The sequence below is a fragment of the Musa acuminata genome, chromosome BXJ2-7 (genome assembly GCF_036884655.1).
Source record: "Musa acuminata AAA Group cultivar baxijiao chromosome BXJ2-7, Cavendish_Baxijiao_AAA, whole genome shotgun sequence".
Classification (NCBI taxonomy): Eukaryota; Viridiplantae; Streptophyta; class Magnoliopsida; order Zingiberales; family Musaceae; genus Musa; species Musa acuminata.
In genome coordinates this window covers 38,171,853-38,287,500 of record NC_088344.1, presented here as the reverse complement: position 1 = coordinate 38,287,500, position 115,648 = coordinate 38,171,853, and the positions used below count along the sequence as shown (strand labels likewise).

The 115,648-nt window shown below is 36.6% G+C and overlaps 1 protein-coding gene, 1 long non-coding RNA gene and 4 pseudogenes across 2 annotated transcripts; 4 read left to right on the top strand and 2 right to left on the bottom strand.

Moving 5' to 3' along the window:
- Window positions 1-14,202: 14,202 nt before the first annotated feature.
- Window positions 14,203-27,606, top strand: LOC135616436 (uncharacterized; annotated as a pseudogene).
- Window positions 25,053-29,678, top strand: LOC135616434 (uncharacterized; annotated as a pseudogene).
- A 1,099-nt stretch (window positions 29,679-30,777) lies between these two features.
- LOC135618005 (uncharacterized) lies at window positions 30,778-74,303 on the top strand (annotated as a pseudogene).
- Window positions 74,304-77,221: 2,918 nt separating this feature from the next.
- Window positions 77,222-98,258, top strand: LOC135616433 (uncharacterized; annotated as a pseudogene).
- Window positions 98,259-99,303: 1,045 nt separating this feature from the next.
- LOC135618006 (uncharacterized) lies at window positions 99,304-105,135 on the bottom strand. The gene is made up of 3 exons (XR_010488910.1): window positions 102,502-105,135; window positions 100,272-100,506; window positions 99,304-99,966 (listed from the first exon to the last, which is right to left on the bottom strand). It is a non-coding gene; the product is annotated as an uncharacterized LOC135618006 (long non-coding RNA).
- A 4,225-nt stretch (window positions 105,136-109,360) lies between these two features.
- On the bottom strand, window positions 109,361-115,309 carry LOC135618004 (protein ROOT INITIATION DEFECTIVE 3-like). The gene is made up of 8 exons (XM_065118908.1): window positions 114,664-115,309; window positions 114,450-114,563; window positions 113,995-114,128; window positions 113,753-113,900; window positions 112,917-113,116; window positions 111,991-112,118; window positions 110,775-111,007; window positions 109,361-109,699 (listed from the first exon to the last, which is right to left on the bottom strand). Exons 1-8 carry the CDS (start codon window positions 114,868-114,870, stop codon window positions 109,538-109,540), a joined length of 1,326 nt encoding a protein of 441 aa, XP_064974980.1. The 5' UTR covers window positions 114,871-115,309; the 3' UTR covers window positions 109,361-109,537.
- Window positions 115,310-115,648: the final 339 nt, after the last annotated feature.

Below are 115,648 nucleotides of genomic sequence, written 5' to 3'. Positions count from 1 at the left end.
AAACCCTAAACCCTAAACCCTAAACCCTAAACCCTAAACCCTAAACCCTAAACCCTAAACCCTAAACCCTAAACCCTAAACCCTAAACCCTAAACCCTAAACCCTAAACCCTAAACCCTAAACCCTAAACCCTAAACCCTAAACCCTAAACCCTAAACCCTAAACCCTAAACCCTAAACCCTAAACCCTAAACCCTAAACCCTAAACCCTAAACCCTAAACCCTAAACCCTAAACCCTAAACCCTAAACCCTAAACCCTAAACCCTAAACCCTAAACCCTAAACCCTAAACCCTAAACCCTAAACCCTAAACCCTAAACCCTAAACCCTAAACCCTAAACCCTAAACCCTAAACCCTAAACCCTAAACCCTAAACCCTAAACCCTAAACCCTAAACCCTAAACCCTAAACCCTAAACCCTAAACCCTAAACCCTAAACCCTAAACCCTAAACCCTAAACCCTAAACCCTAAACCCTAAACCCTAAACCCTAAACCCTAAACCCTAAACCCTAAACCCTAAACCCTAAACCCTAAACCCTAAACCCTAAACCCTAAACCCTAAACCCTAAACCCTAAACCCTAAACCCTAAACCCTAAACCCTAAACCCTAAACCCTAAACCCTAAACCCTAAACCCTAAACCCTAAACCCTAAACCCTAAACCCTAAACCCTAAACCCTAAACCCTAAACCCTAAACCCTAAACCCTAAACCCTAAACCCTAAACCCTAAACCCTAAACCCTAAACCCTAAACCCTAAACCCTAAACCCTAAACCCTAAACCCTAAACCCTAAACCCTAAACCCTAAACCCTAAACCCTAAACCCTAAACCCTAAACCCTAAACCCTAAACCCTAAACCCTAAACCCTAAACCCTAAACCCTAAACCCTAAACCCTAAACCCTAAACCCTAAACCCTAAACCCTAAACCCTAAACCCTAAACCCTAAACCCTAAACCCTAAACCCTAAACCCTAAACCCTAAACCCTAAACCCTAAACCCTAAACCCTAAACCCTAAACCCTAAACCCTAAACCCTAAACCCTAAACCCTAAACCCTAAACCCTAAACCCTAAACCCTAAACCCTAAACCCTAAACCCTAAACCCTAAACCCTAAACCCTAAACCCTGAAACCCTAAACCCTAAACCCTAAACCCTAAACCCTAAACCCTAAACCCTAAACCCTAAACCCTAAACCCTAAACCCTAAACCCTAAACCCTAAACCCTAAACCCTAAACCCTAAACCCTAAACCCTAAACCCTAAACCCTAAACCCTAAACCCTAAACCCTAAACCCTAAACCCTAAACCCTAAACCCTAAACCCTAAACCCTAAACCCTAAACCCTAAACCCTAAACCCTAAACCCTAAACCCTAAACCCTAAACCCTAAACCCTAAACCCTAAACCCTAAACCCTAAACCCTAAACCCTAAACCCTAAACCCTAAACCCTAAACCCTAAACCCTAAACCCTAAACCCTAAACCCTAAACCCTAAACCCTAAACCCTAAACCCTAAACCCTAAACCCTAAACCCTAAACCCTAAACCCTAAACCCTAAACCCTAAACCCTAAACCCTAAACCCTAAACCCTAAACCCTAAACCCTAAACCCTAAACCCTAAACCCTAAACCCTAAACCCTAAACCCTAAACCCTAAACCCTAAACCCTAAACCCTAAACCCTAAACCCTAAACCCTAAACCCTAAACCCTAAACCCTAAACCCTAAACCCTAAACCCTAAACCCTAAACCCTAAACCCTAAACCCTAAACCCTAAACCCTAAACCCTAAACCCTAAACCCTAAACCCTAAACCCTAAACCCTAAACCCTAAACCCTAAACCCTAAACCCTAAACCCTAAACCCTAAACCCTAAACCCTAAACCCTAAACCCTAAACCCTAAACCCTAAACCCTAAACCCTAAACCCTAAACCCTAAACCCTAAACCCTAAACCCTAAACCCTAAACCCTAAACCCTAAACCCTAAACCCTAAACCCTAAACCCTAAACCCTAAACCCTAAACCCTAAACCCTAAACCCTAAACCCTAAACCCTAAACCCTAAACCCTAAACCCTAAACCCTAAACCCTAAACCCTAAACCCTAAACCCTAAACCCTAAACCCTAAACCCTAAACCCTAAACCCTAAACCCTAAACCCTAAACCCTAAACCCTAAACCCTAAACCCTAAACCCTAAACCCTAAACCCTAAACCCTAAACCCTAAACCCTAAACCCTAAACCCTAAACCCTAAACCCTAAACCCTAAACCCTAAACCCTAAACCCTAAACCCTAAACCCTAAACCCTAAACCCTAAACCCTAAACCCTAAACCCTAAACCCTAAACCCTAAACCCTAAACCCTAAACCCTAAACCCTAAACCCTAAACCCTAAACCCTAAACCCTAAACCCTAAACCCTAAACCCTAAACCCTAAACCCTAAACCCTAAACCCTAAACCCTAAACCCTAAACCCTAAACCCTAAACCCTAAACCCTAAACCCTAAACCCTAAACCCTAAACCCTAAACCCTAAACCCTAAACCCTAAACCCTAAACCCTAAACCCTAAACCCTAAACCCTAAACCCTAAACCCTAAACCCTAAACCCTAAACCCTAAACCCTAAACCCTAAACCCTAAACCCTAAACCCTAAACCCTAAACCCTAAACCCTAAACCCTAAACCCTAAACCCTAAACCCTAAACCCTAAACCCTAAACCCTAAACCCTAAACCCTAAACCCTAAACCCTAAACCCTAAACCCTAAACCCTAAACCCTAAACCCTAAACCCTAAACCCTAAACCCTAAACCCTAAACCCTAAACCCTAAACCCTAAACCCTAAACCCTAAACCCTAAACCCTAAACCCTAAACCCTAAACCCTAAACCCTAAACCCTAAACCCTAAACCCTAAACCCTAAACCCTAAACCCTAAACCCTAAACCCTAAACCCTAAACCCTAAACCCTAAACCCTAAACCCTAAACCCTAAACCCTAAACCCTAAACCCTAAACCCTAAACCCTAAACCCTAAACCCTAAACCCTAAACCCTAAACCCTAAACCCTAAACCCTAAACCCTAAACCCTAAACCCTAAACCCTAAACCCTAAACCCTAAACCCTAAACCCTAAACCCTAAACCCTAAACCCTAAACCCTAAACCCTAAACCCTAAACCCTAAACCCTAAACCCTAAACCCTAAACCCTAAACCCTAAACCCTAAACCCTAAACCCTAAACCCTAAACCCTAAACCCTAAACCCTAAACCCTAAACCCTAAACCCTAAACCCTAAACCCTAAACCCTAAACCCTAAACCCTAAACCCTAAACCCTAAACCCTAAACCCTAAACCCTAAACCCTAAACCCTAAACCCTAAACCCTAAACCCTAAACCCTAAACCCTAAACCCTAAACCCTAAACCCTAAACCCTAAACCCTAAACCCTAAACCCTAAACCCTAAACCCTAAACCCTAAACCCTAAACCCTAAACCCTAAACCCTAAACCCTAAACCCTAAACCCTAAACCCTAAACCCTAAACCCTAAACCCTAAACCCTAAACCCTAAACCCTAAACCCTAAACCCTAAACCCTAAACCCTAAACCCTAAACCCTAAACCCTAAACCCTAAACCCTAAACCCTAAACCCTAAACCCTAAACCCTAAACCCTAAACCCTAAACCCTAAACCCTAAACCCTAAACCCTAAACCCTAAACCCTAAACCCTAAACCCTAAACCCTAAACCCTAAACCCTAAACCCTAAACCCTAAACCCTAAACCCTAAACCCTAAACCCTAAACCCTAAACCCTAAACCCTAAACCCTAAACCCTAAACCCTAAACCCTAAACCCTAAACCCTAAACCCTAAACCCTAAACCCTAAACCCTAAACCCTAAACCCTAAACCCTAAACCCTAAACCCTAAACCCTAAACCCTAAACCCTAAACCCTAAACCCTAAACCCTAAACCCTAAACCCTAAACCCTAAACCCTAAACCCTAAACCCTAAACCCTAAACCCTAAACCCTAAACCCTAAACCCTAAACCCTAAACCCTAAACCCTAAACCCTAAACCCTAAACCCTAAACCCTAAACCCTAAACCCTAAACCCTAAACCCTAAACCCTAAACCCTAAACCCTAAACCCTAAACCCTAAACCCTAAACCCTAAACCCTAAACCCTAAACCCTAAACCCTAAACCCTAAACCCTAAACCCTAAACCCTAAACCCTAAACCCTAAACCCTAAACCCTAAACCCTAAACCCTAAACCCTAAACCCTAAACCCTAAACCCTAAACCCTAAACCCTAAACCCTAAACCCTAAACCCTAAACCCTAAACCCTAAACCCTAAACCCTAAACCCTAAACCCTAAACCCTAAACCCTAAACCCTAAACCCTAAACCCTAAACCCTAAACCCTAAACCCTAAACCCTAAACCCTAAACCCTAAACCCTAAACCCTAAACCCTAAACCCTAAACCCTAAACCCTAAACCCTAAACCCTAAACCCTAAACCCTAAACCCTAAACCCTAAACCCTAAACCCTAAACCCTAAACCCTAAACCCTAAACCCTAAACCCTAAACCCTAAACCCTAAACCCTAAACCCTAAACCCTAAACCCTAAACCCTAAACCCTAAACCCTAAACCCTAAACCCTAAACCCTAAACCCTAAACCCTAAACCCTAAACCCTAAACCCTAAACCCTAAACCCTAAACCCTAAACCCTAAACCCTAAACCCTAAACCCTAAACCCTAAACCCTAAACCCTAAACCCTAAACCCTAAACCCTAAACCCTAAACCCTAAACCCTAAACCCTAAACCCTAAACCCTAAACCCTAAACCCTAAACCCTAAACCCTAAACCCTAAACCCTAAACCCTAAACCCTAAACCCTAAACCCTAAACCCTAAACCCTAAACCCTAAACCCTAAACCCTAAACCCTAAACCCTAAACCCTAAACCCTAAACCCTAAACCCTAAACCCTAAACCCTAAACCCTAAACCCTAAACCCTAAACCCTAAACCCTAAACCCTAAACCCTAAACCCTAAACCCTAAACCCTAAACCCTAAACCCTAAACCCTAAACCCTAAACCCTAAACCCTAAACCCTAAACCCTAAACCCTAAACCCTAAACCCTAAACCCTAAACCCTAAACCCTAAACCCTAAACCCTAAACCCTAAACCCTAAACCCTAAACCCTAAACCCTAAACCCTAAACCCTAAACCCTAAACCCTAAACCCTAAACCCTAAACCCTAAACCCTAAACCCTAAACCCTAAACCCTAAACCCTAAACCCTAAACCCTAAACCCTAAACCCTAAACCCTAAACCCTAAACCCTAAACCCTAAACCCTAAACCCTAAACCCTAAACCCTAAACCCTAAACCCTAAACCCTAAACCCTAAACCCTAAACCCTAAACCCTAAACCCTAAACCCTAAACCCTAAACCCTAAACCCTAAACCCTAAACCCTAAACCCTAAACCCTAAACCCTAAACCCTAAACCCTAAACCCTAAACCCTAAACCCTAAACCCTAAACCCTAAACCCTAAACCCTAAACCCTAAACCCTAAACCCTAAACCCTAAACCCTAAACCCTAAACCCTAAACCCTAAACCCTAAACCCTAAACCCTAAACCCTAAACCCTAAACCCTAAACCCTAAACCCTAAACCCTAAACCCTAAACCCTAAACCCTAAACCCTAAACCCTAAACCCTAAACCCTAAACCCTAAACCCTAAACCCTAAACCCTAAACCCTAAACCCTAAACCCTAAACCCTAAACCCTAAACCCTAAACCCTAAACCCTAAACCCTAAACCCTAAACCCTAAACCCTAAACCCTAAACCCTAAACCCTAAACCCTAAACCCTAAACCCTAAACCCTAAACCCTAAACCCTAAACCCTAAACCCTAAACCCTAAACCCTAAACCCTAAACCCTAAACCCTAAACCCTAAACCCTAAACCCTAAACCCTAAACCCTAAACCCTAAACCCTAAACCCTAAACCCTAAACCCTAAACCCTAAACCCTAAACCCTAAACCCTAAACCCTAAACCCTAAACCCTAAACCCTAAACCCTAAACCCTAAACCCTAAACCCTAAACCCTAAACCCTAAACCCTAAACCCTAAACCCTAAACCCTAAACCCTAAACCCTAAACCCTAAACCCTAAACCCTAAACCCTAAACCCTAAACCCTAAACCCTAAACCCTAAACCCTAAACCCTAAACCCTAAACCCTAAACCCTAAACCCTAAACCCTAAACCCTAAACCCTAAACCCTAAACCCTAAACCCTAAACCCTAAACCCTAAACCCTAAACCCTAAACCCTAAACCCTAAACCCTAAACCCTAAACCCTAAACCCTAAACCCTAAACCCTAAACCCTAAACCCTAAACCCTAAACCCTAAACCCTAAACCCTAAACCCTAAACCCTAAACCCTAAACCCTAAACCCTAAACCCTAAACCCTAAACCCTAAACCCTAAACCCTAAACCCTAAACCCTAAACCCTAAACCCTAAACCCTAAACCCTAAACCCTAAACCCTAAACCCTAAACCCTAAACCCTAAACCCTAAACCCTAAACCCTAAACCCTAAACCCTAAACCCTAAACCCTAAACCCTAAACCCTAAACCCTAAACCCTAAACCCTAAACCCTAAACCCTAAACCCTAAACCCTAAACCCTAAACCCTAAACCCTAAACCCTAAACCCTAAACCCTAAACCCTAAACCCTAAACCCTAAACCCTAAACCCTAAACCCTAAACCCTAAACCCTAAACCCTAAACCCTAAACCCTAAACCCTAAACCCTAAACCCTAAACCCTAAACCCTAAACCCTAAACCCTAAACCCTAAACCCTAAACCCTAAACCCTAAACCCTAAACCCTAAACCCTAAACCCTAAACCCTAAACCCTAAACCCTAAACCCTAAACCCTAAACCCTAAACCCTAAACCCTAAACCCTAAACCCTAAACCCTAAACCCTAAACCCTAAACCCTAAACCCTAAACCCTAAACCCTAAACCCTAAACCCTAAACCCTAAACCCTAAACCCTAAACCCTAAACCCTAAACCCTAAACCCTAAACCCTAAACCCTAAACCCTAAACCCTAAACCCTAAACCCTAAACCCTAAACCCTAAACCCTAAACCCTAAACCCTAAACCCTAAACCCTAAACCCTAAACCCTAAACCCTAAACCCTAAACCCTAAACCCTAAACCCTAAACCCTAAACCCTAAACCCTAAACCCTAAACCCTAAACCCTAAACCCTAAACCCTAAACCCTAAACCCTAAACCCTAAACCCTAAACCCTAAACCCTAAACCCTAAACCCTAAACCCTAAACCCTAAACCCTAAACCCTAAACCCTAAACCCTAAACCCTAAACCCTAAACCCTAAACCCTAAACCCTAAACCCTAAACCCTAAACCCTAAACCCTAAACCCTAAACCCTAAACCCTAAACCCTAAACCCTAAACCCTAAACCCTAAACCCTAAACCCTAAACCCTAAACCCTAAACCCTAAACCCTAAACCCTAAACCCTAAACCCTAAACCCTAAACCCTAAACCCTAAACCCTAAACCCTAAACCCTAAACCCTAAACCCTAAACCCTAAACCCTAAACCCTAAACCCTAAACCCTAAACCCTAAACCCTAAACCCTAAACCCTAAACCCTAAACCCTAAACCCTAAACCCTAAACCCTAAACCCTAAACCCTAAACCCTAAACCCTAAACCCTAAACCCTAAACCCTAAACCCTAAACCCTAAACCCTAAACCCTAAACCCTAAACCCTAAACCCTAAACCCTAAACCCTAAACCCTAAACCCTAAACCCTAAACCCTAAACCCTAAACCCTAAACCCTAAACCCTAAACCCTAAACCCTAAACCCTAAACCCTAAACCCTAAACCCTAAACCCTAAACCCTAAACCCTAAACCCTAAACCCTAAACCCTAAACCCTAAACCCTAAACCCTAAACCCTAAACCCTAAACCCTAAACCCTAAACCCTAAACCCTAAACCCTAAACCCTAAACCCTAAACCCTAAACCCTAAACCCTAAACCCTAAACCCTAAACCCTAAACCCTAAACCCTAAACCCTAAACCCTAAACCCTAAACCCTAAACCCTAAACCCTAAACCCTAAACCCTAAACCCTAAACCCTAAACCCTAAACCCTAAACCCTAAACCCTAAACCCTAAACCCTAAACCCTAAACCCTAAACCCTAAACCCTAAACCCTAAACCCTAAACCCTAAACCCTAAACCCTAAACCCTAAACCCTAAACCCTAAACCCTAAACCCTAAACCCTAAACCCTAAACCCTAAACCCTAAACCCTAAACCCTAAACCCTAAACCCTAAACCCTAAACCCTAAACCCTAAACCCTAAACCCTAAACCCTAAACCCTAAACCCTAAACCCTAAACCCTAAACCCTAAACCCTAAACCCTAAACCCTAAACCCTAAACCCTAAACCCTAAACCCTAAACCCTAAACCCTAAACCCTAAACCCTAAACCCTAAACCCTAAACCCTAAACCCTAAACCCTAAACCCTAAACCCTAAACCCTAAACCCTAAACCCTAAACCCTAAACCCTAAACCCTAAACCCTAAACCCTAAACCCTAAACCCTAAACCCTAAACCCTAAACCCTAAACCCTAAACCCTAAACCCTAAACCCTAAACCCTAAACCCTAAACCCTAAACCCTAAACCCTAAACCCTAAACCCTAAACCCTAAACCCTAAACCCTAAACCCTAAACCCTAAACCCTAAACCCTAAACCCTAAACCCTAAACCCTAAACCCTAAACCCTAAACCCTAAACCCTAAACCCTAAACCCTAAACCCTAAACCCTAAACCCTAAACCCTAAACCCTAAACCCTAAACCCTAAACCCTAAACCCTAAACCCTAAACCCTAAACCCTAAACCCTAAACCCTAAACCCTAAACCCTAAACCCTAAACCCTAAACCCTAAACCCTAAACCCTAAACCCTAAACCCTAAACCCTAAACCCTAAACCCTAAACCCTAAACCCTAAACCCTAAACCCTAAACCCTAAACCCTAAACCCTAAACCCTAAACCCTAAACCCTAAACCCTAAACCCTAAACCCTAAACCCTAAACCCTAAACCCTAAACCCTAAACCCTAAACCCTAAACCCTAAACCCTAAACCCTAAACCCTAAACCCTAAACCCTAAACCCTAAACCCTAAACCCTAAACCCTAAACCCTAAACCCTAAACCCTAAACCCTAAACCCTAAACCCTAAACCCTAAACCCTAAACCCTAAACCCTAAACCCTAAACCCTAAACCCTAAACCCTAAACCCTAAACCCTAAACCCTAAACCCTAAACCCTAAACCCTAAACCCTAAACCCTAAACCCTAAACCCTAAACCCTAAACCCTAAACCCTAAACCCTAAACCCTAAACCCTAAACCCTAAACCCTAAACCCTAAACCCTAAACCCTAAACCCTAAACCCTAAACCCTAAACCCTAAACCCTAAACCCTAAACCCTAAACCCTAAACCCTAAACCCTAAACCCTAAACCCTAAACCCTAAACCCTAAACCCTAAACCCTAAACCCTAAACCCTAAACCCTAAACCCTAAACCCTAAACCCTAAACCCTAAACCCTAAACCCTAAACCCTAAACCCTAAACCCTAAACCCTAAACCCTAAACCCTAAACCCTAAACCCTAAACCCTAAACCCTAAACCCTAAACCCTAAACCCTAAACCCTAAACCCTAAACCCTAAACCCTAAACCCTAAACCCTAAACCCTAAACCCTAAACCCTAAACCCTAAACCCTAAACCCTAAACCCTAAACCCTAAACCCTAAACCCTAAACCCTAAACCCTAAACCCTAAACCCTAAACCCTAAACCCTAAACCCTAAACCCTAAACCCTAAACCCTAAACCCTAAACCCTAAACCCTAAACCCTAAACCCTAAACCCTAAACCCTAAACCCTAAACCCTAAACCCTAAACCCTAAACCCTAAACCCTAAACCCTAAACCCTAAACCCTAAACCCTAAACCCTAAACCCTAAACCCTAAACCCTAAACCCTAAACCCTAAACCCTAAACCCTAAACCCTAAACCCTAAACCCTAAACCCTAAACCCTAAACCCTAAACCCTAAACCCTAAACCCTAAACCCTAAACCCTAAACCCTAAACCCTAAACCCTAAACCCTAAACCCTAAACCCTAAACCCTAAACCCTAAACCCTAAACCCTAAACCCTAAACCCTAAACCCTAAACCCTAAACCCTAAACCCTAAACCCTAAACCCTAAACCCTAAACCCTAAACCCTAAACCCTAAACCCTAAACCCTAAACCCTAAACCCTAAACCCTAAACCCTAAACCCTAAACCCTAAACCCTAAACCCTAAACCCTAAACCCTAAACCCTAAACCCTAAACCCTAAACCCTAAACCCTAAACCCTAAACCCTAAACCCTAAACCCTAAACCCTAAACCCTAAACCCTAAACCCTAAACCCTAAACCCTAAACCCTAAACCCTAAACCCTAAACCCTAAACCCTAAACCCTAAACCCTAAACCCTAAACCCTAAACCCTAAACCCTAAACCCTAAACCCTAAACCCTAAACCCTAAACCCTAAACCCTAAACCCTAAACCCTAAACCCTAAACCCTAAACCCTAAACCCTAAACCCTAAACCCTAAACCCTAAACCCTAAACCCTAAACCCTAAACCCTAAACCCTAAACCCTAAACCCTAAACCCTAAACCCTAAACCCTAAACCCTAAACCCTAAACCCTAAACCCTAAACCCTAAACCCTAAACCCTAAACCCTAAACCCTAAACCCTAAACCCTAAACCCTAAACCCTAAACCCTAAACCCTAAACCCTAAACCCTAAACCCTAAACCCTAAACCCTAAACCCTAAACCCTAAACCCTAAACCCTAAACCCTAAACCCTAAACCCTAAACCCTAAACCCTAAACCCTAAACCCTAAACCCTAAACCCTAAACCCTAAACCCTAAACCCTAAACCCTAAACCCTAAACCCTAAACCCTAAACCCTAAACCCTAAACCCTAAACCCTAAACCCTAAACCCTAAACCCTAAACCCTAAACCCTAAACCCTAAACCCTAAACCCTAAACCCTAAACCCTAAACCCTAAACCCTAAACCCTAAACCCTAAACCCTAAACCCTAAACCCTAAACCCTAAACCCTAAACCCTAAACCCTAAACCCTAAACCCTAAACCCTAAACCCTAAACCCTAAACCCTAAACCCTAAACCCTAAACCCTAAACCCTAAACCCTAAACCCTAAACCCTAAACCCTAAACCCTAAACCCTAAACCCTAAACCCTAAACCCTAAACCCTAAACCCTAAACCCTAAACCCTAAACCCTAAACCCTAAACCCTAAACCCTAAACCCTAAACCCTAAACCCTAAACCCTAAACCCTAAACCCTAAACCCTAAACCCTAAACCCTAAACCCTAAACCCTAAACCCTAAACCCTAAACCCTAAACCCTAAACCCTAAACCCTAAACCCTAAACCCTAAACCCTAAACCCTAAACCCTAAACCCTAAACCCTAAACCCTAAACCCTAAACCCTAAACCCTAAACCCTAAACCCTAAACCCTAAACCCTAAACCCTAAACCCTAAACCCTAAACCCTAAACCCTAAACCCTAAACCCTAAACCCTAAACCCTAAACCCTAAACCCTAAACCCTAAACCCTAAACCCTAAACCCTAAACCCTAAACCCTAAACCCTAAACCCTAAACCCTAAACCCTAAACCCTAAACCCTAAACCCTAAACCCTAAACCCTAAACCCTAAACCCTAAACCCTAAACCCTAAACCCTAAACCCTAAACCCTAAACCCTAAACCCTAAACCCTAAACCCTAAACCCTAAACCCTAAACCCTAAACCCTAAACCCTAAACCCTAAACCCTAAACCCTAAACCCTAAACCCTAAACCCTAAACCCTAAACCCTAAACCCTAAACCCTAAACCCTAAACCCTAAACCCTAAACCCTAAACCCTAAACCCTAAACCCTAAACCCTAAACCCTAAACCCTAAACCCTAAACCCTAAACCCTAAACCCTAAACCCTAAACCCTAAACCCTAAACCCTAAACCCTAAACCCTAAACCCTAAACCCTAAACCCTAAACCCTAAACCCTAAACCCTAAACCCTAAACCCTAAACCCTAAACCCTAAACCCTAAACCCTAAACCCTAAACCCTAAACCCTAAACCCTAAACCCTAAACCCTAAACCCTAAACCCTAAACCCTAAACCCTAAACCCTAAACCCTAAACCCTAAACCCTAAACCCTAAACCCTAAACCCTAAACCCTAAACCCTAAACCCTAAACCCTAAACCCTAAACCCTAAACCCTAAACCCTAAACCCTAAACCCTAAACCCTAAACCCTAAACCCTAAACCCTAAACCCTAAACCCTAAACCCTAAACCCTAAACCCTAAACCCTAAACCCTAAACCCTAAACCCTAAACCCTAAACCCTAAACCCTAAACCCTAAACCCTAAACCCTAAACCCTAAACCCTAAACCCTAAACCCTAAACCCTAAACCCTAAACCCTAAACCCTAAACCCTAAACCCTAAACCCTAAACCCTAAACCCTAAACCCTAAACCCTAAACCCTAAACCCTAAACCCTAAACCCTAAACCCTAAACCCTAAACCCTAAACCCTAAACCCTAAACCCTAAACCCTAAACCCTAAACCCTAAACCCTAAACCCTAAACCCTAAACCCTAAACCCTAAACCCTAAACCCTAAACCCTAAACCCTAAACCCTAAACCCTAAACCCTAAACCCTAAACCCTAAACCCTAAACCCTAAACCCTAAACCCTAAACCCTAAACCCTAAACCCTAAACCCTAAACCCTAAACCCTAAACCCTAAACCCTAAACCCTAAACCCTAAACCCTAAACCCTAAACCCTAAACCCTAAACCCTAAACCCTAAACCCTAAACCCTAAACCCTAAACCCTAAACCCTAAACCCTAAACCCTAAACCCTAAACCCTAAACCCTAAACCCTAAACCCTAAACCCTAAACCCTAAACCCTAAACCCTAAACCCTAAACCCTAAACCCTAAACCCTAAACCCTAAACCCTAAACCCTAAACCCTAAACCCTAAACCCTAAACCCTAAACCCTAAACCCTAAACCCTAAACCCTAAACCCTAAACCCTAAACCCTAAACCCTAAACCCTAAACCCTAAACCCTAAACCCTAAACCCTAAACCCTAAACCCTAAACCCTAAACCCTAAACCCTAAACCCTAAACCCTAAACCCTAAACCCTAAACCCTAAACCCTAAACCCTAAACCCTAAACCCTAAACCCTAAACCCTAAACCCTAAACCCTAAACCCTAAACCCTAAACCCTAAACCCTAAACCCTAAACCCTAAACCCTAAACCCTAAACCCTAAACCCTAAACCCTAAACCCTAAACCCTAAACCCTAAACCCTAAACCCTAAACCCTAAACCCTAAACCCTAAACCCTAAACCCTAAACCCTAAACCCTAAACCCTAAACCCTAAACCCTAAACCCTAAACCCTAAACCCTAAACCCTAAACCCTAAACCCTAAACCCTAAACCCTAAACCCTAAACCCTAAACCCTAAACCCTAAACCCTAAACCCTAAACCCTAAACCCTAAACCCTAAACCCTAAACCCTAAACCCTAAACCCTAAACCCTAAACCCTAAACCCTAAACCCTAAACCCTAAACCCTAAACCCTAAACCCTAAACCCTAAACCCTAAACCCTAAACCCTAAACCCTAAACCCTAAACCCTAAACCCTAAACCCTAAACCCTAAACCCTAAACCCTAAACCCTAAACCCTAAACCCTAAACCCTAAAACCCTAAACCCTAAACCCTAAACCCTAAACCCTAAACCCTAAACCCTAAACCCTAAACCCTAAACCCTAAACCCTAAACCCTAAACCCTAAACCCTAAACCCTAAACCCTAAAAAACCCTAAACCCTAAACCCTAAACCCTAAACCCTAAACCCTAAACCCTAAACCCTAAACCCTAAACCCTAAACCCTAAACCCTAAAACCCTAAACCCTAAACCCTAAACCCTAAACCCTAAACCCTAAAACCCTAAAACCCTAAAACCCTAAACCCTAAACCTAAACCCTAAACCCTCAACCCTCAACCGGTATCTCAAGCCCAGTAACTGTGTGAGAGCCCTTCTTCTGATGACGCGCGCTTCATTTAGAATTCTCTGGAACGTCTCTCGAGCCCAGAAAACCCCACTGGCCGGGAAGGCGACCACCCTGGAATGTTGGGGACGAAGAAACCCCCCTCGGAGGAAATCCTATTGCTCGTCTTCTATCGCCTTACTACCTCGACCTCCTCGTCCTCCTTCGCAACCCTAAGAAGGATGCCTCCTTCCTTGCCGAGATGGCCGTCTTCCTCCGAAGCGCCCCCGCCGCCGCCTTGCAGCCCTCTTTCGAGTACGCTCTCTTCTCACATCCCCGACAGCTTGTCCCTCTTATGACTCAGTGCGCCCTTGTCTCGTGTTTTGACTTTTGGGTCCAAGAACTTGGGTCGGAGTTTGATGTTCTTCTTGATGGCTTATTTGATCGGGTTGTTTTCTATTGTTTGCCCAGTTATACCTTGTTCCCTTTTCTCCTTTTGCTGGATGCCGCGGTGCAGTGTAGAGAAGAGAAGAAGTTTGACTCGGATGGGGGTTTTGGGAATGGCGGTGCCTCATTATTAGGTGGCATGCGATCAGTGATTCTGTGGCAGAAGGGATGCTAATGTGCCTATATTTTCATCTTTTGTTCTTAGTTGCATACATAGAGTCCTTTTGTTTTATTTTTTTTGTTTTCATGCAATTTATGCCCCTATAAATTTGTAATCTAGCAATTAGGCATACATTTCTTTTGACAATTCTTTTCTTATAGCTAATTTGCATTGGACCATTATGTAGCTTTCATATTTTTTAAATTGACTGAACCAAATGGTTGTGACCACCAAAACTATACACACTTATCTTTTTCAGCTTTGCAACTTGATGTTAGTGTTGTTAGTTCCGTTAAAATTTGAAATGAAATAACCTAAAAATGTAATGTTTCAGATGGTTGTGGTGCTAAAGAAAATTACCACTGGAGCTATGCTTTCACATTCTGTGGCATCGGAAGAATTTCGTGAAGGAATAATAAGATGCTTTAGGGTGATGCTTCTCAATTGACAACCTTGCTCTGTTAGTTCGTGTTCATGCAAACAAAGGGTTATCGTGCCTACATCCAAATCTATTGATGGTGCTTTTGTGCATCATAATACTCTCTCAAGGGATTGTGTTGAATCACTAGAATGTTTGCTAGCATTTCTCCAATCTCAAAATGCTTCAGCTGCAGTAGGGCATTGGCTATCACTTCTTCTCCAAGTAAGTCGTACGTGCTTTGTTTTTACTCATTTTATTTTATTGTTTCATTGTTTTGGTAGTCTAATTTCAGTTACTTATCTGTGTCACTCTCCGGAGCAGTTTGTTTTAGTTATTTTGATGTAAATAAATGTCCAAAATAATTTCTCTTGTTCTCTTAAAGGCTGCTGAACTTGAGGCACTGAGAGGACACTGTGGAAGTGCAAATCTCCGGAAAGAGGCATTTCTGACCCTTCGAGTCCTTGTTGCCAAGGTATCATGAATATTGATCTCCTATAATATCCTACAAGTGATATTCAAGTTATATATGTTCACGTATATAAATTCTTTGTCACACGTTGTATACTTAATTATGAAGTTTTCACAACCTCTCAAGGCTCAGGTTTGAGAAGACCTAGGTGTTGCTGTAGAGTGTAGACTTTGTGGAATATGAAACATAAGTTACGATGGTTTTGTTTGACATATGAACTGTTTTAAATTTGAGACTTTTGAGTTGGATACATGTAGAGGCATGTATTAAATTTTACATATGAACTGTTTTAAGCTCTTCAATTTACCTTGTATGTGTTACTTTTGGAGGACAGATGCTTGTTCTGTTGCCTTGGAGGTAGCTTATCAGCCTGCTTAAACAGGAGTCTTGATGTAAATGGATAGAACTATGATGATATGTTTAGTGGAGTCATTGACTGTTTACAATATAACTATAAGATATCTCAAATTCTCTTACACCTTCCGTCAATGCCATGATTAGCTAAAATTAGGTGGTCTGGTGCTCCCCTCCCTCAAATTTTATTAACAGCTGCTTTGGATTATTTTTTATTTAATGTTTCTTACATAGCAAGTTGTTGTAACCTACTTAGATGAGATTGCAACAAGAAGCAACCCCTTGAAGAGCATGTAGCAAAACAGAGGAACATGTTAATAAAAGAAAAAAAAGGAACGTGTTAGGCATTAAATGAAAAAATTGGTCCATTCCCTCATCAATATTTCGTAAGCGAAGTGAGCAGGATCTTTCTTATAAACCCTGGTGACTCCCCGGTGTCTCCATCATCGGTCGAGGCACTACTGTCCAAGTCACTACTATGTCTCTAGATCGAGCGGGTTAGTTAATTACGATTGCAAAGGTGTCTTGTCGCCCAACTCGATTCTTTCTAACGGTGCAACTAATGCTGCTGCCTTACCCTTTGCCTTTGCCTTTGTACGTTGGACGGATAACTACGGTAGTTGGGTGTTTTTAGTTCCTAGAGTAGTCTAACTTGATGATGTCCGGCTCCTTCCGCCATGTTCTGACTGAGAGGGATCTTCCTTGGGTTGGGATGTGCTTCCTCTTTTCCTATTGCCTCAATAAAATGCGAAGGACGTTGAGGATCTCCTGTCTCATCAAGTAGAAGATCCTCTTGGTTCTTCGTTGCTTCGACCCACTCTAGAATCGGCTCTTAATCTTTGTTGTATAATTGGAGGTTGATGGGATTAATCTTTGTTTCCTTTGGCTCCTTGTCCAGCTCGGCACATCGCAACCTTAGCTACATGTTATAGTAGACATATACTAGTTTCTCCAACCGCCTATACGATAGTTGTAGTCCTTCGTATGAATCAATACGAACATTGACCAATTACATTCGTAATCACTAGATGTTGTCGTCTACGAAAGGACACAGATGACAATCTTCCTTAAATTTGGTACATCCCCTCTAAAATGCAACGACCACTTGATTGCAAAAAGATGCAAATAAGACTTTATTAACATAATAAATAATTCATATCAAATATAGTTTATAATCAATATGTGTGTAACTTTTCCTCACCAAGATCTATATTATAACGACATGATATAGTTGCAACGTTGGAGAATGAGCCAATTGTTTCTTAGAATAATTAGCTTTTCATAATAGCTTTGATAGTGTTTGATAAGAGTCAATATATAATATTTCTTAGTGTCGATAATAAATCTGATCGTGTTCTAAGACTACATCGAAATTGAATGGTTGGATTTAGATTATATGCTACAAGACATAATTTTGTTAGTGAGAATTTTTTAAATATTAAAAAATAATGAATTAAATTACACTGAATATGAATTTAACTACATTATGGATATCTTGGTCCACGTGAACTTCAGTTTTGTGATCAATGATATGTAAGTATTGGTTGGCCTTAAAATAATCTTTGAATGCTTTCTTGACCTTTTCTCTTGCTGTACTCAACATATGTCTAAGATAAAACATTTGTGGATGCGTGTCCATATCTATCTTACGGAGAACAATGTAAAGTGGCTCCACACCTTTTATGATTTCATTCCATAGCCTGATCTCAAAATCTAAAAGAAAGAATAGTCTTTTCTATCTTTTTTCCATAGCCCGATCTCGAATACCTGGAATCGGACCATTCATGTTAGGCCCTGCCTCTTTTATTGTATTGACTTTAAAGCAATGAAATTTATAGTAAACCGAGTGACTACAGGTCTGAGTATCTCACCATTTATATACTTTTGCATTAAAGAGTGGACCCAATGATGATATATATGAACTTTGTGATCGACTATGCTCGAGCTACATGCTTATTGACTAATGGTAGCTCGCCAATATCCTTCAACATTAAATCCATACAATGAGCTGCATATGGAGGCCAAAACAATATTTTTCTTTTTTCCATCTATTATAAATCGATCTTCTTGAAATTGGCTCCATTATCGGTGATTATATAAACAATGTACTATGGTTCAATCTCGTCTACTATGGTGATACTTGTCGAAAGTATTAACTGACTTATGAAAAAACACTCGTCTATTGCAATAAACAAGAAAATTGATGACACTTATTCTTGTTGGCCCTGTCCAACTGTCATACGTCAATGTTACCCCATATTCGTCCCATTGCCTCTTGAAGGATTTGATCCAGTCATTCAGTTCTGCCACCTCCTCATCTAAATACACACTATGGATCTGTTTCGGTGTTGGATGCTGGATCCCCGTGCCAGACTTTTGAGTAGAAGAGACTATGCTCTGCTAATATAGCCCTTAGGTTGTGCTTGTTAGAATCCTGTAGAAATTGAACCATTTTGCAATTGCCTTCCCAATATTTTGCCTATTTTTAAACGGACAATTTGATCATTTGAATTAGGCCAATCTCAGCCCTTGATCGATAACGGTTTAAATCCGACTGTTATCGACTTGTACAGGTTGGTAATGGTCTGATTTTGATCGTTATCGCCCGGTACAAATCCCATATCGCCATATACGAGGTCATGTGATAGTATCGCCCGACAGAGAGCGGTCCACATATCGGTATCCTATCAGACTAGTACATACCGCTCGTACTGGGCAGTATAGGTCGACATGACAAACCCTAAGCTAGAACATAAATAAGATGATTAAAGAAAATATACCTAAATAACAAAAAATGGTCAAAAGAAAATTAAAGTGGGACTGCAGCCAAGAGTATAGTTTATTGGCAAAACAGAAGCAACAGCAACAGCCCTCCTTATTAGTGTACTCAAACAAGTACACTATCTATGAAGCTAACTTGGTGGAACAAGAAAAGTAAAATGCAATTTAGTTTGTGCTAAGGTAACAATTATAAATGATAATTTCTCTATAGAGGAAAGAAATAAAATTCAATGGTTATGGTTTTGCTTCACATATCCTGTTCAAAATCTTTTGCAACCAATTGGCAACGTCAAGGATGCTGACTGACATAGTTTGTGACTCGTTCTGTCTTATGGTTACCATACTCATTTAGTGCATGGTTATTAATAATGATCGTATTCTGTATCCTCTATTGTAAGGAACACTAGCCTTGGGGTGTAATGATGAATCTCATGATTTTGTTAAGAGGGTGAATATGAATCTAAATTTTCCACACTTGAGCCTTGAAGTACAGATTTTGCAGTCGCATTAGGAAACCTGAAATTTGAGTTGATGCTTATGACCATGATCTACAAAAAGAAGCTTAAATGATTATGGTTTAAAAGATCAAATAGAATATGCTAATAGCTATTTTGTAGTTTCTGGTTCCACGATAGGGTTTATTGTCATGCACTTACATCAGGCCTATCAGACGTAGACACAATTATGTACCATATTGCGAATTGTCATAGCTCCTGCAGTCATGTGAAACTAACCAATCCAAAAAGCGTCTCATACACACTTGCAAGGAACTGATCCACTGATCTACTGTCTAATTTAACTGTGCACACATTGTTAAGATAGTACATCCATTGATGCAATTCCAATTAGGACCCTTTTTCTGAGCTTTTGAATAATGTTTATTGAGTCTGTTTAGTCCAGTTGTTTATTGAGTTGGTTTGGTTCAGTTAGAGTCAAGTAGAGGTTTATTTAATATTTATTTATTATTAGAGTTCAAGTCCTGATGAACTTTGGGTGGAACTCTATAAATAGAGATGTAACTGTTTCTTTTCATTAATGTATGAAAAATACTATTCTGTCTTTGGACAAACCCTAGGAGGTCGATCCCCTCGAAGCGATCAAGGAGTGTCGATCCCCTCGAAGCGATCAAGGAGGCCGATCCCCTCGAAGTGATCATTATCATCCCCATTTCTTCCCTTTCTTCGACGATAAGACTTTAGGGTCTTACCATTTGAGGCCGATCCTCTCGAAGCGATCATTATCATCCTCATTTCTCCCCTTTCTTCCACGATAAGACTTTAAGGTCTTATCATTTGGTATCAGAGCCTACGATAAGACTTTAGGGTCTTATTATCAATCTTCTGGCCTATCTGCATTTTGGAGCTGACTTAGGATAATTACAGTAGAAAAAAAAAGTTCATACATTTTTTTTAATTCATTTTGTTCCTATCTCTCACAAAATGAGATGGCATGACCTTCTTTTGCATTTCTGAAGGTAGATGGCATGGCTCATTATTCCATGGCTCAAGCTTGAACCATTTAAGGTTGTTAATGTTTTTGTGATTCAAACCACTTCAACAATATATTTGAAGCATTAATAGATTTCTATTTTTTTTATAAGTATTTCCTTATTGGTTTGTGTGTATCACACAATTACCTTTTCTTGTACTAAAACTCAGGACATTGCCCTCAGATCCATTGCATCCCTCAGGTTTCAAATGTATTCTGTTGTTTATCGATTTGTTTCTACTGTGTAATAACTTTCTCCTTGTGCTAAAACTTGTCATTTGCCACCTTAGCTCTGATTCTTCCTTCCTGAGAGGTATTGCCAGAAAATATTTTGGTTCATAAGAGCATAGCTGCAACCATTATGATAGATGTTTCACATAAATTTTAGGTGCCTTGCTTTTTAATATTAGGTCAGTGGCTTTTACAGAGGTGGACTTCTTGATTTTGAGTTGGGTTTTGTTGCTGATTCCAGTTTGGTAGGAAATAGTCTTGATAATTCATATATTATGGTCTTCAAAAGGTTATATTATTACCCTTGGTGTGGCAAATGTGTATGTGCATGATTTAGGCTGAGATCCTTCCATGAGTAATAGAGCACTCAATTTAAGCAATGGGTAAGGTGGATGATGCAGGATGAGTTCATATTAGTCTTATTTTGACAATCTTAAATCTGAATCTGAAATCCTCTCATGTCTAGGTTTAAGGTTTTTTATATAATAATATTTGTATTTTTGGATAATTTATGTTATTTTTGAAGTGTTATTAGAATGCAATTTTGAGTTAATTAATTATAAGAATACCTTCACCTTTTTTTATTCACTTTCATCAAACTCGTGATGGAATTCTGTTTAGTATGGGATTTGAAAACATTATGTATTGTGGACTTTCTCAATTCTTCCCCAAACTCTTGTTTTGAAGTATATTTGTTTGTTAAATCTATTTATTCATTATAGAGCTTTTTTAAAGACATCCATTGGCTTCTATACGAAATTCTTTATGTTTGACAAAGTGATCTAAGACAATACCATAAATTGTTATGTTATAGCTCATTCTATTAAACATTGTTCTATCATCTTTATATTTTTACATCTCATCTTATATATATTTTTAACAACTATATGGAAGGCATGATCCTCTGTTCCCAAGATGTGATTCTTCTTTAACTTTCTTGTCACTTCTCCAACTCCTTATATTATGACATCTGTATACCATGCTGTCATCTTATTTTACAAAGAAGCCATAAGGACAAAAAAGACACATCGATAAGTAGCATATTTATTTTCTCCCACGTCCTAACATAAGCATTAGGGTTATTTTTCCAAACATAATTGTGGTTAATTCTAAAATGCTTTTAGTAGTAAGGCTAATATGTATCATATACTTTACAGTGGTGTATACTTGGAACTTTGGGAGTCTCAAGTATTTGTTGTTGATTCCTTGATGTTACAAACTTCAAGTGTAAATACAGCAGCATTACTGTATTCTCAGATGTGGTTGACCATGTGGTGAACTTATTGAGTAAGACAATACCATTGATCAGTGATTTCAATAGGTGCTCGGGCGCTCCCCTAGGAGCTCGGGCGAGACGAGGCGAGGCCCGAGTGCCACGCTTCATGTCCAGGTGCCTCGCTTCAAAGAGGCGCCGCTTGGGCGCTCACCCGAGCCCAGGCGCCGGGTGCTTCGGGAGAGCGCCTAGGTTAAACCAAGCGATCGTACCAGATTTTTAGGTCTGGTTGGTCTCCGGTGCTTTAGTTGGTTCAATCGAACCAACTAAATCACCGATATCAGGCTCCCTCTCGTGATCTCCCCGACTTCCTCAACCCTAACACTCGCGATTTTGTTGTTGAGATTTCTTCTCTGTTGTCGCTGCTCTCTACTGCCGATGCCATTGTCGCTGCTCGCTACTACTATCGCTACTCGTCGTTGCCACAATCACTGCTCGTCGTTGCCACAATCGTTGCTCGCTGCTGCTGTCGTCGCTCGTTGCGGCTGTCGCCACTCCCGCTGCCGCTCATAGCTCCCGCTCCCACTCCCGCTATCGTCGTCGCTCACCGCTCCCGCTCCAGCTACGACTGTCACTTGCTACCGCTACCGCTATCGTTGCCTCAGCCTCGGTCTTCTCACATTCTTCTCACTATACTGTTAACAGTATATTAACCGTATACTGCTAATTGTATATTAATAATAGTATTTTTATTTATTAGATTAATAATATATTCTTTTGATTTTAATACTATTAATTTTATTTATTTAATGCTATATTTTTTATTTAAAAAATAAAAAAAATACTATTATGGTTTATTTATTTATTATGATATTGTACTTGATTTTCTTAATTTAATAGCATTTTTTTTATTTAAATAATTATATTTATTAATTATATTATATATTTTTATATTTTATTGCCTTGCTTCGCTCGGGCAGCGCCTAGCGCCTTGGGCGTTTTTGGACCTTAGCGCCTTTTGGCACCTAGCGTTTTTTAAATCACTGCCATTGATACAATACCTTAAATCAGCATGGTCAGACTACAATTGCTTCGGAAAATATCAAGCCAACCCTAAATAGTTGGAATATTATGGCTTGTTTTTGTACTTGTGGATTGTTGTACTTGTGTGGTAATCAAGGATTTTACAGCAAAATGTGGATACAAGAATCTTGGTTTAATGAGATTAATAGTGCAGTAACTTTCTATCAGATGCAATCTGGAGATTGCACCAAGGTTCGCAATACCGTACCGTACTAGTATTTCGACCTGGGCTTTGTACCGGTACGGTACGGTATACCGAGCAGTACACCCAAGTGTGTTGAGTACTGTAGCACCGCTACAGTGCTATAGTGCACTCGGACCGGTAACAAGCGGTCCGCGTACCGACAACCTATCGGACCGGTACATACCGCCCATACCGAGCGGTACGGTTCGGTACGGCAGACCCTGGATTACACATCCTAAAATTTGGTGTATATGTTTGAACTTTTCTCATGCGTGTTTAGCAATTTGTTCTCATCTGTTTTCTACTGCATGGGTGGATTTATTTGCTTGATATCTGCTGATTTATTTTGTTTCATTCTTTCCTTTGATTTACTGCTGGGGTTTTAAAATGGTGTCTCTAACCATTTTAGGTGTATTTCTTCTTAAAATTATATATAAGATGAGTAATTTGAAAAGTCAATTTATTTATCATTTACTGCCAATATTCTTTTCTTCCTCTAAATTGGTTTGGTCAATTGCCACAGATGCGAGCTGTATCCTGAGTTAGAGGTCCTTGGTAGGCATCAACACCCAAATTTAACTATTCCATTTCTAAAGGTAAAAACATTTCTTTTCCAGTCTTCATTTTTTTTATCTTTTTAAATTTCAGCTCTTCTACACATGGACATAGAATTAAGTTCTAGGTTTCACTAACGAGTGACCATGTTACATGAATTGTGTCCTGATTTATTTTAGACTAGTTTCTACAGCATCTTGCTGTCACATATCCTTGTTCTTATCTGATGATGGAATTCATTTGATATGTGTATCTGTATCTTTGACATAAACATATATGATTATCCTGCTTGACAAAATAAATTTCAATCTGCATAAAGCTGATGTCAACATTTTGGCAGGTTCAAAGATTTTAGGTGTATATAGGTACAAACTAAAATTTATTGGACCTGTATAATGTATATCATTCTGTCCCTTGTTATATCAAGAAGAACTATGGTTGGCATTCCAAAGTATTTAGAATTGTGGTTAACTCTTCTTGTATCAGAGTTATGTTTCCTTTTTGTTGTATGTTTAATATAATGAATATAAATCTCTTTTGCTTGGAGAAAAAAAATCTTTTTTGTTTTATCTTGTTCTATTATTATATTCTTCTTTCTTGTTTTATCTTGTTCTATTATTTCATTCTTAATCCTAAAGTTTGAAGATGTTACAAGCAGATTTTCTTATTTGTATTTTGAGCTTGCTGATTGTTAACATTCTTGTGTCTAGGCTGTGGGTGAAATTGCAAAGGCATCACAAACTGAAGCATCTTCTTTGCCAGATCAGACTGAATGATTGGCACATGACCATGAAATCTGCCAAATTATGTTTCATTGAATTTTGTGAGTATTAATTTAAGAAATTGCTTTTATTTGTAAAATTGTACTGTATTAATTTAAGAATTTTGTGAGTATTAATTTTGTGATTAGGCAATGATTTTACTGTATATTGCTTTTATTTGTAAAATTGTACTAAAAATTCCTACATTACTGTGATCTTCGCCCAGACAGATATCTCATATTTCAAATTGTACTATTTAGTATATCTGATATCATGAAGAAATATGACTAAGAGTGTAGAAGTTTAGTTGCTTTCACATGTGATTGCCATATTTAACTAACAAACTAAGCACTTTGATCATAAAATTTTATACACTCCCCCAGTGAAAGAACACTTTTCTAAAAACAAAGAATTAGTTCTCTTTGAAGATGCGAAAGTGGAGACAGATTAAATAGTTATCTTCTGTGGTTTAGCAGGCTTCCAGTGCTATTTTTTTCTCATTTCTTTGTTTCAATTGGTATATTGTTATTATGATATTTTTAATCTAGTGTTTGAATATTTTATGTAGTCTTTCAAGGTTCTCTTTGTTCAATGCAAGTGCTATTTGGAATAATTTCCCATTGCCTTTTTGTTCTAATTTGACAACCAGAAATTGGATCTGTCAATTTTGATGATGTTAGTCTTCACTTGGAATATTGGGAGGAATTATTGTTTAAGTTTAATGAGATGAAAAGATACAGAAGAATTGTTGGATCTCTTGTTGGATCATGCTTAAAAGCTGCATCACCACTTGTTTCTTCACAGAAAGAATCAGCTTGTCTGGTGTCTCTGGACATTTATTGAGGTACTTGCTTGATATGTTTTTTGATAAAACAGTTTTGGCCAAATGAATCTCTTTCTAATTCTCATTCTGCTGTTGCAAATACTATTTGGTGTTTAATTGTCAGAAGGCAGCTCAATGCACAGGGGCACCCATTAATGCAGGTCTGGGAAGGGTCAATTATGCAGTTCTTTCTTTCAGTCAGGGAGAATTAAATTTAGTCTTTCTCAATTTAAGTTTCTACTATATAAAGGGAAAACACAAATTAAGCTCAGCCATTTCAGTATTTATTGTGATGTGAGGAAACCTCTTAGTTACCTGTGTTTAAAGTGAAACCTTACAAGTGACTTTAAAGAAAAAAAAATCTGGATTGAAAATAAGAAAAGAACAAAGGACAGCACATGTTGCTTCACAAGTAGGATACCTTTTCATGTTGATGACCCTTTTCGATTGTTTAGCATTTCTTTGTTTGATAGCAGTATTTTCAAACTAATGGGGCTATGTAATTTTAGTGGAAAATTAATTGATTACTTATTCATAAACGGCAACTTGGATTTCTGAAATTTTTTGACATGAGGATACTTGGGTAGATGGCTTACCATTATGTACCTATCAGATACCTTATTCATTAGATAATTTTTTGGTACAAGTGATCTGTGCTTAGTCTGTGAATTCAAAATTTTTTACTACCATTCATACGCATTATGCTTTTCATGGAGTGTATTTTGCAAATGGATCTTCTTACGAATGACAAGCTATTAATGATGGATAGAATGATTACTGGCTACATAATGTAGTTTGCTTGTCATTTGCAAGGTTATAAAGTTGGACAAATTTTGAAGTCTATGTTTACCTAAAATCCAATGATTACAAACTAGAAATTCTTTAAGCAATAGGAACATGTACATTGCCATGCAGATTTTCGATTATGTAGGTCCAAATGAAGGTTTTTTAAAGCTTTATTTTCATTTGGATCTGTTATTTTAGATGTTTATTTTTGAAGAAAGTTCATTTGGCTCTGCTATAATAGTCGTTTATTCTGTGACTTGTTCTGGATTATTGTAACAGGGAAGCCATTGTTTTGCTAAGTGAAAGGCTTGCATTTACCATCTCTTTGTTCTTTATATAACTATATGCTTGTCAAGGATTTTAAGATGTCGACCATTTGGAGATGTTACTGTATTATTTCCCTAAATCATGTGTTTCGTTGTGGCTTTCAGTTTCTAGAAGTGCCACTTTTATTGGGGTAGCAACCATGAAAAGTCAGAACATGTTCTGAATGTTGTTATATGGTTCAATTGGGAAAATGAACTGTTCTGAGTATGATTTCAAGTTTGTCATAATTTCCTTGGTGTAGGATACTTTGGGTCATGGGTACAATCCAAGCATGGGCCATGCTGCTTGGTTTTTGGTATGTGGGGGTAGGGATAATGTTGACTTTTTTGGATTAGTTCCTGATAGTTCTGTTGCTTTTCGGTCGTGTTCACTTAGTAAGTTGGGGTAAGACATCTTGATCTTTTCACAGCATTTAACTAAATGCTTTTTTTCCCAAAAAAAGGTAAGAGACATGAAAACTTGATGGTTCTTAATTTTTGTTGATTTAACCCTTTTTTTAATGGATTTGAAGTGTAATATATCATATGAATTCCATTTTTGCTTAGATGTTCTCTATTTATAAAGCCGAATAAAACTTTGAGATTGGATTTTTAATTTGTTTATCTTGTCGTGTATGATGGCAACCTGGAAAATACAGTATTGCAAAACAGATCAACAACCTGCATCATAATTTCAAGTAGTCTGATCAAAGTAAATAGACAGCAACTTCTTGTTGGTTTGTCTTTTTCTCAAAACTCCTTTTCTCTTTCTGGAATAATGTTGTATTTTGCAGAGAACAAAATTTCACATTTATTCCCAAGGTCTCAGTCCGTCGTCTTATTACTTTTAAGCAAGTCATTTAGGACTATCAGTTTAGCAGATTCTGCCTGTAAATTGCTGCCCTAAAAAGGTGTTACTGGTTAGACTGTTGCAACAAAACAAATGTTAATGGAAGTCTTGGTTTCTATGCCAAAATCAGTTGATATGGTAGGAAATGTGAACCCTCTTCTCCATATTATTATTGGTTATGTTTGACAATTGTGTGTTGGTTTTGAACCATTGCATAATATGTTTTCTTTGTTCAACTAAATAAAATAATTAGATGTATACTTTTGTTAGGGGCTGGAGTGGTAAATATCTTATTGGAAAATAGTAAAACAAAATCTTTCTTGTTATTCTCCTTAGATTTCAGTTGTTTGTACTTTAGAGTAAGGCATTTTTTTGTAGGATGTTTCTGTATCTCTTGCAAAAGTGGAGGAAGCTTATAAGCACGAGAAACAAACCAAAGCAGCAATCTGGGAAGCAGTTCAGTTGCTATCACTAAATGATCTGAAAGATGGGATGGAGGCTGCAGATGAGGAAGCTGACGAGAACAGAGTGCTTCCAGCAATGAACATAATCTGGCCTTATTTGATTCTTTGCCTTAAAAATAAGGTTTCAGTGGTATGATAGATTTTTTTTTTGCTAATTTAGTAAATCTCTTTGGTCTTTTTTCCGTTAACATTTAGCCTATTCTGCAACATCGTACTTTGCTCGATTGTCTGATTTATGCTGAAGCTTCATATATATTTCTCATGTCTTGGGAATGGGAATGGAGTGGTTGATAAGAAATTAAAAATGAAAAGACAGAGGAGAATAATGATAATATTTAACAATGAGCTCAAGTACCATAGGATCAAACGCATACTAGTCTTGAGTGTAGAGATAGACATTTTATCTAATCCTTCTTGCTTTATTTGATAATGAAGTTGTAACAATTGTTAATGCTTGGCAGCTCCAATAACACCATATTTTGTTTGATGTTTTAGTGGATTATGTATGGTTATGCATATAGGACAATAGGGGGGTTTGGAGCTTTAGGGCTTATGTAATGAGAGAGTTAAGAGGTAGGATAATTGGGGGAGAAATAAGATAGATATTAGGTGGATATCTTGGATTCACTCAAGTCTACCAAACTCACTTCATGGGAAGATTGTTGACATCACATCACACTGTATTGTGGTCACAAGAAATTAAATCAAGTTAGTACAATCATAGGATACATGCTCATAAAAACTATAAGTATTTTAAAAATGTTAAGAAATTAAATGGTTGTTCTGAAAGTTTGGTGTCAGAAGGTGTTGATTTGGTTTTGAAACTTTGCCCAATTGCAAAAAAATAAAAAATAAAAATATTTGGGCTACTGATAGGCCATGCCAATGTGTATTGTGTATTGTGTCTTATGCGGTGGTGTTGGAGCATTTGATACATATATGAATATGGAGTGTTGGTACTTCCAAGTTGAAAAGCCTTGACATGTGGCTCCATGTTAGTTTGGACTTTTAGTAACCATTAAAGAATTTATGCTATTTGGGTTCAAATATTGTCTTCTGATGTTTCTAACTTGCTGTATTTAGCCATTAAAGGACTTTTAATATTTTGTCTTCTGATTATGCAGTGATGTTTCTACCTTGCTGTATTCCCAGTTAAAGGATTTATGCTGTATTCCCAGTTGAAAAGCCTTGGCATGTGGCTGCATTATTTACAGCTTTGATTTTTCTTTTATTCTTTTTCAGGTTGTGATCAGGAAATGCTTGAATATGCTGCATAAAGCAGTTCAAATTGGTGGCGGGGACTTTTATGTTCGCCGGTTTCAGAATGATGGGCATACTATATGGAAGTTGCTTACTTCATCCCCATTTCGAAGGAAACCAATGCTATCAAATGAGGAAAGAATTCTTCTCCCTTACCGAAGTAATTCTATCACACTTCAGAAGAACCTATGGCTGAAGTCTCCAGCCAAAAAATCCAGTCTGCAGTATTGGACATGATTACCATGATATGTTCGGACAAGAGGACTAATTCAGCATTACAGACAGTCCTGAAGAAGGTTAGTGGTATTGTCGTAGGTATTGCTTGCAGTAGCATGGCAGGTCTCAAAGATGCATCTCTAAGGGCATTATCAGGACTTGCTTGCTTTGATTCAGACCTTACCTGGCTTCTGCTTGCGGACGTCTACTATTCCCTGAATAGAAGGGGGATGTTATCCTTCCACCATGTCGAGATCTGGCGGGGATTTCTGAGCTGCTTCCTGCCGCATCATCCAAAAAGGAATATTTGTTTGTGAATTATGCAGGAGAAGATTTACTCTGTAAATTTGTGGGAGATGTTAAGAATCATTGAGAATGTAAAAGGGCATTAGATGTCACTTTGCACATGGTAGTTATAAGATTATGTTACATGCGGAGGCTTTTAGTGCACGTTTCCCAAATGTTCGAGGCAATGTTTTCAAAGGGCATTTTCCTTTTCTAGCAAGGCAAGTTTGGGCGACTTTTCTTTAGTGAGATAATTTCTTATATATTCTGTCTCATGGTGTTAAATGATTTCATTTGTATGATGTTCATGAAACTCTGAAATCTACTCAAATGTTTGGTTATCATACCATTAATATTGTGTGATTCCTCTTGTTATCCTTGGTTGTTTTTTAGGTTTACATATGTATTTTCAACTGCGGTACGCCGTAGTTGCGAAGAACAGTATCGGTTTGTGATGCTATCTCAGCCAACCGTTGAAAAGATGAGAACATCACCCTGTCAGTTTGCAAGCGAAAATGACGTCGTGTGTGGGATCGCCGAAATAATCATCTGGCCCCAATCGTGTTAAACAGTAGGAAACAGTAGGTGTACGCCTGGAGCATAGGGTTTCAAGCGGGCACTATTATACCTAAAAGCCGAAGGGATGTAGATTGCTTGCCTTCACCATCAAATCAAAGAGGCAATAGTATCATACGAAGAAGACGAGCAACCACTAATTGGTAGCTGAACACAGTGCCGATGAGAACACACGGGATGATCGTCAGCGTTTCAATACCATTGATTGATGAGTACAAGCTTATCTAGGTATCTCTGGTTGACATAGGAGACTTGATATGGGGAGACCACACAGATTGTTTTGTTGGAAATCATTTTATTAGTGACTCGGTTCGAGATGATCGGATTGACAGATTGGGATCTTCCTCGTTGTAAGATTCCTCCCTGTGGCTAGGTCATTCAGGTGTTTTCGAACGATCGACGATCCTACTTGGCAGGACGACACTGGAGGTTGTCTGATGTTGTTCCTCCGATACTTAAATTAACAAAAAGAAGAAGACATTTTAAACGAGTAGTTTATTTGTTTTAGGGTAATTATTATGAATGTGACGACTGTTATTATTTTTTTAGCGATTGCACGTGCCCATATTGGCGCGAATGGTACTGAAGGCATCTCGTATATTACATGTCGCTGTAGAGGGTAACGCGGTCAATTCATAGCGATGCCGTTACGCCACGTTGCCTGACAGTGATTCCGTGTTCGTGATGTCGTTATGGAGACGGAGGAGATCGTATTCCGTTAACGGATCGTTTCTAGCAACCCAGGCCTCCCGCTCACCGACTTATGATACTAGACACTCCACCCCTATATATTCTCCTCTGTCCTCCCCATCATATTTCTTGAAACGCTTCGTTTGTTCTCTGTCTTCGGTCTCTTCGAGCTCTGTCGTTGCTTCCGAGTTCTTGAAATTTTCTTTACGGAACTTTGTATGCTCCCTCAAAGAAAGTAGGAATCAGTGCTATGTAGTACGTGAGAGGACCACTCTCAGCCACTCCTTGTCGCCTCTCTGCTTCGTCTCCGAGAAAAGAGGGAGCCGCTTCGGAAGGGTAAAACCTTAATATCATGTGAATTCTTCCTTGATTTCTGGAGATCTTTGTCTATTTTCATGTTTTCTTCGTTTATCTGGTTGCTGATCGTGTATCTGACCAGATTGATCGGGTCCTGTGTCTTCCATTTCGCTATTTTCGAGTCGCTTTAAAGATATCTTCAAGTGTGTTCTCTACTAAATTATGGATCGATGTGATCTTTGATTAAGCAATCCGTTAGACAGATATCTGTTCTTGTTTCCAGATCGGTATCATTCTCGTCTTTTTCGTGTTCATTTTCTGATCGATCTAGCGCTGGGAATCTTGTTTTAGAGACGGATATGGTGGGTATAAGGGTTGGTTGTTTGTCATGAAAACTGTTAGATCAGGCAGATCTGCAATGGTTTTAGGGGTGGCCTTGTTCTATATGCTTGATTTTCTTTACGGACCTTTGTATGCACCCTAAGAAAAAAGAGGAATCACTACCATTTAATATGCGAGAGGACCTCTCTGTCATCCCGTTCTTGCGTTTCTGTCGCCTCTCTCCTTTGTCTCCGAGAAATGAGGGTGCCGCTTCGGAAGGGTAAAACCTTAATCTCATACGAATTCTTCCTTGATTTCTGGAGATCTTTGTCTATTTTCATGTTTTCTTCGTTTATCTGGTTGCTGATCGTGTACCTGAGCGGATCGATTGAGTCCTGTGTCTATCATTTCGTTATTTTCGAGTCGATTTGAAGATATCTGTTCGTTATTTACAAGTGTGTTATCTTATTTTCGTTATTTACAAGTCGATTTGAAGATATCATTTCGTTATTTTCGAGTCGGTTTGAAGATATCTGTTCGTTATTTTCGTTATTTTCGAGTCGATTTGAAGATATATGTTCGTTATTTGAAGATATCTGTTCGTTATTTGAGTCCTGTGTCTATCATTTCGTTATTTACAAGTGTGTTCTCTACTAAATTATGGATCGGTGTGTCTTTGATCAAGCAATCCGTTAGACAGATATCTGTTCTTGGTTTCAGATCGGTATCATTCTCTTCTTTTTCGTTTTTTTTTTATTGATCTAGCGCTGGGAATCTTGTTTTAGAGACGGATATGGTGGGTATAAGCATTGGTTGTTTGTAGTGGAAACCGTTAGATCAGGTAGATCTGCAATGGTTTTAGGGGCGGCCTTGTTCTTGATGCTTGATTTAGTATATTAATCGCATCTGATCTCCTTTTTTATAAGGACTGTAGGCTGTTTCATGGTTCTTGTTTGCAAATTTGGTCCCTGATAGCTTTCGAGGTGGTAGACATCTCAGATTAGCTTGGAGATTTTAGACCTTGGAGCTTGTAGCTTCTCTAATCATGATACGTTTATTGATCTATGACTTGCAGTTTTTTATGTGGCTAAATTTATAGTACATAGACTTGGCACCGATAACACTTTGGTTATTTACTTCTAAAATAAAGTATTGGTTTTGATGTGGAGTAGCATGGTTTATATATATGTTTGCTCTCTTTTATGGAGTTATTTAAACTATTCCATTTATAGAAACCCATGGTAGTAAGGTTTATGATCTATTAAGCTCAAGTTTAATCTGGCATCCTTCCGTTCCAGTTTGTAACATATAATTACGCCTGATCTCATTATTTAGTAGTGGTTTCTCTCACGTGCTGGCTCAATATGCTGGATTTGTACATTAATTTTGGCTATAATGGATCCTGGGGTGAGCGATAGAAGTACTAGTTGCTGATCTGATTTATTAAGACACATACTAGTGGGTGTATTTATAACAGTTTCGGGTTCTGTTTTCACTATATTAAACAATACCTTTTTATTTCCAGCAAATTTAGTAAACAAAATTCATAAGTAGTGTTTTCAATATGGAAAGGTAAGAATCCACTATCTTTTTGCTCAATTAGTTGTCGAGTGTCTAGGGGAAATAAATTGTAACTTTGTTTGTAACACAAGCTTTACTTGTCTTCGTAGTCTCTCTCTCATGCGAGGGGTTGACAAATGATATTTAATATAATTATGTTTAAGCTAGAAGATGACATAGTCTACACAAGATTGACTTCTTAATATAGACAACAATTACTGGGCTTTTCATTGATGCTCAATTTATATTTATGATTGGGATAACAATAATTTGATGCAATAATAATTGTTTCATCTATTAATTTTCAAGATTTTTTCTGATTAAAATGTATAATAAGATCAAAGTTCAGAACAGTTTAGCTGACTTTAAAGCAGCCACAGATGGCCTAAATAGCTATGAAAACCTTGGTTTGATGTTAGATAGTTGTTGGTTCATGCCTTACTCAAAAGCTTGAAATAAAAGTTTACAAAGATTGTGATCTATAAGTCAAAACACCCAAAAGTTTAGTTGCATAAGTTGGAAATATGGTTGTTCTTGTGTCGGCAACCTAACTAGGTTTATAGCTATGAAATTTGGATTGAATTAAAAGATACTCCTCTTTTGGTTCTATTGTAGGATCAAATGACAAGGATGAGCTCTGGTATCTATTAGCATCAATGTCATCATGGAAGGTGGCATTTTTTATTACAATATGCAGTAAGCCAACTCTGTTTTTTGACGGAAGACCTTGTCCTTTCCAAATTGGATTAGTTCTTTCTGAATAATGTCTTTTTAGCTTATCTATATTGAGATATTTTTTGCAAAAGTGTATAATTTGGTAATTTTATTCAAAGTTCATCTTTATGTTCTTTTAGAACTTCACTCATGTTTAATTATGTACAAAATTTGCTGCTATTTTAACTTCGTATCCATAATTTATATTCTTCTTTCTGAATTTTGTCTGTTATTTTTCCAAAATTGTTGTAGGCTACTTTTTAATACTCCGTGAGTCTACAAACCATGTTCTTGTATGCATAGGATACTTCGTATCCTATTCATGTGAGATTTTCAGCAAGAATTTATTGAACATGACATCTAGATCCTTCCTAGAATTATTTTTGTGCATATTTTTTTTGTAGGAAGTAGATCCTATACTAGAAAACTACTTCATCTCATGAATCTGCAATTTAAACCTGCATTTGTCTTATGAACATGATCCTTTATTCTCTTTTCATGTTGGCCAGGTGGACATTTGTGCTGGTTACCATTTATTTTTTGTTATGTCCTTAAACTTTGAACATTTCTCCACTAGGCATTATGATTTATTCTCCTTATTTTATTTCTTATGTGCATAATATTTTAGTCTAGAACATGTGTTTTTTCCTTAACATAGGCATTCCAAGTGCTCTTAAATCAATTTAAAAGATCTTTGCTGAGCACTCACATATGAAACTATACTTACAACTCAGCTCATAAATGAAAGTATAGCTGGTGATCCATCCTCGATGGAGGAGTGTCACTAGCAATCACCAAGGTCACATCTCCAAGAAGCTTGAGGAAGCAACCAATATTTGATTGCTTCCTTAGGGTTTGCTAGGGATGAGTTGAATTTGGAGATGTTTAATCTTTAACCATATGATTTGATGATCTTACAGTACAAATATTTAACCATAGAATTTGGAGATGTTTGATCTTGGCTGGAAGATGCTAAGGCAAAGAAAGGGGGAAGAGGAAAGGGGGATATGTTACCAGCGATAGTGGGTGTGACAATAATTTCTGTAGAGGAGAAAGTGCAGTGGCTTCTGGGAAAGGGAGAAGAGGGAATAAAGAGAGAGGGGGTTACCACCAGAGGACAGGGGTTGTCAGTAGTTGGTTATCGATTGCCAATCGCCAATCACATTACTACTGATTGCAAGGAGAGTTGCAAGGAGGGTAAGCCAATTCCGTTAGGCAAATCATTTCTTATTTAGGTATTCTTAGCTTTAGTGTGTTTAATTTAATATATATAATCATATATAGAAAAAAAATATATAAATTAGAGGCAAAACATGCGTTAAATTTTAATGACAAATGTGAAATTATTATCAATTCAGATATTATTTATCATAATATAATATTTTATCAAAAATTAAAAACTTTTGTGACAACGTTGATACTAATATCATCACTAATATCCAAATTTTAATGATTTAGTGATAAATTATGGTTTGCCATCAAAATTTTATTTAGTGATAACCTTGTCACTAAATTACTTTTTAGTGACAAAACTAAATATTTGTGGCAAAATTTTTGTGGCTGTTGAAATGTTTTCTTGTAGTGTTCTTGAGCATTAGCTTGGACTTCTTGAGCTTACTAGCTCGGCTTCTTGAGGCTTCTCTTACTATCACCTCTCTAATTTCCCTCCCTTCTTACCCCTTTCCTTGTAGTTGTAGAGGGGTAAAACTCCTTACTAAAGAAGGACTAGAGTCCAACTCTTAGTCCCCACAAAGGAATCCTAGATTCTCAATTAGAGTCTAACTCAAGTAGGGACTCCTAATCTATCTTCTCAACTTGAGTCAAACTCAAATTGAGCTTGGGCTTACGTCTTTGGGCTGGTCGAACTTGGAGTTGAGCTGGTTTCATTGTCCCTAATCATGGCTCCCCCCATTTGGAGTTGAATCTGAAATTGAAGATAGGGAAACTCTAGTTCACTGGCTTCTTTTGTGAACCACTTTACTGAATCAGATTCTACCCTTTGTGTCCTACTCGATTATTTTGGCGTCTCGTCTCATGGTAGTAACCTTCTTTTCAACAATGTTGTATTCGTCTAAAGCCTTCTCTTGGTCGATCACTAAGTCATACATCAAAGGCCGCATCAATGTCTCAAACGCATTTAGGTTCTCTGTACACCTCTATGTATAGAGGCAACTCGAGTTGGTAATTGTTGTCAATAATCCGCTTTAAGACTTTGAATGGTCCATATCGAATGGGCTTCATCTTTCAGTCATTCCTTCCCTAAGTGCAACCAATCAAGGTCACCTTCTTGGAATTGGCCCTCAACACGATGTTAATCATCTCTCTCTTTCCTTTTTGATAATCCCATTAAAGATGTTCTCTACACCGATTGAATATGCTTGAAAAATTTTTAGGCTTGTAGCGATGTGTTGCTTTCTTTAGAGGTTTGTGATGTTGAATTAATCGTAAACCACAAATCAAAAGGGATTTGAGGGTAAATGCCTAAGCATACCTCTAACGGTGATTTGGTCAGGGAGTTGTGCACCACTCAATTAAATGTGAATTTCAAGCATGGCATCCACTTCAGATGTCGATCTTGTTGCAGTTTAGACTGTGTTTGCAAGTATTGAAGTGGGTGATGAACAGTGTAGATTATCAATGTAGAAAATTTTATACTCACAATACTTGATGACTTAGTGATGCATAAGTAACTCTTTGTCATACATGAAGAGGAAGACAAAGGAGGACGAGGAGGAAGGAGAGAAAAAAAAGTAAAGAGTAAGGAAGAAGAGGAGGGAGGAAGCTGTGAGATAAGACCAAATCACTGTTAGATAAGAGTTGGAATTGAAGAAGCAACTACAAGAACTGTTAGATAAGAGTTTCATTCAATCTAATGTTTATCATGGGATGCTTCGATGTTATTAGTTAAGAAAACGAATGAACCATTGAGGTCTTACATCGATTATGTTTAGTTGAATCAAGTGCAAATTAAGAATAAGTATCCTCTATCCATAATTAATGATTGATTTGATTGATTTTATAGTGCACATGTCTTTTCGAAGATTGATAATTCAGCCACTCTTGGACCACTGTATAATTATATTCGTTGATGATATATTACTGAATGCGAGGGGTAACCAAGTGCATAAAGAACATTTGAGAAATATATTGTCAATACTAAGAGAAAAAAAGTTATCTGCAAAGTCCATCAAATGTGATTTTTTGTTGAACGAAGTTATCTTCTTAGGATCTGATTTCAGCGAAAGGTATCTCTGTTGGTCCAAAGAAAGTGGAAGTGACAGTTTAATGGGAAAAATCAATGACTATGATAGAACTTAGTAGTTTCTTAGGCATGGCAGGTTATTGTTGCTATCTTGTATTTGTAAAAGATTATTCAAAACAAGAAATTAATTTAAGTAAAACAACTGTGTTCAGAGAGTTCCCTATTTTATTCTTGGATGACTTGCTCGGATTACCTCTAAATGGAGTAGGTGAATTTGCTATTGATATCGCCCCGTGGACAACCCCAATATCTAAGCCTCCGTAAAGTGTGCCACCTCTCAAGTTTGTGGAATTGAAGAAGCAAATACAAGATCTATTAGATAAGAGTTTAATTCGGTCTAATGTTTCATCATGCGATTAACCATTGATGTTGTTAGTTAGGAAAATGGATTAACCATTGAGGTCTTGTATCGATTATAGATAGTTGAATCAGGTGCACATTAAGATAAGTAACCTCTTCCCAAAATTGATGATTGATTTGATTTATTGTATTTTGCACATATCTTTTCGAAGATTGATATGAGATTTGGTTACTATTAATTGAAGACTATGAAAGAGGATACTTCAAATATAGCTTTTAGAACTTGATATGGTCGATGCGAATTCATAATAATACCATTCAGCTTGACAAATGCCCTTGGAGCTTTTATGTATCTAATTGATAGGATATTTCAGTCACTCTTGGACCACTATATAATTGTATTCGTTGATGATATATTACTATATGCGAGGGGTAACCAGGTGCATAAAAATACTTAAGAAATATATTGTCAATACTAAGAGAAAAAATTTATCTACAAAGTCCATCAATTATGAATTTTTGTTGAACGAAGTTGTCTTCTTGGGCCATGTGATTTCAGTGAAAGGTATCTCTATTGATCCAACGAAAGTGGAAGTGGTAGTTTAATGGGAAATATCAATGACTATAATAGAACTTAGAAGTTTCATGGGCATCGCAGGTTATTGTTGCTATCTTGTATTTGTAAAAGATTATTCAGATTAAGAAACTAATTTAAGTAAAACTCCTGTGTTCAGAGAGATCCTTATTTTATTCTCGGATGACTTACTTGGATTATCTCTAAATGGAGTAGTTGAATTTATTATTGATTTCGCCCCGGGGATAACCCCAATATCTAAGCCTCCCTATAGAGTGGCACCAATCAAACTTATGGAATTGAAGAAACAAATACAAGAACTGTTAGATAAGAGTTTCATTCAATCTAATGTTTATCATGGGATGCTCCGATGTTATTAGTAAAGACATCTGGATTACTAAGATATTTGATTCATTTGATGTGTAAGATTATATTGAGGTTTAGTAAAGACATCTGGTCCTCTTGAGGAATGAAGTAGGAAAGGTAGTGAAGTCGAATTTTTAAATTTTCGAGGATTGCTTTTTGAGATTTGGGATAGAGTGTGTGTTCGAACTGACCCAAATTATGATTTGAATATTATGATAAAAGGGCATGACTTAATGATATTGATGGCCTCTATCTATGTGCAATCTGATCTCTTTCAACAAATTTAGAAACGGCAACTAAGAGATACACATTTAATCTACTTGAGGAATGAACTAGAAAAGGGATTGAAGTCGAATTTTTAAATTTTGGACGATGGCCTTTTGTGTTTTGGGATAGAGTTTGTGTTCTAAATGACCCAATTATCAATAACCAAATCCTGAAGCAAGGTCATAATTCAAAATATGTGATAATTTGGGTTAGATTGTTGATTACATTTTAATTTTATGGATTTTCAGACAAGGTCACACTTCTTGTATATGATAATTTGGGGGGCGTGACAAATGTGGTATCGGAGCATGATTTAAGGATTACTACGATATTTGATTCACTTGTTGTGCAAACTTATATTGAGGTTTAGTAAATTATATAGAGATCGATGAAATTTATATTCGATATCTTCTAAGAATCTAGGATGACATCGACATTTGGTCTTCTTGCTTATGAATTGTGGATTATGGGTATGAATTATGACTTGAACGATTTTTGGTGTCCTCAAATTTAGTTTAGATTTTGTATTAGATTGTTGATTAAATTTTGAAATTATGGATTTTAAGACGGGGTCATACCTCCTAAATGTGATAATTCGGGAGGCGTGACAGAGGTGGTATCAGAACATTATTCGAGGATCACTGTAAGATATTTGATACATTTGACATGCCAAATTATATTGCGATTTAGTAAATTAAATAGAGAGCGAAGAAAATTTTCTTTGATATCTTTTAGGAATCTAGGATGCCAAGGACATCTGGTCCTCTCGAGGAATGAAGTAGTCAAGGTAGTGAAGTCGAACATTTAAATTTTAGAAGATGGCTTATTGCGATTTGGGATAGAGTGTGTGTTCCAAATGACCCAAATTTTGATTTGAATATTGAGAGAAAAGGGCATGACTCAATGATATTGATGGCTCTATCTATGTGCAATCTGATCTCATTCAACAAATTTCGAAAGGGCAACTATGAGATCCACATATAATCTACTTGAGGAATGAATTAGAAAATGGTTTTAAGTCGAATTTTCAAATTTTGGAGAATTGCCTTTGGAGTTTTGGAATAGAGTATGTGTTCTAACTGACCCAATTATCAATAACTAAATCTTGAAGCAAGGTAATAATTCAAAGTATGTGATAATCCGGATTAGATTGTAGATTACATTTTAATTTTTTGGATTTTAAGACAAGGTCGCACCTCTTGTTTGTGATAATTTGGGGGGCGTGACAAAGGTGGTATCGGAGCATGATTTAAGGATTACAAAGATATTTGATTCATTTGATGTGCAAGATTATATTGAGGTTTAGTAAAGACATCTGGTCCTCTTGAGGAATGAAGTAGAAAGGTAGTAAGGTCGAATTTTTAAATTTTCGAGGATGGCTTTTTGAGATTTGGGATAGAGTGTGTGTTCGAACTGACCCAAATTATGATTTGAATATTATGATAAAAGGGCATGAGTTAATGATATTGATGGCCTCTATCTATGTGCAATCTGATCTCTTTCAACAAATTTAGAAACGACAACTAAGAGATACACATTTAATCTACTTGAGGAATGAACTAGAAAAGGGATTGAAGTCGAATTTTTAAATTTTGGACGATGGCCTTTTGTGTTTTGGGATAGAGTTTGTGTTCTAAATGACCCAATTATCAATAACCAAATCGTGAAGCAAGGTCATAATTCAAAGTATGTGATAATTTAGATTAGATTGTTGATTACATTTTAATTTTATGGATTTTCAGACAAGGTCACACCTCTTGTATATGATAATTTGGGGGGCGTGACAAAGGTGGTATCGGAGCATGATTTAAGGATTACTACGATATTTGATTCACTTGTTGTGTAAACTTATATTGAGGTTTAGTAAATTATATAGAGATCGATGAAATTTATATTCGATGTCTTCTAAGAATCTAGGATGACATCGACATTTGGTCTTCTTGCTTATGAATTGTGGATTATGGGTGTGAATTATGACTTGAACGATTTTTGGTGTCCTCAAATTTAGTTTGGATTTTGTATTAGATTGTTGATTAAATTTTAATATTATGGATTTTAAGACGGGGTCACACCTCCTAAATGTGATAATTCGGGGGGCGGGACAGATGTGGTATCAGAACATTATTCGAGGATCACTATATGATATTTGATACATTTGACGTGCCAAATTACATTGCGATTTAGTAAATTAAATAGAGAGCGAAGAAAATTTTCTTTGATATCTTTTAGGAATCTAGGATGCCAAGGACATCTGGTCCAATCGAGGAATGAAGTAGTAAAGGTAGTGAAGTCGAATTTTTAAATTTTAGATGATGGCTTATTGCGATTTGGGATAGAGTGTGTGTTCGAAATGACCCAAATTTTGATTTGAATATTATGATAAAAGGGCATGACTCAATGATATTGATGGCTCTATCTATGTGCAATCTGATCTCATTCAACAAATTTCGAATCCACATATAACTACTTGAGGAATGAATTAGAAAAGGGATTTAAGTCGAATTTTCAAATTTTGGAGGATTGCCTTTGGAGTTTTGGAATAGAGTATGTGTTCTAACTGACCCGATTATCAATAACCAAATCCTGAAGCAAGGTAATAATTCAAAGTATGTGATAATCCGGATTAGATTGTTGATTACATTTTAATTTTTTGGATTTTAAGACAATGTCGCACCTTTTGTATGTGATAATTTGGGGGAGTGACAAAGGTGGTATCGGAGCATGATTTAAGGATTACTAAGATATTTGATTCATTTGTTGTGCAAGATTATATTGAGGTTTAGTAAAGACATCTGGTCCTCTTGAGGAATGAAGTCGGAAAGGTAGTGAAGTCGAATTTTTAAATTTTCGAGGATGGCTTTTTGAGATTTGGGATAGAGTGTGTGTTCGAACTGACCCAAATTATGATTTGAATATTATGATAAAAGGGCATGACTTAATGATATTGATGGCCTCTATCTATGTGCAATCTGATCTCTTTCAACAAATTTAGAAACGGCAACTAAGAGATACACATTTAATCTACTTGAGGAATGAACTAGAAAAGGGATTGAAGTCGAATTTTTAAATTTTGGACGATGGCCTTTTGTGTTTTGGGATAGAGTTTGTGTTCTAAATGACCCAATTATCAATAACCAAATCCTGAAGCAAGGTCATAATTCAATGTATGTGATAATTTGGATTAGATTGTTGATTACATTTTAATTTTATGGATTTTCAGACAAGGTCACACCTCTTGTATATGATAATTTGGGGGGTGTGACAAAGGTGGTATCGGAGCATGATTTAAGGATTACTACGATATTTGATTCACTTGTTGTGCAAACTTATATTGAGGTTTAGTAAATTATATAGAAATCGATGAAATTTATATTCGATGTCTTCTAAGAATCTAGGATGACATCGACATTTGGTCTTCTTGCTTATGAATTGTGGATTATGGGTGTGAATTATGACTTGAACGATTTTTGGTGTCCTCAAATTTAGTTTGGATTTTGTATTAGATTGTTGATTAAATTTTAATATTATGGATTTTAAGACGGGGTCAGACCTCCTAAATGTGATAATTCGGGGGGCGGGACAGATGTGGTATCAGAACATTATTCGAGGATCACTATATGATATTTGATACATTTGACGTGCCAAATTACATTGCGATTTAGTAAATTAAATAGAGAGCGAAGAAAATTTTCTTTGATATCTTTGAGGAATCTAGGATGCCAAGGACATCTGGTCCTCTCGAGGAATGAAGTAGTAAAGGTAGTGAAGTCGAATTTTTAAATTTTAGAAGATGGCTTATTGCGATTTGGGATAGAGTGTGTGTTCGAAATGACCCAAATTTTGATTTGAATATTGAGAGAGAAGGGCATGACTCAATGATATTGATGGCTCTATCTATGTGCAATCTGATCTGATTCAACAAATTTCGAAAAGGCAACTATGAGATCGACATATAATCTAGAATGAATTAGAAAAGAGATTTAAGTCGAATTTTCAAATTTTGGAGGATGGCTTTTGTTGTTTTGGAATAGAGTATGTGTTCTAACTGACCCGATTATCAATAACCAAATCCTGAAGCAAGGTAATAATTCAAAGTATGTGATAATCCTAATTAGATTGTTGATTACATTTTAATTTTTTGGATTTGAAGACAAGGGCGCACCTCTTGTATATGATAATTTGAGGGGCGTGACAAAGGTGGTATCGGAGCATTATTTAAGGATCACTAAGATATTTGATTCATTTGATGTACAAGATTATATTGAGGTTTAGTAAAGACATCTGGTCCTGTTGAGGAATGAAGTAGGAAAGGTAGTGAAGTCGAATTTTTAAATATTCGAGGATGGCTTTTTGAGATTTGGGATAGAGTGTGTGTTCGAACTGACCCAAATTATGATTTGAATATTATGATAAAAGGGCATGACTTAATGATATTGATGGCCTCTATCTATATGCAATCTGATCTCTTTCAACAAATTTAGAAACGACAACTAAGAGATACACATTTAATCTACTTGAGGAATGAACTAGAAAAGGGATTGAAGTCGAATTTTTAAATTTTGGACGATGGCCTTTTGTGTTTTGGGATAGAGTTTGTGTTCTAAATGACCCAATTATCAATAACCAAATCCTGAAGCAAGGTCATAATTCAAAGTATGTGATAATTTGGATTAGATTGTTGATTACATTTTAATTTTATGGATTTTCAGACAAGGTCATACCTCTTGTATATGATAATTGGGGGGCGTGACAAAGGTGGTATTGGAGCATGATTTAAGGATTACTACGATATTTGATTCACTTGTTGTGCAAACTTATATTGAGGTTTAGTAAAGACATCTGGTCATGTTGAGGAATGAAGTAGGAAAGGTAGTGAAGTCGAATTTTTAAATTTTCGAGGATGGCTTTTTGAGATTTGGGATAGAGTGTGTGTTCGAACTGACCCAAATTATGATTTGAATATTATGATAAAAGGGCATGACTTAATGATATTGATGGCCTCTATCTATATGCAATCTGATCTCTTTCAACAAATTTAGAAACGACAACTAAGAGATACACATTTAATCTACTTGAGGAATGAACTAGAAAAGGGATTGAAGTCGAATTTTTAAATTTTGGACGATGGCCTTTTGTGTTTTGGGATAGAGTTTGTGTTCTAAATGACCCAATTATCAATAACCAAATCGTGAAGCAAGGTCATAATTCAAAGTATGTGATAATTTAGATTAGATTGTTGATTACATTTTAATTTTATGGATTTTCAGACAAGGTCACACCTCTTGTATATGATAATTTGGGGGGCGTGACAAAGGTGGTATCGGAGCATGATTTAAGGATTACTACGATATTTGATTCACTTGTTGTGTAAACTTATATTGAGGTTTAGTAAATTATATAGAGATCGATGAAATTTATATTCGATGTCTTCTAAGAATCTAGGATGACATCGACATTTGGTCTTCTTGCTTATGAATTGTGGATTATGGGTGTGAATTATGACTTGAACGATTTTTGGTGTCCTCAAATTTAGTTTGGATTTTGTATTAGATTGTTGATTAAATTTTAATATTATGGATTTTAAGACGGGGTCACACCTCCTAAATGTGATAATTCGGGGGGCGGGACAGATGTGGTATCAGAACATTATTCGAGGATCACTATATGATATTTGATACATTTGACGTGCCAAATTACATTGCGATTTAGTAAATTAAATAGAGAGCGAAGAAAATTTTCTTTGATATCTTTTAGGAATCTAGGATGCCAAGGACATCTGGTCCAATCGAGGAATGAAGTAGTAAAGGTAGTGAAGTCGAATTTTTAAATTTTAGATGATGGCTTATTGCGATTTGGGATAGAGTGTGTGTTCGAAATGACCCAAATTTTGATTTGAATATTATGATAAAAGGGCATGACTCAATGATATTGATGGCTCTATCTATGTGCAATCTGATCTCATTCAACAAATTTCGAATCCACATATAACTACTTGAGGAATGAATTAGAAAAGGGATTTAAGTCGAATTTTCAAATTTTGGAGGATTGCCTTTGGAGTTTTGGAATAGAGTATGTGTTCTAACTGACCCGATTATCAATAACCAAATCCTGAAGCAAGGTAATAATTCAAAGTATGTGATAATCCGGATTAGATTGTTGATTACATTTTAATTTTTTGGATTTTAAGACAATGTCGCACCTTTTGTATGTGATAATTTGGGGGAGTGACAAAGGTGGTATCGGAGCATGATTTAAGGATTACTAAGATATTTGATTCATTTGTTGTGCAAGATTATATTGAGGTTTAGTAAAGACATCTGGTCCTCTTGAGGAATGAAGTCGGAAAGGTAGTGAAGTCGAATTTTTAAATTTTCGAGGATGGCTTTTTGAGATTTGGGATAGAGTGTGTGTTCGAACTGACCCAAATTATGATTTGAATATTATGATAAAAGGGCATGACTTAATGATATTGATGGCCTCTATCTATGTGCAATCTGATCTCTTTCAACAAATTTAGAAACGGCAACTAAGAGATACACATTTAATCTACTTGAGGAATGAACTAGAAAAGGGATTGAAGTCGAATTTTTAAATTTTGGACGATGGCCTTTTGTGTTTTGGGATAGAGTTTGTGTTCTAAATGACCCAATTATCAATAACCAAATCCTGAAGCAAGGTCATAATTCAATGTATGTCATAATTTGGATTAGATTGTTGATTACATTTTAATTTTATGGATTTTCAGACAAGGTCACACCTCTTGTATATGATAATTTGGGGGGTGTGACAAAGGTGGTATCGGAGCATGATTTAAGGATTACTACGATATTTGATTCACTTGTTGTGCAAACTTATATTGAGGTTTTGTAAATTATATAGAGATCGATGAAATTTATATTCGATGTCTTCTAAGAATCTATGATGACATCGACATTTGGTCTTCTTGCTTATGAATTGTGGATTATGGGTGTGAATTATGACTTGAACGATTTTTGGTGTCCTCAAATTTAGTTTGGTTTTTGTATTAGATTGTTGATTAAATTTTAATATTATGAATTTTAAGACGGGGTCACACCTCCTAAATGTGATAATTCGGCGGGCGTGACAGAGGTGGTATCAGAACATTATTCGAGGATCACTGTAAGATATTTGATACATTTGACGTGCCAAATTATATTGCGATTTAGTAAATTAAATAGAGAGCGAAGAAAATTTTCTTTGATATCTTTTAGGAATCTAGGATGCCAAGGACATCTGGTCCTCTCGAGGAATGAAGTAGTAAAGGTAGTGAAGTCGAATTTTTAAATTTTAGAAGATGGCTTATTGCGATTTGGGATAGAATGTGTGTTCGAAATGACCCAAATTTTGATTTGAATATTGAGAGAAAAGGTCATGACTGAATGATATTGATAGCTCTATCTATGTGCAATCTGATCTCATTGAACAAATTTCGAAAGGGCAACTATGAGATCCACATATAATCTACTTGAGGAATGAATTAGAAAAGGGATTTAAGTCGAATTTTCAAATTTTGGAGGATGGCGTTTGGAATTTTGGAATAGAGTATGTGTTCTAACTGACCCGATTATCAATAACCAAATCCTGAAGCAAGGTAATAATTCAAAGTATGTGATAATCCTGATTAGATTGTTGATTACATTTTAATTTTTTGGATTTTAAGACAAGGTCGCACCTCTTGTGTGATAATTTGAGGGGCGTGACAAAGGTGGTATCGGAGCATGATTTAAGGATCACTAAGATATTTGATTCATTTGATGTATAAGATTATATTGAGGTTTAGTAAAGACATCTGGTCCTGTTGAGGAATGAAGTAGGAAAGGTAGTGAAGTCGAATTTTTAAATTTTCGAGGATGGCTTTTTGAGATTTGGGATAGAGTGTGTGTTCGAACTGACCCAAATTATGATTTGAATATTATGATAAAAGGGCATGACTTAATGATATTGATGGCCTCTATCTATATGCAATCTGATCTCTTTCAACAAATTTAGAAACGACAACTAAGAGATACACATTTAATCTACTTGAGGAATGAACTAGAAAAGGGATTGAAGTCGAATTTTTAAATTTTGGACGATGGCCTTTTGTGTTTTGGGATAGAGTTTGTGTTCTAAATGACCCAATTATCAATAACCAAATCCTGAAGCAAGGTCATAATTCAAAGTATGTGATAATTTGGATTAGATTGTTGATTACATTTTAATTTTATGGATTTTCAGACAAGGTCATACCTCTTGTATATGATAATTTGGGGGCGTGACAAAGGTGGTATCGGAGCATGATTTAAGGATTACTACGATATTTGATTCACTTGTTGTGCAAACTTATATTGAGGTTTAGTAAATTATTAGAGATCGATGAAATTTATATTCGATGTCTTCTAAGAATCTAGGATGACATCGACATTTGGTCTTCTTGCTTATGAATTGTGGATTATGGGTGCGAATTATGACTTGAACGATTTTTGGTGTCCTCAAATTTAGTTTGGATTTTATATTAGATTGTTGATTAAATTTTAATATTATGGATTTTAAGACGGGGTCACACCTCCTAAATGTGATAATTCGGGGGGCGTGACAGATGTGGTATCAGAACATTATTCGAGGATCATTATATGATATTTGATACATTTGACGTGCCAAATTATATTGCGATTTAGTAAATTAAATAGAGAGCGAAGAAAATTTTCTTTGATATCTTTTAGGAATCTAGGATGCCAAGGACATCTGGTCCTCTCGAGGAATGAAGTAGTCAAGGTAGTGAAGTCGAATTTTTAAATTTTAGAAGATGGCTTATTGCGATTTGGGATAGAGTGTGTGTTCGAAATGACCCAAATTTTGATTTGAATATTGAGAGAAAAGGGCATGACTTAATGATATTGATGGCTCTATCTATGTGCAATCTGATCTCATTCAACAAATTTCGAATCCACATATAATCTACTTGAGGAATGAATTAGAAAAGGGATTTAAGTCGAATTTTCAAATTTTGGAGGATTGCCTTTGGAGTTTTGGAATAGAGTATATGTTCTAACTGACCCGATTATAAATAACCAAATCCTGAAGCAAGGTAATAATTCAAAGTATGTGATAATCCGGATTAGATTGTTGATTACATTTTAATTTTTTGGATTTTAAGATAAGGTCGCACCTCTTGTATGTGATAATTTGGGGGGCGTGACAAAGGTTGTATCGGAGCATGATTTAAGGATCACTAAGATATTTGATTCATTTGATGTGCAAGATTATATTGAGGTTTAGTAAAAACATCTGGTCCTCTTGAGGAATGAAGTAGGAAAGGTAGTGAAATCGAATTTTTAAATTTTCGAGGATGGCTTTTTGAGATTTGGGATAGAGTGTGTGTTCGAACTGACCCAAATTATGATTTGAATATTATGATAAAAGGGCATGACTTAATGATATTGATGGCCTCTATCTATGTGCAATCTGATCTTATTCAACAAATTTAGAAACGGCAACTAAGAGATACACATTTAATCTACTTGAGGAATAAACTAGAAAAGGGATTGAAGTCAAATTTTTGAAATTTTGGACGATGGCCTTTTGTGTTTTGGGATAGAGTTTGTGTTCTAAATGACCCAATTATCAATAACCAAATCCTGAAGCAAGGTCATAATTCAAAGTATGTGATAATTTGGATTATATTGTTGATTACATTTTAATTTTATGGATTTTCAGACAAGGTCACACCTCTTGTATATGATAATTTGGGGGGCGTGACAAAGGTGGTATCGGAGCATGATTTAAGGATTACTACGATATTTGATTCACTTGTTGTGTAAACTTATATTGAGGTTTTGTAAATTATATAGAGATCGATGAAATTTATATTCGATGTCTTCTAAGAATCTATGATGACATCGACATTTGGTCTTCTTGCTTATGAATTGTGGATTATGGGTGTGAATTATGACTTGAACGATTTTTGGTGTCCTCAAATTTAGTTTGGTTTTTGTATTAGATTGTTGATTAAATTTTAATATTATGAATTTTAAGACGGGGTCACACCTCCTAAATGTGATAATTCGGCGGGCGTGACAGAGGTGGTATCAGAACATTATTCGAGGATCACTGTAAGATATTTGATACATTTGACGTGCCAAATTATATTGCGATTTAGTAAATTAAATAGAGAGCGAAGAAAATTTTCTTTGATATCTTTTAGGAATCTAGGATGCCAAGGACATCTGGTCCTCTCGAGGAATGAAGTAGTAAAGGTAGTGAAGTCGAATTTTTAAATTTTAGAAGATGGCTTATTGCGATTTGGGATAGAATGTGTGTTCGAAATGACCCAAATTTTGATTTGAATATTGAGAGAAAAGGTCATGACTGAATGATATTGATAGCTCTATCTATGTGCAATCTGATCTCATTGAACAAATTTCGAAAGGGCAACTATGAGATCCACATATAATCTACTTGAGGAATGAATTAGAAAAGGGATTTAAGTCGAATTTTCAAATTTTGGAGGATGGCGTTTGGAATTTTGGAATAGAGTATGTGTTCTAACTGACCCGATTATCAATAACCAAATCCTGAAGCAAGGTAATAATTCAAAGTATGTGATAATCCTGATTAGATTGTTGATTACATTTTAATTTTTTGGATTTTAAGACAAGGTCGCACCTCTTGTGTGATAATTTGAGGGGCGTGACAAAGGTGGTATCGGAGCATGATTTAAGGATCACTAAGATATTTGATTCATTTGATGTATAAGATTATATTGAGGTTTAGTAAAGACATCTGGTCCTGTTGAGGAATGAAGTAGGAAAGGTAGTGAAGTCGAATTTTTAAATTTTCGAGGATGGCTTTTTGAGATTTGGGATAGAGTGTGTGTTCGAACTGACCCAAATTATGATTTGAATATTATGATAAAAGGGCATGACTTAATGATATTGATGGCCTCTATCTATATGCAATCTGATCTCTTTCAACAAATTTAGAAACGACAACTAAGAGATACACATTTAATCTACTTGAGGAATGAACTAGAAAAGGGATTGAAGTCGAATTTTTAAATTTTGGACGATGGCCTTTTGTGTTTTGGGATAGAGTTTGTGTTCTAAATGACCCAATTATCAATAACCAAATCCTGAAGCAAGGTCATAATTCAAAGTATGTGATAATTTGGATTAGATTGTTGATTACATTTTAATTTTATGGATTTTCAGACAAGGTCATACCTCTTGTATATGATAATTTGGGGGCGTGACAAAGGTGGTATCGGAGCATGATTTAAGGATTACTACGATATTTGATTCACTTGTTGTGCAAACTTATATTGAGGTTTAGTAAATTATTAGAGATCGATGAAATTTATATTCGATGTCTTCTAAGAATCTAGGATGACATCGACATTTGGTCTTCTTGCTTATGAATTGTGGATTATGGGTGCGAATTATGACTTGAACGATTTTTGGTGTCCTCAAATTTAGTTTGGATTTTATATTAGATTGTTGATTAAATTTTAATATTATGGATTTTAAGACGGGGTCACACCTCCTAAATGTGATAATTCGGGGGGCGTGACAGATGTGGTATCAGAACATTATTCGAGGATCATTGTATGATATTTGATACATTTGACGTGCCAAATTATATTGCGATTTAGTAAATTAAATAGAGAGCGAAGAAAATTTTCTTTGATATCTTTTAGGAATCTAGGATGCCAAGGACATCTGGTCCTCTCGAGGAATGAAGTAGTCAAGGTAGTGAAGTCGAATTTTTAAATTTTAGAAGATGGCTTATTGCGATTTGGGATAGAGTGTGTGTTCGAAATGACCCAAATTTTGATTTGAATATTGAGAGAAAAGGGCATGACTTAATGATATTGATGGCTCTATCTATGTGCAATCTGATCTCATTCAACAAATTTCGAATCCACATATAATCTACTTGAGGAATGAATTAGAAAAGGGATTTAAGTCGAATTTTCAAATTTTGGAGGATGGCCTTTGGAGTTTTGGAATAGAGTATGTGTTCTAACTGACCCGATTATCAATAACCAAATCCTGAAGCAAGGTAATAATTCAAAGTATGTGATAATCCGGATTAGATTGTTGATTACATTTTAATTTGTTGATTACATTTTAATTTTTTGTCAGTTGCTAAGCTTTTTTAAGCCTACTCCGTTGCTATATAAATCTTTCGGGTCAACTTGTCACTCTCTGATATGTTTGTATTGAGCTGAGGCTGTAGGGAGCTATTCAGAATTGTAGGTAAATCTTATTGGTTGATATATTGTGGTTATTGTTGTATAAGCATATTTTGTATGTAACGAAGTGTTGTCGATGAACCTGAATGAATATAGCGTATAAAAGGTGTTAAAAGATCTCTTTTATTTGGAATTTTGGAATCTTAAGTTTAGTTTACAATGATATGAACTGGTGGTAATTGGTTGGATTTCTGAGTGTATAAATTGTTTAGCTTGTGGATTTATAAGTGTTGTTAATGTTTTGTTAAGTTGGCTTGGATTTTCATAAATCTGAATTATCGAATGATGTGCTATATGATTATAAACTGCATAGGTTTTATTGATGTAAATTTGACTCAATGTTTCTCAGTGTCCCCAAATGTTAGTTTGGATCTTGAATTGATTTGTGATGAAAAATTTTAATATTATCGATTTGGGAGAATTAATTTGTTTGCAAAATAGAAGCAAAATAAATGTTACAGACTTCCACTAGGATCATGATAGGTTACAGATTTAAGTTCCAATTGAATATGAAAGAGGAATTGATGCAAAAACCTCAGTTCGGGTCCCACATTGTGTTATCGTTAGAGAAATTTAGTGATCAATAGTTCTTACTATATCTTAGATTCATAGATCATTTATAATTTTGTTGGACCTATCACACTTTCTTCTTTACAGAAATTTTATGAAAATTCAAGCTCCAAAATTAAACCACATTTTATTGGAAGAATATTTTACCAGTGTTATCGTTCAAAAAGGTATATTAGCTTATTGTTGTAGCCTGTAGGTGAAAATAATACTAGATCATTTGTTTTTTGGAAAGCTTGTATTGTAGATTTGAGGTAGCTACTTTTGCTTTTCCTCTCTTGTTGCACTTTTTGTGTGAGAATTCTGACATTTGAATGCTTATATCCAGTCATCAGGATACTTGTGTAAAGATCCTTTGCTTATGCTAGGTTCATCTCTGCTGTAGTTATTACAATAGATGCATCATGCATTTTCTTAAGAATTAAGATTATGATTTAGTGACTTCTACTGTCATCGTAACAATTTTTTAAATTTTTAAGTTTTGGAGTGGCATAAGTCAGCCTCATGATGCTTCAAGCTTCAAGTTCCATTCATCGATCTCAGTATCATTTTGACTCATTAAGTTCACTACCACTCAAGTCATTGATGTTCCGTCAAGCAAATCCAAGCCACACTATTTCAAGGCCACAGAGTCGTAGGTGGATTGATTTCTTATCTGGTGTGTGTAGTGGCAAAATGATAATCCCTTTTTCTTTGAGAATTTTTACTAAAGTTTTTTGTTTGGTCCTTGTACTTTTAGGCATCTGGAGATCTTCCTGTTCACGGTTCAAATCTTTTTGCTCGCAAGTGCTAGATTCTTGTAATACATGTGATATTAAAAAGGTCTGTATTATTTTGAACTTGATGATTGTAAAATGTTTTTAAAATTGTCCATTCTATTTTATTGTATATATTTTTGTTGATTATCATGGATTCTCATATAGTTTGATGAACATTTGAACCTGCTTTCAAAGTGATATCATCACAATTATTATAATTTGTGATGAAACCCAGCTTTATGTTGCACCAATAATTGCTTAGAGATAAGAAAAGATCTAGGAGTTAGATGCATGATAAAAGAGCCCAATGTTGTAATATTTTCTTCTTAAATAATAGAGTGGCTCTTATCAACTTGTTTGGCTTGTGCTGAAAATTTACTAATTTGATGTTACTATATGATGGCATATAGTCGGTACTTTAACTAAGTTTTGAACAAAGAATGCTTTGACATAAAATGATATGGATTTGTGAAAATTTAGGAGGTTCAGCACAAAAAGACATGCAAGATTTTTTTGAATTATTCAAATTTTAAAGTAAACTAAGACTCCAAATTGTCAGAAACCAAGGGAACTGCATTCCCTTGCATAGCCTACAGGTCCCATCTAACATTTTGTTGGTGCATTAAAATTTTTATTTTTTTCCCTCTCACTTCTTTACAATTTATGGGTAGATAACCATTTTGTCAAAAAGTTATTGAAGTTGATCGATATTTGTAGACAAAGGTTCAATGTATTGTTTCATATCTTAGATCTATTTTCTTATATTTATTTTAGTTGCATTTGAATCCTTGTCAAGTAGTTGACTCTCCTACCTAAAAATAGCTAATCTGATATGGGTCTTTACGTGAGTTTGACTCTTTTACAATTTTTGATATTTTTAAAATTATTTGATGTTTTAATAGAATATTTGGTTCATATGTTGAACCTTATTGTAAAATAGTGAACATTTTATTGAGAATTCCTTTGTGGGTATGTGCAGCTGCTTGTTATGAAGATTCAGTTGTACTACATAGACTATATAGGCCATCAAAACAGTTATATGAATGCATCAGCATCTGCAGCTGCATGAACTGGAAGCACTTTGTTAAGCCTTCTAATGGAATGTTTTTCTTGTTACTCGAATTTGTACATTTGCCCAGATTTGTCTTTGTTCTCTTGCTTACTGATTGTCATAGTTTAATTTTCTCCAGCTGTATTTTGTGTTATATTTTATTGGATACTCTTAGTTTAGTTGGATCAGTGATTTAAAAAGGCGCTCGGGCGCTCGCCTAGGCGCTCAGGCGAGGCGAGGCGAGGCCTAAGCGCCTCGCTTCATTTCCAGGTGGCTCGCTTCAAAGAGGCACCGCATAGGCGCTCGCCCGACGCCTGGCGTCGAGAGCTTCGGGTGAGCACCTGGGTTAAACCAGGCAACTGAACCAATGGTTTAGGTCTGGTTCGGTCATCGATATCAGTGCGACTTCCCCAACCCTAACCCTGCTCACCGTTCACGCTGCTCGCTGCCACTGTCGCTGCTCGTCGCTCCTGCTCTCTCAGTCGCTGTAGCTGCTCGCTGCTGTCGTTGCCTCTGTCGCCGCTCCCGCTCCCGCTTTTCTAAGCACCCTCGGTCTTCCCTTACACTCTTCTCTTCTCTTTCGCTTCTCCTCTTTCGAAATTGAAAGTATACTGTTAACAATATATAGTATGCTGTTATACTATATACTGTTAACAGTATAACACTATTATTTTGATTTTAATACTATTAATTTTAATATTATTAATTTTTAGCGCCTCACTTCGCTCGGGCAAGCGCCTGGGCGAGCGCCTCGGGCGTTTTTGGACAGTGGCGCCTTTTAGCGCCTAACGTTTTTTAAATCACTGAGTTGGATACTTGGATATCATGATATGTCATTTTCATTTACTAGATGATGATTTTCGTAAGTATATAACTGATGCCATTTCTTCAGGATAAAGACATCAACATTGATAGATTAGATTCAGTGTTACCTGTGCAAACTCTTCGAAACTTTCCCATTGAGAAACTTTATGGAGAAGTTGTCATGGTTCGGCTTGATTCTGCTCTTCTGCTGAATTTAAGGGTTTCTGATGATCTCTCTTTAAATAGATCAATTTTAACTATCAAGTATCTATACAATGCTGGGGCTAAAGTAATTTTAGTAAGCAACTGGCCTCAGGCCAATGCTTCAAGGCTTCTTTCAAAAGAAGCCTTTGCAGGTTAGTAGCATTTCAGACCTAATGTATACACTGTTGCTTTTATCATGTTATCTTAAGAAAAGATATTAAGTAACCATACTAGTTCTCTGCAGCATTCTAATATTAGCTTTCAATTTATCATGTATTAGTTTATTGACATACAGGAAGAAAGACAGTTTCTTAATATATATGCACTAGACTATCTTGCTTCAGTAGTTTAGAGATTTGGTCTCTTTAATTGAAGTTCTGCTTGAATGATGATGGTTTTCCGCTGTGGTCTTTTAATTAAGTGTTCTGCTTGAAATGTCATCGTTGAACAGATCACTTGTCAGCGCTTCTCAAGGTTAAAGTTGTGCCTGCAAATGATGCTTCTGCCATCTTGCAATTCAAGATGAAAAACGTGGAAAATGCAGATGTCCTTCTTCTTGACAACTTAGACAAATAATAAAGAAGAAGTTGCAAATTCCTACGAGTTCTCCAAGACATTGTCATCTGGTGTCTCCATCTTTGTTAATGATGCCTTCTCACTATCACATAGGGTTCTTGCTTCAACTGTTGGTGTTGCCCGCTTTTGCCATGCATCTGTTGCTGGTTTTCATTTTGAGGAGGTATTGTTGCAACTAATGAAGATCAGTGAGACCAAAAAACAACCTTGTGTTGCAATAGTATCCTCTTCTATCCTATTTCTGTTTGATGCTACTTTCATTTAAACTCTTCAGGGATAATCTTAAACATGTTTCTGATGTTTTTTCCTAATAAGAAATTATTACAACATGAGCTTGGTTGTTATTCAAGTTGGTGCAACAGTGTACTGCATGTAATGGATTTATTTTGCAAGATGCTAATTTGATTTTAAAGAAGGAAGTATGAAAAACTTGGACTATTTTATTTCTTTTTTCAAATTGGTGGTGTTGGAGATCAATCTGCGCCTCATTTATTCAATTATCTGATGGATATGGTTCCTGCTTTTGATTTGCATCAAGATGTATGTCTTTATTTGTGCTAAACATATTAGGAATAACTTTGAAGTGCTAAATGTGGTGAACTGTAGTTTTTTCCTGCTAGCTCTTTCTCATAATCTTAGCAGATTTTTTATGGACTGCAAGTTGTACATGACATATGGTAGGCATTTGATTATTGTAGTGATCCTGTCCACATAACAACTGTTGTATTGCTAGCAAGGTCAAAAGCATTTGTAACTCAAATTGTTAGCTTCCTATGTATTTGTTTCACTTTGTTATCTTCATATTTTAGTTGGTAGTATGCTCCCATGCAGCTTAGGTTGTGGCCCAAGCCTTTGTCTAGATAGCGCATTAGTTGGTGATGGCATGAACTTGTGCCTATTGGAAATGCTAAGTAGTTTTATAGGGGTACAATTAAAGAAAAGAATAAGAATAGCAGAAAGATGAAAGTGAAAAAAGACGGATCCATAATTTTATAAAATTTTTGCTTTGTCCTAGTTATGAATAAAAGACACTTGCATGATGCTGACACAAAACCTTAAAATCACTTGAGAACTGAAATGTTGATCTAAATTTTCCAAAATAGTCAAAACATATATACAGTTGTCTTTACTTTAAGGAGTTTTGCATCAAGTAATGAGCTCGACTTGAACTCTTTCTAGGATGGATATATTCTTTTGCTTCTTCGCTGGTTTCATGATCTTTGTAGTTTTTTCCTGAACATCTAGCTATGTTAATGGGGCAGTGTTAGTAGTAGTTTATATCAAGGTTTGCCATACCGATGTGTACCGCCCGGTACGGGCGGTACGTACCGGTCCGAGAGGCGACCGGTACGCGGACCGCCCTCTACCGGGCGGTACACCAAAAAAAGCCTGTATCGGGCGGTAACGGTCGAAATTTTAACCGTTATCGCCCGGTACCATTCGGTAACGGTCGATTTCGACCGTTACCGCCCGATACCACTCGGTAACGGTCGAAATCGACCGTTACCACACTGTAGCAGTGCTCGAGGAACTACCGATACCCAACGGTCACACTCGTCTGCCCAACATGCAAAGGCAAAGGGGAAGGCAGTAGCATCAGTTGCATCGTTGGAAAGAATCGAGTCGGGCGACGAGACACCTTCACAATCACATTCTCTTTCTCGTTCGGTCCAGAGACATGACAGCAACACGGACAGCAGTGCCTCAACAGATGATGGCGGTGATATCGGGCAGTCGTTGGTCTCGTCTGCACAACTTGAGGGTGGTGAATGGACTGAGGAGCAATATTTTACACATACCACTCAAGATTCAGATCATGGAACTCGACAAGGTACTGGTCAAGTTTATGCACGGAAGGGGAAGGAGAAGGGGAAGGGGAAGGCAGTGGATGAATATGAACAAATGCGACAGAGCATACATGATATAGACACAGAAAGAGACTCATCGTATTCACAGCCATCGTATTATGAAGAATCATATGGGCAACAACAGTATGGTGATAGTTGGTCATCCTTCTCTGAGCAACAGCATGATACAGAACAACACCAATATATGCCTCAAGAGTTGCCTCGGACAAATATGATTTATGACGATCAATCTACGATCAGTACCACATTGATGCATCAATGGCATACGGTGTATCAATACACTATGTCATGGGATCAATTTCATGATTGGGTCCAACAAACGTATCATATTGATATGTATCGGATCGAAGACCCCGATCCACCACCTGTGGAGGCCCGTCGTTCGTTTTGGTGGTAGAATTAACAATCAGATATATCTAGATATATGATTATTTAATTCATTTGAATTTTAGAGTTTATATTGTAACAAAATAGTCTAACAATTCAACTGATTTTTCTATAGATATTTCAATCTATAACGAGCTGAAATACGAACCTCGAACAAGACTACCTCAAATCCCGAAAAAGATATGTGATGCTATTTTTACCTAATTTACATTCATTTTGATAAACTTATACTATTACTATATTTATTTATAACTTGAAAACTCTATCCTAGCTTTTTTTTTAATTTTCAGATATTTTCGGAGGGATAAATCGGTAAAATCAGGTGTATCGAGCGGTACACCTCGGTATACCGCTCGGTACGCCGTACCGTACCGTACCGAGCCAGCGTCGAAACGCCGGTACGGTACGGTTCGGCGAACCTTGGTTTATATAACAATGAATGAAATTTTGTATCATACCGGAGTTTCGAACTTTGCTCGGTATGGTACAGTACAGTATATTGGGCGGTACACCAAGGCATATCAAGCGGTAAACCTAATTTAGGCATAAAATCCTCTAAAAATACTTGAAAATAAAAAAAAAGTTATGATAGGATTTTTAAGTTAGAAATAAATATAGTAATAGTATAAATTTAGCAAAATCAATATAAATTAGGTAAGAATAGTATCATAAATCTTTTTCGGACTTTGAGGAATAACCTTGTGCAAGGTTCATATTTTTGTCCGTTACGTATTGTCCTTTTGTAAATATTAAAATATCTACAGAAAAATTATTTGAATTATTAGATTATTTTATTATAATATAAACTTTAAAATTCAAATGAATTAAATAATCACATATATAGATATATCTAATTGCTGATTCTACCACCAAAATGAATGGTAGGCCTCCATTGATGGTGGATCGAGTCCTCGATCCTATACATCTGCATATTAATATGATATGTTTGTTGAACATAATAATGAAATTTATCCCACGACTTAGTGTATTGAGCATAATAATTTATACAATCAGAACTCCAACCATTTCTACAAGTTCATATTATTATAGACTAAACATTCCAATAATTCCCAAACGAGAGAGGTCTTTTTAAAACTTCTACACGATATATCAATTCAAATTTGTCAGCAACATTTCATTACATACAAAATACATTTATATAACAATAACATCACAACCAACAAAGACTTGCCCATAATCTAAATAGATTTCCACTGTCTCAGCTCAATTATAACATTTCAGTGAGTGACAAGCTAACATGAAAAAGGGTTATATAGCAACGGAGTGAGCTACATATCCAGAATAAGAAATGGTAGTTTCAAACAAACTTTGTATCAAAATACAAGTCAGAGATACAAGAATTCATGGATATTAACTCATTAGATACAGAATCACAAATGTCATTTTATTCAAAACATATTTGATTCATAACAAATGGAGTAAAGAATAATTGGAGCATATCAATAACGTAAGAAGTGTTTCAAAGTATATCAACAACCTATGAAACATTACGAAGCATATCAATGACATATGGAATGTTTCGGAGCATATAAAAGCATATGAAACATTTTGGAGCATATCAATGGCGTATAAAATGTTTCGGAGGATATCAAAGGCATACGAAACATTTCGGAGCATATCAATGACGTATGAAATGTTTCGGAGCATATCAATGGCGTTTAAAATGTTTCGAAGTATATCAAAGGCATATGAAACATTTTGCAACATATCAATGACGTTACATTCATTTTATTTTCATCCAAAGCGCACATATAAACACATAAGCAATGCTTTGGATATCTTATCAAAAACACAGAGGGTGCAATCGGATCTTGAACAGAATATAGTCTATCCATTTCTGGATGACCACCTGACAGAAGTCTCCCACATTTGGGAGCTCAATCCACTCACGTGTGGGTGAAGTCAGAAGGGGCTGACAATGCATCATGGGATCTAAGCAGGTACCCTTTACCATTTCTAGCAAAGGTCTAGACAATCCCATAGCCACCAAAGTACAAAAGGATATGTGAACAATAAAACTTGCATATATCAGAAAGCACATGTGAAACAACGAAATATGTATGTGCTTGTACGAAACAATATGATTTAAACATAAACGTTACATGACAGATTTATGTATACAAATTATTTTGGGATAAGAGCATATAGGATTTCGAAATAATAATGTGCTTCTCAATAGAAGTAAGGATTTCAGCTAAAATATACACCGTATGCCATTGGTGCATCAATGTGGTGATGATTGTAGGTTAATCATGATAAATCACATTTGTTCGAGGCGGCTCCTAAGGCATATATTGGTAAATGTTAGAGCTTCTACTTTCGCTACTGATCTGCTGCTTTGTATCATATTGTTGCTCGGAGAAGTATGACCAACTATCACTGTACTAGTGATTTAAAAAGCGCTAGGCGTCAAAAGGCGCCAAGGTCCAAAAACGCCCGACATGCTAGGCACTCGCCCGAGCGAAGCGAGGCGCTAAAATATAAAAATATATAATATAATTAATAAATATAATTATTTAAATAAAAAAATACTATTAAATTAAGAAAATCAGGTATAAAATCACATTAAATAAATAAATCATAATAGTATATTTTTTTAATTTTAAATAAAAAATATACTATTAAATAAATAAAAATTAAAAGTATTAAAATCAAAATAATATATTATTAATCTAATAAATAAAAAATAAGATTATTAGTATACAGGTAGCAATATACTGTTAACAGTATAGTGAGAAGAGTGTGAGAAGATCGAGGTTGTTGAGGCAACGGCAGTGGTAGCAGGCGACAGCCGTAGTTGGAGCGGGAGCGGCGAGCGTCGGTGACAGCGGGATTGGCGAGTGATAGCGGGAGTGGGAGCTGCGAGCAGCAGCGGGAGCGAGGAGCGACAACGAGAGCGGTGAGCGATGACAGCAGCGACGAGCAGTCGGCGAGTAGCGACAGTAGAGAGAAGCAACAACGAAGAAATTGCGATCACGAGTGTTAGGGTTGGGGAAGTCGGGGAAATCGTGAGAGGGGGCCTAATATCAATGATTTAGTTGGTTCGATTAAACCAACTAAAGCATCGAAAACCAACTAGACCTAAAAATTTAGTTTGGTCGCCTGGTTTAGCCCAAGGGCACACTTGAAGCGCCTGGTCTCGGGCGAGCGCCCAGGCAGCTCCTCTTTGAAGCGAGGCGCTTGGACATGAAGCGAGGCGCTCGGGCCTCACCTCGCTCGAGCGCCTATTGAAATCATTATGTCGTACTGTTGTTGACCGTATGATTCTCCATAATACGATGTCTATGAGAGTGAAATGGAGTGAAATATGGGGGAGTATGGGTTTAAAAACCTATGAGAAAATATTCCAACGGTCATTTTGATCGTTGGAGCACTATTATGGACTGTTACCGATCTCTTCATTCTATGCAAACCTTTTGAGTTGGAGCAACATGTTGCCAAACTGGTGCTAACTAGATACGTTCTGCTTTTATTGCATTTGAATCATAGTCTGATTCCATGTTTTAGATAATTGATTTAAAATAAAAGTTTCATTGCCAAGATTTTCTTGTTTTTTTTATTCTAAATTTTTGGCATTCTGCATGCTGTTTCCTTCTGATGGGAGCTAAATATGTTGCAGATTGGAGGGAGTAATTTCCTGAAAAAAGCTAATACATTGCATGTTTTAGCTTCTACATGTGATGGAGTGATTTTCATTGGAAAGCTAGCATTTCAGATAATGAATGGTTTCGGACTTTCGGTACCTACCCACTTAGTGGAACATGATGCTGTTAAAGAAGCACTAGAACTGATCAAACTTACACAACAAAGAAAGATTCCAATTTATTTTCAGAAAGATTTTGTGTGTGTCAAAGTTGGCAAGCCTGAGCTGGTGGAGATATACGCTTATAATGAAATCTTGGCAGGTTAGTATGATGAATTGTACTTGTAAAATCATGTGAAAATTAATTTTTAAGCTTGGATTGGCCCTTTTGAACCTTTGTCCTTTTAATCTTTCCCTTTACTTTCCATTTGTAGTTCACACTTTCATTTTGGCTTATCTGAGTCCTGGAAAGCATGCTAATGCTTGCCTATTTATTTATTTTATGTATTATTATTTCTTAAATTTTTTTCTTTTTTTTTCATAAGCCACAACCTCTTCTTTGTTTGTTTCTTTCTTTCATTTTAGTTTTTTCTAGTGAAACTTCTTAAATCTTTTTTATGAATTTGTTAAATTTTATAACATGGACTTGGTACAAGCTTTGATTAGAATCCTAATTAATCGTGTCACAAATTATATGTGTTCTATCACTTTTCTCTCATCACTTGAACATATCAAGATCCATTTTGGACTTGCCCTTTTGTACTCAACTTGGTCCTGGTCCCCTTATTGTTGAAAGGAGAGGGTCCAAGTCCAATTTCCTACTTGTTGCCTATACCACGTCTGTGGGTCTAGGATAACTGGTGGCTGAACCTAACCTGGCTATCATTACTGGTTATAGCTCCACTTACATCTTTCCAAATGATCCCTTGATGATCTAATGCATTAAAAGATTGTGAAACATATGTAACTGGATCTTCATAGTGTAGGCATTTCTAACCTAAACAGTGAGACATTTTACTGATTATCTTTAATATTCAGGTTGGGTGCCTGTGGATCTAGGGCCAGTTTCAATGAAAGAAACCTCTTCTATGCTCTCAACATGCAAGGTCTGTGGCATCATAATTTACTTTCTGTGCCATGTTTGAAATCTAATTGAGGTTAAATGTTTGTGTTTTATAAGGTACTCTTTGTCTTTCATTAACATCTAAGCCATAACCGGTTCAAAACCAAGTGACAAATGCATCTCAGAATGTCCATTAAGCCATTATGATAATTATATTTTTCTTCTGTTTCTTCTATAGATAAAAATGGTCAAGTACATGCAGCTATGGAAGATCAACTAATAGAAAAAAATTGTTTATTGGATGGTATTGCTTGTTGTCCCCCGTTTTTTATCATAAAAGTCATCACTAAGTTCTTTATATAATAGAAGATCATGAATATCTACTTAAAAATATCATTTTAATATTCCCTAGTTTCAATCACTGATTACAGCACTAATGTATCCAATCAGTGGTCCATGCCAGCATAATGATCAGATTTAACATCTTAGTTGCAAAACACTGAAGTAAAAAAGAACTATCATAGTCGATATGCTTGATTTCTCCTTGGACAGCTGCATCAACTCTGAGATAGGTTGTGCTACAATTTTATTGAGAATGAAATTTAATTTGGCATGTTTTCATTCTTATTAAGTCTGTTAGTGATCATCATGTTGCAAGTGTAGTTACTTTAGCAGACTGAGTTTTGGTGGAGTATATAAATGTATCAAGACATAGTTCAGTTTAAGCTAAAATACTAGATCAAGTTAGCATTTTTCCTCTTAGCAGTTTTGTATGATCATTTTTAGTCTCGAGGTCCAAATAACTTATCAGACCAATATGTACTGATTAGTATTAACTCATCTGAATTGGTTCTGGCACGTGGACCGAGTGATTTTGCTCGATCTGGTTTGAAACTAGTTGTTTTAATTTTTTATTTTTTAAAATTTTAACAGCTTATAACAGTTGTTCAAAGCTGTTGGCTGTTTTAGATTGCAAAAAAATAAAAACAAAAGGTGTCAGGGACTGCTCTCTTGCATTTGAATCCTTGCATTTGAATCGATCAATTTTGGCTTCATTACCTGCTACAATGATGTTTGGTTGGGTAAATACTTTCTCAATTTGGTATTGCTTATCTTTCTTTATCTTTCACAAACTTGAACTTTTAATTCAATTTATTAGAAATCAATCAAACAATTTTAACTCTAGTATTTTTTTTGTTGTTGTGGTTCTATTTTCTGTAGTCTTCTTTTAAATTTCTGATTATTGTGATTTTTACTTTTTGATTGAAAATGTTGAGTTTGGTGCTTAAGCAAACCAAATGGAGATGAACTAACTTTCATGGCGTATACACTGCACATTATGTTTTTATTTGAAAATATGGGATGTTCATTCAATATTGTATCTATCATAGAGAGCATCACAAGATTAGTGACAACTTGTCGTATTAACACAAGGCAGTTGACTTAGATGTGTTTTGCAAAAGTTATCTGGTTAATGCATGTCCTTGACATGTAAGTATTATTTTTTTTCGTGGTTTAGTGATTTGATTTTTTAGATAATTAAGAAGATTTGACCAGCCAACCCAGTATTTGTTCTCTGTCATTTCCATGTCCTAGCATTCTTTTCAGAACTAGCTATCTTATACAATATTGTTAATGCCTTGATATTTGAACTGTACCTTGTTCATTGAATTATGGTGTAATTTTTGTCATTTTATGTGATTTGAACTTGCTTTTAGAGTAACAATGAACCAACTATAGATTATTTAATGCAAGTCCATCTTTTGCTTATGTTATCTTTGTTTGGGAATTACTTAACAAACTTAGAGGGTTTCCTGGTTGATTTGTGATCTTTAGCTGATATTGATGAATGAGGACTTTAAAAATGATAAGTAACCAATTAGGTAATCAAAATAATGCTGAGCTGATAGAATGCTATGCAAAAAATATGGCTTGCACAAAGAAGAAGATTTTCAGGTTTATAGTGGGTGAGTGGTGACTTAGAAAGTAGCCAAAGATACTATGACTATTGTCACTTTAGGGTGATGCAATTGCAACCAAACCTGACCTTTTTAGATGGGTAAACATAACAAAGCTTTATATATAATGACTTAAGTAGATCATGAGAAACTTGATCAGCAAAGTTGCTCAAATACTTACAGAATTGACATTTTAGCATACTGAAAATGTCTAGCTACTTAGTTATACGGATGAAATTTATAGTATTGCTAATTGGAAAAGACATCTACATTGCGAAAGATGGATATTTTTGTGATGCTTGATGGCGCTATTATTCAAAATTTCAAGCAAGGTTTCTTTTTTATCCTATGAACCCTAATTGTTAAACTTGAGTGGATATTTTTCTTTGTTTAGTTTTTTCCTTATAGTAGTAGTGCTTCTTAACCTAGCTTTTATATCTTATTGCTTAAAATTTATTTTTTATGCCTTATAATTTGACTCTTTTGTGTTTTGTGAATTATTTTGTACATATCTGCTTCCGTAATAAATATTCACATCTTACAGAAAGTCATATTGATTGGTTCAGTAAGTTTTGGTTCTTTAGAGGAAGATAGCGTAAGAACATCTCAATTGGCATCCGTACTTGAAAGAATAAGCAAAAATGGTAGTGAGGTGATTCTTATTGGGAATGCAGCCTGCAAAGCGTTTGCAGGAAAATCAAGTTATTCTAATCAGTATTCAGTGTTTAGAAATGCATCAGTTGCTTGGGAGTTTCTCAGAGGAACAAAGTTGCCAGGTGTGGCAATATTAGATAAAGTATGCACACCTCTACTCTTTATATTTTAATTTCCCTTTTGGTTTTTTATATGACTTGCCAATTATATGAAGTCAAACATAATCAATTATCTGTAACCTTGAGGCTGGAATTTGTAACTTTTACTATAATTTGTGTGTTTACATACTGTTGTATCCAAATGTGTGAATGCTTAGATTTATTTTAGTTTTTTTCCAGCATATATATTTTAGAAACTCATGCTATATGTATATATCCAGTTAGTAATTTTCCATTTATGGCTGTTTAGATTTATTCTGGTGCCTTGTTTATTCTAGCTTATGCAATTAAAATGTCCTTGATAATTGTTCCATGTCCTTTTTTTTCTTCACAGAAAAATAACTAATTATGAAGTTTGAATATTCATATTGTAAGAAAATGGTTTCCAAAATGTTGTGATATAGATCTAGATTTAACCGAACACACTCTGCTAGTTGGTCACTGAAGGGTCACTATTCTTGCTAATGTATTGGGCTGGCTGGGATCTCTGCCTCTATAAGGCTCACAAACTGCAGAAAGGATTGTATATAGAGGATGAGCTGAGGCCATATTTGGTGTCCAATGAATACTACAGCCATCTTCATATGGTGGGTCATGAGGGCTTATTGTTGGTGTTGTTGGGTGAGTATTCTGTACAACAATGATCACAAATGGCATATCTAATGCATGGTGGCTATAGGTTATGTCACATACCTTTTGACAAGAAACAAGAATTTTGGAAATATAAGCACACATGCCACTTCCATAAAATGTTACAGGGGCATTAAAACTTTATATATATCTTTTTGGTCAATCAATCACTTCTAATCATCTAACTGGCCATGGTAATATTGTGATATCATTGAGATGGAATATCCAATCCTCAGTCAGATTCTTCTTTTTCATGGATTTCTAATTGTTTAGGTCAATCCAAAAGCAAAAGTTTATAAATCTTGTTGAGTTAGCTTGTGATTTAACTTTCATATCTAACATTATAGCCACACGATACAACACGTGTACTAGCCATTTTATCTTTAACCTGGCATCAATTATTTTCCATAAGTAATCCACTATGCTTGTTGATTGGCAGAATAGTTTTTCTAGAGAACTTGGTTTAGATAATAGTTACGAGGCATGGAAGAGGATTTCTTGTTTTAGTATGAAGCATGAACAGATTCTCTGTTTGCTGCATGATAAAATTTGTCATGTAATCATAAACGTTAGATGGTGTAGCTGATCATATTGTGATCCTTGCTCTCTTGTTTTCTCAAATGGTTTAATACATGATAAACTAGAGAAAGAAAGCAATTGTAGCTGAAGGAGAGGGAAGGATGTTGTGTGGAACTTTATAATCTGAGAATTAGCATGGAAAAACTTGGTGGAAATGATGATTTGACAATTAGCTCGGGGTCTTTGGTAAGGATTTCTATTTTCTATTTGTTTCTAGGAATTACATTTTCGCCATCATCTATTTTTTGTCCTTGTTTCTAGGATATCATATTGTGACATATCAGTTTTTTTTTTTTTTAACAGTACAACTTGGTTTTGCAAAGTGTGTCCAGTAAACAAACTTTTGGTCTTTGATGGTCTTGATTAACAATGTATTTCTGTTAATTGTCAAAAACACGATAAGTGTCATGGTAATATGCATCATCTATGAAAATGTAACATGGGCATAATGTCTAATAAAAATAATAATATTTGTTTACTTAAATGAGTGAGGCAAAAAATTGGTTTTGAATAGTAACATAGAATTTATTGTACTTGTCTAAAAGAATAGTAATATTTGTTTACTTACTCTCCTGATGGTTCTTTAGAGAGTTGTGATTTGTTTTTGACTTCATCATTCTTGAACACATTATTTTAGGCCTTCTTTTTCTCTGTGGTTCATTTTTCTAATTTTGTTTGCATTCTTACTAGATATTTTATATCAACAAATGCAACCTCTACATTCCGTTCTATAGTTTCTAGTTATCCTGGAGATTTGGTACTTGTCGCAATACAGGTACAAGTTTCATAAGCTAAATCTTTCCTGCAATTATTTTGTTGCATCTTCTACTGTCTGGAACTGATCTATAGTATGAGATGCCCGTTAAGTGCATTTCTTAGCTCGAGTCAGGAGTGAACTTGATTGATGGACCGAGAAAGTGCAATTCTAAAATGAACATTGAACCAAGTGGATAAAAGTAATAAAAGCATGAAAGTAAGAATTTAATGTTCATGTTACGGAAAAGAAAATCAGTTGCATGACACACCCCATGTTGTTCACCGGCTGTCATGATACGTACTGTCATTATCACAAGGTACACTGTCAAACCAATATGGGTGTGCTGGCAAAAATGTAAAACAAAAAGAATAGGGGGAGAGACAGAACACAGAAGGAAAGAAAAATGAGTCATTTGCAACCCGGCATCAATAATTATTTTCTTAGCCGACCATATGTGTTTATTTTCTCCTACAATAACCTGACATGGTTTCTGGTCGAATCCTGAGAAACCTTAAAAAAGTTAGTCAACTGACCTTGCAGGTTCAGTCTGTTGTAATTGTGACACCTTGATTCCACATTTCTTGCTCCATGTTGGATGCCACACATGGAACAGCAAATGTGAGGTGTCATATCCTTGATCGAGATAATTGTTCAGGATAACACTACAGTTGGCAGTCATCATCGTTCTCTACTCAATTTTACTTGGTACAACTAGAAGTGCTAGCAGTCAGTCATAGTTCTCAACTCAATTTTACTTGGTGGTAACTAACATGCAGGACATGCTTAATGATTTATTTTCTCTGTCACTACAACTCAAATTGGCATACTATGTCAAGAAAGCACTTCATTGGACTGATCTTGATCATTGCTTGTTATAAGGCATGTGATTGTTATGACATTTTCCGTGTAACTCTGACTGACGTTGACATATTCTACATTATTCATAGTTCAAATCGTGGTTCATCTTATCAGTTCGTACTAGTGTACCGATACCAACAAACTAGTTTGTACCACCCATAACAGATGATATGCTGCAGTACGATGAACATTGGTTTACTTTGATAATGCATGTTAATGAGGTAGATTCGTTTATTAGATTATTGGCAAAGATGAAAATGTTACATAGTATACTACAGTATTTAATTTTTATGATGTTCCACTACCTCAAACGTTGTTAGTAAAATTTTTAGAATTGGGGAACCAACATTGTAGGCCTATATGCAAGACTTAATAACTAATAAATTAGAAAATGAGTTTACTGATCGCCAAATACTGCTGCCATGGTATGGATATTGTAGCAGCGGTAAGTTATTGCAAGGAGCCTCAATGAATGGCATATTTATTGGATTAATGTTTGATGCTTTGTACTCATTGCCAATCTATCAAAGAATAGGCTTCTGTCCTTGAAATTTTTGTGATGTAAATCAATGTACTTAACTATGCTTATGTGTTTTCTCAAGATCTGATTTATATCTTATGTAATATATGGAATCGAGTTAAGTTGGTTTCTGACACCAATTTGTGCTTATTTTGCTTTTTAGTTTGATTTGCAGTGATATAATTCTTCAATAATCATCACAAAATCCATTTGTCCTTGGACATGGTACTTTGCTGCATGCATTAAACTCATTGACCATAATTGATAGTGATCTTTATCAATTAAAAAATCATAATTGATAGTGATCTTTATCAAATAAAAGGGCATGCATATTATATTAAACTTTACAGGGGTAAAAACGATATTTACAGCCGTTTAGCGGGAGAGATAGGTAAAAACACATGGAAGGTTTCATATTCTGGTTCGCCACGTGGGCCGATTCCGACCGTCCGCCACGAGAAACGACTCGGCCGACGAAAGCCTAAATGATACGTGGCTCGCTATCAGCAGGTGCGGAGAACAGGCGCCACCCCTTCATATGCCCGATCTGTTCTCCCCGACGCTGCCACACTCTCTCTCCTCGACCTCGATCTCGATCTCGGTTTCTACGCTCTGTGCAATGGTGGTGTTCGCGGTGACGCGAAGGGAGACCGTCCCTTTCGAGGGCCAGAAGCCCGGGACCTCCGGCCTCAGGAAGAAGGTGCGTGAATTGATCCTTCTCTTCTGCTTCCTCCGATCTAGGTTCTCTTGGTTTAGATCTTGGCGGATCTTGTTTTCTTGATGCGAGTAAGCGGATTGGTTTCGGATTCAGCGCCACGCCAATGGAGTTCGTGTCGATCTGCCTGTACTTGTGTTTTCTTTTGTTCTTGCTTGTTTTACTTCTTCATGTTGCTAAAAATGACTATCTTTTTGCTTGATCGGCTTTTTCGTGATTCAAAATGGGTTGATTTCGATTGTATCTGTCTGGTACTCGGTCTTGTAATTCAAGATGCCTAATTGGGATCGGAGGATTACGTTGGTGTGGTTTTGTTGTAGTTAATGTAACGATGTACAAAAAAATGGCAAAGGATTTGGCTTAAGCAATCAAATGATGTTAGGAGTTTTAGTTTCTTTTTTATGTAATTATAAACAAAAATGTGATTTTTATTTTTCATGATGTGCCTTTCCTCCAACTTAAACACATCTTTTTTCCTTTATTTGGCAGTATCATGGGATATGATTATTAGAAACTGTTTCCTCTCATCTTGTTATTTGTTTGTTAGATATATTGATTGATGTCTCTTTCTTTATTTGGTGCACTCAAATGGAATTTCGTTTTTTTTGTGGCATAAATTCTTTCCATGCAGCATATTAATTAAATAATGTATTAGTTCCTAAAGTTTTTGTTTGGCTAATTATCCTTTTCAAATCTATTTATTTGCAATAATATACATAAAAATAGTGTATATCATCACCTTGAATAACAATCATCCTAAAAATTAATTCTCTTATATATATATATATGAAAAAAAGTTTAAAATAAGATAAAATTAATATCTTCATATTTAGTCCTCTAAATAGAAAATTAGAATATATATATATATATATATGTGCGCAAAATTCCATAAAATTACATAAATTTCATTAATATTTTTGTATCAATTGCTAGCCACTACTACAACAACATATCACTATAACTCCAATTACGAGGGTAATGATTTCAAACATATTTTAAGTATTTTATGTGGCTGATATTTTCAATTTTAAACGAACAATCAATAATAATTAGCCTAATTTCTTTTTTTGGGGGTGAGGGATGAATGAAGGATAATAATCCTAAAAGAATTGTACCTTGGAGGAATTAGCCTCGGATGTTGAGATAGTGGAAGTCGCCGCTGGTGGTACAATTTTTGTGAATCATCATGATTGAGTATAAAGATATGGCGTATTGTGTGATGACGATGTTGTTAGGCATCAATTGAATGTCCAATTTTCTACATCTTGAATAGGGCTTCAGAATACAGTCATGTACTTGAACAATAACTTTATAGAAGGTTGCATCAAAGAAATATCACAATCCCGAATCAGATATTTAAGCATATGGAGACTTAACAATACATTTTCCAAGTGTGGAGAGTGGAGACAACAATAAATTTAATCATATGGAGACTTAAGAATATTTATTGGTTTCTATCCCTCTGGTTTATCATCTTTTTGCTCTATTACTATTTACACGTTATTGTTTCTGAAGCAAGGAAAAGCCTTATATGCTTTCTCAATATATCTTTAATTGCCCAGTCAGACAGTTCCTAGCAAGAAAGTCCTGAAGCACAGGATATTTGGAGATTGTTTCATCATTGCTAGTTAAACCTAATAATTAGTACTAGGGAAAAAAAATCCAAATAAGCATTACTAGAAATAAAAGCTTTCTTCAACGATTTTGAGTACGTTAAGTTATGTTTAATAATGAATGTCATTCTGATAGCTGGTTAATAAATGCATTATGAACTTTTCTACTAAATTGATTTAAGGGATTTTTTTTTTGGCTATCTTACATTAGAGTTTTTTTTATAAAATTGGTGTTATATTAAAGAGATTTCTCTTTGGCATCAATCTACAACTTTATCGGATGAGCATGAGAAGCTTTGTCTGTTTGCTACAAGTCATTACTTTATCATACCATGATATGAAAAGTTTGTAACCATGATTTGCTGACCTCTAGAATCACTGGATGATAATCATAATCATGCATATCTCTTTTGTTTTTTATTTTATGGAACCTTTATTTTTAAGGCTATAACTGTGTACATTACCCTTCCCTACACCTCATATTGCTGGGAGCTTCAGGCACTAGATGCAATTCTTATTTCATGGAACTTCTTTTTGTGTTGAATTTTGTCAATAGGAAAACCCATTTTCATAGAGTATTCAGTAACATCTAAGAATTTCCATCACTTTGGCTACGGAAGACATCAGTCATACATGTCTCTTACGAATTATTTATTAGTAATAGTTTAGTTTTTTTAGAACTCCAGTAGATATGGAATTTCGGGCAACACCTGCATTGATTTTAAGGTGGCCAAAATTCTTTAACCCAATTATATATTAATGACTATCTTGATAAGTTGCCTTAGGGATTTCATGTTCAAAGATGGACTTGGAATAGCGGAGGCTTTTTTGTTTTTGTCTACTTTTTCATAAAAGAACTAATGTGAAACATAGAAGAATTTTTATCACAAACTGCACCTTGAGCACGCTCAAGTTTTTTTTTCTCTTAATTATTTTAAGCTTCACTATGATATGTCTGACCCTCGATCATGTTCACCATACCTTTTTCTCTTAATTATTTGAAGTTTCACTACGATTTGTCTGACCCTTGATCATGTTCATCGCTCCCAAAAATCTTCGGAAACTGCCACTTCAACTGTCATCAATGATCAAACCTAATAAATATATGTGATTATACAAAAAATGCATATGTCAATTTACCATGAGTAGATAGTTGATTCATCATGGCTGGTACATGATTGTAAGTGCATTATCAAGGTGATAATAAATAAAATATTTGACAGTCACATTTAATAGTTTAACAGTAAATATTTTACCTTTTTGCAGTGGTAAGCAGGATACTCGACATATCATTTTAAGCTCCGACACCTATATGTGACTTGAGCAATGTGCTCCTATACTGTAGCTTCATGGATTGGCATTTTCTAGATGCATGAAGTGTCCCAGAGTTTGAGTGCTTAAAATTTTAGAGGTATGCTTTTCTTATAAACTTTTTTCATTTTATGTAAAGAGATAAAAGTAATTTTCAACCTATACTCCTGACCACATGGGCAAAAAATGGCTAGGACAGATAGCTAGAAACCATTTTTTTGCTAGTGCTCCGTGAACTTTTTCCTTTTAAAACAACATATTTTGATTGTTTGCAAGCTCTACAACTACACTAAACTAGGAAAATTATGAACTAAATATACCTCAAGAGTAGCATCAGAATGCTAATTTTTCTTCTTATAGTAGAAATTCATCCTTATGTTACATTTCTCTTTCTTTTTCTCTGTGCTTGTGTCCTTCCTCTTCTTTCTTTCTTCTTTTTTTGTTGCTTTCCTTCACTTGTATCTTTGAAATCTCAACCCATATAGCATGTTGTTCTGTCTTGTGCAGTAGCAGCTAGCTTTTGCTATCTGTGGTGTTACCAAATCCCAGTTCTCCAGTTTCTTACCTGTAGATAAGTCCTCATAAGCCATATTGGCTATTGGTATATCAGTGGAATGTTTCTGGTTTATGTAAAACATAACAATAATCCACCTGAGAATGAGGATAGGGGTGAGGTTAGTTGAGGTGAGGAGTAGCAAAAGGAGCACTCCCCGTCTCTTTCCTTGCTATCTGTGGTTTTACCAAGTCCCAACTCTTCACCTCATTAAGAATAAAATTATTGATCCATTGTAGCTATGCTGCTTTAGCTATCGGTACATCAGCAGACAATTTCTGTTATATGGAAAACACAACAATGATCCTCCGGTGGATCAGAATAGTGGTGTGTGACTATAGGAAGTTTCTCTTGTGAAAAATCATATATTAATATATGTAAGATATATTTAAAAATGTTGTATGCCATTGTGGATACTGTAATTGTACACCCACCTTTATACTCTTCTTTCTGGAGCCTGTTTTATTTTTCCTTTTGTTTACTACATCTTTCACAAATAAACATTTGTATTTGTGGATGAAATGGACTGAGTACTGTTACATTGTTGGCTTTTACCGTAGATTTAGGTGAGTAAAATAAGTATTTACTAAATATGTCTGATTGAGGCTTTTGCATGCTGTCTTTTGATATGCTAGCTGTTGGACGCAGTGTAATACTGTGCCACCATGTTGTACATGTGGAAAGTTTCTTTGCTATATCATGAGACATGCACAATATCAAGTGTTCATTATTCCTGTAGATCCGTTGTTGCCTTTTATTATAGTTCATTTTTGTTTGTTTGCTTGCTTGCATCACTTCTTGATTGAAAAGTTGGAATGTGCTTTATGCATTTCTTAAAACTAGCCGTCTTATATGTTGGTATATTAATGTTTAATGTTGTCATCTTGTTTCTCAATTTAACTGCTCGTATGTTGTACTGTCGTTACATCTTTTTACCAATACTTTTTGGTTTTCATTATGCACCTTCCTCATTGTTCCTACGATGTAATATAACATGTGATAAGTTCTTAATGTATGTCAGGTTGCTGTTCCTGGAGCTCTATTTGAGGATAAGCCTCAGTCGGCAAATGATACTTGGAGGAAACTTCACTCTGACCCTTTGCTCCTTATCCGTCAGCGTGAGCAGGAAGCACTTGCTCGAATAAAGAATAATCCCATAAAGATGGCAATGATTAAGAAATCTGTAAGTGGTTTTGTCTGTTTTCCTTTTATGGATGCTAGAATGTCCATAAACATGTTTCTTCTCTAAATAATCTGCATAGTTACAATTATCAGATCTCAAAATTTTGTTGGACTCTTTTATTAAATTACACCTTCCTGTGCTTGGTTTTGTGCTAATGCGTTTGCCAAAATCACCACAGTTTGCTCAAATGATGGCAAGTTGTGGCCAAAAACCCTTTCATCCTTTTAGTTCCATGCCATTATTTGATAGATTAACTTTTTTCATGAATCACTGTTCTTTGTTTCCGTATCAGGCTGTCAGCAAACTGAACCCACCAAGTCAGAGAATCAATATTTTATAAGTTTGTTACTATTAAAAATTATTTTTTCTTTCCTGTGTCTCTCAAATGATTATGTGGCTTAAGAATACAAACGAAGAATTGTTGTTCGAATTATAAGCATACCACATCTGCAATTGAATCACTAATCTTTTCAATTGTACAGGTAGAAGATGAGAAAAAGAAGAAGCAAGATAAGAAAGAAAAGAAAAGGCATAAGGATCATCACCACAGTAGGTCAAAGGATGATAAACGCTCATTGAGACGTTATTCTGATTCAGGTACTGATCTGTTCCCCTCTCTTGAATTCGATCAAGCTTTTGTTTCCCGTGTGGATTTTATTCGACAAAGGTTTCATCATTGCCCCTTTACCACGGTTCTAAATCGTTTCTTCGTTCATGATTTGAACCCTAGAATGATGGATGCCTTCCATCTTTTTTTTTTCGATTTTTTCCGATCTTTAAGAGCTTTTCTTTGGATTCGTTGTGTTCTAATTCCCGATACGTCGATATTGGTTCGTGATCATCGGTCCTCTTCTTTTATTTCTTCTCTTCTCCGTCTTCTATGCAACTAGGGTTCTTTCTGTTTTACGATTCGATGTTCCGGGATAATATGGAGGGCTTTAACTCTTCTTGCTGTTGATCATAGTAACTCGATTATGAGTGCTTAAGTTTCTTGGTTGTTGTGTGGTTGAGTGGTTTATCTTTGCCCTTCTTCCAGAAACTAGTCAAAGACTCTTCTCCCTACTTTGGCGGCTTGTGATGCACATGTGACTCGGTCAATCGAGAATCGAGAATCGATTGGAGTGACTCGGTCGAGGACTGGGATATGCATGTGATGCACATGTGGAGTGGAATTGTAAAGCAAGAAATGACTAGGAGCAATTCATATCTTATCAATGTTACTATGTGATGCAAATAGTTGTGGATTTTTTGCCCACAAATCATCTCTAGTGTCGACCAAAAGAAAAATAACTCATATCTTTACGTCACGTAGAGATGCATGCATGCATGCATTTGAAATTTGGCTTTCAGATGCATGCATTCGATTCTAACACTCATGTGACTTTCAGATGCATGCATTCAATTCTAACACTCAAAAGAAGAGTCTATGATTAATCATATCAATTGTAAACCAAAAAAAAGGAAATACTCTGATTATTGCGAAGAATTTGTATTTATTCGAAATTATTTTAAGAGGAGATGTTAGTGTATTGTTGGAATAAGCTAACACTAATCTTCATTAACGAATCAAAAGGGAAGCTTTCCGTAAGTACGTGCATGCATGCATAAGGTTGATTGACACCATGCAATATACTAATCGTTCGACTTGAGAGAAAAAAGGGGAGGGATTAAATAATGTGGTTTATGTCTCCTCTCAGATGGTCTTATCTACGCCAATGATCAAAGTAATAATGCATCTCAATATCACGTTCGATTTCTCCATTATTGACTGCACCAACACTCACATTATGAATCTTATCTATACCTCCCTCTTACAACTCATGCTGCTTCATTGTATATACACAACTTAATTTGTCTCAGACCCAATTTTCCAGTCAAGCTTCTCTATTTCTCTAGAGAAAGTACTTATCTCAGAATCAATAGGTTGGGGCGGACAAATCACAAGATGAAAAGGAGTTGTCAGAAAAGATATGCTCGACTGCACATATTATTTTGTCATGAAACCATGGAAAGGGACAGGAGAAACGTGCATGTAACAACATCTGAGAGGAGCACAAAATAATCACATCAAAGTGGAGGGAACGGGCGCCACCCAGCTGGTTTTGGAGGCAATCATTGAAGAACTGAGTAGAACGAGGAGTAGGAACTCGATGTTCCCATCAAATGTATGGAAGTGGAACGTCGGTGGTGTAGTTGTTGACTAGAACGAGAAAGAGGAGAAGCTTAAAAGAGATAGTTAAGAGCATTTCTTTTACTTGTGCATTTAGCTAGATCCAAACAGAAGAGCGGATCAGCTTATGTCTGCTGGGCCTGTCGATCTCGATCCGTAACCATCAAATGAAATGATCCGACCCATTTAATTTGACCGGCGGAATTATGGGTCGAGTATACAGACCCGCTAGCAAGTCGGGTCGGATCTAAACACAACTTTAAATGTTTTAGGGGGGCTGAGGTAGTGAATAGGGTTTCTGTGAAATATTTAGCTTGTTTGGGGATCTAAACACAACTTTTATAAACTTAATAAGACATAAAGAAAATCTGTATAAGCTAAAAAAAACTCTTTATAAACTTAAACAAACTCCAAGGGCATGGTAGAGTATAATTGATTATTATTTTCATCAAAATGGATTTGAAATGAGCAATAATGGACCTACTCTTTATCTAAAGAAGGAAAGTGAATATAATATTATAATGATTTATCTCTATGTTGATGATATTATATATATGGGTTCATCTAACTCTTTTGTAGTAGAATTTAAAATATGTACGATGAATAAGTTTGAACTATGTAATCTAAATTTAGAAAGATAAGAAAGTAAAGGAGAGATACCACCACACACTAGTTGTTTTAATGAAGGTATGGTACGATCAAAGAAGAATTCGAATTGAGCGCGACATAGTTCATTTACATAGATAAATTTAAATAGATTCTGAATCAGGATTCCAAAGGAAATAAGAATGAGAAATGAGAGGTAAATTGAAATCCAATGAAATAAACAAATACATGAATGTCTAAAGAAATAAATAATAAATGAATAAGTCTTCAGCCTTTTTCTATTATGTGGCAAAATACATAAGAGCTGGGTTCCAACCCCCTTATGGCACATCAATTTGGAGATCATATACTTGATGAGCTATTCTCTAGATATGCAGCAAATGTTTCGAGGCACCTCCTTAAAGAGAAAACCAAGCATAATATATTTGTCATTTCCTTGAAGAAAAAAAAAAGGTGAAGGCCTGATGAAACAACAGCTGGATTTGCTTTTTTAGAGAATACGATCAGCTCTATCCTTGAAAAGTATTGCATGCATATAGGGTCGTTATATTGCAAATGAAGACATTTTGTTGATTACAGGCGTTTTCGGTTGTCTATTATACACAATGAAACTGAAGGTTACATCTATAATTGCAACCTAAGATATCTAATTGTCATGTACCACATGATTAACATGCTTCTGAGACCATAGTGATGATGATACAGCAATGATGTGAATCACAGGTAATGGGTTATGAAGATACAATCACATAAAATGGATTCTTAGTACTCCGCAAAGTCAGTATGTATTTGTGAGAAAAGGTCATCTAAGAAAGCAACCGTGCGCACAAACATACTTTTACTAGAAAAGCTAGATAGTATCCAAAAGAGCCCAGCAATGACCAAAACTACCTTCTGAAATGCAGATGTGAACCTAAAATAACGAAAATTGATTTTGAATTCAAAGAATATTGATATATTTAATAATATATATCTATAAAATGACAAGTAAGCTCTCAAGGCTCTTATAAATACAAAATATAAGAATTAATAGACGCGAATTTTAGCTCTGTAAATAAAAATAAATTAGAGTGCCTAAAAAATAAGAAAAGAAATAATCCCTGGTAATTATATACGAACGGAATCTTCCTCGGACCAGGTCGTGACAATAGTCGTACATCATCCATTTGTACAGGAAACACCGGACGACTCGATACGATCTCTCCACTATACGGCCTTGCGATAAATGCACCCCCTATACCTCCCTTATCTACTCATAGCTGACTTGTGGTTGATACCAACCAGCCGATTCCGGCGCAAAACGATCCCGTCTGTCTCAACGAGAAGTGGCCTACCTCCACGTGCGTCCGGCATCTCACCCTTCTAACTCACGCGAACGTGTACACGTGACAAAAAATCTCGTCCGTCTCTTTTATGAATCGAACGGTCAGTATGCTCTCTTACTATTGTTTCTATGCGACCGGATGTAAGATGCGTTCCTCCATTCGACGCCCGATTGAAGTACAGGTGGCTTAAAATTTGGACACGTTTCGAGCCAGGAAGCCACCAGAGGCCGGGGACATCCATGAACCGTCCGTTGCGAGGAGTTGGGCTCTCGAGGACCCAATTGCAAGCGCTATTTCCAGCATGGTCACTGAACGGCATCCGATCGTCTGTTCCTAGCCGGGTACCAAAGCGTACAGTCCGTCTCGATTTGGCTTGTGCCGTGCTCGAGCCCGTGCCCGCAAGCAAACCCTGAAAACCCTAGAAAGGGTGGAGAGGCCTTTGGCTTCCCCTTTTTGCGTGGCGATCGAGGGAGGAGGCGTGCCTGCGAAGCGATCACCACTCTGGGAATTCTTCTGCCGTCGGTTTCTTAGCTCACCGTTTGGGATTCCGTTCGGTGGTTTTCTTTACGTTTCGTTCTTTGCCTTCGTCTCTTCGGGTGGGCGTTTCTTATCTGCGGTCGGTTGGTTTCGTGGAGCTGATTGAGAGGGAGAAGGTGGGATGTGACAAGATGGAGGGGAGCTTCGGAGGTGGTGGTGATGATGGTATTGGAAAGAATGGGGGACCAAGCGACGGTCGGCCGCCAAACCCTTTCGCCGGAGCGTCTCGGCAGTTCATGGGCGGGGCCCATGGCGAGTCACCTTGTAAGTCGGCTCTCGGTCGCCATGACTCCCTTGTAAGTCCTCCTCCGTCTTCTTGTTCTTTTCCAATATATTTCGTTCGTTAGATTTGATCTTTCTAATGTCGTAACTGTGCTAGTATTTCGACATTTTTTCCGTAAAATTCGAAGCACCGATTGTGTCAGGATTTATGTAGACGACTCCGAATTGTTGTCGTTCTTGTTTCTGCCATTTTTTTCAAGATCAAAATGATTAGTGTATTTATATGTTTTTGTGAACGCTGATATCAATTTGCAGCGAAGACATTGTTGTCTGCATCATAAAGATCTAAGCTTTTGGGTTTTTCTCCTTTCTTTTCTTGTGCTGGGTTTTGATAATTTTTCTCAAAGGATTTTGAGGTTCTTCCTAATGATTTAGCGTCCAAGATATCTGGGGTGTTCATCGTTATTGTTTCTGAAGCAAGGAAAAGCCTTATATGCTTTCTCAATATATCTTTAATTGCCCAGTCAGACAGTTCCTAGCAAGAAAGTCCTGAAGCACAGGATATTTGGAGATTGTTTCATCATTGCTAGTTAAACCTAATAATTAGTACTAGGGAAAAAAAAATCCAAATAAGCATTACTAGAAATAAAAGCTTTCTTCAACGATTTTGAGTACGTTAAGTTATGTTTAATAATGAATGTCATTCTGATAGCTGGTTAATAAATGCATTATGGACTTTTCTACTAAATTGATTTAAGGGTTTTTTTTTTTGGCTATCTTACATTAGAGTTTTTTTATAAAATTGGTATTATATAAAAGAGATTTCTCTTTGGCATCAATCTACAACTTTATCGGATGAGCATGAGAAGCTTTGTCTGTTTGCTACAAGTTATTACTTTATCATACCATGATATGAAAAGTTTGTAACTATGATTTGCTGACCTCTAGTATCACTGGATGATAATCATAATCATGCATATCTTTCTCTCTTGTTTCTTTTTTTATGGAACCTTTTTTTTAGGGCTATAACTATGTACATTACCCTTCCATACACCTCATATTGCTGGGAGCTTCAGGCACCAGATGTACTTCTTATTTCATGGAACTTCTTTTTGTGTTGAATATTGTCAATAGGAAAACCCATTTTCACAGAGTATTCAGTAACATCTAAGAATTTCCATCACTTTGGCTACGGAAGACATCAGTCATACATGTATCTTACGAATTATTTATTAGTAATAGTTTAGTTTTTTTAGAACTCCAGTAGATATGGAATTTCGGGCATCACCTGCATTGATTTTAAGGTGGCCAAAATTATTTAACCTAATTATATATTAATGACTATCTTGATAAGTTGCCTTAGGGATTTCATGTTCAAAGATGGACTTGGAATAGCGGAGGCTTTTGTTTTTTTGTCTACTTTTTCATAAAAGAACTAATGTGAAACATCGAAGAATTTTTATCACAAACTGCACCTTGAGCACGCTCAAGTTTTTTTTTCTCTTAATTATTTTAAGCTTAACAATGATATGTCTGACCCTCGATCATGTTCACCATACCTTTTTCTCTTAATTATTTGAAGTTTCACTACGATTTGTCTGACCCTTGATCATGTTCACCGTTCCCAAAAATCTTCGGAAACTGCCACTTCAGCTGTCATCAATGATCAAACCTAATAAATATATGTGATTATACAAAAAATGCATGTCAATTTACCATGAGTAGATAGTTGATTCATCATGGCTGGTACATGATTGTAAGTGCATTATCAAGGTGATAATAAATAAAATATTTGACAGTCACATTTAATAGTTTAACAGTAAATATTTTACCTTTTTGCAGTGGTAAGCTGGATACTCGACATATCATTTTAAGCTCCGACACCTATATGTGACCTGAGCAATGTGCTCCTATACTGTGGCTTCATGGATTGGCATTTTCTAGATGCATGAAGTGTCCCAGAGTTTGAGTGCTTAAAATTTTAGAGATATGCTTTTCTTATAAACTTTTTTCATTTTATGTAAAGAGATAAAGTAATTTTCAACCTATACTCCTGACCACATGGGCAAAAAATGGCTAGGACAGATAGCTAGAAACCGTTTTTTTGCTAGTGCTCCGTGAACTTTTTCCTTTTAAAACAACATATTTTGATTGTTTGCAAGTTCTACAACTACACTAAACTAGGAAAATTATGAACTAAATATACCTCAAGAGTAGCATCAGAATGCTAATTTTTCTTCTTATAGTAGAAATTCATCATTATGTTACATTTCTCTTTCTTTTTCTCTGTGCTTGTGTCCTTCCTCTTCTTTCTTTCTTCTTTTTTTGTTGCTTTCCTTCACTTGTATCTTTGAAATCTCAACCCATATAGCATGTTGTTCTGTCTTGTGCAGTAGCAGCTAGCTTTTGCTATCTGTGGTGTTACCAAATCCCAGTTCTCCAGTTTCTTACCTGTAGATAAGTCCTCATAAGCCATATTGGCTATTGGTATATCAGTGGAATGTTTCTGGTTTATGTAAAACATAACAATAATCCACCTGAGAATGAGGATAGGGGTGAGGTTAGTTGAGGTGAGGAGTAGCAAAAGGAGCACTCCCCGTCTCTTTCCTTGCTATCCGTGGTGTTACCAAGTCCCAACTCTTCACCTCATTAAGAATAAAATTATTGATCCATTGTAGCTATGCTGCTTTAGCTATCGGTACATCAGCAGACATTTTCTGTTATATGGAAAACACAACAATGATCCTCCGGTGGATCAGAATAGGGGTGTGTGACTATAGGAAGTTTCTCTTGTGAAAAATCATATATTAATATATGCAAGATATATTTAAAAATGTTGTATGCCATTGTGGATACTGTAATTGTACACCCACCTTTATACTCTTCTTTCTGGAGCCTGTTTTATTTTTCCTTTTGTTTACTACATCTTTCACAAATAAACATTTGTATTTGTGGATGAAATGGACTGAGTACTGTTACAATGTTGGCTTTTACCGTAGATTTAGGTGAGTAAAATAAGTATTTACTAAATATGTCTGATTGAGGCTTTTGCATGCTGTCTTTTGATATGCTAGCTGTGGACGCAGTGTAATACTGTGCCACCATGTTGTACATGTGGAAAGTTTCTTTGCTATATCATGAGACATGCACAATATCAAGTGTTCATTATTCCTGTAGATCCATTGTTGCCTTTTATTATACTTCATTTTTGTTTGTTTGCTTGCTTGCATCACTTCTTGATTGAAAAGTTGGAATGTGCTTTATGCATTTCTTAAAACTAGCCGTCTTATATGTTGGTATATTAATGTTTAATGTTGTCATCTTGTTTCTCAATTTAACTGCTCGTATGTTGTACTGTCGTTACATCTTTTTACCAATACTTTTTGGTTTTCATTATGCACCTTCCTCATTGTTCCTACGATGTAATATAACATGTGATAAGTTCTTAATGTATGTCAGGTTGCTGTTCCTGGAGCTCTATTTGAGGATAAGCCTCAGTCGGCAAATGATACTTGGAGGAAACTTCACTCTGACCCTTTGCTCCTTATCCGTCAGCGTGAGCAGGAAGCACTTGCTCGAATAAAGAATAATCCCATAAAGATGGCAATGATTAAGAAATCTGTAAGTGGTTTTGTCTGTTTTCCTTTTATGGATGCTAGAATGTCCATAAACATGTTTCTTCTCTAAATAATCTGCATAGTTACAATTATCAGATCTCAAAATTTTGTTGGACTCTTTTATTAAATTACACCTTCCTGTGCTTGGTTTTGTGCTAATGCGTTTGCCAAAATCACCACAGTTTGCTCAAATGATGGCAAGTTGTGGCCAAAAACCCTTTCATCCTTTTAGTTCCATGCCATTATTTGATAGATTAACTTTTTTCATGAATCACTGTTCTTTGTTTCCGTATCAGGCTGTCAGCAAACTGAACCCCCCAAGTCAGAGAATCAATATTTTATAAGTTTGTTACTATAAAAAATTATTTTTTCTTTCCTGTGTCTCTCAAATGATTGTGTGGCTTAAGAATACAAACGAAGAATTGTTGTTCGAATTACAAGCATACCACATCTGCAATTGAATCACTAATCTTTTCAATTGTACAGGTAGAAGATGAGAAAAAGAAGAAGCAAGATAAGAAAGAAAAGAAAAGGCATAAGGATCATCACCACAGTAGGTCAAAGGATGATAAACGCTCATTGAGACGTTATTCTGATTCAGGTACTGATCTGTTCCCCTCTCTTGAATTCGATCAAGCGTTTGTTTCCCGTGTGGATTTTATTCGACAAAGGTTTCATCCTTGCCCCTTTACCACGGTTCTAAATCGTTTCTTCGTTCTTGATTTGAACCCTAGAATGATGGATGCCTTCCATCGTTTTTTTTTCGATTTTTTCCGATCTTTAAGAGCTTTTCTTTGGATTCGTTGTGTTCTAATTCCCGATACGTCGATATTGGTTCGTTATCATCGGTCCTTTTGTGTTGCTAATTCTTTGTATTTCTTGATCATTGTTCGTGATCATCGGTCCTCTTTTTTTATTTCTTCTCTTCTCCGTCTTCTATGCAACTAGGGTTTTTCTGTTTTACGATTCGATGTTCCGGGATAATATGGAGGGCTTTAACTCTTCTTGCTGTTGATCATAGTAATTCGATTACGAGTGCTTAAGTTTCTTGGTTGTTTCTGGAAGAAGGGCAAAGATAAACCACTCAACCACACAACCAGAAACTAGTCAAAGACTCTTCTCCCTACTTTGGCGGCTTGTGTATACGAAACTGATCTATGAAAGACTCGCATTTATGACAGTTCGTTGAATCTAGGTTTGAGCTGTAACAAAGGTAACATGAGAGGATTGATTTTGATTGTTGGTTGTCGTCCACAAGCTTCTTTGGTTTGAGGAAATGAAATGTTTTAGGACCAAGAAAACCTAATATTGCTTTAAAAAAATTGATGCAATTGTTTCAAGTTTGTTTATTTTATTTGCAAGAGTTCAATACATTTCTTTCATGGGATATGCATGTCCATGGCACTTGTTTACAATTGGAGCGACTTGGGCGAGGATTGGGCCGGCAAGTCGCCAATCGAGAATCGATTGGAGTGACTCGAGGACTGGGATATGCATGTGATGCACATGTGGAGTGGAATTGTAAAGCAAGAAATGACTAGGAGCAATTCATATCTTATCAATGTTACTATGTGATGCAAATAGTTGTGGATTTTTGGCCCACAATTCATCTCTAGTGTCGACCAAAAGAAAAATAACTCATATCTTTACGTCACGTACAGATGCATGCATGCATGTATTTGAAATTTGGCTTTCAGATTCATGCATTCAATTCTAACACTCATGTGGCTTTCAGATGCATGCATTCAATTCTAACACTCAAAAGAAGAGATTATGATTAATCATATCAATTGTAAACCAAAAAAAAGGAAATACTCTGATTATTGCGAAGAATTTGTATTTATTCGAAATTATTTTAAGAGGAGATGTTAGTGTATTGTTGGAATAAGCTAACACTAATCTTCATTAACGAATCAAAAGGGAAGCTTTCCGTAAGTACGTGCATGCATGCATAAGGTTGATTGACACCATGCAATATACTAATCATTCGACTTGAGAGAAAAAAGGGGAGGGATTAAATAACGTGGTTTATGTCTCCTCTCAGATGGCCTCATCGACGCCAATGATCAAAGTAACAATGCATCTCAATATCTATCACGTTCGATTTCTCCATTATTGACTGCACCAACACTCAAACATTATGAATCTTATCTATACCTCCCTCTTACAACTCATGCTGCTTCATTGTATATACACAACTTAATTTGTCTCAGACCCAATTTTCGAGTCAAGCTTCTCTATTTCTCTAGAGAAAGTACTCATCTCAGAATCAATAGGTTGGGGCGGACAAATCACAAGATGAAAAGGACTTGTCAGAAAAGATATGCTCGACTGCGCATATTATTTTGTCATGAAACCATGGAAAGGGACAGGAGAAACGTGCATGTAACAACATCTAAGAGGAGCACAAAATAATCACATCAAAGTGGAGGGAACGGGCGCCACCCAGCTGGTTTTGGAGGCAATCATTGAAGAACTGAGTAGAACGAGGAGTAGGAACTCGATGTTCCCATCAATTGTATGGAAGTGGAACGTCGGTGGTGTCGTTGTTGACTAGAACGAGAAAGAGGAGGAGAAGCTTAAAAAAGATATAATTAACAGCGTTTCTTTTACTTGTGCATTTAGGTAGATCCAAATAGAAGAGCGGATCAGCTCATGTCTGCTGGGCCTGTCGATCTCGATCCGTAACCATCGAATGAAATGATCCGACCCGTTTAATTTGACTGGCGGAATTATGGGTCGAGTATACAGACCCGCTAGCAAGTCGGGTCGGATCTAAACACAACTTTAAACGTTTTAGGGGGGCTGAGGCAGTGAAATAGGGTTTCTGTGAAATATTTAGCTTGTTTTGGGATCTAAACACAACTTTTAACGATTAGTTGGTCTTCATACTTGTGTCATTATCCTAAATTAGGTTTGCTGTGAAATATTTAGCTTGTTTGGGGAAACAATCAAAGATCATCATACGAGGCTGTTTCTCGTTTGAGAGATGCATTGCGTGTGCTTGAGCTGTCCGAGATGTTTAGGGTTTGATATGTTTTTGTGGTGTATGGTGACTTGTTATTTTGTTTCTTTTCATGTAGATATCTGTTTATAATTCGTTTGCATCCTCTTTTTTTTTCAGATCTGAAAGTGAAATCACTTGGTCCTGGGATGTTTCTGCTTCTGTTTCTTGTCGTTCCGAACTTGGCTCAGTCCCATATACTCTTCCAGGTAGAGATAAACAGATCCATTTCTTTCCTTTGTCCTTCATCGTGTTTACAGTAGGAGAAATGAATACGTTGCAGGGCTTCAACTGGGAGTCGTGGAGGCAGCAAGGCGGCTGGTATAACTTCTTGAAAGATAAAGTCTCTGATATAACCAACGCTGGAGTCACCCACGTCTGGCTGCCTCCGCCCTCGCACTCTGCCCAACCGCTTGGATGCACAAGTTCGTGAGTACGCCATGAAGAATAGTGGAATGTTCGAAGAGGTTGGTGCTACCCCAGTGTGCTTTTTTTATTTTTTATTTTGACCCATTTCAACTGTAAGGAGCTTTGTAGTATGACGCAGCAAGAACCGAAGAATGCAACTCTACCGAGTGATCCTTTAGGCTCAATATCGAATTAGTTATGAGTCATACCTATCAGAACTCTTTCTGGTTCAGTGAATTAATATGTCCATAATAATTCACTTAATAGCATAGTATTGTCCACTTCGTGAGGGTACATGAAAGTGTACTTTTTTTCGAAAGAAGTATTAAAGTATCGTATGCATTTTTTTAGATTATTATCAATTTTATACATATCCTTTAAAAAAAAGAAGACCCTATTATTCATTGTTGATAAAGGTAAATTTCTATTGACTGTTTTGGCTACCTCCTTTCCCCATAGAGATATGAACTACATATGTACTAGGCCACTATGACGTAGTCCCCAGATGATACAGGGGAATCCAATCCATTAGATTTGTCTGTCCTCGGTTACTGTATATCTATAGTCCCTTATCCATATAATATCACAAAGATCATATATAAGTTATTAATAATAATAGTTAGAGAAAACATGAAAAAAGAGTAATAAAAATTTAAAAAAATATTCTTAATGTTTAAAAAAATAAAAAAATAAAGATTTAAGCCGAGATTATAGACGTTTTGTTGATTACAGACGTTTTCGGTTGTCTATTATACACAATGAAACTGAAGGTTACATCTATAATTGCAACCTAAGATATCTAATTGTCATGTACCACATGATTAACATGCTTCTAACATCATGAACAATCCATCTTATGCTTCACCAGCATTGCTCGGCAACAATGCGACAATGCTGAACACTCGAAAGAGTTTCAAGGCAGAGCACCATTTTTTCTGATATAGTAGTAGGATTAGTCTGGTTTCTCTGTCTTCTTGGCCCAGCAAGTCATCTGCTATGCTAAATTTTTGCTTCTTATGACAAAGTAAGTTCTGTGCGCCAAGCTAACCTACTATAAGATAATGGTCATTACCTAATCCCGCTCAAGAAAAAACATAATACAAAAAGTGGGCACGGAAACAACCATCAAAAAGAAATTTGAGTTGCAGAGAAATTAAGTAAAAAAAAGATTTAATTGCTTTTGTCCTTCTCATTGCATGATTAGAGATCTAATTGAGCACTCACTAAGAAGGGAAAAAAAACATCCAACTTTCTACCGACACAGCGAAGCTTGTCTTTTGGAGAGCATTTATTAGCTTTTTATTTCGCCTGTCATCCTTATATATGTCACTAATAGCATCGCCCACCGCTATTGTTCGACAAATCTAAAGCTCATATACCGAGATTTGAACTCTATAGAACAACGGTAAATTAAGAGAATACAACGAAGCAAATGTGACTGCCGATTGATAACCTGGAAGGTTCCGCTCGTCGAAGCCATCATCCACCACCTGGTCGTGGGTGCCGAACGACATCATCCGGTAGGTAGGCGGACCACCCTTCGCTAAGGTCAACGAACAGGTTAACCTCATTCGCGGCTGGAGCCACGCGATCGGGTTCCGGAGATCTACACCGCCGCCGTAGGACCATTTGAGGTAGCCGGCCCGAAGAGGATGAGGTCGAGGAGCGCGTACAGCTGCCGCCGGCTCTCTTTCTCTCTCTCTCTCTCTCCCGACGCCCTGGGTCCCACCAAAGTCTGATTATGGTAAATTCTACTCTGGAGATTCATACATAATTTTACAGGGAAATATGCTTCAGTAACAAATTTTAATGCAGATGGCATAAAGCTCGGTTTGTCGTAAAAGGACATTCATAACAATAAGGTATTGATTTTGATGATACTTTTTCTCCGGTTGCTATATTCGAAACCGTGAGAACTTTCTTAGTTTTAACTGCTCACTTGAGTTGAACTGTTTATCAATTTAATGTGAAATCTATGTTTTTAAATGATGATTTACATGAAGAGGTTTTTGTTACTGAAAGTTTTTAGTTAAAAGACATAAAGAAAATGTGTATAAGCTAAAAAAAATTTTTTATAGACTTAAACAAGCTCCAAGGACATGGTAGAGTAAAATTGATTATTATTTTCATCAAAATGGATTTCAAATGAACAATAATGAACCTACTCTTTATCTAAAGAAGGAAGGTGAACATAATATTGTAATGATTTATCTCTATGTTGATGATATTATATATATGGGTTCATCTAACTCTTTTGTAGTAGAATTTAAAAAGTTTACGATGAATAAGTTTGAAATGTGTAATCTAAATTTAGAAAGATAGGAAAGTAAAGGAGAGAGACCACCACACACTTGTTGTTTTCATGAAGGTCGGGTACGATCAAAGAAGAATTCGAATGAGCGCGACATAGTTCATTTACATAGATAAATTTAAATAGATTCTGAATCAGGATTCCAAAGGAAATAAGAATGAGAAATGAGAGATAAATTGAAATCCAATGAAATAAACAAATACATGAATGTCTAAAGAAATAAATAATAAATGATGTAGTCTTCAGCCTTTTTCTATTAGGTACATAGTCTCAAGAATTATATCTTTATATCTTGATAACTGATTGATTGAGTTATTGCATATCAAAATTTAGAGGACTAAAATTTTCTTTTAAGTAGGGTAGACTGTAATATCTCTCATTTTTGAAAATTTTGCAAGGGCTTATCTATAATGTAAGGACCTATTTGTGAATATAAGGATTGTTAGACGATTTAATTGTATAATCACACTTTGCGTCTAACTAAATGTTGTCGGTAAATATGAACTTATGTGTTTTGTAGATGTTTTAAAGGACTTCTCTTGTTTAGGATTTTGGAATGTTAAGTTTAATTTGTTTAATGATAAAAACTTGTGGTAAAAGTTATTTTTGTGAATGTATTGATTCTTGAATTTATGACGTGGTTATCGTTTAGTTGAGTGGTGTATGATTATAACTACACAAGCTTAAGAATTGTTTATTATTGGTGTGAACTATGATTTGAATGATTTTTAGTGTCCTGGATTAAATTGTTGATTAAATTTTAATATTATGGATTTTAAGGTTGCGTCACACCAAATGTGATAATTCGGGCGACGTGACAGAGGAGGTATCGAAGCATGATTTGAGGATCATTGAGATATTGGATTCATTTGAGGTGTAAAATTCTATTGAGGTTTGGCAAATTATACAGAGATCGTTGAAAGTTTTCTTGGATGACTTTTAGGTGCACTCAAATGGAATTTCGTTTTTTTTGTGGCATAAATTCATTCCATGCAGCATATTAATTAAATAATGTATTAGTTCCTAAAGTTTTTGTTTGGCTAATTATCCTTTTCAAATCTATTTATTTGCAATAATATACATAAAAATAGTGTATATCATCACCTTGAATAACAATCATCCTAAAAATTAATTCTCTTATATATATATATATATATATGAAAAAAAGTTTAAAATAAGATAAAATTAATATCTTCATATTTAGTCCTCTAAATAGAAAATTAGAATATATATATATATATATGCACAAAATTCTATAAAATTACATAAATTTCATTAATATTCTTGTATCAATTGCTAGCCACAACTACAACAACATATCACTATAACTCCAATTACGAGGGTAATGATTTCAAACATATTTTAAGTATTTTATGTGGCTGATATTTTCAATTTTAAACGAACAATCAATAATAATTAGCCTAATTTCTTTTTTTTGGGGGGGAGGGATGAATGAAGGATATTATAGGAGGGCATAAATAGAAGATCATAATATTATATTAAAAGGGCATGCATATTATATTAAACTTTACAGGGGTAAAAACGATATTTACAGCCGTTTAGCGGGAGAGATAGGTAAAAACACATAGAAGGTTTCATATTCTGGTTCGCCACGTGGGCCGATTCCGACTGTCCGCCACGAGAAACGACTCGGCCGACGAAAGCCTAAATGATACGTGGCTCGCTATCAGCAGGTGCGGAGAACAGGCGCCACCCCTTCATATGCCCGATCTGTTCTCCCCGACGCTGCCACACTCTCTCTCCTCGACCTCGATCTCGATCTCGGTTTCTACGCTCTGTGCAATGGTGGTGTTCGCGGTGACGCGAAGGGAGACCGTCCCTTTCGAGGGCCAGAAGCCCGGGACCTCCGGCCTCAGGAAGAAGGTGCGTGAATTGATCTTTCTCTTCTGCTTCCTCCGATCTAGGTTCTCTTGGTTTAGATCTTGGCGGATCTTGTTTTCATGATGTGCCTTTCCTCCAACTTAAACACATCTTTTTTCCTTTATTTGGCAGTATCATGGGATATGATTATTAGAAACTGTTTCCTCTCATCTTGTTATTTGTTTGTTAGATATATTGATTGATGTCTCTTTCTTTATTTGGTGCACTCAAATGGAATTTCGTTTTTTTTGTGGCATAAATTCATTCCATGCAGCATATTAATTAAATAATGTATTAGTTCCTAAAGTTTTTGTTTGGCTAATTATCCTTTTCAAATCTATTTATTTGCAATAATATACATAAAAATAGTGTATATCATCACCTTGAAATACAATCATCCTAAAAAGTAATTCTCTTATATATATATATATATATATATATGAAAAAAGTTTAAAATAAGATAAAATTAATATCTTCATATTTAGTCCTCTAAATAGAAAATTAGAATATATATATATATATATATATATATATATATATATATATGTGCGCAAAATTCCATAAAATTACATAAATTTCATTAATATTCTTGTATCAATTGCTAGCCACTACTACAACAACATATCACTATAACTCCAATTACGAGGGTAATGATTTCAAACATATTTTAAGTATTTTATGTGGTTGATATTTTCAATTTTAAACGAACAATCAATAATAATTAGCCTAATTTCTTTTTTTGGGGGGGAGGGATGAATGAAGGATAATAATCCTAAAAGAATTGTACCTTGGAGGAATTAGCCTCGGATGTTGAGATAGTGGAAGTCGCCGTTGGTGGTACAATTTTTGTGAATCATCATGATTGAGTATAAAGATATGACGTATTGTGTGATGACGATGTTGTTAGGCATCAATTGAATGTCCAATTTTCTACATCTTGAATAGGGCTTCAGAATACAGTCATGTACTTGAACAATAACTTTATAGAAGGTTGCATCAAAGAAATATCACAATCCCGAATCAGATATTTAAGCATATGGAGACTTAACAATACATTTTCCAAGTGTGGAGAGTGGAGACAACAATAAATTTAATCATATGGAGACTTAAGAATATTTATTGGTTTCTATCCCTCTGGTTTATCATCTTTTTGCTCTATTACTATTTACACGTTATTGTTTCTGAAGCAAGGAAAAGCCTTATATGCTTTCTCAATATATCTTTAATTGCCCAGTCAGACAGTTCCTAGCAAGAAAGTCCTGAAGCACAGGATATTTGGAGATTGTTTCATCATTGCTAGTTAAACCTAATAATTAGTACTAGGGAAAAAAAATCCAAATAAGCATTACTAGAAATAAAAGCTTTCTTCAACGATTTTGAGTACGTTAAGTTATGTTTAATAATGAATGTCATTCTGATAGCTGGTTAATAAATGCATTATGAACTTTTCTACTAAATTGATTTAAGGGATTTTTTTTTTGGCTATCTTACATTAGAGTTTTTTTTATAAAATTGGTATTATATTAAAGAGATTTCTCTTTGGCATCAATCTACAACTTTATCGGATGAGCACGAGAAGCTTTGTCTGTTTGCTACAAGTCATTACTTTATCATACCATGATATGAAAAGTTTGTAACCATGATTTGCTGACCTCTAGTATCACTGGATGATAATCATATTCATGCATATCTCTTTTGTTTTTTATTTTATGGAACCTTTATTTTTAGGGCTACAACTGTGTACATTACCCTTCCCTACACCTCATATTACTGGGAGCTTCAGGCACTAGATGCACTTCTTATTTCATGGAACTTCTTTTTGTGTTGAATTTTGTCAATAGGAAAACCCATTTTCATAGAGTATTCAGTAACATCTAAGAATTTCCATCCCTTTGGCTACGGAAGACATCAGTCATACATGTCTCTTACGAATTATTTATTAGTAATAGTTTAGTTTTTTTAGAACTCCAGTAGATATGGAATTTCGGGCAACACCTGCATTGATTTTAAGGTGGCCAAAATTCTTTAACCCAATTATATATTAATGACTATCTTGATAAGTTGCCTTAGGGATTTCATGTTCAAAGATGGACTTGGAATAGCGGAGGCTTTTTTGTTTTTGTCTACTTTTTCATAAAAGAACTAATGTGAAACATTAAAGAATTTTTATCACAAACTGTACCTTGAGCTCGCTCAAGTTTTTTTTTCTCTTAATTATTTTAAGCTTCACTATGATATGTCTGACCCTCAATCATGTTCACCATTCCTTTTTCTCTTAATTATTTTAAGTTTCACTACGATTTGTCTGACCCTTGATCATGTTCATCGTTCCCAAAAATCTTCGGAAACTACCACCTCAGCTGTCATCAATGATCAAACCTAATAAATATATGTGATTATACAAAAACTGCATATGTCAATTTACCATGAGTAGATAGTTGATTCATCATGGCTGGTACATGATTTTAAGTGCATTATCAAGGTGATAATAAATAAAATATTTGACAGTCACATTTAATAGTTTAACAGTAAATATTTTACCTTTTTGCAGTGGTAAGCAGGATACTCGACATATCATTTTAAGCTCCGACACCTATATGTGACCTGAGCAATGTGCTCCTATTCTGTGGCTTCATGGATTGGCATTTTCTAGATGCATGAAGTGTCCCAGAGTTTAAGTGCTTAAAATTTTAGAGATATGCTTTTCTTATAATTTTTTTTCATTTTATATAAAGAGATAAAAGTAATTTTCAACCTATACTCTGACCACATGGGCAAAAAATGGCTAGGACAGATAGCTAGAAACCATTTTTTTGCTAGTGCTCCATGAACTTTTTCCTTTTAAAACAATATATTTTGATTGGTTGCAAGCTCTACAACTACACTAAACTAGGAAAATTATGAACTAAATACACCTCAAGAGTAGCATCATAATGCTAATTTTTCTCCTTACAGTAGAAATTCATCATTATTCTACATTTCTCTTTCTTTTTCTCTGTGCTTGTCCTTCCTCTTCTTTATTTCTTCTTTTTTTGTTGCTTTCCTTCACTTGTATCTTTGAAATCTCAACCCATATAGCATGTTGTTCTGTCTTGTGCAGTAGCAGCTAGCTTTTGCTATATGTGGTGTTACCAAATCCCAGTTCTCCAGTTTCTTACCTGGAGATAAGTCCTCATAAGCCATATTGGCTATTGGTATATCAGTGGAATGTTTCTGGTTTATGTAAAACATAACAATAATCCATCTGAGAATGAGGATAGGGTTGAGGTTAGTTGAGGTGAGGAGTAGCAAAAGGAGCACTCCCCGTCTCTTTCCTTGAGGTGAGGAGTAGCAAAAGGAGCACTCCCCATCTTTCTGGAGCCTGTTTTATTTTTCCTTTTGTTTACTACATCTTTCACAAATAAACATTTGTATTTGTGGATGAAATGGACTGAGTACTGTTACAATGTTGGCTTTTACCGTAGATTTAGGTGAGTAAAATAAGTATTTACTAAATATGTCTGATTGAGGCTTTTGCATGCTATCTTTTGATATGCGAGCTACGCAGTGTAATACTGTGCCACCATGTTGTACATGTGGAAAGTTTCTTTGCTATATCATGAGACATGCACGATATCAAGTATTATTCCTGTAGATCTGTTGTTGCCTTTTATTATAGTTCATTTTTGTTTGTTTGCTTGCTTGCATCACTTCTTGATTGAAAAGTTGGAATGTGCTTTATGCATTTCTTAAAACTAGCCGTCTTATATGTTGGTATATTAATGTTTAAACTTGTCATCTTGTTTCTCAATTTCACTGCTCGTATGTTGTAGTGTCGTTACATCTTTTTATCAATACTTTTTGGTTTTCCTATGATGTAATATAACATGTGATAAGTTCTTAATGTATGTCAGGCTGCTCTTACGGAGCTCTATTTGAGGACAGTGATTTAAAAAGCGCTAGACGCCAAAAGGCGCCAAGGTCCAAAAACGCCCGAGGCGCTAAGTGCTCGCCCGAGCGAAGCGAGGCGCTAAAATATAAAAATATATAATATAATTAATAAATATAATTATTTAAAATTTTAAATAAAAATATGCTATTAAATTAAGAAAATCTAAGATACAAAATCACAATGTCACATTAACATAAAGTTTCAAAATTCAAAACATTAACATTTTACATCAAAGTCATTCATCATAATCAATATTATCGTCATTTTCACACAAATCATCTTCATTGAATTCGTCTTCTTCCTCTTGTTCTTCGATTCCTTCCTCTTCATCAAGATATGTTTCATTCTCTATGTCTTCAACAATAGCAGGAGCCGAGCTTGATGCTTTTGCACTCATTTTTCTCTTTGACATCTGTCTTGTATATGTTTGTAATTCTCCAACACCTGAAGCTCTTGTCACATCTCCTCACGTCAATCTATCATCTTCAAATACAAGCTCGTCTTCAGCATCTTGTAAGTTAGCACCCATTTATCCTACTAACCACTCATTTGAATCATCAATATCTTGCAATGAGATTGAATCAAATCTATTTTTCAAATCATGACGAGTCTTCAAAGCTTGATTATACTTTATGTAAACAAGATCGTGCAATCGTTGATGTTCTAACCGATTTCTTCTCTTCGAGTGAATCTGTCATGTCATATAATTTAAAAATATATTAATACATATATCTAAATAAATAAATTAATTAAAATAAAAATATTTAGTAATACTTACATGCTCAAAGACACTCCAGTTTCGCTCACAACCCGAAGCACTACATGTCAAACTAAGTACTTTGACAGCAAATTTCTGTAAGTTCGGGGTGGAATTTCCAAATAGACTCCACCATTCAGCTGCAAAATTTATGTTATTATTAGCAATAACATAGTAACATAATATATATGAAATTAATTATATCAAATTATTAATACCTGGAGAGGTAGTTGTCCTGGATCGAACGGCAATTGGAATTCCAAAAAGACCTTCAGCATTTTTATATAAAGATAATTCATGAATAATCTTATCTTGAACCTCAATGCTGGGAACTAATCTTGCAACATACTGATATAACCCACCCAAAACTTCTGCATCAAATCCAACAGATTTAATCTTATAAAAGAATTCAGGGTTCAAATAATATCCTGCTGTATGTAAGGGACGATGAAGTTGACAATTCCATCTTTCGTCAATGATTGTAAAAATTTTCTCATATTTTTTTTCATTTTCATTAAAAGATCTTTTAATCGTCTCCTTTGCTCTATCCATAGCCTCATAAATATATCCCATTGCAGGCTTATTTTCATTATCCACCAATCGAAGGACTCGAACAAGAGGGCCCATTACCTTTAATATATAAACTATATGATTCCAAAAGGATGGCATTAAGATGATATCAGCAGCCCTCTTGCCTTTTGCTTCTTTTGCCCATGTGCTTGTCACCCATTTCTCAGAGGTAAACATATTTCTCAGAGTATGTTTTTGACGATGCACGCTCTGTAATGTCAAGAATGAAGTAGCAAATCGGGTAACACCATGTCTCACTAATTCTTTATTCCCTGTAAATTCTCTCATCATATTCAAAGCCCCAATGTGATTATAAAGAAATCCAACAACAAAAATTGCCCTTTCTAAGGTTTTCTTAATTTCTAAGATCTTTCCAATATCTTCCAACATTAAATCAATACAATGTGCTGCACATTACAAGTGTTGTCTTTTTGATTCAAACAAGTGTTGTCTTTTTGATTCAAACAATTTACCTGAGACAAAGGATAACAAAAATGATAAGACTTAAGAGTTTAACACACTTAATTGAAGATAAAATAATTAACAAAATCAAAAGATGAATATTACCAACTAAAACATAGTTGCTTCCATTGTCGGTTATGATTTGAACGATATTTTGTTCTCCAATTTCTTCCACGAAGTTGTCAAGTAAATCATATATCTTGTCACCAGATTTTACAAAAGATGAAGCATCTATTGACTTCACAAACATAGTCCCTAAAGAACAATTAACCATAAAATTAATTATACTCCTGCGCCTCCTGTCAGTCCAAACATCTGACATAATAGAGCAACCATGTGTTGCCCATGATTCTTTATGACCCTTTAGTAAGTCATTTATATAATTCAACTCTTTTTGCAGCAATGGAACTCGCATCTCATAATAACTTGGAGGTTTTAATCCTGCACCATATCTTCCAATAGCTTCAATCATATCCTTAAAACTGTCTAAACGAGTTGTACTAAGGGGAAGACCAGCCTGATAGAAGAAGCGAGCAATGTGCTGAATTGTTCTTCCTCTTATTTCTTTATCACAAGCATCACTTATATTTGTTTGTCTCAATTTTGAGCCTCCTGCTTGCCCTTGTTGTTTCTGGGATCCTTGAAGCATATATAGATCCATCGGTCCTTTTCTACCTTTTTTAGTACTCATAGCTTCTTTTCCCTTTTTGTCGTATACTCTTTTTTCACTTGGGTTAATACTCGTAGAATAATCTTCTTCTTCATCTCTGATATGTTCAACATTGTCTTCTGGTAAATTCCCATAAGATTCATTCTTTTGTGTCTTCTTTTCATTCATATAATTCAGCAACTCTTCTTTTACCTCAGGTGAACATTTTTTGCAAGCTGCTGCATTCTTGAAATTTCCTACTAGATGTTGTTTTGCACGAAAAATACCACCTCTGGTAGTCTTATCGCAGAATATGCAAGTCACTGCATTAGAATCTTTCGGATCCTTCAAATAATTATACTTCCACGCAGGATCTTTTTTTGATACCATTGGAGACTCTATTGAGTTGCTTTCTGCACTTGCCATTTATGTTGAAACCTAACAATAATTTCAAATAAATAAAAATTAATAACATTAAAATCAAAATAATATATTATTAATCTATTAACAAAAAATTAATTATTTTAAAATTCAAATAAACTTAATATTAAGAGTATACTGAGCCTGATGAAGAAAGGAGGAAGCAGCGGCGAGCGGCAGCAGCAGCAGCGGCGGCGGCAGTAGCGGTGAGCGGCGGCAACAGCAGCGAGCGGCGAGCGGCGGCAGCAGCAGCGGGAAAGGGAAAGGGAGAGGAAGGCGCGAGCAGCAGGAGGCCTCGAGGGAGGCGCGAGCAGCGGGAAGGTTCGCGGGAGGGCTCACAGGAGGCGAGAGGGCTCGCGGGAGGCGCGAGCAGCGGAAGGGCTCGCAGGAGGCGCGAGCAGCGAGAGGGCTTGCGGGAGGCGCGAGCAGCGGGAAGGCTCGCGGGAGGCGAGAGCAGCGACACCGGCGAGCAGCGGCAGCGAGCGACGAGATCGCGATCGGGATCGAGAGCGGTAGCGGCAGCAGGTTAGTGTTGGGTTAGGGTTAGGGTTAGGGTTGGGGTTATATCGGTTTAGTTGGTTCGATTGAACCAACTAATAACCGAACCAGGACCGAACCAGACCTAAAATTCTGGTTCGGTCGCCTTGGTTTACCCAGGCGCTCGCCCGAAGCGCCCAGCGCCTGGGCTCGGGCGAGCGCCCAGGCGACGCCTGTTTGAAGCGCGCCGCCTGGGACATTAGCGAGGCGCTCGGGCCTTGCCTCGCCTCGCCCGAGCGCCTAGGCGAGCGCCCGAGCGCCTTTTGCAATCACTGTTTGAGGATAAGCCTCAGTCCGCAAATGATACTTGTTGGAAACTTCACTCTGACCCTTTGCTCCTTATCCGTCAGCGTGAGCAGGAAGCACTTGCTCGAATAAAGAATAAGCCCATAAAGATGGCAATGATTAAGAAATCTGTAACATAAAGATGGCAATGATTAAGAAATCTGTAAGTAGTTTTGTCTGTTTTCCTTTTATGGATGCTAGAATGTCCATAAACATATTTCTTCTCTAAATAATCTGCATAGTTACAATTATCAGATCTCAAAATTTTGTTTGACACTTTTATTAAATTACACCTTCCTGTGCTTGGTTTTGTGCTAATGCGTTTGCCAAAATCACCACAGTTTGCTCAAATGATGGCAAGTTGTGGCCAAAAACCCTTTCATCCTTTTAGTTCCATGCCATTATTTGATAGATTAACTTTTTTCATGAATCACTGTTCTTTGTTTCCATATCAGGCTGTCAGCAAACTGAACCCCCCAAGTCAGAGAATCAATATTTTATAAAGTTGCTTACTATTAAAAATTATTTTTTCTTTCCTGTGTCTCTCAAATGATTATGTGGCTTAAGAATACAAACGAAGAATTGTTGTTCGAATTATAAGCATACCACATCTTCAATTGAATCACTAATCTTTTCAATTTTACAGGTAGAAGATGAGAAAAAGAAGAAGCAAGATAAGAAAGAAAAGAAAAGGCATAAGGATCATCACCACAGTAGGTCAAAGGATGATAAACGCTCATTGAGACGTTATTCTGATTCAGAATACACAAGTGATAATCAGGAAGAGAAGACAAGAGAGCGTCAAACATCTGTACGGCAAGAAGGTAATGCTTAAACATTCATCAAGAGATCATTCAGATTCTGAAGATGCTAAAGAAGGTGCAGAAGGGAAAAAAAAGAGTGATTGCCCGACATACGAACATTACCAGCACAGAAGTTCCAAGTATGATCAGCATTCTCTGAAGGCTTCTTCAGATTCAAGAAGGGCAGGTGAGCGTGAGGAAGAGGGGAAGTATCATCATACAATATTAGAGCGTCAGCAACATATCCACTCAAAGAATGAGAAGCACTCATCCAGAGGCCATTCATATTCGAGATACACTCACGAGGAAGATGGTACAAGGTCTAATTATTCTGCATCTGAACAACATCATACTGATTTTGAGCTTGGCATGGAAGACAAGAATAGGGAAACCAACGGGCAAAGAGAACAGCCTGGCTATAACCCTCGTCGGGGTGTACCAAAGATGTCGGAGGAAGAGAGAGCAGCTCGGCTAAGAGAGATGCAACTGGATGCAGAACTCCACGAGGAGCAAAGGTTGAAGCGGTTGAAGAGAGCAACGGAGGCTGATGCCCAAGAAGCAATGAGGGCAAGCTTTTCAAGAGGCAAGAATTTTTTGGTTGCTGCCCAAAATAGCATATATGGAGCTGAATAGGGAGGGAGTGCTACGATAGAAGAGAGTGTCCGTCGTCGTGCTTACTACTCGCAGGGAAGCTCAGCAGCCCATGAGAGCAATGCATTTCGGCGGTGAGCATGTTCCTGTGATATGTCATCATGTTGAATCTGCATATGCACCAATTATTCTGTTTTGATCAGATTCTTTATGGATTTAATGTTTGCCCAAAGGCATCTCTGTATGCAAGATAGCACGCCCGACTAGCAACATCTCAAGCAGTGAACACACCAACGTCAAATGCTACCAGTCAGAGATCAGTTTGACTTGTTGGAGGGCTTCTTTTATCATAAAATTATATGAAAGGTCCAGCTAGTAGCAGTGTATGCATCTGTATTTTGGTCGGTGTTTGTATCGCTATGAAGCAAAGCTCTTAAACCAACAGTTCATTGGAGCGGTGGGCTTACACGGAAACAGGCTCAGAGCAGTGTATGCATCTCTCCTTCCCTCTTATCTTCGATTTTGAAATTTCTTCCCTAATTGAGCGATTTTGATCAGATGGAAAACAACGAAAACCCTAGCTCAAGTTGTCATCAAATCAAAGGCCAACGCACTTCACAGAAACAATACAAAAAATTTCAAGCGCGAGAAAGGTATCAGAAAACTAGCTAGGGTTTAGAAGAAGGAAACTTACCTCAACGGGCAAGGAAGACCAGATGCGGATACCGCCGTGCCGAGGATTGCGCGATAAAGGCGCAATCTTCAAAGCGAGCGAGCGGAAGGGTTCCGCCGAGCCGAGGCTTCCAGAGACACAGAGTTCTGACTCGGTCAGCACGATCTTTTATATCATAGGAATTGAGCCGTGAGGTAGGAAAGGGGAGTAGGAAAGGGGAGGGGAAGATGTATAGAGAGGGCGAAGAGGGGTGTAGAGGAGGGAGGGGAAGGGATTGTGCGACGGCGAAGGAGGAAGAGGAGGAGGCGGATGTGTAAGAGAGAGATACCGAGCGCTGTCACCGTTCGCCGACGGAGAGGAAACCGCAGCATCCATCGTTCGCCGAGGAAAAAGCCGCAGCGATAAGAGCTCGACGGAGGAAGATGCCACCGTTGCTGCCGCCTTTCGCAAAGGAAAACGCCGCAGTCGCGGTCGCTGTAGAGAAGGAGATCGTTTCACCGCTGCAATTAGGGCACGCGTGCGAATTTGAGGATGCCTTCTCATCTGGTTCAATCGAACCAGAGATCCAAATTGACTTGTCTTGGGCTAGACCCAGACTTAATCAGACGGGCGCTTGGGCCGCACCCGTTTGAACTAGCACCCGCGGCCCACTTATCGGGCGCTCGGTGACTTCAATTGCTTCAGCTATTAATCTAAATCAGTGAGAATTTGCCAATAAATCCAACAAGTGTAAACAATAAGAATAATATCAAAAGCCATAATATCCGAACTATTTATGCACTGTGTAAGAAAACATATGTAGTCAACATTCAAATAAAGGACCTCTTGGTACTGCATGTATTAAGAACATACTGTTGAGATAAGCTTTAATTAAAACTTGCAGGGAACGGCTTCAACAAACTAAACCAGCAGTCCTACTTTTACTAGTTCATTATCCTTCCATTCACAAACTAAACCAGCAAATATAAGATTTGATGATTTAAATATAAATTATATTTAAGACTTAGTCGCCATTTATTATTAGTTATGGAGCTTCAACAAATAGATATGCACGTATCATCTTCAACTATAGCTAACCTTTTAGAATTTGACCAATGGTTAATCTATTCAAAAAATTACTTCGGATGGATGTCGATAACCATCGTTGCCAGCTGACTTGGTCACAAATGAACATCAAATTTCCATGGTGCCTCCTCCAAAGATTTCTTAGCTGGTTCATGAGGGAGGACGAGTCACCTGTTGGAAGCTAAGGGTCCGAAGGCATTAGAAGTAGTCACCCAAGGCAATTAACCATTGTGCTGTTTGGCGAGTTATGAGGATGTTGTACATTTGCTGCAAGGTCTGCCGAATGGGATATGCTTGTTTCAAAAATTAAGTCAATAATGATTTCACAATTAAGCCAATATGAAATAGTAAATTCGAAGCAGGATAAACTAAATTATATGAAACTTTTGACAAAACTACATGAAAGGAATAATGAGAGACCTGACATTAGAATTACTATGATATTTGTTATTTGCATTATGTATAACTGTTGTTGTTATGCATCATATGTCCTGTAGAGAGACTGAAATGTAAAAGAAATTTGTGACTTTATATGTATACCAGGTAATGCAAACTCTGGTAGAAAAGGATAGAGAACTTACTGATGCATCCCAATAAAAGTAGTCTTTCATAACCACTTTCAAGTTTGTTACTAAGATGATAACTTTGTCACAAATGAACATCAAGTTTCCATGGTGCCTCCTCCAAAGATTTCTTAACTGGTTCATGAGGGAGGACGAGTCGCCTATTGGAAGCTAAGGGTACGAAGGCATTAGAAGTAGTCACCAAGGCGATTAACCCTTGTGCTGTTAGGCGAGTTATGAGGATGTTGTACATCTGCCAAATGGGATATGCTTGTTTCAAAAATTAAGTCAATAATGATTTCACAATTAAGCCAATATGAAATAGTAAATTCGAAGCAGGATAAACTAAATTATATGAAACTTTTGACAAAACTACATGAAAGGAATAATGAGAGACCTGACATTAGAATTACTATGATATTTGTTATTTGCATTATGTATAACTGTTGTTGTTATGCATCATATGTCCTGTAGAGAGACTGAAATGTAAAAGAAATTTGTGACTTTATATGTATACCAGGTAATGCAAACTCTGGTAGAAAAGGATAGAGAACTTACTGATGCATCCCAATAAAAGTAGTCTTTCATAACCACTTTCAAGTTTATTACTAAGATGATAACTTTGTCAATCTTACAGAAAAGTAGATAATTTTTATCGAGTCTTAACAAGAAAGAAGAAATGACAGAAGCAGTTGATGATGCTGCAACTTAAGAGGTCCTTCACATGATCAAACACGTAAGTACAGAGTACTCAACAAATAATTTAATAAGATAATTATTTTTTAAAAGTACTAAAGCTTGTTGCTTGTGGTTTCCACAAACCTTCATAGTTGGAAGTTTCATGCTAAAAGGGCCTAAAAAAAAGGTTTCTTTGATGAACTCGAGATTCTCTAAGGGTAAAATATTGTATTAACTATTTATTTTTTTTAAATTTTAAAATAAAATAATTATATCATGAAACAAACAAATCATACCCCTGTCTATCATGTAGAGAGGAAAAAGTGACCGTTAGTGACTTATGAAAAGGACTTGTCGAATTATTAATGCATAATAGGGAACTTGTTGAAAAATAGATGAGGACATAAGCAACAAATTTCTGGAACTAATTTGATTCAAAAACTAATGTAGAAAAATGTGAGCTCCAATTATTTTCATTTTGTTGTCTAAAATCATACAAAGATATCGTTTTTATCTTTTCAAAACTTTTGAAAAGAATTTTACACTCTTCAATATTATTACCGATTTATAATCAACATTTGTCTCACAACCATCCAACAATTTTGTTTGTCAACCTATGGGAATCTTTCATTTTAGAATCTTTCATTAAATTAAAATTTTAGCAACTAAACATATAACTAAAAAAAATAATGATACTATATCTTATTTTGAAGACACCAAAATAATAATTACATAAAAAAATAAAAATTCGAAACACAAACCAAGTTGTAATAAGCAAAAATTACAGATACTATCATATTGACAAACTAAGAATTAGTAATCAATGTTAATATATTTTTTTAAATAAGAAATAGATATCTTTTCAGAACTTCAAAAAAGAATTTTACACACTTGAATATCATTGTCAGCTTATAATCAGTAGACGCTCCACAACCATTCAACAATCTTCTTTGTCTACTATTCTAAATCTTTCCCTTACGATCTTTCATTAAATTAAATTTTTATCAACTAAAGATATTACTAAAAAAATAATATATGCCATAGTTGTGTTCATTTTATTATCTACCTGGTAATTGTTCTCTTAATATAACTCAACTGTTATTATCAAAAATTAAATATGCACTCAATGTAGCTCAAATTCAATAATCATTCTGGACCTATGATGATGCGGGTACTCAATTTCGTTTTAGATGATTTCAAACATACACTCGTTCAGATGAATTCAAACATACACACAAATGACCGAGAGTGAAAAAAACATGAGCGATAATAGTTAAATTAAACAATTAAAATGGATATATTTGTCTTTATTTTTTTATGTGTGAGTCTGGATATGACTAGAACAAATATGTTATAATCATATCCACATCTTTTTGTTACCTATGAGATGTCCGCCTTCCAAAGGTGTCCTTAATAAATTAGATGACAATCATCTAAATGATAGCACAGTTACCAATATGCTTTCACAACAATTAACATAGACCGAGACAAAGTTGACACCGATCGATCGACCGGCAGAATTAGCTAAATATGGTAGAAACAGAACACAAAAGCTTGATATTTTCGTTACCTTTCTCAAGAATTGACTTTCCCCCACACCAATTCCTGAGACATCAGCATAAAAGAATCAGTACCTTTTGTTGTAGAAAAAATAAATAGAAGAACAATCACCAAATCAACATGGAAGTTATACTCCAAGAAACTCTTGCAGAATTTAAATTGTCACAAATATAAAGTGATTAATTTGCAGTCAGCATGCAATAGGTTGACACTTTGTCTTAAGGAAGTACTTGCAGTCCTAGTTTACCGCAACAACATGGTGCTTTCCCTGCACAGCAACAACATAGGAATCATATTGAGCAATAAATTTCTCCTTGCCTAGCAGGAAAAGGAATTTGTTTCTGAACTTCTCTTCAGATAGCTGCATGACAGATAGCAGGTTACGCCCTTTATCCAGCAATTTATTCTGATCAAGAAAATTCATAACTTCATATCGAGGTCTCAACCTCTTCTCCAAGCTTATTGTAAGAAGCACGGGATGACCAATGATATATGTCAGCTCACAACCAGCTTCCTTCATCAGGAATGTCATCTTGTCAGATAAGTTCTTCTTTGAGTATTTCCAAATGACTGGATGCCTCCTGAATACAGCAATGCTGTCTGGTTCGGACCACCCAAAGCTCATCAGGGTTGCAAAAGTAGCATGAAACCTGGACCTGCTCACGGTCATGACTGTTAAAGTGCACGAGGGAACAATTTACAGTCGTGTGACACACCCAACTCCTCAACATGTTTGATAGATTCGTAGATACATTTGTTCGTTCGACAAAATAAACTCGGTACTGCCACCACCATCTGCGTGATGCATTGCTCACTGATGCCACATTCCATCAAGAGAGATATATTGGGCTCAATCTTTCGAGCCAAGCTAGAAGTATGGAGAAACATGGTCCTCCTACAGGCTTTAATTAACCTCTAATTAGAACCAAGTAGTGACCTCCAGAAGTTGATCCTTGGTTGGATATCACGAAAACAGAGCAGACCCGGACATGATGAAACCAGCTGAACTATTTCAGTGTCAGAAAATCCCATATCCTGCAAAGATCTCATCCTGGGCTTCAGGACAGTCTCTACGTTAGCACGTAGAAACTTGGGTTCCCTCTGCATAAGCTTCATGACTTGTGCATCACTCCAACCGATCTGCTTAAAGAACTCAATGGAAAGACTTGAACTTGAAAGTTCTTTTTCACAGATGCTATCCTTGGCCCTTTTTGCAGCCTCTTTTGAGGAAAGTTCACATGACTCAAGAGGGTCGACCAACGTAAAGTTGGATCTATGATTTGAACTGTGCTCTTTGACAGTGGAAAAGCTAAACAGACTGCAGAGTTGATAGGAGGAAAGATGGATGTTGGACTTGTTACAAGAGAGAAGGCACAAGAGCCTCTTCTGCACCGAAAACATTAGTCTTTTGAGGCAGTATCCAGTACCGTTTGCAGAAAAATACAAGAAAAGTAATCTTATTTCTGCCCTCTCCAAGTCCAAATTCCTCTTCTACCTCAAATCAAGGATGTTGAAAACTTTCAACTAATCATCTGTCTCAGACAACATTCCTTTACCACTCATGTTAATCCACATGCATTCAGCTCCAATCAGCCATTTCTTTCAGAGATAAGTCTCTAAATGGTGTTTGAGAGTTGATAAAGAGTACCTATGATTAGTTACTTATTATCATGCTCACATCCAAGCAAATCTCCACCACTGAAATAATGGCATCATATAACACCAGCGCACAAACACAATCTTCCACTTATTTTTCTATTGTAGTTGGTGCGTTTAGACACTACCAAGCATCCTATATCCCTGTAGCAATTTAAAAACCATATCAAATGTATCTTCATCAAATATGCTGCATAAGAGTGGCAAAGGCATTTACCATGTTGATCTTATACAGACGATACTCATGTTTATACTTGTAGGTTGAACATCAATGACTTGCAAATGGTACTACAGAATTCAGAATAACAGGAAGATGCATAATGTTTTCTCTAACATCAGTTTCACTAATGTCCTATAACGAAAATCTGAAACATTTCAAATGAGCACTTCCAAAGTAATTGATCCATTTCATCAAGAATGTAAAGAGATGATCTAGTTAAAAGTCTAGCAAGACTGGTAAGTAGAAAAGACACTGTTTAATTAATTAACAACAGTAATTTGTGAGGTTCAACATGCTAAAAAAGGCATTGTTGATGATGATGAGCAACTTGACAAAAAAACACAACATAGCTGGAAGACCAGAGAAAGGCAATAAATTTTCTGAAAAATGAATAAAGAGATAAGAAAACTGCCTCAATCAAGAAATGCTACTAGTTTATTTGGTTCTATGCTGATAAAGGAACTTAATTTATGAGAAAGATTCCTCATGTAAATAACTTCAACTACACTAAAAAAATTATATGTAGCGTCAGCTACATATGGAGTCGGGGGGCGGTGTCGGGGAAGCGGGAAGCGGGAGAGCTGTCGCGAAAGGGGAAGAGGAAGGAGGGATTGGGGAAAGGGGGCAGCGACGAGGCGGGGGCGGCCGTGGGCTGCGATGAACGGGGGAAGAGAGAGGGGAACGGATTGTGCGACGGCGAATGAGGAACGGGAGGTGGGGGAGGAGTAAGAGAGAGATACCGGGCGCTGTCACCGTTCGCCGACGGAGAGGAAGTCTCTACGTTAGTAAGAGAGAGATGCCGTTCACATATGGTTCGATCGAACCAGAGATCCAAATTGACTTGACTCGGGCTCGACACAACCTGAATCACGCGGGCGCCTGGGCTGCACCGGGTTGAACTCGCTCGCCCGGCCCACTTATCGGTCGCCCGGTGACATCAATGGCTTCAGCTGTAGTAAACAACTTTCTCAATAAAGCCATAATCTAAATCAGTGAGAATTTACCAATAAAGCCAACAAGTGCAAACAATCACACTAATAACAAAAGCCATATAATATCCGAACTATTTATGCTCTGTGTAAGAAAACATTTGTAGTCAAATTTAAACATTCAAATCTCTTTCTACTGTTACTTATACTTTCTCCTTCCAGTCACAAACTAAACCAGCAAAAATAAGATTTGATTATTTAAATATAAGTCTCAAATTTTGAAGAGAGTGACTTTCATCACCCTAGAGTTACTTAGTCACCATTTTAGAATCATCCATTTCAAAAATTGGAATCAAAATTGAATCGGCAACAGTTGGTTTCGGTTTGATCGGTTTCCATTCTAGTTTGAACTGATAATTTTTTATCATTTTATTTTTAAAAAAATATAATATTAATTGTTTTAATTGTTTTTAATTTTTGAAGACAGAGGATGTATAACTATGATGAGTTTAAATATATAATGATATAATAAAATATTTGATATAAAATTATGTGAAAATTATAAATATTTAATCCTTTCTAATGTTAGATGTTCCGATCATTCCTTCAATTGATATATTAAATAGGAGATTGTTATCCTCTGATCTCAAAGTTCTATTTTGTCATCTTTGTTTTATCATCAATACATAGCTTAAGATTCAACTAATTTGAGGGTCATGCTCAATCTACTTTCATCTAGGATTCGTCCTCATTGAAGTCTCGTTCCATAGCTATCAACGATACTAAAATTGCTAGTATTCACCATTAGCATTGAAAATATCATTATATATCATGTCCACGATTCTAAAATAGAAAACTCTATACCTAGTGTTGTCACAACACTCAAAAGAAAACTGTTAGAGACATATTAAGCTTGACCTCGATGATCCCTTTGATTTTTTTTATCTTTATAATAATAGTTTTTATCTCTTATAAAATTTATTCTCTTTGATAATTTGCTCGATTGATAGAGAAATTTGGAAGGTTGTCTATTATAGTTAGCACTATAATAGTAATATAAGTTAATAATTATTTTTTTAATATCTCTGTTTGGATCAAAATTGGTACTAAGAGGAGGGGTGAATAAGTACTTTCGTAAAAATTACGTTGATTCAAAAATTTAATTTGATATTGTGCATGTCTCATGATATAGCAAAAAAACTTTCCACATGTACAACACGGTGGCACAGTATTACACTGCGTCCAACAGCTAGCATATCAAAAGACAGCATGCAAAAGCCTCAATCAGACAAATCTTCGCATAACGATGAACGTTTTTTTAGGAAATTTGATGTTTTTTATTTTTTGTTCTTCCGTTGTGCATGTGATATCGCCCCTAGATTTCCTTACAAAAGGATTATCGAATCCCCTCACGAAATGATCATAAAGTAATGAAAAGAAAATCTATTAAAAAGAAGTGAAGTTGGTAGTCGACCAATTTACTCTAAACGCAAAGCGGATCCGCATAATGAAATTAAAGCATAAAATCCAAATCTAGACTAGTTTTAGAAAGTATACAAATAGAAGAAGAGAGATTTTCATGAGGTGTTTGCATCAAATTGTAACGAGAAACAATGATATGTTATTAATTTCTCTTATAGCTTAAAATCATTGGTTAGCTTATTAGTTAAATAGTTAACCAGATTTCTTTTACATTGTGAGTTACAAGAAGTAGCTTATGTTAAATAACTTCCTAGATTTTATGATAAAAGTATTTGAAAATAATGTTAACATACTAAATTTTATGATTTAGGATCTAATATAATTATATAGATACATATTTTGAGGTGCATGGATTTGAAAGATGTCTTTTTTAGCAAACTTTCTTTGCAAAAATGAAAAAACATAGAGAATTTTAATTGTTTGTTTGTATATGAATAATGTAACTTATATCGGTAATGATATTGATATGATTCATGAGTTTTAATCCTTTATAAATAAATAATTTAAAAGGACTGACTTGGTTTTAGTGAAACGTGGCATTAAGACTGACCAACAAGATGCTAATTTTTATTTCAAAAATATATATATTAGGGAGATTTTTTAAATATTAAAAATGGATAAAAGTAAACATATAAGCGCTCAACATGCCTGCAATGAGAAAAAATGCCGGCAATTGTGTACAGTATGTATTTGATTACAAATAAACCAGATATCATATATATAGTTAGCTTGTTCAGTAGATATTTAGAGAACCCAACGAAAATTCAATGTATTAGGGAGATTTTTATAAAATATCAATGTAGCATAATCAATATATAGTTAGCTGGATCAATTTATTAGCGAGATTTTTAAACCCAGATATCATATATATAATCAATGTATTAGGGAGATTTTTAAAAAAATATCAATAATTTGATATTTTTTTTTATGATAAAGAGGTCCTTGTTTCATTTGATTTATTAATAGTGATTATGTAAGTGTAAACTGGTTTCTTGATACTGATTATATAGATAATATTGAAAATGGGAATAGCAGGTATTTTCTTCTTACTTATTTGTAAGGATAGGTGGTGTGACAACTTTATTTGTAATCACAGCAAACTTTGATTATCAAACTCATCTCGGCTTAAATCTTTATTTTTTATTTTTTTAAACATTAAGAATATTTTTTAAATTTTTATTACTCTTTTTTCATGTTTTCTCTAACTACTATTATTAATAACTTATATATGATCTTTGTGATATTATATGAATAAGGGACTATAGATATACGGTAACCGAGGACAAAGTCTAATGGATTGGATCTTTGTGATATTATATGGATAAGGGACTATAGATATACTGTAACCGAGGACAGACAAGTCTAATGGATTGGATTCCTCTGTATCATCTGGGGACTACGGCGTAGTGGTCTAGTACATCTATAGTCGATGAGTCAAGTGAATTATTATGGACATATTAATGCACTGAGCCAGAAAGAGTTCTGATAGGTATGACTCATAACTAACTCGATATTTAGCCTAAAGGGTCACTTGGTAGAGTTGTATTCTTCGGTTCTTGCTGCGTCATGCTACAAAGCTCCTTACAGTTGAAATGGGTCAAAATAAAAAATAAAAAAAGCACACTGGGATAGCACCAACCTCTTCGAACATTCCACTATTCTTCATGGCGTACTCACGAACTTGTGCATCCAAACGGTTGGGCAGATGGGTTGTGCCTTTGATAACGGTATATATATATATATATATATATATATATATATATATATTTGACTTAAATTGATCATAATTAGCATTGGGTAACCATAGCATCTCTGTTCTTAATATTTAGAAGGACATATACCGTATACTAAAATTTATTTCTAATTTTGCAAGAATAGTTTGTAAACGTTGAAATCTCATCTTATTTCTGACATTTTAAGAATTCCAGTAGCATATGGTGATAAATACTTTTACCTACCCAACTTTATTTTGGAACCCACAATTTCTTGGAAGTTTTTGCATGGAAAAAAAAAAAGAGATAACGGTGTGAACAAGATTAAATATATCTTTCCTCTGCCAACGTGTCCAATTCAAAGCTTAGACCTTTAACCGCCCCGTAAATGATCTAATGAATCCAAGACCTCATGCATGGCTCTCAATCTCCAACCCCACCAATCCTTATCCCATGCCATGGCACCGAACAGTGGGGAGAGGTAAGAGTAACAGAGATCAAGGTTTGCCGTACCGACTGTACCATCCGGTACGGGGCGGTACATACCGGTCCGACAAACTAGCAGTACGTGAATCATCCGTACCGTACAGTAACACTGTAGCAGTGTACAGTACACTGTAGCAGTATACAGTGACAATGTAACAGTGTACAATGCTCGGTACACCTGGGTATATCAAACGGTATACCGTACCGGTACCGAGCCCGGGTCGAAACGCCGGTACGATACGGTACGACGAACCTTGACAGAGATATCTGCAGTTGCTGAAACACGATGAACTGTGAATTCAAAAAAAATACTTTCATCAAGCCTTTTTTCTGAAAATGAAACGAAGTCTGTTAGACTAAACTCATAAAGTTGCTTACCCAAAATTTGAAGCTATTAAGACATCCAACCACCTATCATAATAAAGGTGAATCGCTTGTGTAGCAAGAATTACCAAGCAAAATTTGGGCTACTAAAAACCATAAATAACAACAAAAGCTAAGCCATAGTAACAGATGGCTTTCATGATTACACTAAAGCTGTTCTTATGCTGCTGCTTTTATTTAGCTGTCGCTCACCTGGGTTCCATCCATCAGCTCATTTACACACAGAGACTGCATGTCCTGATACAACTTCTTCCACTGCTGAACCAGTTGTGTTTTCCTTTTACATTCCAGCCTAAGTCTTTCCATCTCCATTTCAGCCGCACCTGAAGTGTTCTGTTTCTGAAGGGGAGAACAAAGAAAGAAACAGAAATGTCATCATCAGCACTCAGCGGTGTGCTTGTTTCTTGATCATTTGGAGAGGCCAAGTTCATATGAAAACAGACAATGTCCTTGAAGAATGCCAGAGTATATCATGAGCTAAAGACCATAAAATTGAACCATTCAAGTAGAGATAAAAGGCCATAAATTCTTCTTTAAAGACTATTGCTCTCTTGGCACTGAACCTCCTTCCCAGATATGGATACCAGCATTCCAGAATTATCAAACAGGGAAGGACATGGCACCTTCTTCAAACAGCTACTCTTTTTGTTCACTAACAATTGTGTGGGGCATTACACAAATTTTGAGCCCAAGCAATCAAGCATGTAGGAAGAGTTTTGATTTCATAAACAAGAGGCTTCACTTCTTATCACATATGCATTCTTTTCAGAAAGTAGAGGTTTTACAAGACACGGATGTCGTGGTAAAGTTATCTGTAAGAGGTTAGTGAGAAGCATTTTGACTCTTCATGGATCAAATAGTCAAAGTAATAGGCTAAGTTGGACTAATTAGAAAAAATTATCAAGGCTTTTGTGATGATAAAAAATGAATTAAAAGTGATAGAATAAAAAACTTCATCATTAGCAACAAGCAATATGGAAAGTTTCTCCAGCTACAAATACATTCATTCTAGCATATTCCTTTCAGGCATGTGCCCAGACTGGTATAGTTTTGTGCAATGTATGATAAAATAACCTACCCGACGAACTATATCTAGTTCATTGCCTGAATATGGGTACAGGTTATAGCATAAAGGTGTTAATCATAAGTCCAATCTGGGTTTAAAAGACCTACTTGGATGGTTTAGACTGAACTAAGCATTGCTAAGACAGACATTAAGATCATGCCCCTTCAGATATCAAAGGTTTCTTGGTAAGTTCATTAAAATTTTATCTATCAAAGAGGAAACACCAAAGCACCAAAGGTTACAATGTATATATAAAAGAAACTGCATCTAATGTTCAGATATACAGACATATTACTTGAAGTCAGAATGCTTTCAGCAGAAAATGGGTATCATAGATAAGTAAGATACCTGAAGCTCTTTGATTTGCCTCTCCATCACATATGAGCTGCAAGATCTAATTTCTTCTGGATCATGGCAAGGAGACTGAAGCAATACAATAGCATTAGTTTTAACTTCTGCATCTGTAGAATCAACATACTTGCTCAGTGGGGGTGGCAATGACAAATTCAAATGCTTCCTGTTCACTGATATAGGATTTTGAAGTAATGGCTGTCTAACTATAAGAACATTGTTGATAGGACCTGTCACAAAAAATCAACCATCAATTTAAGCCTCCTACTTGTTAACTATTAATCACTAGGAAAAGAAACTAAAAGTTGAGGTCTAAATTAGTAGTCACTGCAACAAACATACAACCGTATCGCATTGTTTTTTTCCTGATTAAAGGGGAGGTGCATCAAAGTGCATAATTACAATTAAGAATATGTTAACATGAACTTGTATGCAGTTAGGGAAGTGAAGTATCATGGTGATAATGAAGATTTCAATTTTCAACAACTGCAAACAAGTTTTCAAAAAATGGAGAATAATCCATAATGAATAAATAAAAGGATTCAGTCTATGAAAACTGGGTAATTATATAGATAATAAAGCATGAAAATAAGCAATACATCATGCTTTGCATTGACGAGCAACTTGAGGCAATTGTAGAGATCTTTATAGCTAATAATAGAAAAGTTATAGAACAGAAGCATCAACATAGATCCTTTTTGTTTATGCATGTATGACTAAAAATATGGACACAGTTGCTAAACCATCTATTTGTGGTCACCCTATAGGGAATTCTATCCACAATTTTGCTCTATTGTAGGTAATATCACTGATTAAGGTTAAAGGTTTGAAATATCATCCAACATATTGTGAAAGTCCTAGCTAACTTAGCATATAAAGATTTTGACAAACTACCGGGCTCAAATCCCGCCTTCACCACTTGTCCGTTGCAAAAAAATATATCACTAATTAAACTAAGAACCAGCAGATCTTTTTTTAATTGACTCTAATAAAGATTTTTTTAATCTTCCTCTATCTCTCCTTACACCACTAATCATAACTTGTGCATCTATTGATAGTGAAAGGTACAAGTAAATACATAATTAGAAATCATAGTAACATAGGAATCCATTACATGTACATGTCATAACAGGAAGAGGAAAGAGCATCACATAATTAGGCATACGAAGTAATTTAAACATTTTTTATACTAGAATCCTAGTTATTGATGTACCTTTCGCATGTTTCAAAACACGAGTAACATGCTTGGTTTTCGTATCCCAAACTTTGACAATACCATCTTCAGTCCCAGACACTAGAGTAACTCCATCCGTGCTAAATGCTAGGCATGTTATTGCCTTACTAGATGAGAAAAACAGCTTAAATTAAATCACGAAAAGGAAAATGCTGAAGAAGAAAGCAAAAATGTGATTGAATCCATATACAAGATACAGAAAGTGCACTTGAAGTACAAATATGTCTAACACATCTTGCAGTAACAAGACAATGACGATTTCCCAATTGAAACTTAACAAGGGTCAACAAAACATGAAACAATTATGATTACCCACAGAGCTTAGACTAAGCATTGAAGTTACACCTATATATTAGTGCATATAAGCATGCATGCAAGTCAAACTGCAAGCTAAATTACTTTAGTTATGTATCTATCTAAGGTAAAATGTTAAAGTCAAAAAAATATTTCAGCTAAATATTTCTTATAAAATTAAGCGAATAAAGTCTTTTGGCAAAAAAAATCAAAAATAAGCAAAACCTTTGGTAAACAGGCTCTTGGAACCCCAGGTCTTCTGCTACTGTTATACTTGATGCAGCAGAACAAACAATACGGGCAGGAAAAGATGGTGAGATGTAAAATTCCAAGACCCAAAAGCAAAGGTAAATTGACTTTTGAGGAAATGCAGAATGACAAACAATGACAAGCTAACATGAAAACTTCAAAACTAAAACATCAAGATAAAGGCAATTTGGAAATAGAAAGCATCAAATACAACAAACCTCTGATATATCTAAGAACACAAATTAGATATGTACAGTATAGTCTCTTCATAGAAATTTGCCAGAACACACAAAACACAATTGTTGGTAAATATATACATGTATATAAGTGCTTATCAAAACTGACTAACAGCATATTGAGACCTGTGATCATATAAGGCACCAATGATGAACATCCCGTGTATGCTATTGCGGTTGCATTCAGCATTTAGCGCTGCAATATATATTTTGCCATCTCGGCCACCAGCATAGAACACATGCTCCCCAGGATCCATTACAATAGCATCAATTATGGAAGGAAACGTAATGCTCCTCAATAACAAACCCTCAGATAGGCTCCATATCTGGAACATATGCAGTAGTCAAAAGAAGTTATCTTCAAAATCTAAAATATGAGCATAGACAATTAGCATTGGGAGGAAGGAGGGTCAATTTTCTAACAACAGATTAAAATTATCTTTTCAATTTAACATATAAGTAAATTTAAGTTAAGCTTGCAGTAATAGAACTGACATTCTGCAAAAAAGGTGGTCATACCATTGAGAGCACCTTGACCCTAATAAGCATCTATAATCTACTTTATCATTACATTCATAAGGTCAAAATTTAAATTGGGCTAGGACAAAGAAAGAATAAAGCAAATAACTTTTGTTCAAGCTACCAAGATACTGCCACTACAATAAATTTTGAAAAGAAAGATTCTTACCATCAGCATGTTCAACTTGAGGAGCAGAGTTAGACTTTGTTTTGAAACAAAGACTAAGAGTAAGTTATGTGGTGATATATTATAAGCTAACATCTAATTCAGGGAAATTAACCTCTAAATTCAGATGCATCATTTGTGTACCTCAAAAATTTTCAGTTGATGTTACACAACAGTGAAGTCCCTCAGCATCTGGTGCTGTTCCTATCGACAACTAATTTCCTAATATAACCAACTACTCTTTTCAAAGAAGTACAAAGTGTAACAACTAACGAACCTTACATGTTCGATCCTCTGAGGATGAGATGATAATGGAGTTGCATAACCCATGTCCCGTAACAACATCAGTGACACGTAAAGCATGTTCCGAAAAGCTATATCTATAAAGAACACCAGCAGAAGCCTTTGCCATGTCATCAAACATCCTGACAAACATTACAAAAATCATATTAGCATTTTAGACAAGACAACATAAAGGAACAATTTCGACGAGAAAAAAACTAAGTAGGAATTACATACATCATAAGGGACCAAACTCTGATACAGCCATCCTCAGACCCTGATATTAGCAAAGACTCGTCCTTGGAGAGAGTGAGACAGGTGACAGACCGATAATGTGCATGCCACCTTGTGAGCAATTTCCCACTAGCAACCTTGATAAATTTAAAGACAAATCTAAGCTTTTCTTATGAGTTTTTCTATGAAGAGATGGAGCTAACAAGACAAACATTAGGAAACAAAACAAAACAAACTTTGACATCAAAACCAAAATGAAAGCATAATACGGCCCCTTTGACTTTAAACAAGGTGGATGAGAGAATCAAGAACAGATTTGGACACACAGACCAAAAGTCGTGCATCATAATTTTGAGTCCCAAGCAGACGGAAAATTCTCATACCAGTGTCTTAAAGAGAAGACGACAGAAAAAGCAAATCTTGCCTAAGAAATCAGAAGTGGAAAAGCAAAAGATTACCTCCCAGAGGTAGATGCTGCCGGATGGTCCTCCTCCCATGATGTAAGTGCCTTCTGAATTGGAAACAAGCGGTCCAATCGGCTCAGCCGGGAAGCTCCTAACTTCCACCTGAGGCTGAAACATAGAGCGAGAATTATGAGATCGTTTATCCAACACGAGTATGAAACAGGGCGTGAAGTGGAGATGTGGAAGAAAGGTTCGGATTAGGACTCACCTTATCCCAGGACCAGAAGAAAATGGGGGAAGAGGCGGAGGAAGGGGAATCGCGGAGCTGCGAGGAAGCGAGAAAACGGCCGGCTATGGAGAGGAGGCCATGTGGAGCGGAGGAGCACGAGCGGTACCGGAGCTGCTCGGAGCCCGACAGTAGGTCCCAACAACCGATGCCGGCGTCCACCGGGGAGGAGGCGATCACCACTTCCATCGGTGGCGAAGAGGCGCCGCCAAAGAAAGAAGGGGTTTTGAGGGTTTTAGAGTAGGCGTTTCGGATCACGAGAGTATAAACGGAGCTCGCGGGCTATACCACGGTGCGTATATGCCATCTCTATCACCTTCAAGCAAACGATGAGCAGAAACTGCCTATCTCTTCTTAAGGTTCCGGCAGGGTTGTGCGGCACTCTTCACCCTCCACCGTTATCGGACTTCCGGAGCACCGCAGGCGCGTCGTCGGGGACAACGGAGGAGAGGAGTATTCGAAACGCCGGGGACTCTACGAAGGTGGCGGCGGAGGCCAAGGAGTGGCCGGAGAAATCGAGGAGGCGGACGAGGAGGAGGCTGCGGGCGCCGCTCTTCGCGCCGGTTGCTCCAAGTAGGTCCTAAATCGGACCCTCAGGATTTTGTTTTCCCATGTTTGTCCCCGTCGATCCAACGGTTGGATCCATTTGCTGAAAGCATCTCAATCGATAACACCAATGATCTTATTGGACACCGACTTCGATCCATAAGATCGGCTAATCCAATGAAGAGAGCCTAATTGGGTGAGCAAACGGATCAGGTATTGGGTTAAACGAGTCCGAATCCGCATACAAATTCAAATAATACTAAATTCCAGTATCTTCTTTTGTTATATGTGGCTTTACGTGTCTATACTTTCAAGTTTGGTATTAACATATATGCCTTTCCAAATTTTAATATCTCAATTTCATATGGAGCTATGCCACTTTTCTTAGTTATCATCCAATTTACTGAGATTATTCATGAGT

Coding starts and splice junctions, on each gene's coding strand:
- LOC135618004 (XM_065118908.1), bottom strand. CDS start 114,870: ATGGAAGTGGTGATCGCCTCCTCCCCGGTGGACGCCGGCATCGGTTGT. Junction 112,119..112,916: donor GGTGCCTTATATGATCACAG/GTCTCAATATGC, acceptor TTTCTCATCTAG/TAAGGCAATAACATGCCTAG. Junction 111,008..111,990: donor TGTTTTGAAACATGCGAAAG/GTACATCAATAA, acceptor TTTTTGTGACAG/GTCCTATCAACAATGTTCTT.